At 43.5% G+C, this 144,179-nt stretch overlaps 1 protein-coding gene across 1 annotated transcript; it reads left to right on the plus strand.

The window, feature by feature from the left end:
• Positions 1–9,871: 9,871 nt before the first annotated feature.
• Positions 9,872–109,883, plus strand: LOC126234698 (lysozyme-like). Its single transcript, XM_049943439.1, has 4 exons — positions 9,872–10,019; positions 67,125–67,307; positions 81,390–81,463; positions 109,457–109,883. Exons 1-4 carry the CDS (start codon positions 9,941–9,943, stop codon positions 109,607–109,609), a joined length of 489 nt encoding a protein of 162 aa, XP_049799396.1. The 5' UTR covers positions 9,872–9,940; the 3' UTR covers positions 109,610–109,883.
• Positions 109,884–144,179: the final 34,296 nt, after the last annotated feature.

A 144,179-nucleotide genomic window follows, 5' to 3' on the forward strand; every position in this document is an offset into this window, starting at 1 on the left:
CAGGAAAGAAATGGAACCCAGCGTAGTTGCAATAAGGTATGTAAACGAACAACTGATGTGGATAGATTTGACAGTGTCTAACAAGAAAATTAGGATTGTGTCAGTATATTCGCATTGTGAAGGGACAGATCAAGATAAGATGGATAGTTTTTATGAGGCGCTCAGTGATGTAGTTGTTAGAGTAAAGGACAAGGACAGTGTTCTGCTCATGGGTGATTTTAATGCCAGGATTGGAAATCGAACAGAAGGGTATGAAAAGTGTGGTGTCACCGCCAGACACCACACTTGCTAGGTGGTAGCTTAAATCGGCCGCGGTCCATTAGTACATGTCGGACCCGCGTGTCGCCACTGTCAGGATCGCAGACCGAGCGCCACCACAAGGCAGGTCTCGAGAGACGTACTCGCACTCGCCCCAGTTGTACGGACGACATTGCTAGCGACTACACGTACGTAGCCTTTCTCTCATTTGCCGAGAGACAGTTAGAATAGCCTTCAGCTAAGTCCATGTCTACGACCTAGCAAGGCGCCATTAGCCTTAGATAGCTTGTATCTAAAGAGTCTCACTTGTATCGCCACAATCTCCAGATGTCTCATCAAGAACGATGTATACAAGGATGTATTACAAGTTAAGTATTCAAGGAGCTACGTACCTTTCTTTGTAACATTCATTACGTATCCTGTTTCAGACCTCACTCCATCCTTCGTGAGTTAGCGCGTGCATCTTGGCCGCCTCTTTCAATTAGTGTGCGTAGTGTTGGCAAGTCTGCCGACACTACAAAAAGATTATGGGTAAATTTGGAGAGGATACGGAGGCCAACAGGAACGGGAAACAACACTTGGATTTCTGTGCCAGTATGGGCTTAGTAATCACAAGCTCCTTTTTTAAACATAAGAACATTCACCGGTATACTTGGGAAGGCAGGGGAACCAGATCTGTCATTGACTATATAATAACAGATCAGGAAGGCTGTGAGGGACACACGTGTATTCAGGGGATTCTTTGATGACACTGATCATTATTTAATCTGCAGTGAAATTGGGATTGTGAGGCCGAAAGTGCAGGTGGTCAGGTCCATATGTAGGAGGATAAGAGTGGAGAAACTTCAGGATAAGGAAATCAGGCACAAGTACATAACAATGATCTCAGAAAGGTACCAGTTAGTTGAATGTAGTCAATTAGAGTCATTGGAAAAGGAATGGACAAGGTACAGGGACACAGTACTAGAAGTGGCTAAAGAATGTCTTGGAACAGTAGTGTGTAAAGGTAGGATGAAGCAAACAGCTTGGTGGAATGACACAGTCAGGCAGCCTGTAAAAGGAAAAAGAAGGCGTATCAAAAATGGCTACATACTAGAATTCAGGTAGACAGAGAAAGTTATGTTGAAGAAAGAAACAAAGCCAAACAGATAATTGCAGCATCCAAGAAGAAATCTTGGGAAGACTTTGGAAACAGGTTGGAGACTTTGGGTCAAGCTGCTGAAAAACCATTCTGGAGTGTAATTAGCAGTCTTCGAAAGGGAGGTAAGAAGGAAATGACAAGTATTTTGGACAGGTCAGGAAAACTGCTGGTGAATCCTGTGGATTCCTTGGGCAGATGGAAGGAATATTTTGAAGAGTTGCTCAATGTAGGTGAAAATACGATCAGTAATGTTTCAGATTTCGAAGTACAATGGGATACGAATAATGATGGAAATAGGATCACATTTGAGGAAGTGGAGAAAATGGTCAATAGATTGCAGTACAATAAAGCAGCTGGGGTGGATGAAATGAAGTCGGAACTCATCAAATACAGTGGAATGTCAGGTCTTAAATGGCTACACAGGATAATTGAAATGGCCTGGGAGGCGGGACAGGTTCCATCAGACTGGACGAAAGCAGTAATCACACCAATCTTTAAACATGGAAACAGAAAGGATTGTAACAACTACAAAGGTATCTCTTTAATCAGCGTTGTGGGTAAAATCTTCTCAGGTATTGTTGAAAGGAAAGTGCGAGTATTAGTTGAGGACCAATTGGATGAAAATCAGTGTGGGTTTAGGCCTCTTAGAGGTTGTCAGGACCAGATCTTTAGCTTACGGCAAATAATGAAGTGTTATGAGTGGAATATGGAATTGTATCTATGCTTTATAGATCTAGAAAAGGCATATGACCGGGTTCCTAGGAGGAAGTTATTGTCTGTCCTACGAGATTATGGAATAGGAGGCAAACTTTTGCAAGCAATTAAAGGTCTTTACATGGATAGTCAGGCAGCAGTTAGAGTTGACGGTAAATTGAGTTCATGGTTCAGAGTAGTTTCAGGGGTAAGACAAGGCTGCAACCTGTCTCCACTGTTGTTCATATTATTTATGGATCATATGTTGAAAACAATAGACTGGCTGGGTGAGATTAAGATATGTGAACACAAAATAAGCAGTCTTGCATATGCGGATGACTTAGTTGTGATGGCAGATTCGATTGAAAGTTTGCAAAGTAATATTTCAGAGCTAGATCAGAAATGTAAGGACTATGGTATGAGGATTAGCATCTCCAAAACGAAAGTAATGTCAGTGGGAAAGAAATATAAGCGGATTGAGTGCCAAATAGGACGAACAAAGTTAGAACAGGTGGACGGTTTCAAGTACTTAGGATGCATATTCTCACAGGATGGCAACATAGTGAAAGAACTGGAAGCGAGGTGTAGCAAAGCTAATGCAGTGAGCGCTCAGCTACGATCTACTCTCTTCTGCAAGAAGGAAGTCAGTACCAAGACTAAGTTATCTGTGCACCATTCAATCTTTCGACCAACTTTGTTGTATGGGAGCGAAAGCTGGGTGGATTCAGGTTACCTTATCAATAAGGTTGAGGTTACGGATATGAAAGTAGCTAGGATGATTGCAGGTACTAGTAGATGGGAACAATGGCAGGAGGGTGTCCACAATGAGGAAATCAAAGAAAAACTGGGAATGAACTCTATAGATGTAGCAGTCAGGGCGAACAGGCTTAGATGGTGGGGTCATGTTACACGCATGGGAGAAGCAAGGTTACCCAAAATACTCATGGGTTCAGCAGTAGAGGGTAGGAGGAGTCGGGGCAGACCAAGGAGAAGGTATCTGGATTCGGTTAAGAATGATTTTGAAGTAATAGGCTTAACATCAGAAGAGGCACCAATGTTAGCACTGAATAGGGGATCATGGAGGAATTTTATAAGGGGGACTATGCTCCAGACTGAACGCTGAAAGTCATAATCAGTCTTAAATGATGATGATGATGATGATGATGATGATGATTATCATCCAATCTTTGTTTGTCTATAGAGGTACAAAACATCTACGGATTTCCGTACCTTTCGATTAATTCCATCGTGGTGCGTCGTTCTTTTTCTTTCTGTCTTAGAGTGTACCATGTATATATGACAGTAAAATATCGATGTATACATCACATATGCTTCAATATGTCATGGAAATGCATTCTCCGAGTTGTAGGTATTTTGCACAATAGACCAGAAATTGCTTGAACATGTAAGGTGAAATATTTGGTTCACTTATTCTAGGATTGGACACAACTGTGTGAGCTGTATTGACTTGCTTAATGTCGCAATATTTGCATAGAAATACACTCTTTTACACAGTTTACGATGTGACAATGTTAAAACAGTTGTCAAGATAACGCATCTCGTCAACATCAAAAAGTGAAATAATCCTAAACACAACAACATTGATCATTAAGCCTTAGAAGGTAAATTATCCTAAACACGACAACATTAAAGTTCAACTATAAGTTTCTTCACAATATTCTTATGATTTTGTTTTGATGTTGATCAGTACTACAATAAATCATCCGATTCCGGTTCAAAGTTTGGTACCATTTTTAGGATGACAATCAAGTCTACGGTGGACGGTTAGTTATGTGACAAATTGAGCAAAAGATTACTCTAGGTTGTTCGAGTTTACAGTGGACACAAGCTGGTGAACTAAGAAGTCTACGCCTCTGCACGCGGCATTTACCTTAAGTTGCGATGAGCTGTCGTCTGCTATACCGCTCTCTCCTCTGAAATTCCTATAACATTAATTAAACCCTTTGCTGAATTTTTTTCAGCATAAACTCTCCCTATGTTTCTTGTTATGCGAGAAAACACGTACTCATCCCTATCTTAGAATATGGCTATATACACACGCATGGCTGGAGCTGCGTGCATGTTATAGTGCTGTCCCAGGTCTCACAAGAACAGTTAACTAATTGGCTGGTTCGTTTCTCCACAGTTGGAGCTAAACGATGCTACAGCTAATTTCTAGCCGCTGTGAACAGTGTTCACCCAAATTTCTTCTCTGCGTCGTGCACAGCGTTATGCACTCCATTCTGCACTTGGCGCCAAGAAGAGTCCCCTTCAAGATTTCTGTCTTGTCTTTCTCATAGCTGAACTGTCTCCCCACCTGGGTTCTTTCATTCTTCACATCACGGCTTTTTTCGACCAATAGGAACGTTCCTCTTACTATGTGGAAACACTCTGTACCAATCGCAAGGGCCCTACCACCAAACTGCGTCGAAACTTTGGCTCTGCACTCCTTCCTCGTGCGTTTCCGCCAATCGGACGTTTTGTGCCCGCACCAGACATCAAAATGCGTAGATTGTCTCTCACGTGTATACCACTCGCTGGACATGTGATCGAAAATGTGTCACTGGTCTTGTTAGTATCCATTTGTTATTCTGAAATGCAGATTTTTAAAAGCTTTCTTTCCTGTCCTCCCTCAGATGGCCCGTTAACTCGTTCTCCCCTTCTGAGTTGCCTGGTCGGTCGTTGACCTGGCTTGGGACGCCCCTTTAAGTGATTTCCGTGGCCTTGCCTCTGCTCTCGCCCCTCTGAATTCCAAACTAAAACGCCCCTCGCTGCTTGTTGCACCTTCTGCTCATAAACATGCATTATATAGGAACAATGTGTTAATTACCATTGATTGAGTGTCATCCTTTTTTGCATTACATACTGATAGGCAAATTTGCTCATAACTGTCGAATTAAGTTAGGTGTCATATTCACCTTCCCGTTGCGATGTATAAAGCTCTCACGTAAGGTGCGAATTTGACCTTCATTTATTCTGCCACCTTACAAACGTTATTTCTTTAATGGTTACTAAAGTGCTGTAGGGCTTACACTGTGTGTTACTGTCATTATTATTATCAGTGGAAGTGGTCTGAAACAAAACATTGGTAACCTGCAGTCTTCGAATTTCTGCCAGTTCAGAAATAGATCAGCAATCAAGTGATTTACAAAAAACAGAAGGCCTAAGTATACTCGACACATCTTAACTAGTATGTTTTTAAATGTGTATGAATGGCGTGGGTGATGCAAGTGTCGCTGGGCAGGGGAGTACTGCAGAGGAAGCATGTTTTGTAAGAAATGTCTATCATCAATGTGGATAGTTAACTTTATTTTGTAAATAGGTGGCACTGGCGATGCACTCAGAATTGCTTCATCAGTCTATAAAATAAGTTTGTTAGGAATAACCAGTACCAAACACACTCCTGGAAATGGAAAAAAGAACACATTGACACCGGTGTGTCAGACCCACCATACTTGCTCCGGACACTGCGAGAGGGCTGTACAAGCAATGATCACACGCACGGCACAGCGGACACACCAGGAACCGCGGTGTTGGCCGTCGAATGGCGCTAGCTGCGCAGCATTTGTGCACCGCCGCCGTCAGTGTCAGCCAGTTTGCCGTGGCATACGGAGCTCCATCGCAGTCTTTAACACTGGTAGCATGCCGCGACAGCGTGGACGTGAACCGTATGTGCAATTGACGGACTTTGAGCGAGGGCGTATAGTGGGCATGCGGGAGGCCGGGTGGACGTACCGCCGAATTGCTCAACACGTGGGGCGTGAGGTCTCCACAGTACATCGATGTTGTCGCCAGTGGTCGGCGGAAGGTGCACGTGCCCGTCGACCTGGGACCGGACCGCAGCGACGCACGGATGCACGCCAAGACCGTAGGATCCTACGCAGTGCCGTAGGGGACCGCACCGCCACTTCCCAGCAAATTAGGGACACTGTTGCTCCTGGGGTATCGGCGAGGACCATTCGCAACCGTCTCCATGAAGCTGGGCTACGGTCCCGCACACCGTTAGGCCGTCTTCCGCTCACGCCCCAACATCGTGCAGCCCGCCTCCAGTGGTGTCGCGACAGGCGTGAATGGAGGGACGAATGGAGACGTGTCGTCTTCAGCGATGAGAGTCGCTTCTGCCTTGGTGCCAATGATGGTCGTATGCGTGTTTGGCGCCGTGCAGGTGAGCGCCACAATCAGGACTGCATACGACCGAGGCACACAGGGCCAACACCCGGCATCATGGTGTGGGGAGCGATCTCCTACACTGGCCGTACACCACTGGTGATCGTCGAGGGGACACTGAATAGTGCACGGTACATCCAAACCGTCATCGAACCCATCGTTCTATCATTCCTAGACCGGCAAGGGAACTTGCTGTTCCAACAGGACAATGCACGTCCGCATGTATCCCGTGCCACCCAACGTGCTCTAGAAGGTGTAAGTCAACTACCCTGGCCAGCAAGATCTCCGGATCTGTCCCCCATTGAGCATGTTTGGGACTGGATGAAGCGTCGTCTCACGCGGTCTGCACGTCCGGCACGAACGCTGGTCCAACTGAGGTGCCAGGTGGAAATGGCATGGCAAGCCGTTCCACAGGACTACATCCAGCATCTCTACGATCGTCTCCATGGGAGAATAGCAGCCTGCATTGCTGCGAAAGGTGGATATACACTGCACTAGTGCCGACATTGTGCATGCTCTGTTGCCTGTGTCTATGTGCCTGTGGTTCTGTCAGTGTGATCATGTGATGTATCTGACCCCAGGAATGTGTCAATAAAGTTTCCCCTTCCTGGGACAATGAATTCACGGTGTTCTTATTTCAATTTCCAGGAGTGTATCATTTATTTTTCGTCATTTTAAAAATAAATGTTCAAATTACTTTTTCAGTCTCAAGTTCAGTTAGTGGCTAATGCTAATGATGGTGGGGGGGAGGGTGTACAACTAGCTAATATCTGGTTACACTTAGCAGTAATTGTCAAAAGCGATAAAAGGCTGTCTTGAAGCGTCTTCTGGCCCTGTTTCCAGTCGATGTCTTGAAAGAAATACGAGGAAAAGGTACCAATACAAAAAAAGAAAACACAAAAAACAAAAACATCTGGAGGACTCCTCCCAGATCTTAACGACTTTTTCGCATTCACGTCATTATCTTGCCACCAGAGGAGACTAATGACGGAATTTACAGTCTGCAATTTGTACTTGATACTAGGGTGTGGGCAGCCCCAAATGTAAACTGTGCCAGCTCTTTGAGCATACAGTGAATTACTGCCGCCTCCCACCGCAGTGTGTGAGATGTGCCTGGTACCACAATACTCTCGGGACTGCGCCCTGCTGAGGACGGAGAAGGCGAAATGCCGTAATTGTGAACAGGACCACCCTGCTTCATATAGAGGAACAGCCTACGAAGCTGTACTTCATGCCTACCAACGGCCTGCCGTTGCACGGTCACTGCCTTCTCGGGGCACAACTGTCATCAGGCCATCATCGCAAGACGTCTACCAATTCTCCGATGTCCGCTCACAGTCACTCCATTCAACACAGTAGCCTCCGCAACAACCACAACCTCTTCATCCAAGTAGGAGAGAGCTGCCTGGATAATAAGATAGTTAGGAGGGGTGAGGTGAGGGTGCTGGCTGTAAGATACCACCAGCAGCTCCCACGGGTTACCTCTCAGAATCGACAGCCAGTGCACGCACAAGCAGCGAGTCCTGAACATCATCAACAGCCTCAATCTGCTGACGTTCTTACCTCTTTGATGGGACATACGACACCTGCCCTTGCTGATATTAGAAACCTGTTTTACATGTTCCACCAGAAACTTACTAGTGTGCTGACACTGGCAGGTCTTCTCCACGCGTTTGTTACGCCATAACTGCACTGTTTGGTCAGGGTACCTCTCGCCTTCCTTTTCTTTAATTATGTGTCCCTTGTCGTGCCAGTGTTCTGTTAATTTGCCGGTCGTTGTAGCCGAGCGGTTCTAGGCGCTTCAGTCTGGAACCGCGAGACCACTACGGTCGCAGGTTCGAATCCTGCCTCGGCCATGGATGTGTGTGATGACCTTATGTTAGTTAGGTTTAAGTACACTACCCGCCATTAAATTTTCTACACCACGAAGATGACGTGCTACAGACGCGAAATTTAACCGACAGGAAGAAAATGCTCCGATATTCAAATGATTAGCTTTTCAGAGCATTCACACAAGGTTGGCGCTGGTAGCGACACCTACAACGTGCTGACATGAGGAAAGTTTCCAACCGATTTCTCATACACAAACAGCAGTTGACCAGTATTGCCTGGTGAAATTTGCTGTGATGCCTCGTGTAAGGAGGAGAAATGCGTACCATCACGTTTCCGACTTTGATAAAGGTCGGATTCTAGCCTATCGCTATTGCGGTTCATCGTATCTCGACATTACTGCTCGCGTTGGTCGAGATCCAATGACTGTTAGCAGAATATGGAATCGGTGGGAGTCGGGAGGGCATACGAAACGCCGTGCTGGTTCCCAATGGCCTCGTATTACTAGCAGTCGAGATGACAGGCATCTTATCCGCACGGCTGTAACGGATCGTGCAGCCACGTGTCGATCCCTGAGTCAACAGATGGGGACGTTTGGAAGACAACAACCATCTGCACGAACAGTTCGACGACGTTTGCACCAGCATGGACTATCAGCTCGGAGACCGTGGCTGCGGTTATCCTTGACGCTGCGTCACAGACAGGAGCGCCTGCGATGGTATACTCAACGACGAACCTGGGTGCACGAACGGCAAAACGTCATTTTTTCGGATGAATCCAGGTTCTGTTTACAGCATCATGATTGTCGCATCCGTGTTTGGCGACATCGCGGTGAACGCACATTGGAAGCGTGTATTCGTCGTCATCGCCATACTGGCGTATCACCCGGCGTGATGGTATGGGGTGCCATTGGTTACACGACCGCTGCTCTGGCCAGCACATTCTCCAGATCTCTCACCAACTGAAAACGACTAGTCAATGGTGGCCGAGCAACTGGCTCGTCACAATACGCCAATCACTACTCTTGATGAACTGTGGCATCGCGTTGAAGCTGCATGGGCAGCTGTACCTGTAGACGCGATCCAAGCTCTGTTTGACTCAATGACCAGGCGTATCTAGGCCGTTATTACGGCCAGAGGTGGTTGTTCTGGGTAGTGATTTCTCAGGATCTATGCACCCAAATTGCGTGAAATTGTAATCACATGTTAGTTATAGTATAATATATTTGTCCAATGAATACCCGTTTATCGTCTGCATTTCTTCTTGGTGTAGCAATTTTAATGGCCAGTAGTGTAGTTCTAAGTTCTGGGGGACTGTGACCTCAGATGTTAAGTCCCATAGCGCTCAAAGCCGTTTTAACCGTCTATTAATTTACATTTACGAATCCAGAGGTGGAAAGGACCCATAGACTGCACAGACCCCTCTGAAAGTGCTGTAATAAAGAGAAAATTTCATTTTGCTTTATACCTTATAAGGAGAGACCACACACTCACACACACACACACACACACACACACACAAAGGGTAATTATCTCAGAAAGGTTGGGAGCTACCCTTTGTAGCATGTTACCAAGAATTCCTATGATTCGTATCATTCAGATGTATTCACGTTAGTGGTGCAATTCCCAAGAGCCGTTAGTGGAGTTTCCGGGCGCGCGTCCCTGAAGGTTTCCGCTGGTGACGATATCTGGCAGGTGCATTAGTTAAGGGCCGGCCTACCGCAGGCCATGTGCGATACGCCACGCGGAGCTTCCGGCAGGCTGCAGGCCGGCCGCCAGGTGTCGCTGCATTCGCCGCCGTGGTCCGCCAGAGTTGTCCGCGGGCTCAGACGCCTCAGCTCTCTCAGCCGGGATGGAGCCGTCGCAGTCGCAACCGCTGCCGCTGCTGCTGCTGTACCTCGCCGTGACCTGCGCGTCTGCCGCCGCTGCCGGTGAGTTTCCCGCTGTACGAGCGTACCGCCGTGGCCTTGGAGCTCGCTGCTAGCACTGCGTCACGGGGGAATTACCTCGGCCGCGTGCGGCCCATTACACTGACCCGCTAATGGTCGCCGCTGACTCGGAGCCTGCTTGAGATACGTAAACAGCCGGCGGCGGTGTGTATGGCTTCGTTAGCCATCGGTCTCTGGAGCGCATTTTTCACTTGACAGCTCGTTGTAAGTAATGATAGAACTTTTACAAGGGAACCGCACCTACTCGTCGTCACCGATTTCGTTCAGATTTATGGTGTATGCAGCGCTTGGCCGGAAACGAAAGTGACAGAATTTGGAGCTCCAGATGACCAGCCATTTAGAGAAGCTAGCATTTATGGCCTGAGTCGGCCGTGGCATGAGCCATTTCTTAAGCGTAGTTTCCGGGCAACGGTTGTCCCATAGGAAAGAGTGCAGAATGATAGAGGGCTGTAGCGTCAACCCGCTATTCCGAAACTTTTTTTGTTTTCAAGTTTCACTTTACTGTAAGTAAACCGAAATGTCCAATACATTGTATTTACTAATACTTTCATAAAAGGCTTGAAAAGAACAGGAAAGGAAAATTTGGGGTTGTAAATCAATTCGTAGGAAGCGATTGTAACACACCCAAAAAGTTCGTATGTGCTGGTGAGATTTTCATCGTAATAACAGGGAAGCAGTAATTTTCTCGGCATCTTGCTCGCGTTATGAACGTCGCAGTTTTACTATTACATGGCTGTTGTAACGATTCATGTGAATGTTACTTAGGTTTCTTCTGCCTGGTCCATTGATGAATGAATGCGAAATTTTCATGCTTCACAGAATTTATTCACATTGACATCCGAACTGCACACTCATGTAAACAAAACACGGACAGACTTCACTGATCTCTTCGACTTCCAAAAGTAACTTCAAAACTGACTCGTCGCTGCATAGCATTATATAGAATTTTAACAATAACTTCCAAAATAAAGCATTATTCATTTTGTACAGTTTTGATGTTACCATTAAAATTTAAAAAAACGTAAAGAAACTGATGTTACAGCCGAATAAGGTATGAAATAAAATATTCAATGACAATCTGTTATAGTAATATTTTCAGTGTTCCATCAGAAAATCATTCTGAACTTTAATTACAATAATGTCTCTCGTATTATTTCAGTTACGTAATTAATTACAGTTTGGATTTGGTTACTTTCAGTGGTAGTACAGAACTCCTGCTTTATCCGATTACATACATAAAATGCACAAATAAGGCCTCAAATTCTGGAAACTGGAAAACTGTGAGATATAAACAATTGGAGAGTTAATTAGAAATATAATTACAAACAATATTAATTACAGAGGAAGACATAAAAATAAATAACAAATCAAAATACATCGCTAGGTAATAACTTTTAAGCTGTTTCTCAAGATAGTGAGGTCTTCTGTTTCTGGATTTTTAGATTACAATTTTGTTAATTAGAAGCATTGATTTTTCATGCTAACATCTCTGCCGGCTCTAGTTATTTATTGCTAAGGACGTATTACTTCAATTTCTTGATTAGTTACTTAATTCAATATAAGCGCATAATTTTATCGATGGCAACAATCCACCGATAATTACGACAACGCCTATCCTTCCAGAACATTCCACATGCCTTCGCAATGAATATCAAGATTTTTATCAATTAGGACAGAAAGATACATATAAAGACACACATACAAGGCCTTAGGAAGCACTAAATTGTCCGATAACTATCCGGATGCATATAAAAAGAAAGCGGTATAGGACATTTCATGAGTCCTGGGGGAGGCTGTATCGTTATACTGTTATAAAGTTTCTACAAAAAAAAAAAAAAACTTGATTTACATTAGTAAAAGGTTCTCTCTCATCGTACAATTTGGAAGAAAAGACAAACACAATAACACACCATTTCGCCCCTTATTGGCCAGGAAAGCTGCTGATGTACGATGGAATTTATTTTGAAACAGTCTTCTCGGGATGTGATTTCTTTTTCTCTGCTCTTAAATATTGCCCTTTTTCTTTTATTTCTGTTTAATAATTTATGCACTATTATTAATTTATGAGGAGGAAACAGAATCTGCTTCTTTTATTGTTCATCATACTAAACAGACGTGCAGTATCTATCGTAAAAAAATAAGACAAACATTTTGTTTTACTTCCGTTTTTTAGGTAGTTTACACAATTTCCATTGAAATTACTTTAATGAAACATTTAATTTGTTGTGCGCAATAGTTTTCATCAATATAGATCATTTAATCAATAAACTTACTTACAAGATTGTGAAATTTATTAAATCCACATAGAAAAAAGTGGCAAAACGTCTAACGCTGGTGGTGGTGGTGGTGGTGGTGGTGGTGATGGTTGTGTGGCATGGGGGAGGGATGGCTTCGGCAATTCCGCCAGAAGCACAGGTTCGCAGACAAGCTGTTCGCGAAAATTGTAATGTCGAGCTGCAATTGATTTCAGTATGAACTATCGTCCTAATTAATGCAGATGTATTTGAAATGCAACTTTTCGTTTATCTAATAATTGTCATATTTCACTGCCTGAAGAAATACAATACTACTTCAGCACGTTAAATGTGACAATTTGCAGCACAGTTGCACCTGCTAAAGGTGCTGTTCCACGCGTCGGCTGTCGCGTTTGGATGCAACACTGCAGTTTCTAGCTGCAGAGAGTTATGAACTCTTTCAAACATTTTCAAATCATCTCGTATATCTTATCAAGACTGCACAATTCAGTGCTCCATCTCCTGAAACATATCAATGAGAGTGCCCTATAGTTCACCTTTGTGATCACTCCAGCCATCAAAAATGTTCAAATATGTGTAAAATATTATGGGACTTAACTGCTAGGGTCATCAGTCCCTAAGCTTACACACTACTTAACCTAAATTATCCTAAGGACAAACACACCACGCCGGGACCAGCCGCACAGTCCATGACTGCACCGCCATAGACCGATCGGCTCATCCCGCGCGGCTCCATCCATCAAAATCCAGGGACTAGATGATAGGTGATTTTGGTACAGGACTCTCCACTTTAAACCATATTGACGTGTCATATATTACCTTACATCAGCAGCAGAATACACTTGTGTCCCATTATCCATGTATCAAATTTCTCAAAAGTGGATAATTGGTGTGATTAGAGCCAATTAGAAAGGAACTTAAACGAAAAATTTACATTTCATAACAATATTTCATACTGAAAGCAGCAGCAGCTCGTAACCACACATAGCAATTATCTCGGTAATGACTCGTTTGCAGATCCGAGTTCCCAGGAAGTTTTTGCTTCTGTTATCGTGTACTTCCACTCTCGTCATTTTCGCCATTAACTACAATACACCTTGTACATGGGCATTTACTTATAAGGGGCAGTCAAATTATAACGAGACAGATGGATAAAAATAAGTAAACTTTTAATTATTTCGAAAGTAATTGTCAATACAATACATTTATCCCACTGCGAGACAAGACGATCAGTGCCTTCATGGAAAAATGTTTCCGGTTGCTTGTGGAACCATGATTGTACCCAGGTCTGCACCTCTTCGTCCGAAGCAAATCGACAGCCAAGAATGTCTTTCTTTAGTGCAGAATGTGAGAGGGCATTATCCTAGAACAGAATGATGCTGTCCGTATACATCTCTAGGCTTTGGACTTTGGGCTCTTCAGGTAATTTTGTAAATGCAAGATATGTTAAGATCTGTTAATATGCATCCTACGTACTTTTTTCGAGGTGCTTACGCTGATTTTTTTCAACTGTATCTTCTAATAATCTAGCTAATTCATCACATTATACAGATTTGTACAAGTTTAACTGCTACAGAACTGTCGGTTGCGAATGTGGTTTGCTTATATTTGTTCAGTTTATTGTTTGTCGTGAGCGTGAAAGGTCATATCCATTGTTAATGCGGTACGTTTCATAGTTTCTGTTTCTGGCGTGTGATGAGATGTGTGGAAGAGTTTGGTAATGTAGTGTCTGTCGCGGTGGGTTTCCTGTGTACCCTGAAAGACATCTGCTGGTTGTTTCCCGTTATCTCGATATCAAGAAAAGGAATGGTGTTATCTTTATATTCAAGAGTGAATTGAATATTTTTATGCAGACTGTTGAATTTATTAAATTTGGAGGTGGTCTGTTAAACATAAACTAAATGGAAATGAGACTGGTAGCAGCTTAACTCAATTATTTCACACAGTCGCAGTCTCTACACTTGGCCACAGCCAATCAGTTGTTCCCTATTTCAAGCTGACACATCTGCCCTCTTCTTCGTCCATAAAACATTGTTTTGTCACTAACAAGGGGAGGCCGCCAATTGTGAAATTCAGATTCGATTCATACTGCGCATAATAAAAGCTCATGGCCAGAAGTGTAATGTGGCAAAGCACCAAGATGCACTTCTCAGCCGTTGTCGAGAAAACCGACAGTTAAAAGAAACCGTTGCGGTGAAATACTCTCTACAATTAATAATTTTCTACAGCGTCGTGGCGCAGCGGTAAGCGCTCGGGTTTGTAATCCGAAGGTCGCCGGATAGAATCTCGCGCAACATTCAGTTGCAACAATTATGCATATAATAAGTTGTTGAAAGTCGTTTGTCGTGGAAAAACTGGCGACTTCGAACATCATTATGTTTTCCGCAAATAAAGTTGTATTTCACAAATGTTATTAATTGTCTTCATAATGTTTACCACGTATAGTTAACGGAAGACGTAGAAACGAAATTCCGAAACGAATACGTATAGCGTAAGTAAAACGTTCGAATTAGAATAGAGACCCCACGAACACAAATTTGCTGTGGCAGGTATGAAATATAAACTCCGTTACTCGCTCGTTCCACTTGATGGACAGATGTTGAATGGGCCGAAACGAGCCGCCGCATAACAGCGTAGTTGCCTGCTAACTTCGAAAGAAGGTAGATGCGGTCCCTAGCGCAACTTATAACATCGTCGAAAATCAGTGCGGACGTGAGAGTTATGGTACACCCTGTTAAACAAACGGAAAAATGGAGGCGGTACAATTGGAGAGCGATCCGCCTTCACCAACATGCATAAGCAATTTATTAACAGTTTATATATATATATATATATATATATATATATATATAAATTACAAAAAACAAATAATGAAAAAAAGTTGCATGGCGCGGGATTCGATCCGGCGACCTTCGGATTACGAACACGAGCGCTTATTGCTGCGCCACGACGCTGTAGAAATTTATTAATCGTACAGAGTATTTCACCGCAACGGTTTCTTTTAACTCGATTTTCTCGACAACGGCTGAGAAGTGCATCTTGGTGCTTTGTCACATTACACCTCTGGCCATGAGCTTTTATTATGCGCAGTATGAATCGAATCTGAATTGCACAATTGGCTGCCTCCCCTTGTGAGGGAACGTCTAGTACTGCGGCTTTTACTCGCCTGCTGACGTGTGTCGCAGACCATAGATAGCGTGATTGCGAGCAGGGACTCCAGAGTGACGCCGGTGGCGAGGAATTCCTAGAGATCTGCCAGCGTGCGTCTTTGAAATTGTCCGCACCGTAGCATCCACCAACAACCACAATAGAAGAGTGACAAGAGTACCGGGTCCGGGTACAATGGCCTTTCCACTGCTGACGCTTCCGCAGTTCTCTGAAGAGCCGTCCAGGTAATTCGTTTGCTACGGCACTACAGCTGACGCGGCACTGTTAACAGATAGCGACCCGTTATGACAGCGATGGAACCCCGTACAGTCTGCTTCAGTACAACTCTTCCACTGGTCAGGATATAGTGCTAATGAGGTATGGAACATCATCTCATGCTCGGGATGTGACCAGGAAAGACTCATCACTACTATAGAGGGTATGTCACAATTATTAGTAAAAACTGACTCGATGAATATGTAAGACGTTCCGGCAAATACGGCCCCACAAACTAGCCGTTTCCGATATAATGTAAATGTGTGGTTACGAGCGGACACTGACTTCAGCATGAAATATTGTACTAGTTAGCAAAAATATACATGGTGATTCAAAAAGAATACCACAACTTTAAAAATGTGTATTTAATGAAAGAAACATAATATAACCTTCTGTTATACATCATTACAAAGAGTATTTAAAAAGGTTTTTTTCACTCAAAAACAAGTTCAGAGATGTTCAATATGGCCCCCTCCAGACACTCGAGCAATATCAACTCGATACTCCAACTCGTTCCAGACTCTCTGTAGCATATCAGGCGTAACAGTTTGGATAGCTGCTGTTATTTCTCGTTTCAAATCATCAATGGTGGCTGGGAGAGGTGGCCGAAACACCATATCCTTAACATACCCCCATAAGAAAAAATCGCAGGGGGTAAGATCAGGGCTTCTTGGAGGCCTGTGATGAAGTGCTCTGTCACGGGCTGCCTGGCGGCCGATCCATCGCCTCGGGTAGTTGACGTTCAGGTAGTTACGGACAGATAAGTGCCAATGTGGTGGCGCTCCATCCTGCTGAAATATGAATTGTTGTGCTTCTTGTTCGAGCTGAGGGAACAGCCAATTCTCTAACCAGATACTGTAGTCCAGTTACAGTAGCACCTTCGAAGAAAAAGGGACCAAAAACTTTATTGGCTGAAATGGCACAGAAAACGTTCACATTAGGCGAGTCACGTTCATACTGAGTTGTTTCCCGCGGATTCTCAGTGCCCCATATACAGACATTGTGACGGTTGACTTTCCTGTTAGTGTGGAAAGTTGCTTCATCACTAAACACAATCTTTGAAACGAAAGATTCATCTATTTCCATTTGAGCAAGGATAAAATGACAGAAATCGATTCTTTTAATCTTATCAGCTGCAGACAGTGCTTGAACCAATTGCAGACGATAAGGTTTCATAACTAACCTTTTTCGTAGGACTCTCCATATAGTTGATTGTGGAATTTGCAGCTCGTTGCACAAACACCCATTCTCTGTAAACTTTTTATACCAACGTTTAATACACCACCTATCAGGAGGTTTAACACCATACTTCGTTCGAAATGCACGCTGAACAACTGTCGTCGATACACTTCTGCCATACTCAATAACACAAAAACCTTTCTGTTGAGCGGTCGCCATCTTAGCATCAACTGACACTGACGCCTAGTCAACAGCGCCTCAAGCGAACAAATGTACAACTAAATGAAACTTTATAGCTCCCTTAATTCGCCGACAGATAGTGCTTAGCTCTGCCTTTTGTCGTTGCAGAGTTTTAAATTCCTAAAGTTGTGGTATTCTTTTTGAATCACCCTGTATTTGAAATCTAACTTTTCTATTAACTCCCAAGTTAAGTGGGCTGTAATTCCACCCAAAGCCTATCGTAACAAGAAATACAACGCTACTCCAGATCGCTATGTGATACAATTTATCGTACACTGGTACCTATTAGAGTACGTGTTCCACTTGGCCTCACATTCGGAGAGACCAATGACCAAGCGGTTTGGTCCCTTTCCCATTTTAACCAACCAACCTTACATTCGGGTGCAATACTGCATTCGTCTCTGCAGTGAGCTATGAATTCTTTGAAGCGCCCGTTCCAAAAAATGGTTCAAATGGCTCTAAGCACTATGGCACTTAACATCTGAGGTCATCAGTCCCCTAGACATAGAACTACTCAAACCTAACTAACACAAGGACATCACACACATCCATGCCCGAGGCAGGATTCGAACCTGCGTCCGTAGCAGGAGCGCGGTTCTGGACTGAAGCGCCTAGAACCGCTCGGTCACAAAAGCCGGCGCGTCCGTATCATCTCGCAAATCTTATCAGGACTGAACAGATCCCGCTCCAGATCCTCAGGCGTATCAACGGGGATGCTGTACACTTCACTTTTGAGATGACAGAGAGAAAAATTAAAGATCGTTTGACGTTGAAGGGCAAGGTACAGTGCCTGATCATCCTATCCATATTGAATCATATTTGCGCCTTATGTGTCGTCTTACATAGCTACATCTATACTCCGCAAGACACCTTGCTGTGAGTGGCGGAGTGTGCTTTGTGTACCAGTGTCAATTCTCCCATTCCTGTACCCAGTTGCGAATAGTTCGCGGGATTGCCGGTAAGCCTCCATGTCGGGTCAAACTTCTCTAATTTTATCTTCGTGGTCTTTCCTCAACATATACGTAGGAGGAAGCAAAATATTTGCTGAATCCTATAGGAACGTAAGCTCTCTGAACTTAAAAGTAAGCTAAATCGTGCTACAGAACGTCTTTCCTCCGGTGTCCCAAACTAGGGTTGGTTGATCACCTCTGTGATGCTTTTGTGCTTCCTAAATGTATCTGTAACGAAATGCGCTGCTCTTCTTTAGACCTTCTCTACTTTCTATATCAATTCAGTCTGGAACGGATCCCATACTGATGAGTATTGGTCGAACGATAGTTTTGATAGCTATCTCCTTAGTTGACGAACTAAATTTCCTGAGGATTGTTCCAATGAATCCGTCTGGCATCTGCCTTTCATGTGATTAGTTTTATGAGCTTGTTCCACTTTAAATAGCTCCGTACGTACGGTGGAAGGAGCTGCTTCTAGCCACTGTTCTTTAAATCGTTTAATCGTGCAATAACGCGCCTTTCTCTCTGTGCTTACGCATCACGTTCAGAGTCAAGTCACTTCCTGCACCAAGCGTCGGTCCCGTGTAGGTCTTCCTGTATTTCGCTATAATTTTACGTACTTGGGCTCGCAATAACACTTTTGCTGCTCCCAGCATTCATTACTCATGAACATCTCATCTTGTTGTGATCATCAGCTGTACAAAGCATTTCGGCGAGAAGCGATTGACTTTCGATTAATTAACACACATTCACGAACACATTTTATGTATAGTGAACTAATTTCTTCTCAAATTTAGCAGAGCGCCCAGCATGAGTTGCCGTCCGTATGGAATAACATCTATGTACTAAACGGCTAGTATGGTGCATGGCCTCAGTTGGAGGGTGGCTATTTAGCAGCTTCCGAGGGCAACGAAAATTTAATTCTCAGTATTTGATATAATTATTGATCCAATTTTTTAAAAAAAATTAAATACATTCTGTCCAGACACTAAACAGAAAAAGACGAAGCCTCGTTGTCAGGTGTTAAAATTTACGTGAATCCTACTCTGGTAGCAACGCACCATGTAAAGTATTGCATGTTCAGTTCATTGCTACGTGTAACACAAGTAAAAGATTAATTCTGTCGTAATATCACTCTATCCACGGGGACTTATGACGTATAGTTAGACTGCAGTATCTGCCTATGTCTAACAGCCGATGTCCTCCGATCTGAACACCTAAAATCGAAGAAAAATCATTTTAAGATACGAAGATATCTTTTCTACCACACGGAGGTCATTTACAAGTAACACCGTGCATTTGTGTACACTATATGTTTCAAGATTAACGATTCTGAAGGCTGAAGACTCACAAGTAGCCGAGGAAACATATCATGTAACAGACAGCTGTGATCAGAAGATCCACAACAGTCATAAATGACGTATTACTTGGCCAAAAGCTAAACGTGTGCCGTAAATAACACGCATTGCGTACAGAATCACATTTCCCACGTTGGGGGTTCCTGTGTTATGCATTTTTCCCTTATTCTTCATCGAAGTGCAAATGTAGAATATTAATGAAATAATTAAAACACAACGGATTGGAACAGTACGGTTACTCGGCAACGGCAACATGCGGACATATTACATAAATCGTGTGTTAGCTCCACTACTATACCGATAGTCCAGTAAAAAAAGCTAGAGGAATCAAATTATCCAGATCTTTGCCTCTGACTGAAACATCATGCTGTGTTTCACTCTCTCTCGCTACTGATTTCACATATGTACTTCGATGAGTAATGAAGGAAAGAACGTACGACAACAGTAGAAATTCTGTTTAGGAGAAAAATCTTATTTTTAAGTACTGCATGTGTTACAGGGTGTTAAGGATATAAGTGCAGATATTGTGATCGCTGGTACCTTAATATGTGCCCACTTCAGTGTGTTAGTTGTTTTTTCTCTGTGTCTAATAGTCTTCCCGCAAACATATCACATAATTTATTTTCCTGCACGGTTCTAACAAGGGGACCGTACGGACTTAACCTCACCGATTTGATTCGTATTGACAGAGTATACGGCACGACTTGGACTTCAACATATGGAATAGGAAGATGCAACTCTCAACAGTTTTCGAGAAAATAGAGTATGAAAATTTTAGGCGTGCTTATATATTTTGCACGGTCTCTAATACCCAACATGTCCACAACTGAGTTAGTAAGCACTTAGTTTCATTTGCGCGAGATCTCTGGGTCGAATCTTGGTGCCGGTTCTTTTCTGTGAGTTTTTTGCACCAATATTCGGTACTAAGCTTCGATATGCGTGGTACACCGTGAAACAGTGTGACGACCAAGAACCGCTTATGAATGGAAACAATTTGTTTTGCGATAGACACACTGGAAAAAAAATCGTGAACATAGAAAAATTCGGCGTTCCTTACATCTGCTGTATATCGCGATAATTACTATTTTCCATACTGCCGCGTGGGATTAGCCGAGCGGTCTAGGGCGCTGCAGTCCTGGACTGTGCGGCTGGTCCCGGCGGAGGTTCGAGTCCTCCCTCGGGCATGGGTGTGTGTGTTTGTCCTTAGGATAATTCAGGTTAAGTAGTGTGTAAGCTTAGGGACTGATGACCTTAGCAGTTAAGTCCCATAAGATTCACACACATTTGAACATTTCCCATATTTCTATGATCGGCATCACCCTGATTCGTGCAGTGCTGCGTGGGTTACACATTATTCTTGTCAGAAATATACAGTAATATAAATAAAATGACTATCCTGATTTGATTGAGGCTTTTCGTTTATCTTTTTTTTCATTTCCAATCTCCTTAAGAAAATTTTTTCTTCTTTTTTCAATTTTACGCGTTAGGAAAATAGTAAATAAATGATTGGATATTGATATTTTTCACGGTCACAATAAATCTGTTCTTAAAATTTCGTGAGAATGAAAAATAAACTAGCGGCAACGAGATTTGATCTAGAGACCTGGCGTACATGAAGCTAAGCGCTTACTCTCTGTTGTGGATAGCGTGAACACTAATGCCCCTACAAAGATTACAGCACAAGCACTCCTATAATTTTCAAACTCAATTTTCTCAAACTGTTGAAACTTGGGTTTTCCTGTTTACATATGAAGTGCTTATTTCAACAGTGATAAAAGTCCATTATCTCCACGTTTGCCGGCCGAAGTGGCCGTGCGGTTAAAGGCGCTGCAGTCTCGAACCGCAAGACCGCTACGGTCGCAGGTTCGAATCCTGCCTCGGGTATGGATGTTTGTGATGTCCTTAGGTTAGTTAGGTTTAACTAGTTCTAAGTTCTAGGGGACTAATAACCTCAGCAGTTGAGTCCCATAGTGCTCAGAGCCATTTGAACCATTTTCTCCACGTTTCTGTCTATAACGCTTCTGACATTAATGATCCAAACAAACAGAAAGAAAGGTTCATCTCTAGCAAGAAGTCATATGCTTGGATATGTCTGGTATCTCAACTGCAGATTTTCAGCGCTCATTTAACTATAGGACTCTGTATCTCAATATGAACAAAAATGGACTTGTACCACTATTGAAATAAGCCCTTCATATGTTAGCCTTAGGCGTCTCCTACACAGTCTGTCAATATGAATCAAATAGGCGAGAGGAAGTTCGTATGGTCCCCTTCCAAGTGAACTAGCCTATCAGTATAGACTACCCGTTTTGCGTCCATGCACGAACACTTCAACACCTGACTCGCTGCCCAGGCGAAAATAACTATTAATGGCTTGTACTTGTACTTGGAGGTACTAACCAATGTAAAAACATACTACTCCTAATAACAATAATTATTAGTCTGCCAAAGACTGATGTAATGTTGTAAAGTACATTGTCTTCAGTCACCAGTAAAAATATCTGCATCTATACGCCTGACATTCTGTATATTCTTTCAAACAAATGTTTTCACCGAATAATACCTCATTTATTACTCTGTATGTCCATCTTTTCAGAAATCTTTTATGACTCTTTTGAATCTGCTTGTCGTAATTGTCTGTCATACGGTATACTTCCCTCAGCAACTTCTGCTGCTATTGTTCTCAGATTCGTTAACCTACAAACGTAGTTTGTTTACAAATGCAGAGTTTCACAGGTGGTGGGTGATAGACCAGACATAACTCCGTATTTAAGATCATGTTTATTCGATTTTAGCCTTTCGAGGTGGGGTACCTCCTTTCTAAATAGGTAACTATCAGAATACGCGTCCAAAAGTTAGAGGTTCAATCCTCAATCGTTCCTAGATTTTTCCTCACTTATCGCTTCTTTTGTCTCTTGCAATGATTCGAGTATATGACAAATGCTAAGCTACATCGTGGTTCAAAAGCCAGTGGGTGTATAAAGCCGGGTACACCATCTCGATACTAATGTTGGCTTTAAAATCGACTTTTGGACGAGAGCAGCTCCGGCTGCTGGATTCTCAACGCACTGTCAGCTGGAGCGGCAGTCACTTTCAAAGAACGCTGGTGGTCGGCCAGAGGTATGGGACAACCCAGACGTTGTCGCTGGGCTTTTCCCAAGCTATTTGTCGTGTGGTTCCCCGCACACATCTTGCAACCGATGGTATTTCAGGCCATGTTCATTAACGGGCCTTGCCTACGAATCTGCTGTAGGTGGTAGTCCTGAATTTCTGCCTGTCACGGGGTCAGTCTTGTCCCTCACTTATGAGACGTAAGGCAAGAAGGGCACGCTGGATTTCTACCCAGTTTATCATTCTGCATAAAGTCAATTCGTTTAACTTACCCTGTCCCTATCGCGAAATCTCCATCATACCTAACGCCTATTTCCACGTATTCACTTCGTAGCATACTTGATTCTCGTACAGATTACATTTCACCTTCCGTGTCTTACAAGGCTATTAGTTTGTTGGTTACCTGTGCCTTAGATCATATTGACGTTAACATTAGGATGTGGAATAAACATACAAATATTTGAAAATAATTATTTGTTTGGGCACCTGCTCGCCATTTACATTTTTTACTAAGTATTCAAAAATTCTTCTATGGGTACGAGTAGATCGACTTGCTAAGGAGAAACATCTTTTATCTACATTACAAAACACTTCTTTTGTTTGTGAAACATTTTCTTTCGAGGGGATAGATTGTCAGTTTGATGGGTGCATAATTAACTCCTTTCTGTAGCGATGTTAGACTCATTAAACAATAACGCAGGTCGTCGTTCTTTCTGGTGTTGTACGAGGGGGCTTCGAAGTTACATGTTATTTTGGCAGGTAAAGTAACTTCTATTAAAGCTGTACTACACTTCAATGTGACAGTTGCATGGCACTTTTTTAACATAGTCGTCAGGTCTCTGCAGTCAACGGCCGGAACGTTCTACCAATAGTTCGATCCCTCAGCGATAGAAATCTACTCAGTCGCGGAGTCATTGGAGTGTCGCTGTGTGAACGCCCTTATCGTCGGAAAGCCTGTGACTGTTGTGAAACAGTTCCTCGGCTATCTATACATTGTCGTCTGTGGTCGACGGTCTTCCTTCTCGACCAGCATCTCCAATGTCTGGGCCGCCCACACAGTCCGTAAATAATTTTGTAAGTCGCATATAAATCACGTTTGATCCCACTTCGAGGGTTTCTGTCGAAACATTACCCCCACGTGCTTATCCATTCTTCATGCTGCGAATGACTGGCAGTACGAGCGATAGTGCTAAATTTTTAATTACCACTTTGAAAATAGCAAGTTGCGATAGTGAAACTTGGTGGTGCTCCTACTCCACATATTCACCCTCGAATGGGAGACATTTTTCCCAGTGAGGAGTGACTTGGCAGAGAACTCGGTTGTACAAGTCTGCGTTTTTGGCTATTTAGGAAATGTTGCACATCAAAAACCACCTCGTCGTTCTTCTGGAAAAGCCTGTCACGCAGTGGTTTCGCTGTACGAGGAAAGAGGAGGGACTCATGGGGTGTTGTGTTACGAGAATACGAAGTATGAGGCAAGATTTTATAGCCATCTCACCACTGTGTCCAATGATGATGCCTTGTGGCTATACACTTCCGCCAATTCAGCATAGACTGCTGCAGTGTTGTTCCCCTACAAATGCAGAAATCGAATAAGTGGACGGTTCCCGACTTTACTAAACGACTCCTCTTGCGGCGTGCTACGGTTTTAAGGCGCGCGGATTTCCATGTGTACTAACAAGGGAACCTCCCCATCGCACTCCCCTCAGATTTAGTTATAAGTTGACACAATGGATAGGCCTTGAAAAACTGAACACAGATCAATCAAGAAAACAGGAAGAAGTTGAGTGGAACTGAAGAAAATAATCAAAATATACAAACTGAGTAGTCCACGCGCAAGATAGGCAACATCAAGGACAACATGAGCTCAGGAGCACCGTTGTCCCGTGGTTAGCGTGAGCAGCTACGGAACGAGAGGTCCTTGGTTCAAGTCTTCCCTCGTGTGAAAAGTTTAATATTTTATTTTCAGACAATTATCTGTCCGTCCGATGCGATTTAACTGCGCCGTAGTATGGGACGCTACACCTAAACAAACATCGAAATACACGACGTCCTAGCGGTTCTAGGCGCTCAGTCCGGAACCGCGCGACTGCTACGGTCGCAGGTTCGAATCCTGCCTCGGGCATGGATGTGTGTGATGTCCTTACGTTAGTTAGGTTTAAGTAGTTCTAAGTTCTAGGGGACTGATGACCATAGATCTTAAGTCCCATAGTGCTCAGAGCCATTTTTGAACACGACGTCACTCGACTACAGCGCACGGAGGAGAGTATTCCTGCTAACGAGGCTCCCTGGCTGGCAGTTGACTGTTCGTTACTGTGAACGAGAGTGCATTAAATACGTGAGGTGTATTCCGTGGGCAATATGAATCCAGCAAATATAGCTCGCGACATCAATAATAATAGCACGGTTTTGCGGTGCGTTCGCAAAACACAGACACTAAACTTATTACAGTGAACAGAGACGTCAGTGAACGAACGAACAGATCATAACTTTGTGAAAATAAAGAAAATAAACTTTTCGCTCGAGGGAAGACTTGAACCAAGGCCCTCTCCTCTCGCAGCTGCTCACGCTAACAATGGGACCACGGCGCTCCTGAGCTCCACAATCCTTGATGTTGCCTGTCTTGTGCATGGACTACTCAGTTTGTATATTTTGCTTATTTTTTTCATAGTTCCACACAACTTCTTCCTGTTTTCTCGGGTGATCCGTGTTCAGTTTTTCAAGGCCTATCCACTGTGCCAACTTATAACTAAATCTGAGGGGGGTGCGATGGGGAGGTTCCCTTGTAAGACGGCAGACGTGCACCTATAAATAGAGAAAAAATAATTATTTCTTTCGAGGTGATGATTAAAACTTTGAATTCACCTCGTATTTACACACTGTAAACACGTTCTTTATTTTCATATTCGTCTGAAACAACACAGTCAAAGGGGTCCTGGAACGCTTAAATAGTTTTCTCTGCTGTTAGATATTGTACCTTTTGCCATGGCGACTGATAATTGATGTCTACCCAGCGTACATTTCTGTTGTTATTTTTTTTTGCGGACCCATAATTTAAATTGTTTCTCTTACCAACTGTCAATTGTACCTTTTCATAGCCTTTAGAAGACATTACTGATTTCTCTGTCAGGATATTATATTCCTTTCATCGTTGACTTCAAACTCTTGCCTTTTTCTGTGTAATATTTTCCTGAATCCAGTTTTCTCCATACTTGCCGTTTCTTTTGGTGTTTAAAACACAATCTTTTTTTAGAAAATAACTCTTTGGTATGTTTCTAAGTAACCTTAATTTTCTAAAATTCTAACATAGTCGTTTCACTCCGGCATACCTCTTAATTTTTAGATAAATTCTAAAAATCAAATTTTCCGATCTCCTACGTGACGAGTTCATTACATTCTAGTTTCCTATCCATTGTTGCTCAACTTGTTACTAATCCATTGTCAGTTGAATTCTAAAGTGGTTTGGGGCCTTCACAAACAGTGCAATTTCATTACCTTTCCGCAAAATTAGTGTGTGTGAGACCAGTTTTGGGGTAACATTTTTAAGTCTATTTCAGCACAATCCAATTATACACTCCTGGAAATGGAAAAAAGAACACATTGACACCGGTGTGTCAGACCCACCATACTTGCTCCGGACACTGCGAGAGGGCTGTACAAGCAATGATCACACGCACGGCACAGCGGACACACCAGGAACCGCGGTGTTGGCCGTCGAATGGCGCTAGCTGCGCAGCATTTGTGCACCGCCGCCGTCAGTGTCAGCCAGTTTGCCGTGGCATACGGAGCTCCATCGCAGTCTTTAACACTGGTAGCACGCCGCGACAGCGTGGACGTGAACCGTATGTGCAGTTGACGGACTTTGAGCGAGGGCGTATAGTGGGCATGCGGGAGGCCGGGTGGACGTACCGCCGAATTGCTCAACACGTGGGGCGTGAGGTCTCCACAGTACATCGATGTTGTCGCCAGTGGTCGGTGGAAGGTGCACGTGCCCGTCGACCTGGGACCGGACCGCAGCGACGCACGGATGCACGCCAAGACCGTAGGATCCTACGCAGTGCCGTAGGGGACCGCACCGCCACTTCCCAGCAAATTAGGGACACTGTTGCTCCTGGGGTATCGGCGAGGACCATTCGCAACCGTCTCCATGAAGCTGGGCTACGGTGCCGCACACTGTTAGGCCGTCTTCCGCTCACGCCCCAACATCGTGCAGCCCGCCTCCAGTGGTGTCGCGACAGGCGTGAATGGAGGGACGAATGGAGACGTGTCGTCTTCAGCGATGAGAGTCGCTTCTGCCTTGGTGCCAATGATGGTCGTATGCGTGTTTGGCGCCGTGCAGGTGAGCGCCACAATCAGGACTGCATACGACCGAGGCACACAGGGCCAACACCCGGCATCATGGTGTGGGGAGCGATCTCCTACACTGGCCGTACACCACTGGTGATCGTCGAGGGGACACTGAATAGTGCACGGTACATCCAAACCGTCATCGAACCCATCGTTCTACCATTCCTAGACCGGCAAGGGAACTTGCTGTTCCAACAGGACAATGCACGTCCGCATGTATCCCGTGCCACCCAACGTGCTCTAGAAGGTGTAAGTCAACTACCCTGGCCAGCGAGATCTCCGGATCTGTCCCCCATTGAGCATGTTTGGGACTGGATGAAGCGTCGTCTCACGCGGTCTGCACGTCCGGCACGAACGCTGGTCCAACTGAGGCGCCAGGTGGAAATGGCATGGCAAGCCGTTCCACAGGACTACATCCAGCATCTCTACGATCGTCTCCATGGGAGAATAGTAGCCTGCATTGCTGCGAAAGGTGGATATACACTGTACTTGTGCCGACATTGTGCATGCTCTGTTGCCTGTGTCTATGTGCCTGTGGTTCTGTCAGTGTGATCATGTGATGTATCTGACCCCAGGAATGTGTCAATAAAGTTTCCCCTTCCTGGGACAATGAATTCACGGTGTTCTTATTTCAATTTCCAGGAGTGTATATAGTTAGTTAGTTCCATGTTCCACAGACCATTTGAATGATTCGTTTATCGAAACGCTATGGAGCGAGTCATTGCACAGAATATGTATACATGATTGGTGCTAACATTAATGAAACTGGCCGCGGTGGCCGAGCTGTTCTAGGCGCTTCAGTCCAGACCGCGCGACTGCTACGGTCGCAGGTTCGACTCCAGCCTCGGGCATGGATGTGTCTGATGTCCTTAGGTTAGTTAGGTTTAAGTGGTTCTAAGTCCTAGGGGAGTGATTACCTCCGATGTTAAGTATCTTAGTGCTCAGACATTTGAACCATTTTGAAGCAACATTAATGGAAACACTTTTTAGTCTTACTCATACAACTACACTTACAAAGTTTTTATTTAATTTTTATTTTATTTTTATTTTATTTAATTTTTGCTGGCTACCAGTTTTGAAGAAGAAATTCGTTAATGGAATAGAAGTCGTCCAGGAGAAATGATTCTAAGTTAGATTTAAAACATGCTTTGCTTCCTGTCATATTTTATTACTGGACAAATGCTTAGAAATTTTTGCCGCATATTGAACTTCTTTCTGTGGTATCGGTGTTGTATCGTTGTGTCCCAGTGTGAACCAGTCAAGTCATCTCAACGACGTTGCTACACATTCCACCAGTGCTGGTTGTTTATGCGTTATATCGCGATTCGCGTCGCATATCGTAAGGCCTCAGTGAGAACTACGCCTAATACCTATAATTTTATTTTCACGTTCACTACGCGTTGTTGGTAGCGTAATGGGTGCACTGTTTTCTTCTATTACAGCTTCTTAAAATTTAAGATACTGGGTTTCGCGGGAAGAATGTCGTCTTTTCTCCAAGGGGCCCCATTTAAGTACCACAAAAACACGTGAGTATAACGGAGATGCTTCGGGAACTCACATAAGTATCACTGGAGGGAAGGCACGTTCATTTCCAAGAGCAGTACCTACAAAATGTAGAGAACAGACATTTGAGGCTGATTGCAGAAAGATTCTATTGCCGCCAACGAACATTTCGCCTAAGGACGATGAGAATAAGATTAGAGACGTTAGGGGTCGTACAGAGGCATATAGATAGTCGGTTTTCCCTCGCTCCATTTGCGAGTGGAACGGGAAAGGAAGTAACCAGTACTGGTACAGGGTACCCTCCGCCACTCACCATGCGGTGGCTTGCGGTGTATTGATTTAGGTGTAGATATCTGTATGGGCTGCGTCGTCATGTTACAGTCGTGCCAGTAAGTCTCTGAAATCGTTCTATGTCTGCTGCGATGCCTACATGATAACGACTCCAACTCTAAAATTAGTCGAATCAGCAATTTCCTTCACACATGCACTCCATTTTTCCCGTACCTTTGCAACAAATCCAATGCCTTCCTAATACCGATTTTACGTGATCGGACCATCTCATACCTTTCTTGGTATTACCTATAAATACTTATTTGACGTGCTCAAGACGTTCTCTATCAATCTTGTAATCCGAAAATATCGGATTATTTCTCTTTGTTATAGGAGTTATCTTAAATTTATCCGATTTAAAGAGAGCCGCCGTTCATTACACCAGGCCTAAATTTTGACCACGTCTTTCCGCAGTTCCTAACAACGGTGCTACGAAAATATTTTTCTTCAGATAGCAGCATCATCAGCGTACAATAAATAATATGCTTCTCCTTTATTCTGGTTTCGACGTCAAAGTTACAGTTCATGAAGCGCTGAAACTATCCTATTCACGTTATTTCCCTAATAGGTGCCTCACTATATGCCTTACTCAGCATTTTTTGAGTCTCACAAGGGGAGACCACGACGTTGGGATTACCGATTTACTTCCAACTTTGTACACCGTAAGTCCGCCAGTAAAACAACATAAAGTGCGAGCAGTAAGGTGCACTCTTGTGACAATTCAGAGATAATGGGAAGAGAAGTTTTACGCGTCTATTATGTAACAATATATTGTCCGTAGCCTCTGGCTGCTAGAGCACGGTGGTCACGCTTTCAAGCTTTGTAGCACGAACGTGTCAAAGGTAACGGTTCGACTCAAGCTCAAACTTAATTTTTAATCTATCTTTTTTCATCACTGGTCATATTATCCCCCCATGAACCATGGACCCTGCGCTGGTGGGGAGGCTTGCGTGCCTCAACGATACAGATAGCCGTACCGTAGGTGCAACCGCAACAGAGGGGTATCTGTTGAGAGGCCAGACAAACGTGTGGTTCCTGAAGAGGGGCAGCAGCCTTTTCAGTAGTTGCAGGGGCAACAGTCTGGATGATTGACTGATCTGGCCTTGTAACATTAACCAAAATGGCCTTGCTGTTCTGGTACTGCGAACGGCTGAAAGCAAGGGGAAACTACAGCCGTAATTTTTCCCGAGGGCATGCAGCTTTACTGTATGATTAAATGATGATGGCGTCATCTTGGGTAAAATATTCCGGAGGTAAAATAGTCCCCCATTCGGATCTCCGGGCGGGGACTACTCAAGAGGACGTCATCAGGAGAAAGAAAACTGGCGTTCTACGGATCGGAGCGCGGAATGTCAGATCCCTTAATCGGGCAGGTAGGTTAGAAAATTTAAAAAGGAAAATGGATAGGTTGAAGTTAGATATAGTGGGAATTAGTGAAGTTCGGTGGCAGGAGGAACAAGATTTCTGGTCAGGTGAATACAGGGTTATAAATACAAAATCAAATAGGGGTAATGCAGGTGTAGGTTTAATAATGAATAAAAAAATAGGAGTACGGGTAAGCTACTACAAACAGCATACTGAACGCATTATTGTGGACAAGATAGACACGAAGCCCACACCTACTACAGTAGTACAAGTTTATATACCAACTAGCTCTGCAGATGACGAAGAAATTGATCAAATGTATGATAAGATAAAAGAAATTATTCAGGTAGTGAAGGGAGACGAAAACTCATCAGTAGGAAAAGGGAGAGAAGGAAACATAGTAGGTGAATATGGATTGGGGCTAAGAAATGAAAGAGGAAGCCGCCTGGTAGAATTTTGCGCAGAGCATAACTTAATCATAGCTAAAACTTGGTTTAAGAATCATAAAAGGTTGTATACATGGAAGAACCCTGGAGATACTAAAATGTATCAGATAGATTATATAATGGTAAGACAAAGATTTAGGAACCAGGTTTTAAATTCTAAGACATTTCCAGGGGCAGATGTGGACTCTGACCACAATCTATTGGTTATGACCTGTAGATTAAAACTGAAGAAACTGCAAAAAGGTGGGAATTTAAGGAGATGGGACCTGGATAAACTGAAAGAACCAGAGATTGTACAGAGTTTCAGGGAGAGCATAAGGGAACAAATGACAGGAATGGGGGAAAGAAATACAGTAGAAGAAGAATGGGTAGCTTTGAGGGATGAAATAGTGAAGGCAGCAGAGGATCAAATAGGTAAAAAGATGAGGGCTAGTAGAAACCCTTGGGTAACAGAAGAAATGTTGAATTTAACTGATGAAAGGAGAAAATATAAAAATGCAGTAAATGGAGCAGGCAAAAAGGAATACAAACGTCTCAAAAATGATATCGACAGGAAGTGCAAAATGGCTAAGCAGGGATGGCTAGAGGACAAATGTAAGGATGTAGAGGCATATCTCACTAGGGGTAAGACAGATACTGCCTACAGGAAAATTAAAGAGACCTTTGGAGAAAGGAGAACCACTTGCATGAATATCAAGAGCTTTGATGGAAACCCAGTTCTAAGCAAAGAAGGGAAAGCAGAAAGATGGAAGGAGTATATAGAGGGCCTACACAAGGGCGATGTACTTGTGGACAATATTATGGAGGAGGATGTAGATGAAGATGAAATGGGAGAAATGATATTGCGTGAAGAGTTTGACAGCGCCCTGAAAGATCTAAGTCCAAACAAGGCCCCCGGAGTAGACAGCATTCCATTAGAACTACTGGCGGCCTTGGGAGAGCCAGTCCTGACAAAACTCTACCATCTGGTGAGCAAGATGTATGAGACAGGCGAAATACCCTCAGACTTCAAGAAGAATATAATAATTCCAATCCCAAAGAAAGCAGCTGTTGACAGATGTGAAAATTACCGAACTATCGGTTTAATAAGTCACAGCTGCAAAATACTAACGTGAATTCTTTACAGACGAATGGAAAAACTGATAGAAGCCGACCTCGGGGAAGACCAGTTTGGAATCCGTAGAAATGTTGGAACACGTGAGGCAATACTGACCCTACGACTTACCTTAGAAGAAAGATTAAGGAAAGGCAAACCTACGTTTCTAGCATTTGTAGACTTAGAGAAAGCTTTTGACAATGTTGATTGGAATACTCTCTTTCAAATTCTAAAGGTGGCAGGGGTAAAATACAGAGATCGAAAGGTTATTTACAATTTGTACAGAAAGCAGATGGAAGTTATAAGAGTCGAGGGGTATGAAAAGGAAGCAATGGTTGGGAAGGGAGCGAGACAGGGTTGTAGCCTATCCCCGACATTATTCAATCTGTATATTGAGCAAGCAATAAAGGAAACATAACAAATGTTCGGAGTAGGTATTAAAATCCATGGAGAAGAAATAAAAACTTTGAGGTTCGCCGATGACATTGTAATTCTGTCAGAGACAGCAAAGGACTTGGAAGAGCAGTTGAAAGGAATGGACAGTGTCTTGAAAGGAGGATATAAGATGAACATCAACAAAAGCAAAACAAGGATAATGGAATGTAGTCGAATTAAGTCGGGTGATGCTGAGGGAATTAGATTAGGAAATGAGACACTTAAAGTAGTAAAGGAGTTTTGCTATTTGGGGAGCAAAATAACTGATGATGGTCGAAGTAGAGAGGATATAAAATGTAGACTGGCAATGGCAAGAAAGAGTTTCTTAAGAAGAGAAATTTGTTAACATCGAGTATTGATTAAAGTGTCAGGATGTCGTTTGTCAAAGTATTTGTATGGAGTGTAGGCATGTATGGAAGTGAAACATGGACGATAAATAGCTTAGACAAGAAGAGAACAGAAGCTTTCGAAATGTGGTGCTACAGAAGAATGCTGAAGATTAGATGGGTTGATCACATAACTAATGAGGAGGTATTGAATAGAATTGGGGAGAAGAGGAGCTTGTGGCACAACTTGACTAGAAGAAGGGATCGGTTGGTAGGACATGTTCTGAGACATCGATGGATCACCAATTTAGTATTAGAGGGCAGCGTGGAGGGTAAAAATCGTAGAGGGAGACCAAGAGATGAATACACTAAGCAGATTCAGAAGGATGTAGGTTGCAGTAGGTACTGGAAGATAAAAAAGCTTGCACAGGATAGAGTAGCATGGAGAGCTGCATCAAACCAGTCTCAGGACTGAAGACAACAACAACAACAACGGTCATAGTATTTAATTTGACATTTGAGAGGTAATATATTTTTAAAAAAGTCACGCGTATTTGCATGAAGTTTTAGTGAATTTCATGTTATTTGAATACTTGCTATTTTTAATTCAATTTAATTATTAGAACAAACATATTTATAACTATCGGCAAGCAAATGAAGAAATGCATACAGATTTTCTGAAAATGTGTGCCTGTCGTGATTTGCGAAATCCCTTATACATGCAATCTGGTTAGATACGCGGAACTACTTTGACCTCCACAGTTCAAGCTGCAGACGTGGAGGCAGTCCTCAGTTGGCAGTTAACCTGCGTAGCGGTGAGACGTGCAGCAAGAACGAATAGTGTAGGTGCAATTGTTTTGAATATCACAGAATTTACACTTGGTAACACAAAAATGAAGCTCTGAGCGGGAGTCGAGCCGTCGCTTCACACAGGTGCGTCTTGTGAAAGCTTCAACGCTAACCACTTGACCACAGTGAACTCTGGCATCCGGCCCCTACGCACAGATAAATCAAAATAAAATGTGTGTGAAATCTTATGGGACTTAACTGCTAAGGTCATCAGTCCCTAACCTTACGCACTACTTAACCTGAATTATCCTAAGGACAAACACACACACCGATGCACGAGGGAGGACTCGAACCTCCGCCGGGACTAGCCGCACAGTCCATGACTGCAGCGCCTGGGACCGCTCGGCTAATCCCGCACGGCCTACGCGCGGATACATCAGTTACACAACAGACGCGTAAAACTTCTCGGAACTGCCAGAGTAGTGCACCTTACTACTTGCACAGTATCTTGTTTAAGGGCCTACTAGAGGTGTACAAAGTTTGAAGTAAATCCGTGAGCCCAACGTCGTGGGCTCCCCTTGTCAGTTGTAGATTTTCTAATGTTCAAGCAAAAAATTAACTAGTCGCAAATGACGAGAACTGAGCTCGTCAGTCGACATATTTGGTTATTGGAAATTTGTGGTAAGCCCTTATGTAGTGGACTGTTAAGGCAGCCAGTCCACAGTGAAGTAGCCGAAAGGGCACGCGTCAACTCACGCCGTCTGGCGTTAAGTCTGGAACAGGATTCGTAATGAATGTGATAAAGAAAAGAACGTAGCTACTAGAACACTTAACTTTTATATTGTCCTTTGGTATACAGCATTCTGGATGATACAAGTGAGACTCTATCTTGAGGTACATGCAACGTTACAAATGGTTAATGGCGCCTTGCTAGGTCGTAGCCATGGACTTAGCTGAAGGCTATTCTAACTGTCTCTCGGCAAATAAGAGAAAAGCTTCGTATGTGTAGTCGCTAGCAATGTCGTCCGTACAACTGGGGCGAGTGCTCGTACGTCTCTCTAGACCTGCCATGTGGTGTCGCTCGGTCTGCGATCCTGACAGTGGCGACACGCGGGTCCGACATGTACTAATGGACCGCGGCCGATTTAAGCTACCACCTAGCAAGTGTGGTGTCTGGCGGTGACACCACACCTTATGGGACCCCCCCCCCCCCCACACACACACACGTGCCCCAGGGGGGATTCGAACCTCCTACGGGGGGAGCCTCGCGAACCGTGGCAAGGCGCCTCACACCGCGTGGCTGCCCCGCGCGGCTTGACATGTTTAATCGAGAATTATTTTATGATGCAATCACAAGTCACCTAATGTTTTGATGACGTCATGTATACGGTCGCCTGAGCTAATCAGACGACTGTTATGAATGACCTACCACCTGTACCACCGCTTGCCGCTGCTGCCATCTATTCCAAAACGCTGGAAGCAAAGTTGCAGACCTAATACTTGACCACGAATGGCACCTTTGTAATGTCCTCAATACTTCACGTGTCAGTCGTGGTCAGAACAGTGTTCTTTGTAGATATGAATGCATTATGTCAGAGCTAAGTGAATGGAGCGTGGGCAAATTGTTAGTGCTCGTATAGTGGGTGCTTCCGTAACAGTTTGAGCCGAAGTGTTTTTTTAAATTCTTTATTTCAACAACAATATTATCAATACATCATAAACCCATCACCTAATACGTTAGTGGGTCGTAATATTTAATAGTTGTTAGCAGCGCATTACTCTTAGATTTTATACTTTCTGCAGGAGATGAGCTGCTCTATCGGCAACTACATTTTTACTACTGGTTTGCTATGCTAACTGCCCTACCAATCTACACTGCTGCAGCGTTACAGGTGTGCCACTGGATGTACACTACTGGCCATTAAAATTGCTACACCACGAAGATGACGTGCTACAGACGCGAAATTTAACCGACAGGAAGAAGATGCTGTGATATGCAAATGATTAGCTTTTCAGAGCATTCACACGAGGTTGGCACCGGTGGCGACACCTACAACTTACTGACACGAGGAACGTTTCCAACGATTTCTCATACACAAACAGCAGTTGACAGGCGTTGCCTAGTGAAACGTTGTTGTGATGCCTCGTGTAAGGAGGAGAAATGCGTACCATCACGTTTCCGACTTTGACAAAGGTCGGATTGTAGCCTATCGCGATTGCGGTTTATCGTATCGCGACATTGCTGCTCGCGTTGGTCGAGACCCAATGACTGTTAGCAGAATATGGAATCGGTGGGTTCAGGAGGGTAATACGGAACGCCGTGCTGGATCCCAACGGCCTCGTATCACTAGGAGTCAAGATGACAGGCATCTTATGCGCATGGCTGTAATGGATCGTGCAGCCACGTGTCGATCCCTGAGTCAGCAGATAGGGACGTTTGCAAGACAACAGACATCTGCACGAACTGTTCGACGGCGTTTGCAGCAGCATGGATTATCAGCTCGGAGAGCATGGCCGCGGTTACCCTTGACTCTGCATCACCGACAGGAGCGCCTGCGATGGTGTACTCAACGACGAACCTGGGTGCACGAATGGCAAAACATTTTTTCGGATGAATCCAGGTTCTGTTTAGAGCATCATGATGGTCACATCCGTGTTTGGTGATATCGAGGTGAACGCACAGTGGAAGCGTGTATTCGTCATCGCCATACTGGCGTATCACCCAGCGTGATGGAATGGGGTGCCATTGGTTACACGTCTCGGTCAACTTTTGTTCGCATTGACGGCACTTTGAACAGTGGACGTTACATTTCAGATGTGTTACGACCCGTGACTCTACCCTTCATTCGATCCCTGCAAAACCCTACATTTCAGCAGGATAATGCACTACCCCATGTTGCAGGTCCTGTACAGGCCTTTCGGGATACAGAGAATGCTCAACAGCTGCCCTGCCAGCACATTCTCCAGATCTCTCACCAATTGAAAAAGCCTGGTCAATGGTGGCCAAGCAACTGGCTCGTTCCAATACGCCAGTCACTACTCTTGATGAACTGTGGTATCGTGTTGAAGCTGTATGGGCTGCTGTACCTGTACACGCCATCCAAGCTCTGTTTGACTCAATGCTCAGGCGTATCAAGGCCGTTATTACGGCCAGAGGTGGTTGTTCTGGGTACTGATTTCTCAGGATCTTTGCACCCAAATTGCGTGATAATGTTATCACATGTCAGTTCCAGTATAAAATATTTGTCCAATGAATGCCCGTTTATCGTCTGCATTTCTTCTTGGTGTAGTAATTTTAATGGCCAATAGTGTATAAAAAATGGAAATGAGCGTATGGCGTCGTTGGGCGGGAGGCCCCATCCGGGGGAGTTCGGCCGCCACGTGCTAGTCTTAATTCATTCGATGCCACACTGGGCGACTTGCGCGGCTGTGATGAGGATGAAACGATGACGACAACGCAATACCCCGTCCACGAGCGAGAAAATCTCCAACCCGGCCGGGAATCGAACCCGGGCCAGCTTGCATGGGAGGCAAGTACGTTCCCACCCAGCTAAGCTGGCGGACGGTGGATGTATAAACCTACTTTATCTGTCCATGCCCAACGAGGTAATCCCAGTGGTCGTGCCCCTGGCACGGGGCTCGCCGTTAGCTTGGAATCGCTGCAGGTACTACTAGAGATATTGCAAAAAATCTGCATCCTACTTTAACAGCTAACTGCTACTGGTCATAATTAGTGTGCATAGTCAAGTACGGGCGGGTGTCGCACCTTCCCCCTGTTCCAGGACTCGGCTGTTTCCGACCGTCACAGCGATCGGCCAATCCGCGGCCCACCAGAATGGGATAGGTGCGAGGAATATCATGCTATCTCCTACCAATTACTAGTTCTCCCTTCTGTATTCTCGCAGGACTTTTGATGAGACCTCGCTGGCGAGACTATCGATAATTCTAAAGGTGTTTTGGTCTCTGATCATGGTACGTGTCTTTGTTCAGTAATTGAAAGTGTTTTTCGTTTCAAGAGGCACCATGACGAAGACGTACGTATAATGCGTACAGACAAAGCGGGGAAAGTATCATCCGCTATGTCACGCCGCGGACGAAAGTGAGAGTTGACGGTCATTGTAGAGGATTGTGACAAAAAATGACAGCTGCGGAAGTCACTGCAGAACTGAATATCGCACTCGCGCTTCCTGTCAGCGCTAAAACTACATAAACAGACCTCCATAACCAGGCAACTGCAGGGATAGCTGTAATTGCAAAACCACTTATCTGTGATGTAAATACTGTAATGGGAAAACTTGGTGCCGAAGCAATGAAACCTGCACCGTGGAGAAAAGGAGGAAAGGCATCTGGTCTCATGAGTTTTCTTTCACAATGTTTCCAGTTTCTGGCTGAGTTTGCGTCCCAAGAGTGAAACATGACGGGGATTCGGTGGCTGTTTGGGAAGCCATATCGTGGTATTCCAAGGGCCCCACGGCTACTCTGCAAGGTCGAATTACTGCCAAGGACGATGTGCCGATTTTAGCTGAACCGCTTCATCCCATGGAACAATATTTGTTCCCCAATAGCGATATTATGTTCAAAGATGACAGGGCCTCCTATTCACCAGCTCGCATCGCCCAGGACCGGTTTTGTAAGCACGAGGGATAACTGTCACATCTCCACTGGCATCACGGTTCTCCGTATCATTGAAGCTCAATGCTGTTATGCCTACTTTGGAGAAGAGTGCCCGTGATCGCTATTTCGAATCCCAACGGCTTTCCTATACCGTATTAGGCACTGTAACGTAATGTGTGTTTGGTGTTTCCGTATTTTTGTTCACTCCCTGCAGGTATACCTAAATTCTGAAAAATACGACTTATAGGAAACTGCGAATGAAGACATATATCATATTAAACTGTAAATTGCCCACTCAGAACGCTCCTGAAGCACAGTCTTCATTCTGCTGCATTCTTCATCTTCAAGCTTCCTCTTAGCATCCGTTTTAGAATTTATTTCTTCTTTGGTGATTTCAAGACCTAAGTTTTCAGCTTCCTGCATCCATTGTAGGTAAGCAATTGGTCTTTCGTATCAGAGCCACATCTTATGCTCAGATTTCTCAACACTTCGAATCTAGCTATCACTTCATCATTGAAACACATTACTACATACTTAAGAATATCTGCGCTCACAACTATCTGTAGCACACAGGCAACAAACATTCAGTAAGACACAAAAAACTGTCAGCAAGGAAAAACTGTGGGGAAAACTAAATAGGATCAAAGATAATCGTTTACAGATGTTATAAATCAGCAGTGCTACCAACATATACAATACATTCTAAACAAAAATTTAACCGTTGGTTTACGAAATACTAATGGTTTTCTTAATTGAAATAATGGGAATGTGGGAGCGTGCACTCCGAAATTTAATATATAGCAAAAATGGTTCAAATGGCTCTGAGCACTATGCGACTTAACTTCTGAGGTCATCAGTCGCCTAGAACTTATAACTAATTAAACCTAACTAACCTAAGGACATCACACACATCCATGCCCGAGGCAGGATTCGAACCTGCGACCGTAGCGGTCGCTCGGCTCCAGACTGCAGCGCCTAGAACCGCACGGCCACCACGGCCGGCCTTAATATATAGCAGTCATTTTTTATGCTAATCCCAGTGTGATCAGGAAAGACTACAGAATTTGATAACGTTATAAGAGTTTTTTTTTTCAATCAGACGTTCTGTGTCCTTAAAGAGCCCTAATAGTTTTTCAGTATGCGCTATGTTATAATCGATACCTCTCTTTTGAGAGTTCGTGTGGAGGACAAAATTTGTTTCGGCTGTATCATCAGTGAATACGTTTTTAAATGAGGTGTTTAATATTCCTGGTACTGCTGCCTTCAGCACGCCTACCTAGGTATAGGCTGAATGGTGTGAAACTGCACACGGTACAGTGGGCGCCGGAGAGCGCGTCCATTAACCCTGACTAGCTCATCAGGGAGCAGAAGGGAGTAGTATGAAAGTGCCGCCATAGTGGGATTAGTCGCGTTCCAGGAAATGCCGCTTCTTTTCCGCTCCCCCGTCAGCTACCTCTCGGCTGACGCCAGACAGCTGATCGCGACCGTTATCTTCCAGAATGCTTTTCCTGGTCGGCCTCTCGCCATCAGGCCGTCAACAGGGTCCACCGCCGTCTCTGCGAGTGGGACTAATTGCCTTTCGAAGTTTTACCGCCGGCCGAAGTGGCCGTGCGGTTAAAGGCGCTGCAGTCTGGAACCGCAAGACCGCTACGGTCGCAGGTTCGAATCCTGCCTCTGGCAAGGATGTTTGTGATGTCCTTAGATTAGTTTAGGTTTAACTAGTTCTAAGTTCTAGGGGACTAATGACCTCAGTAGTTGAGTCCCATAGTGCTCAGAGTCATTTGAACCATTTTTGAAGTTTTACTCGCCGTAATTAGATGCGGAAATACCCCTTCGTTGTTTCTTCGTCTTTCTATTTACCTATACCCCGCAAGTCACCTTACGGTGTCTGACGAATGGTATCTCTGGTTCCACACTCATTTTCCGCCTTTTGTCTCATTCACGAATGGTGCTTGACAAAAACGACTGTCTATATACCTTCGTAAGAGCTGTAATTTTCTAATTTTTTCCCCTCGTGGCTACTTAACGAGACATACAGGGGATAGGCAAAATAATATGAACATTAGTAGTAATCGGACGGTTGTGTTCGACGGTCAACAACGCAGGTAAGGATGTGTCGCGCTCGACTGTACGTGTTCAGTACGGACTAGGCATGACTGCAGGTTCTTTACGAGTAGTGCACACTTCGCATTTGCATTCAGAGGCCGAGGTCGACGTGTGATGAAAGATATAACCGAATTACAAAGAGGGCAGATTGTGGGGGCCCGATTAGTTGGGGCATCAGTAACCAAGACAGCCAACTTATTGAATGTTTAAAGAGCAACTGTTTCAACAGCCATGGAAGCCTACACCAAACATGAAAAGACATCATCGTGTAAACCTAGTAGTGGACGCAAGTCAAAACTAAACGACAGAGATCGTCGTACGCTAGCACGATTTGTGTCAAAACAACAAAACTGTGGCGTCTAAAGTGACTACAGGGCTCAATAGTCACGTTAGATACCCCGCATCTATCGACACTGTCAGCCGAGAACTCCATAAAGTGAATATTCATGGACGAGCTGCTATACCGAAACCAGTAGTGACGACAACCAACGCAAAGAACATGTCAGGAGCATAAATCGTGGACGGCTGATCAGTGGAAACACGTCATATGGTCCGACAACTCAATGTTTTCGTTATTTCCATCAACGGGCCGGGTTGAAGCTGGAGAACTCCAAAAGAAGCCTACAATCCTACGGTTAAGCGTGGAGGTGGAAGGGTGACTGTGTGGGCAGCCATATCATGGTAGTCTGCTGGTCCCATCATTACTCTCAAAGGCCGTGTCACAGCCAACGATTACGTGAATATTTTAGATGACGAGGTGCACCGCATATTCAAATGTTGTTCCCCAACAATGATGCCATATTTCAGGACACTACAATCATGGTGTGAGGAGCATGCAACTGAACTGCAGCGTCTTCCCTGGCTAGCGTAGTCCCCGGACTTTAACATTATCGAACCCTTGTGGGCGGTATTGGAACGCAGACTCTGGAGCAGATTTCCGCCTTACTTGGCACTACAGAAGTTAGAAGAGGTTCTGGTCGAAGAGTGACATAACATTTCACTGGAAACTATACAATCGTTATATGCCAGTATTCCAAGAATAATTGCAACTGTATTATGGAAAAATGGGGGTCCAACCCCTTACTAATAAACAATTCCCATTCACATTATTTTGCCTATCCCCTGTGTATGTGAGGAAGCAAAGTGTTGCTCACTTATTCTTCGAACGTACGCGTTTGGAATTTTAGAGGTAACTTTCTCCGTGATGCACAGCGCCTCTCTGATACTAGTTTTTTGAGCATCTCCGTAAAGCCGGGGACACACACGAAGCAAAAGTGTCACCACTGCTAGTGGCATACTGAGTTGTATGTATGAACTTTGTTTTCAGTGGCGCAACTTAAGAGACGCAACTTCTCTCACCCCACACAAAGTTCAGCTTGATTGTAGTTTGTTCCGCCACTTTCCTTCCTGGTGGCTGTACTTTGAAACACGAGTATTCTCCCACAGTTATTAGTTGCTCAAAATGCCTTCCTCAACGAATATAAAATTCTAAAATCTTGGAGGAGTGGAATGTCTGCAGATGATACTTGCAAACCAGATGTTGGTTAGTTTGCCATAGCAGACAGCATTTTCATCTTAGAGTGTTACCGCGAAATCTATTTTCGGATCTAATATTTGGGTTTCTTCTTACTTGTATGTAACTCCTGTCACAGCTCCAATGCCATAACCTGCTCTATAACATTAAAACCTGCCCGTATGATTTCAGTTGATGTCATGTTGAAAGCTGTGCCACTACGTAGTACGTATGCTGTCCTGTGTGAACGGTAACTCACAGTGCAACTACAGAAAACCGCAAGAACGTGCGTCATATCAGTTGTACGTGTAAACCCCGCTTAACTCTCTCGCACTTACTAAACATTTGAGAGATGAAACGTGCCCTTCTTTGCTGTATGTTCCCTTTCTCTTCCGTTAATACTTCTTGGTAAGGATTATTGACTGATTAGCAGTACACAAGAATCGATCGAACAAATATTTTGCAATCTACTTCTCTCATGCATCAATTGCATTTCCTTTAGATTCTTTCATTATATGGCAGCCAAGCATCAGCTTTTCAGACCATTAGTTTTAGGTGATGCTTCCACTTTAGGTCGCAACTGGAGGTTAGTCCTAGGTATTTTACGGCTGTTGCTGTTTCCACTGACTTTTCACCCCAAGTATATCCCAACAGGATCGGAACTCTTGTCTGCAAGTACCACGTTACATTTATTTAGGTTCAGTGTCACCTGCTAGTCCCTGTAACAATCATCGATCTTCCGCGTGTCTTCCTCTATTTTTTACAGTCTTCTGGAGTTGCTACCTGCCTATAAACAAGTTTCGTTTGCAAAAAGCTTCACAGAGCTTGTAACGGTATCCTCTAAACACAAATGGCCCAACAACATTCCCTTGAGGTACTCTAGAAATTTCCCTCCATCTATCGACTTCATTCCTTTACGAATGACGTGTTGAGTTCTGTCTCTCAGAAAATCCTCACTCCAGTCAAAATTCTGGTCCGATATCCGGTAAGCAGGTATTTTGTTCACTAAACTACAGTGGGAAACCGTATCGAATAACTTCCAGGAATCGGGAAGCACCATATCAACCTGAGCGCCTTTTTTCTACAGCACTGTGGATGTCATGGACGAAGTGAGCGTTATGTGTTTCGCAAGATATTTGTTTACGAAATCAGTCTTCGTTTTTATGGTGGAATTTTCCATTCTCCAGAAGCCCACGAGGAACATTGCCGTAACGACAGGAAAGCATCGGCAGTACCACCACTTGGCTGTGAACACTACGTAGAAAAACTAAAAAAGGCAACTGCCACAAGATGCTGGCAGATTACAGTTGTGTACTGGACTTCGTTAAAAAGAAGTAATGATAAACTATTATTATAACTAACATTATACAGTTATATTTACTTTAATTCCTTATTTGCTTTTATTTTGCCACAAAACAGTATAAATAGGTGATAGTAAAGTATAGACACAGTAAAGAGTACAGAACGTAGTCAACTGCAACATGCACAATGGTAGACAAAAATGTTATTTTTTTTTTTCGAACTTAACGGATTTGCACACACACACATTCTGACGACTGGTTAATGTGTTGCGTATGGAGTGTAACCACCTCCGGCACCAATATAGGCCTGAAAACGACGGGACATGCTGTGAATGATGTCATCAGTCTCATGTTAGGCAATAACGTCCGCCCAGTCTTCCTGCAGAGCTGCTCACAAGTCCTGGAGACTGGTTGGTGGATGCCGACGTGATGCAGCCCGTCTCCGTAGCGCCTCCCAGACATTCTCTATGGGATTAAAGTCGGGAGAGCAAAGAGAAGACGCCATGCGTGCAGTATCTTCTGTTTCTAAGAAAACATCAACCACCCATGCTCTATAAGGTCGAGTATTACCGTCCATCAATACGAAGTCTGGGCCCAAAGCACCTCGCAAAAACCGTGCATGAGATCCCAAGATCTCCTCACGGTACCTGACAGCAGTTAAATCTTGCCGATTTACCTGCACAATTTCATGAAGATGTGTTACACTTTGTCAACATAATCTCTGCCAACACCATTAGCGATCCTTCTCGGTATACGTCCTCTTCCACAATGTTTGAGTCCCGAATTCTTGTTTCACGTGCCCTCGAGATGCGAATCCGTCGCGAATCACTCTTCAGACCAAATCGGGACCCATCTGTGAAAAGAACATTGGCTCACAGTTCGACCGTCCAGTTGGCAGGTTGGCAGCTCCACTGTAGACCTTCCCTCCTGCGAAGACACGCCAGAGATAGACAGCAGGTCTCCAACAGTAAAGGCTACTCTGCTGAAGTCTTCTGTATGCCGTTTGTCTCGATAAAACACGGTCAGGCGATGCTGCGAGGCCAGATGCAAGTTCCAGTTCAGTAGTAAGGCGGAATCGTCGTGCCCTTACAGCAAAATAACTGTCCTCTTTCTGATGTCATACGTGGTCGGTCCTGTCCTGGTCTCAGAGATACAGTTTCGGTCTCTCCTGGTCTCAGAGATATAGTTTCGGTCTCTGTAAACTGTCGCCTCATCCGTGAAACGACAGGACGATTCACAGTAAGCCATCGGGCCACACCGGTTTGCGACTCTCCTGCTTCCATTCTTCCTATGGTCCTCACCAGCAGAGAGTCTGTAGGCGTCATCTCTGTGCCGTACTGCACCGTCTGTGACGGCGTACCCAGCAATTGTGGATGTGGGACGACCCCGCAAATACTACCCCGCTTGATAAGCGCCCTGACGTCATTGCTGATGTGGTTGGCCGTTGATCGGAATGCCATCTTCCGTGCAGAACACGATCGTAACATCATATGTTGACAGTTTCTATGATTATATCGTGAATTAGACATACGACTCGGAAATAGCAGTTTGGTGGTTTAATTTTGGACACCTGTGTGAAAGGCGGCGCGTGGGTCTGCTCCTGTGATCTGCAAAATAGGCCGAATGAAGGAAGCGAGTAGGAGCAGGAGAGGTAAAGCACTTCGATACTGCATGTAAAGTAAAAGCACATTTAATAGAGCATATTACTCAAAGACATACACTTGAGCTTGATGAGAATGTAGGTGCGAAGCTGTTCATGTATCAAAGCTAATAGTTACTGGAAGTTGGACAAACTATCATTGAAGTAATAAAGGCAACGTCTGTAATGGGTAGACCCCTACGAAGTAGAAGCTAAGTTACCTGGTCGTCTGCTCTTGATCAACTGGGCAGATAGCAGAGCGCCGTTCGTTGAGCTCCACAGCGTCGGTCAGAGGGTGCTGTGGTCAGCGTAGTTCGTCCGCTCTCGTAGTGACAACCTACGAGCGTCCGCCTACGCTGTGGAATCGGAACTATCGATACCTCACAATGTATTTGATAAAATTATGCAGAATAAAAAAAAATCTAAGTATACTAAACGTCTTTAGATCAGAACTAAGCATTAATATTTAGTAAAAGTCAATACATTTGGGAGAACGTTATAAAAAGGAAGACTGTCTCGCTTTGAAAGGGGGAGGCTGAGTTCTGCAGCTGCTAATGACCTATTTGTGGAAACATGCTAACACATCTACCCTACTTAATATAGTTAGTTGCATCGTCTTATGCTCGTATTACATTTCACAAGAGCATGTGTGTTGCTACAGCAGGGGAAAGCAATACTATAGAATACGAATGGGTAGCATTGAGAGACGAAATAGTGAAGGCGGCAGAGGATCAAATACGTAAAAAGACAAAGCACTTAAATATCACTACAGATATTGAATGTAATTAATAAAAGGAGAAACTGTAAAAATGCAGAAAATGAAGTAAGCGAAAGGGAATAGTATAAAAATGAGACTGAAAGGCAGTGCAAAATGGCTGAGCAGGAATGGCTTGAGGTCAAATGTAAGGTTATAGAGGCAAATATCACTAGGGGAAAGGCAGATGCTAAAGAGAACTTTGGAGGAAAGAGAAGCAGCTGTATGAATATCAAGAGTTCAGATCGAAAACCAGTAAATAGCAAAGAAAGGAAAGCTTGAAGACGGAAGGAATAAATTGGGGTTCTATACAAAAGAAATGAAATTGAAAACAATATTATAAAAGAGAAGCGGACATAGATGAAGATAGGATGGGAAATAAGACACTGCAAGAAGAAATGGACAGAGCACTGGAAGACCTAAGTCGAAACAACGCCATGGAGTAGAACACATTGCCAGAACTACTGATATTTCTGGGAGAGCCAGCATGAGAAAACTATCCCACCTAGTGTGCATGATGGATGAGACAGGCGAAATACCCACAGACTTGAAGAATGTAATAATTCCAATTTCAAAGAAAGCAATTGCTGGCAGGTATAAATATTACCGAACTATCATTTTAATAAGTCATGGTTGCAGAATACTAACAAGAATTCTTTACAGAAGAATGGAACAACTGGTAGAAGCCGACCACGGGGAAGATCCGTTTGGATTCCAGGGAAATGTAGAAGCAAGCGAGGCAACACTGACGCTACGACTTCTCTTAGCAGGTATGTCAAGGAAAGACAAACCTACGTTTGTAGCATTTGTGGACTTAGAGAAAGCTTACTGGAACACACTCCTTAAAATTCTGAAGATAGTAGGGGTAAAATACAGGGAGCTAAAAGCTATTTACAACTCGTATAGAAACCAGCCGAAAGTTATAGGCAGGACTGTAGCCTATCCCGATGTTATCCAGTTTGCACAATGAGTAAGCAATGAAGGAAACCAAAGAAAAGTTTAGAGTAGGAATTAAGTTCAGGGGGAAGAGGTAAAAATTTCGACTTGACCGATCACATTGTAATTCTGTCAGACACAACAAAGGACTTGGAATATCAGTTAAATGGATTGGACAGTGTCTTGAAAGGAGGATATAAGATGAGCATCATCGAAAGCAAAACATGGGTAATAGAATGTAAGCGAATTAAATCAGGTGGTGCTGAGGAATTAGATTAGGTAACGAGATACTACAAATAGCAGTTGGCGGTAAAATAACTGATGTAATTCTTCATGTTGACATCTTGGATATTCGGGAATCTAGCCGGATGTTCGCGTCGTTCTCGCACGGTACTTCAACAGCGTGCCTCGCTGTTTTCTTCAGGTGCTACCTGAGACTGGTCCTTAGGTCGATCGAGTCCTGTATTTATGCCTGGAAGGAGCAGGGCGTTCCCTAATCGGTCCGCGCCGAGTCGAGTGTTCCGTCTGTGGTCCGCGCCCGCCAGACTCGGCTGCAATGGACCCCTCCAGTCGCGGATGTTCAGCCTGCCGTCCGAGCCCGTTTTGGCCGTCCTCAACGGTTGTGATCGTCATCTAAGGTGTGTCAGACACGATCTGAGATGTTGGCTACTCTGTCTCATGACTGTTACTATGATTCCCACTTCTGTTTCGTGCTGAGCGCTCACATACATTCATACGAAGAATCTTACGGAAATGTAACTCATCCACGAAGGAAGTGGCTTATAAGGCTCTTGTTCGACCGATTCTTGAGTATTTTTCATCTATCTGGGATCCCTACCAGATAGTTCTGAGAGGACAGAGAGAGAGAGAGAGAGATCAAACGGCACGTTTAGTCGGCACGAGAGAGTTACGGAGATGCTCAAAAAACTCCACTGGTAGACAAGAGAGCACTTTACGGGAAGAGTCAGACAACAAGTGTAATGACCATGAAGGGAAAATTCGAGAAACTAGAGCCAATACAGAGGCTTACCGACAATCATTCTTCCCACGCGCTATTCGGGAGAGGAATTAGTGGTACGAAATGTACCCTCCCCTGCACCCCATTAGGTGGCATGCGGAGTCTGATGAATATGTAGAAGTGTGGAGATGTAGATCTCATGTCACGGAGAGGGGAATAAAAAGTATGTTTCTCAAAATGACATACTCTTTTAGAATTTGTGTATTTATCTACTTAAATACAAATTTTTCGTACTTCATGCATTAAAATGGTTTTTTTTTTTTTGGTTGGGTTTAAAAGGCTGGTAACCGGTGCTACGATACAAATTATGTTTGAGTAGATGAACAATTACTTTATTTAAATTTATTGAAGGTCTGTTTCTCTCTTTAAGCGATAACATACAAGTTTTTAGTTGTTTGGTGACATCACTTCTTTTTAACCATATAATGTCACTTGTTAGAAGCATTTTTTGCGAGAAATATTGGTCATTATTTGTTAATTGTCCTTGTTTTTTTAACTGATGTAGTTTCCAAGCACGAATTATCCTTGCAAATACTGCATATCACACAGAATTTATAGTTTGGCTCACTTCTTATCCAGTCATACGATTTTTTCCAGTCCCATGCCACTGGGTGTTTTTCCATTCTGATCCCGACAGAAAGTTCACTATTAAGCAAACGCGTATTCATGAACATCGACGACGAACTATAGTAGAAGCTACTTATTGGTACTTAATGAATATTAAATACCGGGCGCCAGTAACAGTGACGGCAGTTCCTAAGAGTGCAGTCAACAATATTGATGTAACAATATCAAGACGATCGAACGTCTCCGCTCAGAACTGAATGCGCTGGACTGTATTGACTGTTTTCCATTCGGTTAGTTCTGCAGACTGGTTTCATTCGAAAGAAATGAATCACTAATAAGCGTGCGGATACGTAAAGCTACAACCGACTGAATCGACTGTTTTCATTGGCTTGCTCCCACAGACTCATTTCACTCCAAAGGATGAACGAATAGTCCAACCGACTGATTCGATTATTTTCATACTGTTTGTCCCCACAGACTGGCTTCACTCAGAAGAATGATTCGATAAATCAACCGATATGTAAAACTACACCCGAATGACTTCATTGTTTTTTGACAACCGACTCAACCGTTCCCTTTCGTTCGGATATACCCATCACTAACCTTTAGATCGGCGCTTAATCTATGGACAGGCAATTGACTCTCAATTTAAGTTGTAATAAATTTCTTTATTCCCGTCTATGATCACAAAATGTCAGCTCCTGAAACTACCTTTATCGGTCGGCAGTAACCATCTTCAGATCTGCAGCAAAACGTGGCAAAAAGCGCAACTAGGTGACTGTCTACAGCTTAAAACAATAAAATAGGCCACAATGAAAAGTGTTACTGACATACAAGAGAAAATTATGCGCTTTAAATATGACGAGACGTAAGTGTTTTAAAAACATGTCCTAATTTAATAGAGAGTTAGTGACATCGTCGAAAGATTAACACAAAATCAGCTCAGCATCCTCACACATACATGAAACATCATATATGTTAGTCATTTTGTTAACAGCGCTACTGTTCACAATAAACTGCCGTACAGTAGGCACAAATTGTCGCAAGCTCACCAATGTCGCTACTGTAGGCGTACACACACTCTTAAATCATATAACTGCGCGATATGGAATTAAAAAGAATAGTAACATCGGTAATGCCTGTTGTAGGTTTACCAGATACTTAAGTCATAACAGTAAGAAAATACAATAAATTAAAACACACAGTAGTTAGACTGTAGACAAGCCACTAGTTGTATTTGTGATTTTTTTCCATGTTTTATTGCAGATCTGATGATTGTAACTGCTGAATGAAACCGCTGGTCTGAGGACCTAAATTTCGTTATCATAGATGAAAAAAAAAATCATTCTACAGTTTTTGGATCACTGTTCGATTCGCAACCATGCTGCAGCTTGTGTAAATGTAAGCTATTGCGGAAAGGCCTTTTGAGTTCGATTTCAAAATTGGTGATAAATGACTGTAAACAAAACCAACCTAAAATATCTAGGAGCAAGGGACCGGAGCGATCTAAGTGGAACGACGAAGTAAAACTATTGTAGGAAGAACACATGGCAAAGTAAGATTCATTGGAGGAACCATAAAGAAATGCAATACATTCACAAAAGATTCGGTTACAAAATCTTCAAACCATTCTTAAAAATAGCACGTCAGGATGGTTACCTTAACACAAAGGATTGATAACAGTAGTATTGATTGCGTGTGGCTCCAGGTCTTCAAACTGGACGCCACTTCGCCGACTTAGGGTGCCGCCCCTAATTTCGCAATTTTTCCAACCAGGTAAAGGAAGTCTATAATTTAACGTGGAATCCGATCGACGTATGTTTCCTGGCGGCTCCTCAAATCTTTCACATGTCAATGTTAAATTAAGAACAGACTCAGTTTCCCTGGACCGCCAGGATTCGATCAGGCGACTTCTCGGTTTGTAGGTATGTGCTTTACCACTGTCTTGCATTTTGTTCATAATTGTTCGTTGTATTTCGTCGTAGTGGACGTCAGATGATATCTGTTGAAGGCCGTTGTTGATCCCTGCACACAGTTTTTTTATTACAGAGGCCAGGACTTGAACCTGCGACGGGTTTACTAGACCACCAGGTCCCACGTGGGTCCGATAGATGAGATAGGAAATATCATAAGAGAAGCGGTGCGTTTCATCTCAGGTTCTGTAAAAGAAGACTGTTATGGAGGCGCTAATTAAAGTTGGGTATTTCAACGAAAAATTAATAAAGTTTGTTCAGGTGACTTAATAGCTGTACTGTTTTTAGTGAGGCTTTTTTGGCAAGAAACTAACACGTTTTAGTGAATAAAAGTGTCGTTACATTTTCAGGATATAGAAAGCTGTGTTGATGCAAAAGACTAAAAAACTTTTCATGAAAACTGTCTGCTGAAAGACAACCTGACAATAACAGGAGACAGACTGGGAAAGAACGTTTACTATGCTATAGATTTGATAAAAAACAAATGACGAAAACGTTATGTTTACTTCGGTTTTTACTACACAGTAACACTTCTCGCATTTTCTCCTGTATTGTGGCCTGCTCGTCATTATTGGGCCAACGTATACTACGGTGTACCGAAAGATCCATTCTACACTAAATTTTGGTGTTCTGACATACGGCACCACAATTAATGCACGAAGGTACGTGTACACACTGCAGAAATTGAAGCGCGCCATCAAATCCAATGAGATTTTAAATTCCTCTGAAAAAATAAATCACAAATGTCAGCTCACTCTGTGCCGCGTGTCCTACTACGTCGAAACATAAAATTAGTGGTAGTAATATGTCTACTAAAAGTGGTTTTTCACCAGTCGATCACTTTTATAAGGCTGCTGGACGTGGGGCAATATTGGTCAAGGAGAAACAAGAACTTTAACACACATGTGCAGACATTCACATACTTAACTGTAGTTCGACGAGACTGTGACCTTATAGCAAGGACAATCTCGATATTTTCCTGAAGTGATTTAGGAAAACCACGGAGAACTTAAATAAGGATGACCGAATGGCAATTAGAGCCTACATCCATCCGAATACAAGATTGTTAAAGAAAACGAAATCTCGTTCGATTCGTCCCTATTTGCAGGACTGTTGTGTTTACGTATTCTTTAAAATAGGCTATTTCATAATGTAAAAGGCTAATGCTACACCGTCCACTCGTTAGTTAGCATCGTTCATTGAATGCACAATACACATCATACGTACCTGTGAACTCACCAGGACCACAGCGACTATGCTTGGTTTCCTTTCCGCGTATCACAAATTACCATCTGCTTGTCTAAAGAACTAAGTTAGTATTCCTCCACACTGAGTGAGTTCTTGAGATTAGAATGATTGTAAGATGTCAGTAATATCCGTTGGAGACGGTTATATTTTTTCATGTGGAAAACATTGTAACAGTACGAAATACTGAGTTGTGAACTGACATAGGTGCTTTATTTACTTTTGTTATGTTTTGTAGCCTTCCTCCTGGTATATTTTTATGATTATTAACCGAGTTTTCTTTACGACAATCAGTCAAGGGGAAGGGTTGTTTGACAGACAGCGCGCTCCGTGCGAAACCTCAGCGAGCTGCCGGAAACGGAAAAGTCTTTTTCTAAACGAATTTTAAAGTTGTTGAATTTTAAGTGAAAAAGATTACTTTGAAGAGGTGAGTTCATAGCATTTACTTCATTTACTGTGTTCGTGAAACATTTCCTAACAATGGCGTTATTCAATCATCCTCATATTAGTCGCCAAATTTAGTTACACTTTCACACTGAAGTTTTCCGTTGCTGTGGTGATTTTTCCAGATTAAACTATCACGCTATAACAGTTCACAGTAGCCTTAATAATTTTTCAAATAATATCACAGCGCACAAAGGGATGCTACTAAAAATCTACGACACTGACATGACAACTTCGTACGTCATTATTCGCTCCCTTCGCGAATAAACTGATTAATAGCTCCCTTTTACCGAGCGAGTTGCCACAGTGTTTAGCACAGTGTACTCGCATTCGGGAGGACGATGGTTCAAACCCGCGTCCGACCGTCCTGGTTGAGGTTTCCTGTGATTTTCCTAAATGGCTTCAGGCAAAATCCGGGATGGTTCCTTTGAAAGGGCATGGCCGACTTTCTTCTCTATCCTTCACTAATCCAATGGGACCGATGACCTCGCTGTTTGGTCACCTCCCCCCGCATAAACCAACCAACCACTCACTGTTGCTTTGCCATTCGATGGAAAACTTACAAATTCATTCCTACATTAGCAACTGCACAGTTCTCTCGTGCGACTAGACTGTATACGACCGATGCAGGCGATTCGTGAACGTCTGTCTTCGCCTCGCATAAAGGGGGGTGGCCAGTAGCGCTCGGGCTTTGATGGACGAATCGGCAAGACAGTGCCTCCTGCCGGAAAAGGGGCGCCCACTCCGAATGTTCCATGAGATGCGTATGGGATATGACTATTTCATGTCGCTATCGATAGTTGTACAATTCATAGTTTTTAGCAAACTCCTCTTCTATACTGAAGAGCCAGAGAAACTGGTACATCTGCCTAATATCGTGTAGGGCCTCCGTGAACACGCAGAAGTGCCGCAACACATCGTGGCATGGACTCGACTAATGCCTGAAGTAGTGCTGGAAGGAATTGACACCATGAATCCTGCAGAGCTGTCCATAAATCCATAAGAGTACGCGGGGTGGAGATCTCTTCAGAGCAGCATGTTACAAGGCATCACAGATATGCTCAATAATGTTAACGCCTGAGGAGTGTTTGGTAGCCAGCGGAACTGTTTAAACTCAGAAGAGTGTTCCTGGAGCCAGACGTGTGGGGTGTCGCATTGTCCTACTGTCCGTCGGATTGCACAATGGACATGAATGATGCTTACGTACGTGTCACCTGTCAGAGTCGTATCTAGACGTATCATGGGTCCCATATCAATCCAGTTGCATGCGCCTCACACAATAACAAAGCCTCCACCAGCTTGAACAGTCCCCTACTGACAGGCAGGGTCGATGGATTCATGAGGTTGTCTCCATACCCGTACACGTCCATCCGCTTGATACAATTTGAAACGAGACTCGTCCGACCAGGAAACATGTTTCCAGTCATCAACAATCCAATGTTGGTGTTGACGTGCCCAGACGAGGCGTAAAGCTTTGGGTCGTGTCGTCATCAAGGGTACACAAGCGGGCCTTCTGCTCCGAAAGCCCATATCGATGATGTTTCGTTGAATGGTTCGCATGCTGACAATAGTTGATGGCCCAGAATTGAAATCTGCAGCAATTACCGTTTTACCCGATTCCTGATATTCAAGGTTCACTCTTGAAATGGTCGTACTGTAAAATGCCTACTTGATCCCTACCTCGGAGATGCTGTGTCCCATCGCTCGTGCACCGACTATAACACCACGTTCAAACGCACTCAGATCTCGATAACCTGCGATTGTGGCAGCAGTAACTGGTGTACCAACTGCTCCAGACACTTGTCTTATATAGGCGTTGCCGACCGCAGCGCCGTATTCTGCCTGTTTTCTCTGTATTTGAATTTCCATGCCTATATCAGTTTCTTTGCCGGCTTCAGTATATATTACCCAAGTAACCATTCCCTGTACATTACATAATACTGAAGAGGTATTTCATAACTGCCTAGACATTTTATCGTCGAATTTACTTTCTTGACCGAAAAGCCTGCTTTGAGTGTTACGTTCAGTCCTTCTTGCCGAATGTTAAATGCTCGTTTTCGCTGCGTCATTGGGAATCACAATAAAACACTTCCCTGCTATGTGAGAAACCTGTTTCGCAAACGCTGACGTAAGCCTTCGAAGGCGAACGTGTTTCATAGACAATGCGGCACCACAAGTGCCGGTTCCATCCGTGTGCCGTTTTGGCGAGCGTCGGTACCTGTGCACTCACTGGCCACGCTGATTCCGTTTTTCGGACGGTTTACCATACTCATCCAAGCAAATGTTGGGCTGGTTCCTCATCTTCGTTTCAGAAATATGAAGTAAAAAAGAAAACTGAAACGCTAAAATATTATGAAAAATTTTTCCTCGGTTCCCACTCAGGTACTGTCCAATCTTTAGTTTCAGTCTTGAGGTTTATGACGATGTGATGATACCTGCATCTACATCTACATCTACATCCATACACCGCAAGCTACCTGACGGTGTGTGGCGGAGGGTACTATGAGTACCTCTATCGGTTCTCCCTTCTATTCCAGACTCGTATTGTTCGTGGAAAGAAGGATTGTCGGTATGCCTCTGTGTGGGCTCTAATCTCTCTGATTTTATGCTCATGGTCTCTTAGAGAGATATACGTCGGAGGAAGCAACATACTGCTTGACTCCTCGGTGAAGGTATGTTCTCGAAACTTCAACAAAAGCCCGTACCGAGCTAGCGAGCATCTCTCCTGCAGAGTCTTACACTGGAGTTTATCTGTCATCTCCGTAACGCTTTCGCGATTACTAAATGATCCTGTAACGAAGCGCGCTGCTCTCCGTTGGATCTGCTCTATCTCTTTTATCAACCCTATCTGGTACGGATCCCACATTGCTGAGCGGTATTCAAGCAGTGGGCGAACAAGTGCACTGTAACCTACTTCCTTTGTTTTCGGATTGCATTTCCTTAGGATTCTTCCAATGAATCTCAGTCTGGCATCTGCTTTACCGACGATCAACTTTGTGATCATTCCATTTTAAAACACTCCCAATGCGTACTCCCAGATAATTTATGGAATTAACTGCTTCCAGTTGCTGACCTGCTATATTGTAGCTAAATGATAAGGGATCTTTCTTTCTATGTATTCGCAGCGCATTACACTTGTCTACATTGAGATTCAATTGCCATTCCCTGCACCATGCGTCAATTCGCTGCAGATCCTCCTGCATTTCAGTACAATTTTCCATTGTTACAACCTCTCGATATACCACAGCATCATCCGCAAAAAGCCTCAGTGAACTTCCGATGTCATCCAACAGGAACCACTGAAGGAAACTTTGTCGTATCCAGTACTGTATATCATAGACTAATAACCAAGAAACGTTCATATAGGATACCTTCGCAGACACGTGACTGATTTGATCAGTTTAATGTTATCCATATTTTGCAGCTTCAAACGTGACTGTACTCAATACACTCGAGGTATGAATTAAAAAACGCCTTCAGTCACAATTTTTCGTGTTTTATTCAGTACACGACGCATTTCGGACCCTGTGGGTCCATCTTCGGGTGTAATTTGTCTTAATACATGATTTATTTGTTCTCTTGAGTGAGATGAAATGCATATTCCTGTCACGAAAAGGTTTGATGTTAGGTTATGAACTTCGTAAGTCAGACAAGGAAAATATGTGTGAAATAGTGGAAAAGATAAATAGTGTAAACTTATCAAATAATCCAAGGAAAGCGTTTTTAGCGTTTTAGTAACAGTATGTTTTTCCTCAGCCGTTTTCAAGCACATCACTTCATTCAAGAGATGTGCTATGAAAAATTCATCTTAGACCACACAATGTACAAAAATATCTGTGAAGTGTTTACAAACATGTGCTTGGGAATGTGCCTCTTGAATGAAGTGATATGCTGGAAAACGATGGAGGAAAATTGAGAAAGGACTGTTTAAATACTTACTTCTAATACATTTAAATAACAATCTGACTTTAATATACAAGTTTATTTTAAGGGGATGTGTAGCTCTTTTAAGTAAATATTTCCATAATACTAGATATTTTAACCTATGTTTTTAATGTTATAAACATTTATTTTAACCATCAGAACTCAATAAAACGTAAGTCATATTATTCTTAATAGCTCCTACTATTAGGGAACCCTCAGAAAGGTACAAAAATAAAATAACAAATTAAACAGATAACAAACTAAAACTACACAAAAATATCACTGTGTATCACTGTTTTGTCCTGTGGTCGATACATTATGAGGGACAATTTCTCTGGTATAGTTTCTAGTTAGTGAAGACCCGTCTCCTTCTTCCTGCCCTGCATGAATGTCTACTTTCTAAATAACGCCTCTTTGCTGGTGACTGTCTGAAAGCATATTCTGTAACCACGGACTACTTTCCTCATCCATGTACTTAACTAAATCCCTGACATTCTTTTCTTTTTCTGGCTTCACTAAATTAAACGTCTCTGTTAATAGCCTGTTTTTCAATACTCCGTTATTATATTTTTGCTTCCAAAATAGGGATGATGTATACGGACATTTTTACGTTAGTGAGCCTAGTACCGATTTATCTGCTTTGTATTTAAGAACAATATAGTTCAGAATTTAACACGGTTCCCTTGGCGGTAGATTTCTTAAAGATATGTTGGTCAAAAACTTCTTATCATAGCTCCATTAAACTTCTGTCCATAAGAACAATAAAGAGCGCTGGATTGCTTCAGCACATCACCATTGCTAATAAACAGGAATCTGCAGTAAGATTGATTTATTTCTTCACTTTTTCTTTAATCAGAGAAGAGTTCCTATCACATTACCCAAAGGGATGTCCTCAAGTAAGGGAAAAGATGAGTAACTTCCACGCGAAACACTCGGCCTATCAATGAAGAAAATGACACTACTTGAGAGTGCGTATTCTAACCACCACAAGCATGGCGCGGCAGATCAATATGCTTGACGTATGGAAAGTCTTTAAATTCGATTTCTAGAACATTGTGTGTGAACAGTAAAACAGTCTTGGGTTTCTTTGTAGCTTTCATTTCCATGAAACAGTACATAAATCAGAAAACATTATGTATATGGACATTGAAAGCATATAACCGTAACGGGCTCCGAAAAATTGACTGGTCACATTCAGTTTATATACAGGTAGGTTTTACGAGAACTCATACTTAATCAAAAGATGTGTTGAGTCACATTAGTGTAAGGTTTGTTTCAGCATTCGTTTTGTGACATAAGAACTCTGCGAAGCAAGGGTCGGTTATTATTGGCTACAAATTTATTTTCAGAAGCAGTGTAAAAGTCAGACATCTCTTCTAGGTTGTTTGAAGCTGTAGTCACAGCTGAACTTGAAATACTTAAAATAGATTACATAACTCTTTTCAAAGTTTTCACCTGTAGTTTAAAGAATCTCTTTGATAAAAGGCCATACAATAATTTAATATTCAGAGTTGGGTTCGTAGTAATGACTTTGTCGAATCGGACTTGTGCACTCTCTTACCGTTTCCCAAACGGAATTTGTGGTTTCGCGAGAGCGATTATCATGTGTGACCCTTCTCTCCTAAAACGAATTGATAACTAGTTTTTTTTCGTTGTAAGATTTGCAGTCTTTTGACAGACACTGGCTTAATATATAAGTACGACATAGTGCTAGAAATACACAGAAAATATTCCCAGGTAGTTTTCTTGAACCGCTATGATTTACCGTAAGCTTCTTGTAAGACGTACCGGTACTATATTTCTTCACTATTCGTTCACTTAAAACAGAATTTCGTAATGCTTTACCCTGATCTCCATAGCAACTGTCAAAGAGCTCTTCTTTCTGATCACCACTTACTTGGCAGTAACTTTTTTTTTTTTTGCAACACGATGACACTGCTGAAAATGTCTTTCGTTTAATGCCAACGCTACTGGCGGAAATGTAGGTGTCACCTCCACGCCCTTTTATTTTCTTATCAGCTTTCTTCGTATTCGAATTGTCATAAGACTGTTGTAGATTCCCACCAGTTACAACTGTTTACTGTTGCAATCGCGAAAGAGATTTTTTCATAATAAAGTAAAACTTGTTCAAAACGGGATTGCATGGGATTACACAAAAATCACTAGGCTGCATAAATTTTGTCAGGTATCGTGCACAAAAGTACTGTTTACATACGTGATTATGTTCGTATTTACGTATCTGCACTCCTGCACAGCACATGTTTATTTACTGAATACTATAAAACAGAACAGTAGACTATTACCCTAATTGATAAATACGAAATTTCTCTATTTTTACTTCAATTTTAAATTCGTTTATCGTTGTATTTACATGTGCATTATTTCCTTATTTATTTGCTCTACATTTCACTTTTTTCGCAACATTCCTGCTCAAAACTGATTTTTAGACAGTAGTAGAATAGTTCCAACAGCGTGGGAGAGTTGCATACTATAGCTTCATCAGGCGTATTAATTTTTCTAGGGACATCCTTTTGTTCCTCTTCTTCCTTTGTTTCTTCATGATCTGCGTTACGGATTTTTATTAAAATTTTTGCTGAAGTAAAACTGGAATGAGTTGACAGAAAGCAATCACTTCGAATATAGCCACCTGCACTACATGAAATGTTCCACATTTTAAATGATTCAGCAATTGCTGCTGCATTTTGTTGAACTTCGTTGGCAAAAGAAGTGTCTTGTTCTTGACCTCCAAACCCCGCTTTGTTGAAGCACTTGGTAACAGTTTTAGGCATTTTTCCCATAGTGCCAAGTTAATATACGTACTTCACTGCATCCATGACGGAAATTGACATGAAAGAGCAAATTTACTTTGTTTCTTCAATACTAAAAATAAGAGACACTGCCAATAATTCCCTGTAATGGGACTTGAATGTGTATATAACCACTAACTGCCTACAATCGGACTTGAATGTATAAGTAACCCCCTGGTCCATGGATTTTGAGAACCTGACGGGAACCAGGGGAATTTCACATTTGATAACTTTACTTCCGGGTGGCAAGTTGCACTGTCTAGGAAATAGAGAACTTGATTTCCGTTTTCCATTTGGGAGTTGAAAGAGCCCAGCCATTCTTCCGTAAGATCACTCACCAGTCACTCCTTTTTATTGCTTTGCCATGTGACCGGAAGCTTACTGACGTACATGAAACTTCCTGGCAGATTAAAACTGTGTGCTGGACCGAGACTCGAACCCGGGACATTTGCCTTTCGCGGGCAAGTGCTCTACCAACAGAGTTATCCAAGCACGACTCAAGACCCGTCCTCACAGCTTTAATCCCGCCAGTTCCTCGTCTCCTACCTTCCAAACTTCACAGAAGTTCTCCTGCAGACCTTGCTGACTAGCACTTCCGGAAGAGAGGATATTGCGGAGAAAAAAGTGGTTCAAATGGCTCTGAGCACTATGGGACTTAACTTCTGTGGTCATCAGTCCTCTAGAACTTAGAACTACTTAAACCTAACTAACCTAAGGACGTCACACACTTCCATGCCCGAGGCAGGATTCGAACCTGCGACCGTAGCGGTCGCGCGGTTCCAGACTGTAGCGCCTAGAACCGCTCGGCCACTTCGGCCGGCTATTGCGGAGACATGGCTTAGCCGCAGCCTGGGGGATGTTTCCAGAATGAAATTTTCACACTGCGGTGGAGTGGGTGCTGATTTGAAACTTCCTGGCAGATTATTGGCGTATTATGTTCGTGAAACAACGCTTTGCAGCCTTAAAAAGTCATTAGTTACCTTCTCCATTTCACCTAACATGTTTCCACACAACAATACAGCGAGTCATTCCGTGGACATTCTTCTGTCGGTGTCGTTTTCACCTCTAATTGCTAGAGATTCTGAAGGCAGAGCGCGATAAAACAGTTCCATTTCAACGGTACTGAACACTTCTTTCTGGTCATAATTCGCAATTACGTTGAGCTGTATTGCCTCCCATTCTGTTGCCACACTTTCGTGCACATTCATAACTTCCTCACACACTTCATTTCATATGATGATGTACCTAGCTTTCAGATTCTTGAACCGTCTCGTGGATGCCTTAAACTCCTTATTTCCAAGCTCTTTAGCGACTTTGAGCCTCACTCTACAACGTGGGTCCAGACAAAGTTATGTTTTTTGCCCGAGAACTCAAAAACCATCCCAACGCTGTCTCGTTAATTTCTTCATTTCCTGTCTACCTCGTTTTTCTTTTCATTTGCCGGTTCCCCGTCATCAATTCGTTCCGTATCATACCCTTGTTTCTGAAGGTATCACAAACTTGTGTTTTACCGCATTTGAAGCGCAACATTATTTCGCGCACAGTGAATTCGTCTTTCTTACTTGCCTCGACTACCTTAATCTTTTAGGCAACTGTTAGCGACACAGTTTCTTTTTTCGACATCATGTCATCACTTAGTGCTACTAGTCAACTGAAACTGGCAGAAAATAATTCAGGTAGAGCATTTCTTTGGAATGCTTGACCTTGATGGGAAAACCATTGTTTAACGGAACAACTCACATCTTTCACTGCGCGGATTGCAGCCGAGTGTTCGTAGGTGCACAACGATGTTCCAGTGTGAGCCCGCGCGCGCCAGTAATAATGGAAAACTAGAAACGTCGACAAACAGAGAACTCAAGAGTGAACTATTTCCCTCTGATGTACCGACACTGCGCGTAGCTTGTTCGTTATTGCAGAGAGCGGAGCGTTTTGATGTCAACACCCGCAGTGGTGTGCTGCATCGAACATCTTTTCTTGGTTTTGTGCAGCTTAACAGCATTGTCAGGGCTTTACAGTCTTTTTGTTAAAAGATCGTCGTCCTGGAGTTGTAAATAACACTGATGTATATTTTAATACGGTAGTATTGTGCAAGCCGCTTTCCGCATTAGACAATGAATTATAAGTATTGATATTCGCGTTCAGTTCTGCGTCAGGCTTTATACAAAAATATTAGCATATGAAAGTGTAGTGAATGCAGCTGGACTGAAATACTTGTACAATTTGAGCGGATGTCGGAATTAACCACGTTTCACTTTGGTCAAGTTCTACTATATGAACTTGAGAGAGGACGAATCACTCTCTCACTATTCTCCACCCAGGTCATAGTGTTAGTGAGACGACAGGAAGGTATCAGCAATAGTAGACATGGATGAAAGCGTGTACATCGTGAATGCAGGCAAGATCTTTATGGTGGGTCTCTGTGGAGTAATATTTTTCTGGAGTTGAGAAAAAGCAGGCTATATGGCCATTTAACAGTAAATCTTGCATTGGATGTTTGGGGGCTTAAAAGCCACGTGCAACTATTAGGAGAAAAAAAATCATCTCTAAGCACTAACTGGCGACATAATGCTGGGCACAAGAATTTCTCCCACCGGTGTGCAGACAACGCATTTGGCTGAAGAGGCGGAAAAAAAACGGCCTGCTAGGTACCTCTTGCTGCAGCAGGTGGCGGGGACGTGAGAGAAATCTAGGTCGCCCAGCCAGTGCATTATGGCTGCCTTTGTGAACAGAGATGGTGGCCATACAATTCGCGAGTTAACATGTTTACTGTGGACCAGTCACTATCGAGCAAGCCGTCAAGTGATCAAGTGATGTCTCTCAGTTGCAGAGGTTTTTTTTTCTTTTTTAAGTCTTTGACCTTCAAAACAATTTTAGAAGGAACGCAACATTTATGGTGGCTCTAAAATGATCCATGTTGGGTCCCAAAACACTTCTTAGTTTATTTGGGGGCCCTGGTCGGACACATGGTAACAGGAAACCCACATAGTGATTTACTTGAAAAATGTGTTGTTCACTTTAGAGCTATACGAAAACTCAAAATAACAAGCTGCCTAAAGCGGCCATTTGAAAAAGAAATCAGGAGCACAATGTCTTCTCCTCTCTGCATGGGAATCTGCAAGTCACTTCTCCTGAAAAGAGAAGAATGTATGTTAACTTTGATGAGGATTGGTCGATGAGGAGAGCAGACGACTTAGAGGGGAGACAAGGAGGTCATGGAGACTTGAGGGCATGAAACCATTGTGAGGGTGGTTGCGGAAGTGGTTTTGTAGAGTTCACAGAGGTCCGGTGGAAACTGACGGGAGGAGAAACCTGGTCTTCCGATTCCGGACTATGGTCTGGAGTGGTTGTTGGTCTTCCGATTCCGGACTCTGGTCTGGAGTGGTTGTGGGTCTTCCGATTCCGGACTCTGGCCTGGAGTGGTTGTGGGTCTTCCGATTCCGGACTCTGGCCTGGAGTGGTTGTGGGTCTTCCGATTCCGGACTCTGGCCTGGAGTGGTTGTGGGTCTTCCGATTCCGGACTCTGGCCTGGAGTGGTTGTGGGTCTTCCGATTCCGGACTCTGGCCTGGAGTGGTTGTGGGTCTTCCGATTCCGGACTCTGGCCTGGAGTGGTTGTGGGTCTTCCGATTCCGGACTCTGGCCTGGAGTGGTTGTGGGTCTTCCGATTCCGGACTCTGGCCTGGAGTGGTTGTGGGTCTTCCGATTCCGGACTCTGGCCTGGAGTGGTTGTGGGTCTTCCGATTCCGGACTCTGGCCTGGAGTGGTTGTGGGTCTTCCGATTCCGGACTCTGGCCTGGAGTGGTTGTGGGTCTTCCGATTCCGGACTCTGGCCTGGAGCGGTTGTGGGTCTTGCGATTCCGGACTCTGGTCTGGAGTGGTTGTGGGTCTTCTGATTCAGATCCCAGTCTGGAGAGGGGCTGGTCTTGACTGTTGTGGGATGTACTTTGGACAGATGTCCTAAGTGTGACTTCACACTAGCACTGGTCTTGACTGTGGTGAGGACTTAGTTGTACTGACAGTTTAGATCTGTCATTTTTGGCAGCTCACTGTGCCGAGGGCAATCTTATTTGTAGCAATCTGCTGCCTTGACATTCAATCCCCTTGTGCGCACTGTCGTATTAATGAATCAAATTGGTCCATGGTATGACTGGCGAACGAGAGTGTCACGCTGGAATCTGCCGAGATTTTAGGGTTCCATTAAAGAGTAATTGCGATCTGTCGAACAGATCGCCAGCCGTGACTTGGCATATTTCGTGCCATTGATAGGGAATTACAGGCGCTGGGCATCGCTGCTCTGCAGACACTTGAACCACAACTGTCATCTGAGAAAGTGGCACACGTCGAGAAAACGAGTGTTGTATTGCTACACTGGCTTCTTAGGGGAAACAGGATCACAATCTCGCCACTTGGTCTCAGCATCAATGTATTACAACTACTGTGCAGAATAAATCCATCAAAGTCTGTTCAACATTAGATAAGTTCCGATTGCGTTATCCATGTTTAAGCCAGAGTAAATAGTTCAATCGGACAAACCTTAGAGTCTGGCAACCAGCCGTCACATAGGGAAGTGTTAACTGTTTGTAGCATATTTGTGCTGCCATCAGATCTTCTCCTATTTTTTCATCATGATTAACATGGATTTTTGTTAAATTTTTGATGAATGAACTTACGTCATAACTTTTATAAAGGTCAATCCTGTGTTGGTATATTAATCAGCCATCAACAGGTGACTAAAGTAACGACAGGGTCACCATTCCATTAATACTATTGAGCATTAAAGTTCATTTAGATTCTGCTAACTATAATTACCTCCAATGCAGGCGATCAATAAAAAAAACACTGTTCAGCGGCAAAAATCAATTCAGCAGATGCATGGGGCAGGGAGTCAAGTGGAAGATTTACTAGTTAAAGTGATTGCTATTGGGGCTGTAACTCATAGTCGCCTGTCGCTCTCCAAAACATACCGCAGGTCCAGCGTAGTCTTGCACCAAGTAAGCTGACTTGCACATAACTATTGGCTACACTGAACTGAATGAGAAGTGCTGCACGCACACGCATTGAGACAATGCTGCCCTGACCTCTGGCATTGAGATAACGAAGCAAAACTGTGGTATAATATTCTACATAAACCGCTGATAAATTTTAAACAGTTTCCCGAGGAAGGGCATGTAGATCTATGAACCTTTCTTTCGGCAACTACATCGGTTGTGAATAAAAAAGTGTGTGTCAAAATAGATAGCATGCCCCAATTTCGTCTGTTCCTTCTTCTTCAATGTTTTCCCTTTCCTCGCCAATTCTGCGGAAAGCCCACTCATTATCTATCCACTTAATGTTCAGCACTGTTCTATAGCGCAGCAGTACCTCTCTCACGCTTCAGTTCTGTTCGTTTCTGATTTTTCTACATTCATGACTAACTTATATAGATTACCTTTATCCAGAAATACCGTATAATGGCGGAAATTTCTTCATTACTAGTAGACTTATTTTGGTGATGAATGCTCTCTTCGCCTGTTGCTGTACTTGAATCATCTGTTATTTTGCTTCTAATGTGGCAGGATTCTACCACTTGGTCCTCCATTTCGACACTAACTTCTTCTGTGTCTAATCTCATAAGTCGCTGTTCCTCCACACTTCGGTGTTTCGTTTGTTTATTCTCCTTGTTGTAACTCGTCTTACTGCATATAACCATGTACTCAGTAATCACAACAACAGTGACATAACTCCAGTCCTAACAAGCATGAGGAAACTTCACTAAGCCTATTATGACTGGTGTACGGTGCACAACTGGCCCCCAAATAGATAAAGAACAAGTAACTCTTCATTAGTAGTAGTACAACATTTTAAATACACAAGATCTGAAGGAAACATAATTAGGTTATTGTCAAATAGCTGGAGAATTGGCACTTCAGTTTGTCGCAGTTGCAGGAAGATACAACACTTGGCAAGTACGAGGGTTGAATGAAAAGTAATGCCTCCGCCTTCGTTAATTCGGTTTTGACTGGAATATTTTAATAAATCAAACGCAGAAATAATCCTTAGAACGTGATCTTTAATTACCAATATTCACTTTTCCACCTAATCACCAGCCAATTGGATACATTTCTGCCAACGATGAACAAGTTTTCTGAAGCCGTCACGGAAGAAGTCGACACTCTGTTTCCGCAACCACAGTCTCACAGGTCTCTCAACGTCTTCATCAGAAGCATAATGTCGTCCCCGCAGATCGTGAAATGCCGATTGTGCTTGCAATATCTCTCTGAGTGATACGACGATCGTCTTGAATCAATCTGTCAACATTTTGCTTGTGAAACTCGATGGTTGCTGTTACAGGACGCCAACTCTTTGTTTGTCCCGCAGGTCAGATGCTCCCGCCTCAACATCTTTAAACTTACTCGGCCAACGACGCACAGTACTAACATCAACACAATAACCATAAACTGCTTTCTTCCTCTGATGAATCTCCTTTGGGGTGACACCTTGTGCTGTCAAGAATTCAATGACTGCACATTGCTTAAATCGTATTGGTCGAACGTCTGCACAGGGTTCCATACTTAACACTGACCAAAACAACCGTTCAATGCTAAGGCTTTCCGCCAACGGGAAATGTAGAGAAGAGGCTACGGAACAAGCCAGTACCTGCCACATACCAATGCTGCCAACTATTGAAGAGTTACGAACGTGGAGGCATTACTTTTCAGTCAACCCTCGTAACTCCACTGAAACCCAGAAGCCTTGACTGGTGACTGGGTCAGCACCGTAAGTGCTATTGGATGGATACTATAGTGAGTGAGTTGTGCTCGTGCTCCAACTGATAAGCCAATGGGTGTATACGGCGTAAGAGCATGGAGTGTGAGCATGGCTGAAAGGGTGAGCTGAGTCACTGTGGGCACAGAGAGCATGCTGAGGGAATGCTTGTGCTATGATGGATGGACTGCTAGCCATGGCCAGCATAAGCCCAGAGCGTTATCAAATGATGCCTTCTAGGGTCGTTGCCAGGCATGCAGGTGGATATTCACATGGAGCATGTGACTTGATTGCAGCGCCACAGTCATTGAGGCTCAGCTGCTATCAGTGAGGCCGGTGTCTATTGTGATGGCTGCAGCAGATACTGTGGATAACAACCCAGCGTATGTTGTTTGTTGTCCAGAAAGTTTGCGTACATACAGTGCATGTGCTGCCGGTTGCTAGACCACTGGCACATGGGACGATTCTGGCTGATGACTGCAGCGCGGCAACCTGCTGGTCGCAAGTGTATGACTGGTAGCAGAATTGGTTGGCGAATGGCCATAGACAAGACATCCCTTCTTCCTTAGGAAAGATAGTGGAACCTTCTTGATAATAGCTGAAATTTCTGTATTCCCTTCCTCCTTAGGGGGAGAGATGGTGGAGCTCTCACGATGTTGGCTGCTTATCCTACACTCATCAGTTCATATTCTGTGATCATTCGAGTTATCATTCCAGTCAACAGTTGCTGTAAGTCACTTTTGCAAACGATATAAACGTCATCGGCAAATCTTCTCACTGATAGTTGTTCACCCTGAAATTTAATGTCACTATCCTCATACGCTTATAGACTTGGAGAGTGTTAGACCATGAAGCAACATTCTTATGTTTATGAATATATGTGGAGATATTCATCACGTAGTATCTATTAAACGATTAATCTTTCATTTTTTTCCATCAACATACGAGCTGTAATTCACAGGAAGACGACTAAACATAGGTATTCGTTGAAGCATGGAAGCAAACAGCTTCCGAATGTCATGATGAGAATTTTTTAGCGATGCCTAAAGCACATGCAGTACTAGTTGATAAAGTCTGCTGAATAACGCTGGTTTGAAAGTACATATCTTCCCATTACATCACAGAGATGATCTACGTGTGACAAACCTATGGGCTGGAAAGGCTAATCGAGGATCTTATATTCGTAATAGTGTTTTTAATCTGAACTACATTGTTGGGTCTTGCATTGTCCCGTTAGAATATGCCATTTTGTACACTGGTCTTATCATTGTTGTCCCCATGTAATAACCAAATCAGTCCTGTAGTATTAAATAGCTTCCCACGCCAGGCTTTTAGGTGTTGTAGAGGTGTGGATATAGAGTATCGCTGCATATTGTGATATTTCGGCAGGTCGGCTATGGATACCTCGGCATCGATGTGACCTCCTAAAATAAGAGATCTATCGCTGAACACCACAGAATACCCCTTAATTTCCAATTTTACTTTGGTTAAAAAGAATGCAAATCCATGTAGTATGTGGTATGGTGTCAGAGGTAAGGAATTCATGGCAACTCTAGATTTCCATCCAGTTTCCAGTAATGTCCTCCCCGACAGTTCGTGGTGCCACTCTGCCTTTCTCAAGTTCGGAATCATTGTGATAAGCTATATAAACACGCCATCTTTCAATAGTAAGTTGCAATCTGCACATGGAAGGTCCCAGTGACGTTAGACACGTCCAATAGCAATAACGTACGTGTACCATTCTTCATCTGAGGGAATGACTTTCTTCTGCACTGTAGCCCGACAGTGGCCATGTTGCTGCTCTTCAACCATTGATTTTTGTAAATTGTGCAGGTTAAAAAACAATAATTAATGAAGTTAAAACGTAGATGATATTGATGATGATGATGATGATGATGATGATGCGGCACCTCACATGGCGAAAGCAGCACATTAACGCTCTAACACGTAGTGCAACTCGTTTTTTCTCTTGCATTGCTTGAACTGAATGAACCACGAAAGGCAAGCAAACAATGCATTGCTACAATAGGGAATGTTCCTGCCTTGATTCGACGACAAATATTGCTCCCTCCTCCCTGCCACGGCCAAGTTCGACACGTAGCAATTGTTAAACTGATGTCGTTATGTGACATGTTCGGAAAAAAAGGGTTCACTGAAAAGACGAAAAAATTGACGGCGGTTTTTTGCAATCATCGAAGGTTGATGTTTTGTCTTTAGTATCGATGTTATGATTTTTAGACACTCGAACGTCGATATTGAAACTTAGATGTTCATATTTCAACGTGAGCATTTTATAAATATCGATGATGACGAAAAACCGTTAGCATAGTGTTGTGTGGTGTTGCCGGCAGAGGGCGCGGAGTCGCGGCTGCAGTACGACTCGTGCTACGGCTGCATCTGCGAGGCGGCGTCGCGGTGCAACCGCTCGCTGGGCTGCGACGACGGCGCCTGCGGCCTGTTCCGCATCACTCGCCACTACTGGCTGGACGCCGGCGCGCCCACGCTGCCGGCCGACGCGCGGCTCCTCAACGATGGTCAGTGCTCTGCTGCTCCTGGCACGGTCGCCATTTCCGGTATTGCTAACTCTTGCTGTGGGACCATCTCTAATGAACTAGATATTGACGGGACATTAGACCCTTACGTTCCTTCCTTCCAACCTTCCTTCTATAGAAAACTAGTCCCTGAAAACGTTGTGAATTGGGCTCATAACATTCTTTCTTTGAAATAGCGAGAGACTAAACTAATCGTAACATTTAAGTGAGAGCTGGGTAATTGTGTAGAGTGAGTAATCATATGCATTGAGTATTCGAAGTTTGCAATAAACACGTCTACTTCGGACTGATACTGCCCTCTTCTGATTCCTGTGATTGACAAACAGTCAAGACACAAAAGTGAATTAATGTGATTAGCTGCCAGTGGACACTGATGGGGCAAGTTGAAAATTTGGGTCGGACCAGGATTCGAAAACAGGCTCCTGCTTACTAAGCAGATATGCTGACTTCTATGCCATCTGGACACAGTGGCTACAGAAGAAAAGTGGTATCCGTTCTTTTCGATCTGTTCAGACACCACATATATAACTAAGACAATGACGGACAGTGATGCCTGCTGATGCACACCAAGATCGAACTACTACGGGAATCGGTGAGATGCCCTGCGTAACGACGCTAAAGAGCAGGGGCATATCAGTACTGTGTGGTATAAGTCGAACATTTGTGTCAGACAGGAGGCACGCCTCGGTAGTCAAAGGTCACCACAACCACACTGTGACCGGATGGCATAATGGTCAGCGCATCTGCCTAGTAAGCATGAGACCCCGGTTTGACTTCTGGTACATCACAAATTTTCGGCTTGCCCCATTGATACAAATCAGTGCACACTGGTAGCCCATGTCTTTAATTCCTTTGTTTCTTGATTCATAGTGGCTGCAAGATCAAAAACGGCGCGTCTGTTCTTTTGGGGACACCTCTGAAAGCGCACGCACGCACATTCATGATATATATACAGGGTGTCTCACCCTACTTTCCCACTTCAAACAGATATTCAAAAACAGTTTTCACCAGCATGAACGTACGGCAGGGGCTTAGAAAACCAAATACTGTGGGACATTTTAAAACGTAAACAAATGCTATTTTCAAGACAAACTTGTTTATTTATAAATGGGAAACCCCCATTATTTCGTATGCAATCAATAGCATGAAAAATCACAAAAATAATAGCGTTAGTTGCATCGCAATACGTCAATAACATCCCGAGAAATTGCGAAGCGAAGTTGACGCTTGAAATTAATAAAGCGCACAGCTAGCACACGTCCTGAGACTCGAGCGTTCACCTCATGCTGCCTGTGTCAGGGCCTCACACAGTGGGAAGATATGCACAATCCACAAAAATAAACAAGTAACACGTCCAACGCAAAGTTACGTTTTTCAGATTGTAAATGTATGTTTATTCTAGCGAAATGACAATTATAGCTACAATTAGAGATAACACACTTGAATTCACTTTGTTAAACACATTTACTAGTGCCCTGCCACCCACAGAAACTGTATTGTTGTGCATTACATCCAGCATAGAAAATACACGGACATCTTGATCAATGAAACTGTCACGTCAACATATATTCGAAGTGCCCTTCGTTTGCATCAGTACACGTTTGCAGACGGGTAACGAGAGAGTGTTGGACGGATTGTAGAGTTTCTACAGATTGTTGCATATCCTCTACTGTCGTTGGGGGTTCTTGATACTCTTGTCTCTCACTGCGCCCCAGTGAAAGAAGTCTAATGGCGCCCAGTCGGGGGACCGTGCTGGCCATCGCACGGTACCTCCTAGCCCCATCCACCTAATGGAAATGTCGCTTCTAGAACGTCTCTGGCAACTTTTGCATTGTGTGCGGTACATCCATCCTGTTGAAACCACATTGATAGACGAGTTTCCGATCCTACATCCTCCATGAGGAGCGCTAGTGTGTGTTGAAGGAATATCGCTGTCCAGTCAATGTTCCACGGTAAAAATGGGGACCTACAATACAGTTAGCAATGATACCGCACCAAACATTGACACTCCACTGTCCTTGATGAGCAACTTGGCGAATCCAGTGGGGATTTTGCACGGACCAGTAGTGCATGTTGCGCAGATTCACATTACCATGATTTGTAAATGAAGCCTCATCCTTAAACAAAGTATTGCTTACAAGGGAACCTCCCCATCGCACCCCCCTCAGATTTAGTTATAAGTTGGCACAATGGATAGGCCTTGAAAAACTGAACACAGATCAATCGAGAAAACAGGAAGAAGTTGTGTGGAACTATGAAAAAAATAAGCAAAATATACAAACTGAGTAGTCCATGCGCAAGATATGCAACATCAAAGAGATTATAAGCTCAGTAGCGCTGTGGTTCCGTGGTTAGCGTGAGCAGCTGCGGAACGAAAGGTCCTTGGTTCAGGTCTTGCCTCGAGTGAAAAGTTTAACTTTTTATTTTGAGACAATTATCAAAGTTCAGGTACTCACACATTATCAACTTCGCTCTCCAAAATTCCAGGACATGTTCAGATTTGCTTGGACATATGCAGGATTTGACAGTCTACACACGGAAAAATTTGAAAACGTTAAAAACATATGTTTTGACAGAGCACAGGGAAAACGGTGCGACTGTGAAACTGTTGCATTTATTTGTTGCAGTTTATGTGACAAACTCTTATGTTTTCATCATTTTTTTTGGGAGTGATTATGACATCCACAAGAAAACCTAAATCGGGCAAGTTAGAAGAATCTTTTCACCCATTCGCCAAGTGTACAAATTAGGTTGGTCTAAAACACATTCCTGTCATGTGACGCACATGCCGTCACCAGTATCGTATAGAATATACCAGAGGTGTTTTCCTGTGGAGGAATCGATTGACCTATGACCTTGCGATCAAATGTTTTCGGTTCCCATTGGAGAGACACGTCCTTTCGTCTACTAATCGCACGGTTTTGCGGTGCGGTCGCAAAACACGGACACTAAACTTATTACAGTGAACAGAGACGTCAATGAACGAACGGACAGATCATAACTTTGCGAAAATAAAGAAAGTAAAAATTTTCGCTCGAGGGAAGACTTGATCCAAGGATCTTTTGTTCCACAGTTGCTCACGCTAACCACGGGACCACGGCGCTAATGTGTCCACAATATCCTTGATGTTGTCTATCTTGTGCATGGACTAATCAGTTTGTATATTTTGCTTATTTTTTTATTTCCACACAACTTCTTCCTGTTTTCTCGATTGATCTGTGTTCAGTTTCTCAAGGCCTATCCACTGTGCCAACTTACAACTAAACCTGAGGGGGGTGCGATGGGGAGGTTCCCTTGTTAGGAATACTGGATTACCTTGCAACTGCTGAAGTGCAAAACGACAGAATGCAATGCGGGATTCAAAGTCATTAACGTATAGTTCTTGGCGCAGTGAGATACGGAACGGATGAAACCGATGCCGATGCAAGATTCTGCACACACAACTGTGGCTTATTCCTACATTTCGTGTAATTTCTCGTACACCCACCTGAGGATTGTGCGCTACAGCAACCAGAACAGCAATTTCGTTTCCACTGCAAGTTGGTGGCGTTGTACGTGGGAGCCCAGATTCCTGTTTCCGTGACTGTCTTGCAGGTGTTGCCAATGGTTCGACGTGACGGACATCGGCGATCTGGACAGCGATCAGCGTACAGTGTCACAGCTGCGGTTGCATTTCTGTGACATTCGCCATAAATTAAAATAATCTCTTCTTCTTCATTACTGAAGCCACAAGAACACAGGTTTTAATGTGCCAACATCTGTGAATTACGTTACAGTATGAGAGCAGTTCAGTAGACCAGATTAGGACACACTTCTACACTGAAGGTAGAGCGTGCCGTGGTGATATTGGTATGTTTACTGAGGGATAGAGGCGCCAGTGCAGGCAACCTTTGCTTTGAGCACAATACTACGTGCGATGCCTAACGTCCGAAACTGTCGCCATTGCTATCCTTTACAAGCCACATATTTCAGAACTTAGGAGGTTTAGAAACGTGAAACCAAGTGTGTTATCATTAATTGTATTTCTAGTTGTCATTTCGCAACAATAAACATTATGCGCAGGACATCCATCATTCTGATACCGCATTATTTGACACATTATAAGAGGTGGACCGGTTCAAGTAAGGCACAGCTCAAGAAGGGGCTAAACTATCCCCTTTAGGAGCGCCATCAATGAAATATGGACCAATGATGTGTTGTCATACAATAATACACCATACATTAACACTCCGCTGACGTAGTACGTCAATCAGATCACGATTACCGGCAGCGTGAGGCGCACGCTTGAGTCTCAGGACGTGCGCTAGCTGTGCGCTTCATTTATTTCAAGCGTCAACTTCGCATCGCAATGTCTTGGGATGTAATTGACGTATTGCGATGCAAACAACGCCGTTATTTTTGTGATTTTTCATGCTATTGAGTGTATACGAAATAATAGAGGGTGTGCATTTAAAAATACATAAGTTTGTGTTGAAAATAGTATTTGTTTACGTTTTAAAATTTCGCTTAATATTTGGTTTCCTAAGCCCCTGCCGTAAGTTCATGCTGGTGAAAACCGATTTTGAATATCTATTGTTGTTCCAGAGATATCTGAGATGGCAGAGTTACGTGAGACACCCTGTATATACAGGGTGTTACAAAAAGGTACGGCCAGACTTTAAGGAAACATTCCTCACACACAAAGAAAGAAAATATGTTATGTGGACATGTGTCCGGAAACGCTTACTTTCCATGTTAGAGCTCATTTTATTACTCCTCTTCAAATCATATTAATCATGGAATGGAAACACACAGCAACAGAACGTACCAGCGTGACTTCAAACACTTTGTTACAGGAAATGTTCAAAATGTCCTCCGTTAGTGAGGATACATGCATCCACCCTCCGTCGCATGGAATCCCTGATGCGCTGATGCAGCCCTGGAGAATGGCGTATTGTATCACAGCCGTCCACAATACGAGCACGAAGAGTCTCTACATTTGGTACCGGGGTTGCGTAGACAAGAGCTTTCAAATGTCCCCATAAAGGAAAGTCAAGAGGGTTGAGGTCAGGAGAGCGTGGAGGCCATGGAATTGGTTCGCCTCTACCAACCCATCGGTCACCGAATCTGTTGTTGAGAAGCGTACGAACACTTCGACTGAAATGTGCAGGAGCTCCATCGTGCATGAACCACATGTTGTGTCGTACTTGTAAAGGCACATGTTCTAGCAGCACAGGTAGAGTATCCCATATGAAATCATGATAACGCGCTCCATTGAGCATAGGTGGAAGGAACTAAAATGAGCTCTAACACGGAAATTAAGCGTTTCCGGACACATGTCCACATAACATATTTTCTTTGTGTGTGAGGAATGTTTCCTGAAAGTTTGGCCGTACCCTGTATAAAGTACTGTTTCACTCTTATATGAACATATTATTAACACCTGTGATTCATTGTATCATTGAATGGATTTGATTTGTAAATATAACAGTTTAATATACAGAATACTATCGCGTTAGTGCGCAGGGGCAGACTTGGGTAATTGCGTGCTGAAGAACAGATGCACACCCCATCCAAAAACAAGGCGAAATGGGGAAAAAAGTAAGGAATGAAAAGAAACAATAGATGTGGTAGAAAAACAAGGAGAAAATTGTACGTGGGTGTTTTCTTGAACAGCCAAAAGAGAAAAAAAGGGTACCAGAAGTAAGGAGGAAACACCAGAGCCATTGGAGGTATCAGATGTCACCAGCATTTAAGATGGTAGTGATATCAATAAGCTATTAATTGGCATCCTGAGATTACGACCTACATGTAGCAAATGACTTCAGGAGTTATGTTGCATCCGTGGAGAAGTAGGTAAAGTAAAAGAACTGTGGTACGGGTGTGTTTGGTATTCTGCTTGGGATCATGCTACATCTACCGTAGAAGACACCTCAAAACACTGTGATAACGAACATTCTAAAATGTATTGAAATGTAAAAGTGAAAGAAAGTACACATCCCAATCTACTGTTCAAATACATTTCATTACTATAACCTTCTAACAGATGTTGGCAGACAATTTGGGGAGTACTTTCACTCGCGTGTGGTTGATATAATGCTCCCTTCTCAAGTGCACAATGCCCCCAAAGACTGAGGATAGTTACCCTAGGTGGTGAGGAATAGTGTGGAATCGCATGTTAGTTTTATTTGAAGTTAAACTTCAGTGTAATTTTTATACATTTAAACTGATTCACTGTAGTAAAAGTAGAGAAACTACATCAATATTACATATTTTTGTTTTTAGATTATTTATTATGAGTCATAACTTTTGCTTATTTCCCAATTCCCTTAAAGAAATGAAACTTATTGAAAATCTATTAATGATGATTATAATTTCTTTAGAAAGCGATAGCATATTAGAATGTTCTTTCTTTGTGCATCAGATTTTTTTCTGGCGTCATTGGAACCAATAAAAAATCGTACACTGTAACACAAATTTCCCGTAGTCGTAAACGTCAAGGGTATCAAACTACAAAACCGTAGCCTTTGGCAATGCTCACCAGAATGTAATCTTTTTATTATCTTTGATCAATGCACACAAAATGGCGACACTCTCGTGCGTAACAAATGTTCGCGTCTTGATATGATACAATGATACTTTTTGTTTTGCTCTATGAGAGCGATGTTAGTGAGCAAAAGAATATTAGATGGCAGATGTTTAAATTGAGCGCGCTGCGGTTTGAAAACGACTGGACAGGCAGGACAAGAAACACGATCATTAACATAGCCTTGAATACTTTTGTTATCTAAGTATATTTGGAAACAAGGTTTCCTATGTGTCTGATGTTAATGATTTACAATGAGTGTTACTAGCCCGCATCTCGTGGTCGTGCGGTAGCGTTCTCGCTTCCCACGCCCGGGTCCCCGGGTTCGATTCCCGGCGGGGTCAGGGATTTTCTCTGCCTCGTGATGGCTGGGTGTTGTGTGCTGTCCTTAAGTTAGTTAGGTTTAAGTAGTTCTAAGTTCTAGGGGACTGATGACCATAGATGTTAAGTCCCATAGTGCTCAGAGCCATTTGAACCATTTTTTTGAGTGTTACTAATTTTGTGAATGAGACATAGTAATTGAGAGACGGCTGATGTGAACTGTCAGGAGAGAGAGAGAGAGAGAAATAAATGAACGCATCATGGAACAATGTGGACCGTATGAAGTAATTATGACTGATAAAAATGAACTGGAAGCAGGCAGGCGATTGGGCCATGAAAGCACTTCGTCGGTTCTAATAAGGGAAACTCCCCATCGCATCACCCTCAGATTTAGTGGTAAGATGACCCAGTGGATAACCCATCAAAAACTGAACACAGATTAAGCATGAAAATACGAAAAAGGTGTACTGAACTGTGAAAAAAAAAGCAAAGTAGAAACAAGGAGTGCAATAAAGGGCAGCACAAAACAGTAACGGCGTCGTGGGTAAGCGGTCCTGGTGATGGAATGCCAAACAGGCGAGCTGTGCTCAAAATTCCCACGAGCCATTCATTATTTTATTTTTATTTTCACAACGTTATGAACTGTCCGTCCGGTAATTGAAATGTTTGCTCGCTTTCTGTAGTCTTGGCAGTTGTCATACTACACATTGGTTATACAATATGAGCCATGTGGTAAGAATACGTTACCGTCGCAAGTAAATGTGATCAATAGTGAGAGCAGGCGAGATACCACACACACGTTTCACAGAAATGAAAACAACAAATAAACGGGTGTGAACTATGTTACAACAAAGGAATTAGAGTCAAGAATTCTAAAACGGAAGGCAACTTCAAAACCATGAAAAACTTGTTTTGACAGAGCACAGAGAAACTGTGTTTGTGAAACTGTTGTGCTCATTTGTTACAGCTTATGTGACAAGCTATCATGTTTTCATCATTTTCTTGGGAACGATCACATTCACATTCATACGAGCACTTAAATCTAGCAAGGAGGACTATCTCACTCACCAATCGTACAAGTTAGGTGGGTCGATAAGGGGTTCGTATCATCTGACAGACGTTCTGTGACTAACGCCTTGTATGACATACCAGACGTGTTTTCCTGTGCAGTTCTCATTCGAAAGCCTCTTCCTTCCGGCTGTTAATAGACTAGTTGTTCAGAATCAACTGTCATTACACCTTACACCTCGTTGTTGCAGACGGACATTACGTCACGACAGACACAAATTTGAATAATAAAAAAAAGTGGTGAGACAAAGGTTTGAATACGACTAGCCCGTTTGGCAGTCCAACACCGTAACCACTTGACAATGACGCAATTTCTCTTTCCGGCTGCTCTATATTGCACTCATCATCATCATCATCATCATCATCATCACCTTCTTCTTCTTCTTCTTGGGCCGTTCAGTTTCTATTTTGCTTTTTTTCCCTTCTTCTTCACAGTCCTGTACACACCTTATTCCTGTTTTCATGCTTGATCTGCGTTCAGTTTCTGACGAGCTGTCCAGTGGGCTCTTACCACTAAATCTGAGAGGGGTGTGACGGTGAGTTTCCCTTCTAAGGCACAGCAACGAGCGAGACAACGGCCTAATAGGAGTTCAGTAGGTGACTTGAGAAACCACGCAGATGCAACACGCATCCGTGTATTTTCTTGCGTATTCGCTTCCAGAGTAACATCTTAAGGGTACATCTGCAGGGAGCCTATATAAATATTTTGTTTTTATTTTATTCCTTATGGTCAGTAATAATTCATTACATTCAATTGTTACTCATACATCTGTTTTTATGTAATCTCTTTTCGCCACCACTTCTTGACACAGAGGTGCAAGAGGTGTTTTACTGTCTCAGTAAATTTTTCTAGATAGCGAGTGGTACGTGTGCCACGTCTGGCAGAAATTGCTTCAGGCATAACAGAAATATTCTGATATGTCTTTACACCCCCCTCACTACTCCCATAGTGGTGAAACGTCATCGGGATTGTCTTCAATCTGCCTAGCCACCTATAAAACAATGTATTCAGTACTAAAAAGAAAGAAAGGAAGGAATATTTAAATTTAGCGTCCCATCGACTTCTTGTTGTTGCTGTGGTCTTCAGTCCAGAGACTGGTTTGATGCAGCTCTCCATGCTACTCTATCCTTTGCAAGCTTCATCTCCCAGTACCTACTGCAACCTGCATCCTTCTGAATATGACTAGTGTATTCATCTCTTGGTCTCTCTCTACGATTTTTACCCTCCGCGCTGCCTTCCAATACTAAATTGGTGATCCCTCGATGCCTCAGAATGTGTCCTACCAACCGATCCCTTCTTCTAGTCAAGTTGTGCCACAAACTCCTCTTCTCACAAATTCAATTCAATACCTCCTCATTAGTTATGTGATCTACCCATCTAATCTTCAGCATTCTTCTGTAGCACCACATTTCGAAAGCTTCTATTCTCTTTTTGTCTAAACTATTTATAGTCCACCTTTCACTTCCATACATGGCTACACTCCATACAAATACTTTCAGAAATGACTTCCTGACACTTAAATCTATACTCGATGTAAACAAATTTCTCTTCTTCAGAAACGCGTTCCTTGCCATTGGCAGTCTACATTTTATATCCTCTCTATTTCGACCATCATCAGTTATTTTGCTCCCCAAATAGAAGAACTCATTTACTACTTAAACGTCTCATTTCCTAATCTAATACCCTCAGCATCACCCAATTTAATTAGACTATATTCCATTATCCTCGTTTTGCTTTTGTTGATGTTCATCTTATATCCTTCTTTCAAGACACTGTCCATTCCGTTTAGCTGCACTTCCAGGTCCTTTGCTGTCTCTGACAGAATTACAATGTCATCAGCGAACCTCAAAGTTTTTATTTCTTCTCCATGGATTTTAATTCCTACTCCGAATTTTTCTTTTGTTTCCTTTACTGCTTGCTCAATATACAGATTGAATGACATCGGGGATAGGCTACAACCCTGTCTCGAATAAGGAAAGAAAAAAAGCACAGGAAACCCATATCTGGATGGCCGGATGCGGATGTGAACCCTCGTCCTCCCGAATACGAGTCCAGTGTGCTGATATCTGTGCCACCTCACGCGGTTTCAGTACTAATACCGGTCGTTATCGAATGTTTTTACATGTCATGATTTACCACCCACACCGAAGGGTGGTAGAAATATTTTCCTGACGGAAATAGTTATACGAAGAACACAAAATATGCAAATAATGAGTCCTGTATATACGAAATTTGGTTGAAATCGCTCTTGACTTATTCCACCCGCACCCCTATGGGAGATACTTGGCACATACTGACTCACCTCCCCCCCCCCTCCCATGTTCTTTTCAGTAATACCCATGTAGCGCTAGCAAATTTCGTTGCCAAAATTGATTTGTCCAATATCTTTGACGTAGTGTAATAGAGAACTTCTGTTAAATGTTGCCTTTTGTCAAATTTCTTTGATCAAAACCAACGCCTCTCCTTAGATCTGATCAAAGAAAACTATAGTCTTCTGTTTACTGCAAGGAGAAACCTGATCTTCTTGGGTAAATCTTCTTATTTATTTGCCCTCCGGCAGCTAACGGCCATTTAGCTAGCTTAACACATCTCCACTACAAACTATAAATTGATGAACGTAAACAAGGACCTTTAGAAGTCTGATGTTGATTGGCATACACGTAAGCTACCGCGTGATTCAAAAAGAAAGAATAGATTTCACTTATTTATTACAAACTATAAAAATAGAAACACATTGCGCATTTCACTGGGTAAGGGAACGTTCAAAGTTTTAACACAGCTGCGCTATTGTGTGTTTGTAGCAACTTTGCGATTACACCGTGTTTTGGAATTTGCACGAAATCAACCAATTGTTAAAGTGTAACGCGCGTACCGCCGTCGATTCAGCGAGAAACCGCCTCTGTATAAGGAGATTTGTGACTGGTAGACAAAATTCTTGGAAGCTCGTTGGATATGCAAAGGGAAAAAGCACTAGTCGGCTACGTACGTCTGATGGAAACGTCGAGCATATCAGAGATGCGTTTACACAGAGCTCCAGGAAGTCCATAAGACTGCCAGGCCAGGAACTTCAACTTCTTCAAATGACGGTGTGTGGTGTTCTAAAACGACGCCTTCTTATGAAGCCTTTCAAGTTGCAGTTACTGCAGCAATTGCGTCCCGGCGAACACAACAGAAGGTACGAAATTTTTCATTTCAGTTCTCCAGGATATGATAGAGGATACGTTTTCCAAACGACTCATCTTTTCAGGCGAATCGATATTTTATCCAACCGGTAAAGTAAACCGCCATAATGTAAGAATTTGATGATCCCAAAGTTCTGACGGCGTCGTCGAACGTGACTCACCGGAACTGAATGTGTTTGGAGCCGTTTCTGTTCAGAGTTTATGAACCTTCCTTTTTTGCGAAGACAACTGTGACAGAAATGTCATACCTGGACATGCTGCAAAACTGGTTGTTTCCTCAACTTCACGAAAATTCCATTGATTTCATTTTTACGACTGACGGCTCACATTGACATTGAGGTGCGGCGTAATCTTAGCAACATCTCACAACTTTGCACTGGAAGAAGTGAACAGCAGGATATTGTTCATTGCTCTTGGCCACCAAGGTCACCAGACCACACAGCTTTTTTTCCTATGGGGTACATAAAAGACAGTCTTTATCCCACGTACGGCAGCTCCTCTTAAAGAGCTGAAAGTCGACTTGTTGAAATTGAGGATTCAGTGAACAAGGACCCGTTGATCCGTCTGTGGAATGAAATGGACTACAGATTCGATGTTCGTCTAGCAACGCATGGTGCTGGTGTTGAGTGAATGGTATAGTGTTTGTGCCAACATAAAACTTTGGGCCTTCTTCTGTCCAGTGACATGCGCAATGTGTTTCTATCTTTCATAGTTTCTCTGTAATAAGCAACTGATATCTGTTCTTTCTTTTTGAGTCACCCCGTATTTTACAAAATGTTTAATGTACTACACTCCTGGAAATGGAAAAAAGAACACATTGACACCGGTGTGTCAGACCCACCATACTTGCTCCGGACACTGCGAGAGGGCTGTACAAGCAATGATCACACGCACGGCACAGCGGACACACCAGGAACCGCGGTGTTGGCCATCGAATGGCGCTAGCTGCGCAGCATTTGTGCACCGCCGCCGTCAGTGTCAGCCAGTTTGCCGTGGCATACGGAGCTCCATCGCAGTCTTTAACACTGGAAGCATGCCGCGACAGCGTGGACGTGAACCGTATGTGCAGTTGACGGACTTTGAGCGAGGGCGTATAGTGGGCATGCGGGAGGCCGGGTGGACGTACCGCCGAATTGCTCAACACGTGGGGCGTGAGGTCTCCACAGTACATCGATGTTGTCGCCAGTGGTCGGCGGAAGGTGCACGTGCCCGTCGACCTGGGACCGGACCGCAGCGACGCACGGATGCACGCCAAGACCGTAGGATCCTACGCAGTGCCGTAGAGGACCGCACCGCCACTTCCCAGCAAATTAGGGACACTGTTGCTCCTGGGGTATCGGCGAGGACCATTCGCAACCGTCTCCATGAAGCTGGGCTACGGTCCCGCACACCGTTAGGCCGTCTTCCGCTCACGCCCCAACATCGTGCAGCCCGCCTCCAGTGGTGTCGCGACAGGCGTGAATGGAGGGACGAATGGAGACGTGTCGTCTTCAGCGATGAGAGTCGCTTCTGCCTTGGTGCCAATGATGGTGGTATGCGTGTTTGGCGCCGTGCAGGTTAGCGCCACAATCAGGACTGCATACGACCGAGGCACACAGGGCCAACACCCGGCATCATGGTGTGGGGAGCGATCTCCTACACTGGCCGTACACCACTGGTGATCGTCGAGGGGACACTGAATAGTGCACGGTACATCCAAACCGTCATCGAACCCATCGTTCTACCATTCCTAGACCGGCAAGGGAACTTGCTGTTCCAACAGGACAATGCACGTCCGCATGTATCCCGTGCCACCCAACGTGCTCTAGAAGGTGTAAGTCAACTACCCTGGCCAGCAAGATCTCCGGATCTGTCCCCCATTGAGCATGTTTGGGACTGGATGAAGCGTCGTCTCACGCGGTCTGCACGTCCAGCACGAACGCTGGTCCAAGTGAGGCGCCAGGTGGAAATGGCATGGCAAGCCGTTCCACAGGACTACATCCAGCATCTCTACGATCGTCTCCATGGGAGAATAGCAGCCTGCATTGCTGCGAAAGGTGGATATACACTGTACTAGTGCCGACATTGTGCATGCTCTGTTGCCTGTGTCTATGTGCCTGTGGTTCTGTCAGTGTGATCATGTGATGTATCTGACCCCAGGAATGTGTCAATAAAGTTTCCCCTTCCTGTGACAATGAATTCACGGTGTTCTTATTTCAATTTCCAGGAGTGTATTTATGAACATCGATATAACATTTCCGAGGTGAGTGTTCTCCAACGTACTATGAGCCACTTTCCTGAGCACTTATTGAAATCAACCCTCGTATATTTGCAAATAATTTTCATACAACTTCATTTTCTCGACTTGCAGCTCCGTTAACAAATTTTGTTGAATGCTTGTATAGGCTTCATCCAAGTACGTATACTTTCCTTTCCGCTACTATTTCTAAGGTAAGCACAATGCAATTGTAGTACACGCAACTGCAGAACATAAAAACAAGTCTTCCTCGGCCATTTTGAAGGAAAGGTGACGAAATGTTTGAAGGCAGTGTAATATCACTTTTTGCTCCACTTCAAAGAAAAGAAATACGATGAGTATTCGATCAGTTTTGTTTGTGAAAGATGTTTGATGTTGTAATACCGGACTAAGTGATGCGTGAAGTAAGTACGGCTGAAATCGATCCGTTAGTCGGAGACGCATAATGTACATATATACAATGTTTTTTGTAAATATGTATTCGTACGCAGTTGAAGTATGGAAGAGTTCTTTATCTAGGAGTTGATGTAAAAGTGCCGCTACACATAATTACGTTCATTTATGATAACTGGTAGGTAGTTTAAACAGCTTTGGGAGATTTTCATAACCTTCTGCTGGATTTGTCTGTTTTCTAGTGTAGGCTGAATGACACGCATAACAAATTGATGGTGGTGTGTTGCTATTGTTTCAGCTTTCGAGCGATGTGCGACGGATCCGTTCTGCGCCTTACGAACGGCGCACCACTACATGGAGCGGTATCGCAAGGTAAGGCTGCAGCAGAATCCGATGCTGCGTTGACTGTCTAGTTTGACCAACATCGGCTGTGCCGCGCCAGGTACCAATTTCGTGCTACATATAAGGCATTCGGCCAGTGTGGTGAAGCCGGCTCCTGACTTCTGAGCAGCAAACCTTTTTTCACAGTTCTTGATAGATATGCTACAGTTTTCGAGTTTCCTGTAAAACAAATTAGAATTGTTCGGCAGAATTTCGCGAAAAAATCATGATCACACTTCTGAATAGCTGCATAGTTGGCGCATGACTTTCGAGAAATATTTACAGAAGGATACACAGATCTAAAGGCACAAAAAGCTAAACCAAACGATAAAGCAGTTTTATAAAACAGCAACAGTTTCTGCTGCGCTATTTGGAATCGAATTAAGGACTACAAAGAAAGGGCAAAAGGACGTTGTTGTTGGGCATGAGACACCTTAGAACAGTAGAAAAATGTATAACAAAATAATATGTCAAGATTGGTTATTATAGGGAAGATCTCAGCATCTATTGCCTAATGAACAAAATCGGAGTACAACAGAAGAAATAAGGATGAACATTGTCAAAAAAAACATTTTGTAATTTGAATTTATATGTCAGTACTGAGGAGAGCGAGAAAGTAATAGTTTGTACTGCATATGTGTGCAATTGGAATTGAAGTATGCTTGAAATTTGTTTCTAAAATAGGTTCTTATTTTGATACAATGGGACATACACGTAGTTTGCTCAACAGATTCACAGCGAGGAAACTCATTGATGTTGAATGTGTCGAAAATAATGTGCCGTGAATAACACAATTTGTAGCACCCAAGTAAGTGCTGCGTCATGAACAGAACACATGCTACATACCTTTCAGCATAAAGCTATGGAAATGCTAGCCATGTAAACTGAGTTCCTAATGATCTGTTTTAGCATCAGCCATAATTTTCTTGGTATCGTGCTTTCAGTTTAAGATATTTTTCTAATTTCACAATATAAATTGTGTTTATTATTATTATTATTATTATTATTATCATCATGTTAAGTCAGCAGTCTTCTGACTGATTGATGCGGACGCCTCGAATTCCTCTCCTGTGCCAATCTTGTCATATCAGAGTAGCACTTGCAACTTAGTCCTCTATTACTTGCTGGATGCATGGCCAGTCTCTGTCTTCCTCTACAGTTTTTACTCCCAACGGCTTCCTCTAGTACAATGAAAGTTATTTCGTGATGTCTTAGCATTTGTCCCGTCTCCCTGTCTTGTCAGTGATTTCCTTATATTTCTTTCCTCGACGATTCTGCGGGGAACCTCTTCATTTCTTACCTTATCAGTTCACGTAATTGACTGTCTCCTGTAGCACCATATCTCAAATGGTTCGATTGTGTTCCTGTTTTCCTACAGCTAGCGTTTCACTATCGTACAATGATTTGTTCTAAAAGTACAAACGTAGTAGACTTCTCTTAGCTAGGAATGTCCTTCTTGCCACTGCTGGTGTGCTTTTTATGTCACGTTATGGGTTATTTTGCTGGGTAAGTAGCAGCATTACTTAACTTAATCTACTTCGTTATCAGAAATTCTGATAAGTTGCTCGGTATGCTCATTTCTGCTACTTTACTTTAATCTTCTTCGATTTACTCTCAATCCACATTGTGTACTGATTACCGTTCATTCCATACAACAAATCCTATAATTCTTTAAACCTTCTTCACTTCCTCTCAGGATAGCAATGTCATCAGCGAATCGTATCATTGATATCCTTTCACCTTGAATTTTAATTCCAGTCCTGAACCTTTCTTTTATTTCCATTATTGGTTCTTCGATGTGCAGATTGAATAGTAGGGGAGAAAGACTACATCTGTCTTACACCCTTCTTAATCTGAGCACTTCGTTCTTGGTCTTCTACTCTTGTTGTTACCTACTGCTTCTAGTACATTTTATGTATTACTCGTCTTTCCCTGAAGCTTACCCCTATACTTCTCAGAACTTCGAACATCTTGCACCATTTTACATTGTCGAACGCTTAATCTAGAACGACAAATCCTATGAACGTGCCTTAATTTTTTTTCCACTTTTGCTGCCATTGTAGACAGCTGCGTCAGGACTGCCTCCCTGATGCTTTTACCCTTCCTAAAGCCAAACTGATCATATGTAATAGATATTCACAAAAAGTACAGGTTAGTAACCTTCGTAATTTGATGCGTACTTTGAGAAAAAGTTTGCCTTATTACTAAGAGTATTCATTAAACGCGATCCTTATACGAGGTGCAGTAATCTGTTATCGAGATTAATGGATTAAAAATAACTTTAACGTTAGCAATTTTGAGGTAATTTTTACTGCAGGAAAGAAAATTAGGACAATCAGAGACAAAACAAAAACTCGGAGTGGGGAAGGAATCCGGCCGTGCACTTTCCAAACGAACCATCCTGGTACTTTCCTTAATCTGTTTAGGGAAACCTCGAGAAACCTAAACCTGGATATCCAGGTCCTCTGGAATGCGAATTCAGTGCCCACTGCACCAACTTCATTGTAACTGCTAATGGCGGCGGTGGCGACGATGACGATGATAATGATGATGATGATTCGTTTGTGGGGCGCTCAACTGCGCGGTCATCAGCGCCCAACTAATGGTGATTGCGTACAGTTAAAAGCGAGGAAGCAAATTATCATCCTGCAGTGGTGCGTGTTAGCGGAGTGACTGTCACCGCTGAACACACGAAGAAAACCGGTAATGAGCAGGTGGCTAGCCAAACTCCACAAGAGATGCGAGGGCTGTTTACAAATTAAACTCTGATTTGGTGAAACTTCCTGGCAGATTAAAACTGTGTGCCGGACCGAGACTCGAACTCGGGACTTTTGCCTTTCGCGGGCAAGTGCTCTACCAACTGAGCTACCCAAGCACGACTCACGCCCGTCCTCACAACTTTACTTCTGCCAGTACCTCGTCTCCTACCTTCCAAACTTTACAGAAGCTCTCCTGCGAACCTGCAGAACTAACACTCCTGAAAGAAAGGATATTGCGGAGACATGGCTTATCCACAGCCTGGGGGATGTTTCCAGAATGAGATTTTCACTCTGCAGCGGAGTGTGCGCTGACATGAAACTTCCTGGCAGATTAAAACAGTTTTACCAAAATGTCTAAGCGACGTTCAAAACATGAAATAGTGAGCTCGGCCTTGGCATTCTTTCAGTCGTACCACGAAGATGGGAGGAATTTCCGAACAGAATTGTGACTGGGGACGAGACGTGTGAACCCTGGAACTGAGGAACAGTCCAAACAGTAAATACACCCTCATTCTTTCAGTAATCCAAGAACGTCAACCATAATTAGTCAAGTCGCAAAAAAAATAGTTATAAATCTTTAGGATCGCAAAAGAATTTTGACATCCCTTTCGATTAGGGTAAGGCATGAGAATACTCTGACATCACAGGTTTAGTGTGAGACTCTTGCGAAACTCGGAAGTCCAAAACTAACTGCGCGGCATGATAACAGAATTAAACATTTTCCTCCACGACAAGGCGCGATCCCATGATGGGAATTGAACGAAGAAAAACTCAGACGTTTTGCCTGGTAGTTTTTTCTACATCCTTCCAACAGTCTGGATTTGGCACTGAGCGGCTTCCGTCTCTTTTCCAAGATAGCCTCGCTGGCTACTCAGAATCTACGACAAACGATGGCCTTTTGGATGCTGTCTGCAACTGACTGAAGCGCCAGGCGGCACCATTCTTTGGCGAATGGATCAAGAGACCTGTGTCACGGTACGACAAATGTTTGAATTTGGGTAGCGACTATGTGGACAAGTAACTGAACATGAAAGCGCAGATTATATATAGAATATTTTACTTATATTATTAGCATTTTAGTTACTAATCGGAGGTTAGCTTATGTAGTCCTTGCATTTCTCACTCATTGTTTGGTGTTTTGTCAAACAGAAAAGAGAATAGTTAGGCGTTAGAGGAGGGAAAGGATCGCTGTATCTAATCAAGCTAATAAAAGTAGACCGCAAGTTGGGAAATGCTGGTCAAGGGCGCTTATTAAACGAGGACATCCGGCCGGATATTGTGGTAACGTTTCAACGGTCACCGCACACATTCTATCTGCCCATGAGCAGATACTGAAAGAAGAATGATGTATCTCGAACATAATTACTTCCTCCAAGCTAACCAGTACCGATCCCGAAAAGATCGATGATGTGAAACCCAACTCGCACTTTTCTCACACGACATCCTGAAAATCAGTATTTATAGCAGTCAGATTGATGCAATGTTCCTCGATTTCCGTAAAGCATTTAATGTAAATTTTTTGTCCATTCTAATTCCCCTTAAGTGAAGACTCAAGGATTTTTTAAAACACCCCTAAGTATCACTCCAGTGGGAATCTCGGGGAGAAGGTTAGACTAATTATAGAGCGCACAGAATCGTTTAAGCAATCATTCTTACCGCGTTCATTACATGAATGGAACGGGAAGATAAGTAACTGGTACAATGAGAAGTAGCCTTTGCTGTGCACTTCAGTGGTTTGCAGATTATCGATGTACAGGTAGAAGTGGATGCTGTTGTGGCGTTTGCCTTCATTCATACTATGAGCAATTTTTCTGGAGACTATGAAACTAAAACGTTAGTTTCTGGTGTGCAACTGATTCACACCTTACGTGGAATGTTGTTGTAGGGTCGTGGAATTTAGTGGCCTTTGCCATGCACTTACGATACCGTATGGATCTAACCTCAAACTGCGTGGTGGAGTCACGTGAGATTATAAATGCATGAACAGCGGGTAGTCAGAGACTACGTGAGGCACATTAGGTGGTGAAACCATATTCCTTCTTTGGGCTGTTAGGTGGTCGAGACACACAGGATAAGAGTAAAACCATGGAAATTTCACGTAGCATAGATTTGCTGTGGAGTGTTACAGTAACAGCACTAGAGACCTTCTTCTTCTTTACCGAGCGAGGTGGCGCACGGGTTAGCACACTGGACTCGCATTCGGGAGGACGACGGTTCAATCCCGCGTCCGGGCATCATGATTTAGGTTTTCCGTGATTTCTCTAAATCGTTCCAGGCAAAAGCCGGGATGGTTCCTTTGAAAGGGCACGGCCGACTTCCTTCCCTAATCAGATGAGATCGATGACATCGCTGTCTGGTCTCTTCACCCAAACAACCCAACCTTCTTTTTGTTCTTCATGGTGTTGTCTTACATCCTGTTCTGTCTTCACGGAAGTCATCTGCTACTCGGCTGTCCTACAGCTCTTTCCTGTAGTTTTCCTAACTGATAACGTGCATAACTAACCTGTCTTCTCCCAGTCTGTTGATGTTTTCAACTTGCCAGTCATAGCCCTATTTTTTCACTACCAAACTATAAAGTAAGATCTTGTTCTTAATGCTGTATTTGTATTTAATCTCTTAGGGTACATCACTTAACTTTCTTAAATTTCATTTCAGCCGACTGTATTCCTCCGTTGCCTTTCTTAGTTAATGTCAAACATTAGCTTCCATGTACAATCAAAGGAAAAACACACACAAACAAAGAAAGGACACACTACGAAGGAATTACCCGAACAGGACGGAAATCGGTAGATGTGATGTACTTATACAGGCAGACGAATGACTAAAATATCGGAAAAATTGAATAGTTTATTGAAGATGAAGAGCTTTACAAATTCAGCAAGTCAATAACTCATTGGTCCACTTCTGGCCCTTTGCAAGCAGTTCTTTCGCTTGGCACTGATGGATAGATGTGTTGGTTGTCCTCCTGAGGCATATCATTCCATATTCTGTCAAGCTGGCGCGTTAGATCGTGAGAATCCCGAACTGGTTGGAGTGCTCTGGCCATAATGCCCTACGTTCCCAGCTGGGGAGAGATACGGCGACTCTGCTGGCCAAGGTAGGGTTTATAGGGTTTGACAAGCAGTAGCAACTCTCACCGTGTGCGGGCGGGTGTTATCTTTCTGATATGTAAGCCCAGGATGGCGTCTCATGAAGGGCAACAAAACTGGCATTAGAATATCATCGACGTACCGCTGAGCTGTGAGGGGTGCTTCGGGTGTTAACCGATGGTATTCTGTTGTAAAAAGGCAATGACACCTCAGACCATCAATCCTAGTTGTCGGGCAGTGTGTCGGGTGATAGGCTGGTATCCCACCACTGTCTGGTGCGTTTCAAGACACGTTTTCGCTCATCAACGGGGCTCAGTTCGAAGCGGGACTCATCACTGAAGACAATTCTTCTACAGTCAATGCGATTCCAGGCTCCAGCAAGATAAACGCCCGCCCGCGCACGGCGAGAGTGCCTGCTGCTTGTTTTCGTGCTTGCCAAACCCTACCTTGGCCAGCACGATCGCTGGATTTCTCTCCAACTGCGAACGTTTGAATTATTGTGGGCATGAACCTCCAACCAGCTCGGGATTTTGATGATCTAACGCGCTTATTAGAGGAATTTTGGCACGATATCCCTCAGGAGGACTTCCAGCAAACCTGGTCTGACGACCAATGCAAAGCCGAATAACTGCTTACATTAGGGCCAGAGGTGGAACAATGCTTTAGTAACTTGCTCTCTTCGTTGAAGCTCTTTCTCTTGAATAAATTGATCAATTTTTTTTTAAATTATCATTTATGTCGCAGTCGCATGTTCAGATTTCCATCCCATTCGAATAATTCCTTCGTGGTGAGTCGTTTCTTTTGTTCTGGGCGTATATATTCTGTAAAGTCACCTACAGTTCACAAGAAAAGCGTTTCAAACCAAGTTTAACAAATTACAATTGCTGTTTTTGTTTATTTTTTGCGAGTATTCGTGGGAATAAGGAAATAAACTGTCACTGCTGCTACAAACAGCACTTCATTTTCCGTAGTCCAACTTCTTTACACATTGAAAGGGCATGGTAATTCGCTCACGTGTGGCAGATCGAGGCGAGCTGCCCACTGCAGCGACATCGCTTGCGATGGATCGTTGCGATCCGTCCCTCGTGTGTGGCGCTGTTAATGGAAAGTGCAGTGCTGATGCACATGTCCTTCAGTGTGTTACCAGAGGATGAACCGTTGCCTTGTTTCTCAAGGCCGTCAGAGCAGATATTTTTGCAATTGGCCCAAAAGCGTTCTAAAAAAAAGCTCTGAATGCCATATAATTTGGTAATTCGTATTCATATGTCCGTTCTTCAATTTCGTTCACGACTCATAACTGCTCTGACTCCTTCGTAGTGAAGCAGTTAGAATTGCAGGAAATGACAGAAAAGTTAATGAAAGTAGAAATTTGATTCAGTAACGCGTCATACAAAGCAGATAATTCCAGCGTACAGATCATGACGACGGTTATAGAAGACAACAACGTATTTAAGTATGGGAAATATCATTTCTTTTACCGTTTTATACTGTCAAAATATCGAAATAATCACCGATATCACGTTTTTAGCTTTAATTTTATTTGCACTTCTGTTGGGTGTTCGGTATTAATATCTCCTATATCCTGTGTGGAAATCACTGATAATCGGTCTTTTTTTTTTAATTTCCTTGCCTCAAATATATTGGGTCCGCCTACGCAGCTTAGTGATTAGCGTGCCTGGTTGCTATGCGGAGGATTCAGTTTCGATTTCCGGTACTACCAGGGATGTTTCCTTTGTGACTGGTGCACTCAGCGTCGTGATGCCAGTCGAGGGACTACCTGTCTGTGTAGTAGCGGCTCCTAGGTGGGAGAAAGCCGACAACGGTCGGAAGAGCGGTGTGCTGACCCTACGCCCCTCCACTCTGCATCCAATGACGCCACTGCCAGATCATGACACGGCGGTAGGTCGGTCGGTCCCGATTGGCCCATCGGGGCCAGGAGACGGAGCTTCTTTTGCAGATAAAATGGAAGTATTCAAATATCACTTGTAAACGCGATGCCCAAAACTGATGCAGTCACCACTTTGTAACAGACCAAACGGCCTTCAGTAGAAACAAAGCGAAAAAGCCATTCTCTGTTTTAATAGCGAGTGTTAGTAGCGGATGTTTATCAAGCGAAGTGGTGCAATGGTTAGAAACCTGCACTTGCATTCGGGAGGACGATGTTTCAAACCCGCGCCCGACCACCCTGATTTAGGTTTTCCGTGATTTCTCTAAATCACTTAAGGCAAATGGCGGGATGGTTCCTTTGAAAGGGCACGGCCGATTTCCATCCCTATTCTTCCCTGATCCGATGAGACCGATGACCTCGCGGTTCGGTTCCCTCCCACAAATCAACCAACGAACCGGATGTATATAATTAAAGTGCAGATACTAACAGAGGTCCAGTGTGGGCTGTAATTATTGTGTGAGAGCAACACATGGTAGATTATCCCATGCGTTAATGCGGAGTCACATTACGTTGGAAAAAAAACACTAGTTCAAGTTCTGGTCACCAGATGCATATCTGGCGTTGTGAATACAAGACAGACGTACAGAAATGTTTCAATATGTAATGAATTAGAAATGGGATGTGGGCAGAAAAGGTAAACAAGCGAGAAAGGAATAACGTTAATTTATTATCAACCGTCGCTTACACAATCTGTTCGGCATGAACATCGCAGACGTTGACGAGATGCTCCATCCGTAAAATGTCGTGCCAAACAATTGCTTGCAGCAGGACCGTGGAAAGTGAGCAACGCGTTCCTATATATATTGGCCTTCAGATCAGGTAGAGATCGAACGTGTCCCTACTCGAAGCATTGTTTCAGCTATCTCGTGTGCCAAAAGTACATGGATTCAGATCAGATTATCTTGCAGGCTATGCATCTTGGAAACCTCTGAAACCAACACGTTGGTGAAAGGTTGCATTAAGCAGATCTTTCACTGGGCGAGCGACACGAAGTGTTGTCCCTTCTTGGATGAAAACAGCGGTTTCCACACAGTTGTGCTCTACCAAAGTAGAAATCGAATGCTGGACATGGACGTCTCGATAACATGCAGAGGTCACGGTTCACCTGAGAGGCCCTATAAGGTGTATAATGGTGCTTGTGAATCCATACCACAGAGTCACACGCGGTGAGTGCAATGGCTCTTCGTGCACAAGACGCTCTTTAACAGTATCCCAAATTCGGAAGCTCTGAGTATTCACTGCACCCTGTAGTCTAAAATGTGCCTCATCACACCATAGAATATTGCGCGGCGACATGATAACTCCGATCCGTGCCAGAAACTGAAGAGCAAATTCAGAACGTTGCTACCAATCTGAGAATTCAGCTGGTACCCCGTCTAGATCTTATAGAGGTAACGGTGTAATGTAGGCCGCACAACTTTCGTTGCTGTTGACCATGGGATGGACACTTCCCGTGACACTTCCCGTGCAATACGAGTGCCCGGGGCATGTGCTGCATGGTCAGTTACAGCAACAGCAACCCCGTCAATAGCGTCCACCGGGATAGGAAACTTCACTCTTCTAGGTGCCACTCAAACGTCACCTGTGCTTTCGATTTCATTGTCGTTTTTAACCATTTAAAGTTCCTCCGAATTTTTAGTCGGCGACACACACTCATTCAAGCGCTGCAATTGCTGCCGTTCACATAAAAAGGCTTCCCTAACAGCGCACGGTCTATCTTCTCGATAGTCATACTGTTCACTCACGTGTGGCTTGTCAAATGGCAGCGTCGATGCCAAACCGTCAAACAACGTACATCGCCAGATTTGCACTTAGTGATCAAACCTGGAACTATTTTTTTTTCTAGTGTAAATCACTTGTGCATTAACACATTAGAATTATTACCAAGTTTCGCTGCCATACTATAGTAATAGCCCACATAAGACTTCCACGAGTAGCAGCGCTTTCAATTAAAAGCAAACGGTAGTTAACGTGATAAGACTTTTGAATAACATTTCTTTGAGTTAACGTTGCACCAAGATACTAAGAAAATTTCGAAATTAATCCACTGGCTGCAAACTCCTTGTTAACAGCTGTATCAGGTATAGATCTACTACTCAATAGTGCTTCTTTTTCTCTTGCTTTTATCCCGTACCTATACGTTATCGGCATGATCATTATCGGATGTTGGATTGCTGATGATAGAGTATGGCCGGATGCCCTTCCTATCGCCAGTCTCCTACCGAAGACTAACATGTGAAAACTTGTGCCGTATTGGGACTTTAATCCCGATTTACCGCTTACCGTGCGCGATTGGCTTAAGCCCTTAAGACTATCCGTGCACGTTCCTCGGACCGAACCAACTTCCATGTCACACTGTCTACATCCTTATATCGTGGTGTACGAAGTCTGGGTGTATACATTGTGATGTATGGAACTTTCGGTTGGTCCGAGGAGCGCGCACGGATAGCCGTTGTGGTTAAGACGACCTCTGGTGATAAATGTGATAACCGAGCTCGAGTACCGGTCCGGTACAAATTGTCAGCTGTTCGTATAGGGTAATATATCTGCACGTAATACGGCTCATGTCATGGAATTCAGTCAGCATATTAATTTGGAGATATTTCGTTAGCAATTTCTCTTGTTTCAGATATGCATGTAAGAAATACCAGCAATAATTTAGGAAAGCTGATGTTACTTATCTCCAAACAGTATTTTTAAACTATTTTATCTCTAATATACGTATTAATATAGGTGTGGTGTAGTTAGTCGGCTCTATAAATTTTCTTCAATTTAAAAACAATAAAAACGTAAAATTGATTTGTAGAAAAATTAAAATAAAATTCTCCGTTATTTCCGTGCCTAAATAAAAAAAGGATATCTCGTAAAACAAATTTAAAGGAAATAGTAGTTTCCTCGTCTAAGCCAGTCAGATGAATTAAAAAACTGTGCTTAGGTCGTGTTCGCACCGTAGATTGTTGGTTAAAACATCAGGATAAAATCATAATAAGCTTCTCTTATTAGTACCTCATTCAATTATCGATATCTTCAATAAAATGGTAGCACAGACCAGTATAATGGTTATACATAAATCACAAGTGTGACGCATGTAGCAGGGCTCTGTGGTAGCTACTGCGACACACTTGCACCTCACACTGCATGGGGATTATGTGTAGTTAAAATCATATCCACTGTTGCTATTGCCGCGTGCTGTAGGGGCGGGAATAGTCGCGGTTATCGTACCGAACTGCCAGAACATCACTGAGCACGGCTTTATCGCTGTCGGCATTAACATTTAAATCTACTGTGACTTCACATCGCATCGGAACAATAAGCAATCGCACACTTTACACGCGATGCCAACACGTTTGCGCTAAAGGCATTTACAAAGTGAGTATGCGCCGCTATCCACCGATTATCCGTCTGTGGATCTCTGGCGGGTTGCCGAATGACGTCAGTCTATCGTCCTCCCCACCCCACCCCCACCCCTCACCCACCGTCGATGCTGGCGCATTGATGCCCAACGTGTCTATGTCGGTCGACAAGACGACTGTATTTGGTCGCAGTACATAATTATCTGGCGCTGTCTATATTATCACTGTTTTCTGCAACGACGCCTGCATGTGATCTGTACACGTTTGGAGTGACGCTGTACGCCCCAAGGGCCAGCTACGCATTCATTTCCGTTTCACCGTGCCGTAGCTCCTGCATTCACTCGTCAGTGGACTTTCCAGGCTTTTTGGTTTCCTTTCGACACTAGCTTCTCTCTAATTTGCGTTTCCTTTTACTCCAAGCATACGAGTCATTTGAGAAGACATCGCTCATTATTTTGTAATATTCAGTTTAATACAGATTTTCACTTACATACTGGTGAATAATTTTATTGTCTAACTTTGTGTCCTATTATTGGACCAGAAGCTCTTCACGATGACACAGAAATCAACGTTTTAGGTAAAGCGTTTCCATTTACACCAGTTAATAGATTTACACTAAGCTAATTCCTAACAATCACGCGCATGCTCTTACACTGGTTACAGGCAAAACAAATTCTGCCTGAGAAACAAGTGCAGAGATCTATTCGTTGTCGGTTCAACCACTTTTACGCATTATCCTCGTAGTAATTGGCGATTCATGTCAGACATTTTTGCCACACACGAAAGTTCTTTCAAATGCATCGCAAATCTGATATACCGAAAATATTGATATTTTGCATCCGCTGTATGACAGTACCGATGTCACTATTGTCAATTTATCAGTAACTCGATTTCCGCCCACGTTACCTGAGTGGTGGAGCCGAGCGACCGCTACGGTCGCAGGTTCGAATCCTGTCTCGGGTATGGATGTGTGTGATGTCCTTAGGTTATTTAGGTTTAATTCATGAGACCCCCCGCGCTACTTTCTACATTGTAACCCACAGTGGAGTCGGCGTATGGACACGCGCCTCCTTTCTTTTATGCACTATACCAGAAAACGCTGGTTTTTCCCTCACTCCACTGTATATTGCTTCACACCTCTTAACTGACATCAGTATTATTATTCTTTTTTTCCTACACCTTGTTCATAAAAAAAAATTGCTCGCCTTGTACGAGTATAATGTCTTGTGTTATTTTCGCCGGAAGGATGGCATTTCTGTTGTATTTAAGTTTGTACCAATAAAGATCTTTTGTTCATTTACCCTGTTCCTGGTTAAAAAAAAAAAGTGGTCAGCGCGACAGAATGTCAATCCTAAGGGCCCGGGTTCGATTCCCGGCTGGGCCGGAGATTTTTCACGCTCAGGGACTGGGTGTTGTGTTGTCCTAATCATCATCGTTTCATCCCCTTCGACGCGCAAGTCGCCGAAGTGGCGTCAAATCGAAAGACTTGCACCAGGCGAGCGGTCTACCCGACGGGAGGCCCTAGTCACACGACATTATTATTTAGTAACTCGATATATCGATACTTTAATTTTCCGGTCTCTGCACGCCGTGATGGTGCGTAATTATGCATCGGTGACGTTAGACAGGAACTGTTTGCAGTGCTCCGGATACACGGTTTCTGTAACCTTTGTTGGTTTTCCTGCTGCAATCGGCCGCAAGTCCCGCGCGGAAACCGCAGCATTGCTCGTTTCCGCAGCTTGTCGAGGAAACCGTATCAATCGAGAGGTAATTACTGTGTCTTGCTAGATTTCTGTGTATTTTTCATGCTAAGACCGTGACGTGATATCGAAGTGCGTCTTAAAAACTTCAATCCAAATGGTGCGTTAGAGCTAGGTAGGTCAGTGGTAAATTACCAGACCTTTAAACCAAAGGTTTCGAATCCGATCTCCGGTCTCTTAGGATTTTTACCTGGCACTTATCACTTCTTTCATCTCTGGTAATGTTTGTTGATACGAAATAAGCCGAATTTCCACCTTAAACGGTAGATCCCCCCACCCCTATAACTGGCTAGGTAAGTCAGTTCAAAGGTTTGAGGGAGGCAAAGGCACACCACCTTAAAGAGGACCATGCCTAGTACAGCAATGTGGTGTCCAAAATTATATTCGGAATGATGACTGCTTTATTAACTCTTTAAATAATGTGCAAATAACGCTGAGAGGTATAAATGGACTACTTAGTTTGCCTTAGTAAACTATATTGTTTAACCCTTATACATTTTGTGTTTTTTAACACTAACAGATATGAAGAAAATAATATAAAGAATTGTTGCACACTTAGGTTCTTGACATACTTCCAAAACAACTCAGTATAATTAAAATTACTATTTCTGCTAAAATACGACCAGAGGTGTGATGCATAAATGTTTACTCTAGTGATTCACGAAGTTATCTTAAAATTTTTTAAAGGAATTAGGTTTACTTTGTTACCAACGTGTCGTTAAGTAAATATTGTCCAGTTCGTTGGCTGTGAAGGTAGAATATAGAAGTTTCCATACGTTTGTCCTTCGTCTACTCCCCCCACCCTCACTTCTTTTAAGTGTGTGGATACTGCTGATCACTCGGGTGTGATGTAGTGGACGATGCCATATGGGACTGCAACTGGATCAGAAGATCGTATTCACTGTTCCTAATGGGGCCAAAATTTAGTGAAGCATTTTCTGAGAAGGAACGCAGAAAGATTAGGGTTTAACATCTAGTCGCCGACGAGCCTGGTGAGGGTGAGTAGTTTGGTTCTGGGATTGGAGATTGTAGGGGGGCATCACAGTGCATTACAGTCTCCCCCCCCCTCCCCCCCTTTCACGGCCGTCTAAAGTTAACTAGCCGTCGTCCTCATATTTACTACGCCACAGATGACTACGATTATAATGTACGGGGGCGACTAACAAGTTTCCGATTGAGAGCGTTGCTGCGGCGAATATGCAATGCAGCGCGCCACCGATGCGGATGTATAAGCACCGACATGTGGACAATGGATTAGTGTGTCATTCGTGCGTGCGGTAAAAGAGGAAGCGTGAACTATGATGTTATTACTAAATGTTTCCGAACAAGCTCAACATGCTGTTATTCTTTCTTTGGTTGCCGAAGGACAAATATCGGCAGACATACATCGGAGACAAGAATTTCTATGAAGCAGCATGTCTATAGAAAACCAACGTTGTGATGTTCCGTGCATAGCCCACGTCCACTACAGCAAGTAGTAACGGAGAAGTTTTGCCTCCCTATCCCCATACGATTAATACGGCTTCGGTCCCTTAAAATAGGCTTTCAATGGTCGACGATTCCTATCGGACAAGTCTTCGCACTAGGCAGTTACGGATTTCTTCACGCATCCGGACACGGTGCTTTACTAAAAATCTGGTGTGTCGATGGTATAATTGCCTCTATGCTCACGACGACTTTGCCTGATACGCATACAGGTTCTAGACTTCACTGCCTTCGAATGAAAACTTTTTATAATAATAAAATATTAAAACGTTTTAATGTAATAATTATTATTTGTTTACACTTCTTGTGAATACATCCTTTCACCAAAAGTTCCAAAAGAGTCGGAAAACACATTACTTCCTCCAACATACCGGGTGATAAAAAAGTCAGTATAAATTTGAAAACTTAATAAACCACGGAATAATGTAGATAGAGAGGTAAAAATTGACACACATGCTTGGAATGACATGGGGTTTTATTAGAACCAGGCGCTCCACCCCATATTGCTAGACGCGTGAAAGACCTCTTGCGCGCGTCGTTTGGTGGTGATCGTGTGCTCACCCGCCACTTCCGTCATGCTTGGCCTCCCAGGTCCCCAGACCTCAGTCCGTGCGATTATTGGCTTTCGGGTTACCTGAAGTCGCAAGTGTATCGTGATCGACCGACATCTCTAGGGATGCTGAAAGACAACATCCGACGCCAGTGCCTCACCACAACACCACATCTCGCGAAATTCCCACGATAAAAAACAGAAATTAGAACTAATATAGAAACTTGGTGCCAATCATTTTCCCATGCGCCATTCGCGAGTGGAACAGGGAAAGAGGGGATAGGTGGGAAGGCGGAATAGTTAATGGTACCGGAAGCACCCACCGCTACACACCGTCAAGTGGCTTGCGGAGTACTGTTGTAGACGTAAAAATTGCAGTTCAGAGAAGTACAGCACACGCAAAGGCATTTTCCCAATAATTTGAGAAGTGTGCGTGTCAAGAAATTTATTTAAGAACTATAATAATAGAAAACTCTTACCACTAAAATTTACGCGGTGTAAATTCGAAGAGTGAATTCACCCTACCAGTATTTCGTTTAGCACAAAGGTTGTGGACACAGGTAGGCAGATTATTGCTATTTGAGAGTGTAAATGAGGAGTGCTGTCCCTTTCGATCGTTTCCGCCTTCTTTCGGGAAGTCAGTCCTTCCGTTCCTTTTTTAAGTTGGGAGGGAGGTGGGTGGGAGGTCTTTCCCTTTCTCCCTTGCTTCGCTCAAATGCAGTGTTTTGCCCGTGACACTCGTGAACTATCAAACCTTGTCGAATTTGTTGTCGGCGGCAGGCATGGGCAACCTAGGAATGAGTGTCTTTTGCTGGCTGGAATGTTTTACTCAAGCTGTCAGGACGGAACCCTATCAAACTGAACTGAAAATTATCCTATGTCAAACATAGCTTGTAACTTTCTTCCGTTCGTTGACATTTTATATACTGAGTTTTCTTGGTACTTTATTCTTCGAAAGTTAGCCGAGAAGATTCGAAAGTGATGTGTGTAAAAACATTCAAGTTTCCACAAATTCTGTTTTTTCCGGGGGGGGGGGGGGTGCAATCATGACACCCATGACACCCCATACCTCCCACCTTGGATCCGCTCCTATGACGAGGTCATAAGAGGCGGAACGCAAGGTCGGACAGGACATGGAAAGGGAGAAATAGGTTGAGTAGTTCTCGAGTGTAACGTCCTGTCATTTACCATAACTGATTGAACAAAAACCCTGAGAATATAAGTAAAGATGGCCATATGGCCAGTGTAAATGGCCAGACAGAGACTGAGTCCCCCCCCCCCCCTCCCTCTCCCTAATGTGATACCAGTGCCGCAAACTGTGAGAAATGTGTGGACGTGACGGGCCTGTGAAAGTGAATGGTGTGGTAGTGGGAGGGGACAGCTACAGGTAGTACAGTCGCTGCTGCTCACAAACGTCGTTACCTGTGACCGTTATGGCAACCCATTCAGAAGGGATCACTGAGAGGTACAGGCCTATGTCCCATTGCGAATATGGATAACCATCAACTATATAATGGAATGACGACAATGAAAATTTGTGCCGGACCGAGACTCGAACCCGGATTTCCCGCTCATAGCGAACAGTCGCCCTACCATTTGGCTACCCAAGTACGATTTAGAGCCAGATCCAAACTTTCATACGTTGTCAACCATGTGTCTACAAGCTGTACTCGTGCATCCATTATGTATATTCCCGTACAGGGGAGACCTTTAACTTGAAAGTCGCCTTCCAGGTGTCGGCGGATAAGTACGATATTGCAGCACCTGTCACGATGCAATGTTCCTTCGGACGTACATGCATGGCACCGCGATATCTTAATTTTACTGTGGTCAGACGTATGCAGCCGGACTTCCACTATCTACCAAAGCGACTGCAAAATAATTATCGACGTAAATAGTTAGTTGTTCAATATATGTGCAACAGAAATCATGAAATGGCTCTTTCTTTAGATATTTAGAAGCCATACGTTTTAATTACACACAAAAATCTCCAAATGGTAGATGTTTTGTAGTAATCAGTATTTATTTGTTGAGTTAGCTGGTGTTCAGATTATAAACGACTACCTTGATCAAACAGGATACGGCATTAGTGTGAAAGAGATTGAGTTCCAGAGTAGACGTCTCTCTCTCTCTCTCTCTCTCTCTCTCTCTCTCTCTCTCTCTGTGTGTGTGTGTGTGTGTGTGTGTGTGTGTGTGTGACGGACAGCATACGCCTGCTACGCAGGCAACCACACTGACTCTGCTGTACCGCGTGCTGCGTCTGTAGCCCGCGGGTACACGACGTTTAGTGACAGTTGAAATTTGTGTCGGATCGGTGCTAAAATAATAGCATTATTCAAGTTTAGAATAATTGGGGTCCTCTGCAGACATTCTCTTTTCCATAAAATTTTAATAATCAGATTACTACCTTTCTTTCAACATTTACTCTCAACTTATTTTTTATTCTCTAAGGAATTTTATGAACAAATTGAAAGGGTTGCCATGAGAAGTCACTTGTCCGTCTTCGTGGCCAAATTCTTTATGGAGGATATTCGGGAGAAAGCGGTGGCGTCTGTAAGTTTTAAATCAGTCGTCTTTTGGAGATTTGTGGATCACACTTTTAAAGTGTGACCTCATGACTAGAAGAAATGTCTTCAGTTCTTGGACCATTTAAATTCCATTCATGAGAACATCCATTTTACCATGAATCTGGAAAAGGACAGACGCCACTCTTTCTTGGATGTCTTGGTTCACCTCAAAGCTGACGGCACCATCGGACACTGTCTTTACCAAACGTACACATACGGACGGCTGTTACCATCCTGTGGAGACCAACACCAGCGGTATCTTGCTTCAAATGGCTCTGAGCACTATGGGACTTAACTGCTGTGGTCATCAGTCCCCTACAACTTAGAACTACTTAAACCAAACTAACCTAAGGACATCACACACATCCATGCCCGAGGCAGGATTCGAACCTGCGACCGGAGCGGTCGCTCGGTTCCAGACTGCAGCGCCTAGAACCGCAAGGCCACTCCGGCCGGCCAGCGGTATCTTGAATACACTTGTGTCCAAAGCACATATGTGTTCTGATAAGAACCATCTTCAGTAAGAACTGAAACTGTAACAGCTGAAAAATATTTTATGGAAAATATAAAGGCTATCCACTATAGAAGTTTAAAGTAGTTCAGACCGAAGACGTGTCTCCTACCTCAAGAAGCTGAACAGAAAGTGTTGAAGTCCCTGGCACTATACTTCGTAGGGAATCTATTCTTTAAAAAATTGGTTGTAACCTTTCCAAACACTAAGACACGGTTACTGTTCTGTCAGCACCACAGGCAAGCTCGTTGACTCTGTGAAGGAAGATACGATTCTAGGGAAGACAGATCTGCATAAGATTCCCTATCAATATGGACTTTCATACACTGAAGCGCCAAAGAAACTGATGCAGGCATCTGTATTCAAATACAGAGATATGTAAACAGGCAGACTACGGCGCTGCGGTCGGCAGCGACTATATAACACAACAAGTGTCTGGCGTAGCTGTTAGATCTGTTACTGCTGCAACAATGGCAGGTTATCAATATTTAAGTGAGTTTGAACGTGGTGTTACAGTCGGCGCACGAGCGATGGGACACAGTATCTCCAAGATAGCGAAGAAGTGGGGATTTTCCCGTACGACCATTTCAGGAGTATACCGTTAATATCAGTAATCCGGTAAAACATCAAATCTCGAACATCACTGCGGCCGAAAAAATATCCTGAAAGAACGGGACCAACGACGACTGAAGAGAATTGTTCAACGTGACAGACGTGCAACCCGTCCGCAAATTGCTGCAGATTTCAGTGGTGGGCCATCAACAAGTGTCAGCGTGCGAACAACTCAAAGAAACATCGATACGAGCTTTCAGAGCCGAAGGCCCACTCGTGTACCATTGATGACTGCACGACACTAAGTTTTACGCCTCTTCTGAGCCCGTCAACACCGACATTGGACTGTTGATGACTAGAAACGTGTTGTCTGGTCGGGCGAGTCTCGTTTCAAATTGTATCGAGGGGATGGACGTGTAAGAGTATGGAGACAACCTTATGATTTCACAGACCCTGCATGTCAGTATGGAGACAACCTCATGAGTTCACAGACCCTGCATGTCAGCAGCGGACTGTTGAAGCTGATGAAGGCTCTGTAATGGTGTGAGACGTGTGCAGTTGGAGTGATATGGGACCCCTGATATGTCTAGATACGACTCTGACAGGTGACACGTACGTAAGCATCCTGACTGATCTGCTGTATCCTTTCATGTCCATTGTGCATTTCGACGGACTTAGTAATTCCAGCAGGAAAATGCGACAGCCTACACGTCCATAATTGCTACACACTGGCTCCAGGAATACTCTTCTGAGTATAAACACTTCCGCTGGCCATCAAAATCGCCAGACATGAACATTATTGAGCATTCCTGGGATGCCTTACAAGGTGCTGTTCAGAAGAGATCGCCACCCCGTCGTACTCTTATGGATTTATGGACAGCCCTGCAGGATTCATTGTTTAGTCCCCTCCAGCACTGCTTCAGACATTAGTAGAGTCCATGCCACGTCGTGTTGCGGCACTTCTGCGTGCTGGCGGGGGCACTACACGCTGTTAGGCAGATGTACCAGTTTATTTGGCTCTTCAGTGTATTTCGGACGTACTATGGGAACAGGTCGAAAACGTTACGCACAACGCTGGCGCTGTAGACCCCTGCCTCAGCCTGATTTATCTGGAGTTGTCCTGCACCATATATGAACAAGCCGCAGTATATAAGAAAGCCTAGATTTGTTTCATTGTTCTCGGATTCGGATTTTATGGTAGTCATCGAAATACTTTTGACGAGTGATTTTATTAACTGTGATGATGGTTTTACTTTGATTGGATATAGAACCCGGCACTGACAATTGTTAGTTAAGTCTCTTAGGCAAGACCAGAGTTTGTGATACATCGTCATTGAGAAGAGGCATCGCTGTAGCGTATCTCTCTTCTGCCCGTGTGTTATTTCTTCCATCAGGATTATCCGTGTTCAGATGCGCTATTAGCTGACTGCCAGTCCATTAGGCGAACGGGAGTTCTTTATCGTGTCTTGAGGGATGGCTCCAAAGATGGCTGAACGTTTGACAGTCGAAATATTGGCAGATAACAGAATTGCATTAAGGCTAAATTCTCACAATTTTATATATTAAGTGATACCCTGTGAAAACATGAAGATTCACATTCTGTAAATAATTTTTCATTTGTATTAATTTTCCTCCACCTTTAGCCATTTCTCCCTATATATAATCTTCAGGAATCTTTGTGTCTTCAAACCTCGAAAGATTTCACACATCTGGCAGTTTTATGACTGTTATTAATTTCGTTTTTAAATATCGTTATTTCTAATTATTCACTTAAACTATAAAAACATTTAAAAGACACGGCCACGTGAAAAATGTGAATGCTCCGTTTCTAGCCACAGAGTTCTCAAAATATTTTACTCTGGCATAATGTCATTGTAAGGTATCAACACATTCTATGTCATCTACGTCTACAAATATATCCATTGTCCGCAAGCCACGTTACGGTGTGTGGCGGAGAATACTTAGTGTGCCACTGTTACTTCCCCCTTTACATGTTAACAGTCGAGAATGATGTGGTGGGAGGGGAGGGGGAGGGACAATCGTTTAAGTCTCTGCGTGAGCCCCAAGCTCCCTAATTTTAATTTCTTCGTCTTTCCACGAGGTATGCGTAAGAGGAAGCAACACGACGTTGGTTGACTCTTCGAGGGATGTACGCTCTCGGAATTTTAATAGTAAACTACATCTTTATCCACAATGTCTCTCCTGTAACGTCTGCCACACGAGTTGGAGATAATCTCAGTGACACTTTAATACTTATCTGTGACGAAACGCGCTGCTCTTCTTTGGTTGTTATCTATTTTTATACCAACCGTATTGCGTATGGGTCCGGAGTTGACGAGCACTATTGAGCTATTGGTCGAATGAGGGTTCCGTAAGCTACCTTCTTCGTGGGTAGACTTCACTTAAAGAAGATTCCAGTGTATTTCCTACGAATAGTTGTATGTGGTTGCTCCACTTCGTTCCATAGGCATACTTGATGTTTAATGTATGTGGCTGCTTCCAGCGATTGTTCCACAATAGTGTAATTTTACGGTAACGGGTCTTCCCAGCTATTTGTGCGGAATGCTTTACATCTGTTTATTGAGGTTCAGTTGCCACTCCCTCAAGCAGACATCGATTCTCCTGGTCTTTCTACAATTCGCTACAATTCTGTAGCGTTAAAACTTCTATGTGTACAACAGCGCCATCCACGAAGACCAGCATGGAGCTTCCCACGCTATCCACTATGTCATTTATATTTACTGTGAACAATAAGGGCCCTATTATAATCCTTTGGAGTACGCCCGAAGCAACTTTTACGTCTGAAGATTTCTCTCCGTTAAGAATGTGTTGTTCTGTTTGCTACAAACTCTTCAGTTCAGTCACAAAGCTGGTGTGATATTGCGTACTTTCGTATTTTGTTCATTAGACGACAGTGCGGAACTAAATCGAAAGCCTTCCGGAACTAATGGAACACAACAGTCTGCGTCTCGTGAACAGACAGAGTGAGCTAGGGTTCATGTTATTGTTGTTTGCACAATCCATGACGATTCCTACAGTGGAGATTTTCGGGCCTCCAGAAAGGTCTACGCTAGCATCAAACGTGTTCCGAACTTCAACATATTGACATCAGCAATATAGGCCTAAAGTTTTGTGGTTCTATTCAGTGACGCCTCTAGTAACGAGGATGAAGTGTGAATTTTTCCAGTCACTGGAAAGACGGGTAACATACAATATGAACGACAAGGAAGAGGCAACAATAAGACTCGAGACCAAGAGCGAAGTACTCTTATTGAAAAGGTTATAAGACAGGGATGTAATCTTTCACCTCAACTGTTCAATCTGTACATCGAAGAAGCAGTGACGGAAATAAAAGAAAGGTTCAAGAGTGGAATTAAAATTAAAGGTGAAAGGTTATTAACGATAAGATTCGCTGATGACATTGCTATCCTCAGTGAAAGCGAAGATTTATTACTGGATGCGGTTAATGAAATGAACAGTCTAATGAGTGCAGAATATGGTTTGAGAGTAAATCAAAGAAAGACGAAAGTAATGAGAAGGAGCAGAAATGAGAACAGCGAGAAATTTAATATAAATAACCAGCGACGGACGGAGCAAGGAGGACATCAAAAGCTGGCTAACACTGGCAAAAAGAGCACTCCTGACCAAGGGAAGTCTACTGCTGTCAAAACGTAGACCTTAATTTGTGGAAAAAATTCCTGAGAATTTAATTTGGAGCACAACATTGTATGGTAGTGAAATGTGGACTGTTGGAACTGAAACAGAAGAGAGAAGAAGCTTTTGAGATGTGGTGCTACAAACGAATGTTCAAAATTGGGTGGACTGATGAGGTAAGGAATGTCCTTTTCCGCAGAATCGGTGAGGAAAAAATGTATAGAAAACAATGACAGGAAGAAGATATAGGATGATAGAACATCTGTCAAGACATCATGGTACTAGAGGGAGCTGCAGAGGGTAAAAACTGTAGAGGAAGACAGAGATTGGTATACGTCCAGCAAGTAACCGAGGGCATAGGTCGCAAATGCTACTCTGAGACGAAGAGGTTCGCACAGGAGAGGAATTGGTGATGAGCCGCATCAAACCAGTCAGAATATTGATGATTCAAATGATCGTTTCGCTACTTATGTTTGTCTATATTGTCCATGGAAAATGAAACAAACACAAAAAATACATTGAAATAATATTAAGAGATTCTCACATTCAGACTAATGGTTTTTTAAATTTAATTTTTATTCTAGATGACAATAGGCGTGAGTTTAACTTATCGCAAGTGGCTACATGACACACACACACACACACACACACACACACACACACACACACACACACACACAACAACAAAATAAAGGCCTTACGTCTCAAAATCTGTCACCTTCGGCTCACAAACGACTTGTATGAGCAGCTCTTGACAAATCAAAGAAACGCAAGGACATGTACCGCCATGAGAGCTGGTTTTCTGAAGAGCGGCAAGTTCCAAACGGAACTTGGAATGCACGACTGCTCTACATAACGATTACTGTCACTATGTTCAGTCCTCGAAATGTCAGCGCCTCATTTTCTGCCTAAATCCAAAACACCTGCTCAACATGCATGAGTTCAGGGTCTCTCTCCAATAGTATTAGTAAACATCTGCTGACGGACAGGATGTGATTTCCATTATCTGAAAAATTCCAGTGGGATGGAAACAGGTTCACAATAAACGATACTTCCTGTTTTCAGTAGGATGAACTCCGCATTCTGTATTGACCTTACAGCTGAGTGTTTACATTTATCTGTTTGTGGTTTTGTTGTCCATGTTTGTTACTAACTTTTCTTGGGATGCATTGTTTTTGGATTTTTGTACTCTGGTATTCACTTGATTTTGCTAGTTGTCTATGATTAGTGGCACTGTGTGCAATATCTGGAGCGTGTATCTAACTGCTACTTGTTTGTGTGTGTTTGGGTGATTTGATGTCTGGTGTATTACTGTATTCATTGTTCCGAATTTTCAGTATGCTTCAAATAAGTGCCGGTGCTTCTCAATTTAACTATTTTTGATCTTTTTCTATTATTAAATTTATTTTGGCTGTTTGTCCATCGCTGTGTTCATTGGTGCTGTAGTGTCCTGTGGTCGGCAGGAAAGAACTAACAGTCAGTTTGAACACACTTTATTACAATTAATGAGAAAACGCCTTCTTGGCATGGACGAAGTTTCAAACGCAAACCAAACAAAAAAAACCTCAACTCCGTGGCAGCAAAACAGATAAGGGAACAAGACAATGGAAGAAAATACTGAACAAAAATACTCTACAAAATTCAGCGTGCTACTACAAGGCTATCGCGAGTGAATACGAGGCTAGGGCCGGCGTAAGTACTGGACAGAGCTGTTCCTAGTGGTTGGGAGAACGCTGCCGGTCTGATGGTCTAGGCGTGCTTCTAAAGCCAGGTCGGCGGAGTGCTACAGCAGTCATAGATGTTCCTATTGGTGGAACACTCTTACATGTTGGCTGGCGAAGTAGTTCCGTGTTTATTTGGAAAGTCTGTTATGTTCCTGTCCGCTGGCGATGTTTCTCTCCGCGCTGCTGAAAGGAGGTTAGCAACCCATCTTGCGTGTCGCTTCTGTGGGCTCTCTAACAATAAGGGGCCGCTACGGAAGATGCCCGGCTGTCTCCCAGTGGGCCCTCCACCTGAAACAGCCTGCCGTCGGTTTTACAGCTGGAAACGACCCCTGAAGATCGCTTTACACCCGCGAAGCACTCTTACACCAAAGGCATTAATGTGCCAGTACGCCAACAACATATCTGTCAAAAACTTAAAGGCGTAGAAAGTAACAGAGCTTCAGTTCCTGCTTGACAGGAGGTGAGCGATGTCATCGAAAGTATATACCAGACATATTTCGTAAGAGGCACCAGGCGAATTTTCTCATATTTTACGTTACATGTTTACTATTTAGTTTTGTATTGTTTAGAGGAAGTCAACCCAAATAAACACGATTCATCACATCTTTCCTGCGAAGCCCAGTATGAACTGAAAACGTCAATTTGCCTCCTACCAGAAAATAAATATTTTTTAAAGTGTAATTTTATAGTCTCGTTCAGTAGAATGGTCCCAAATTAGTCTGCTGCCATATTCACTGTGGTACATTAGACTCCATCACAACAGCCGGTATTCAGAATCTAAAGATGACTGAGAAAAGTGATTATGTATCACCAGTATTATTCCCAGCAGTCATAGTAGCAGTTCTGAGTACTCTAAACTAGGAAGGGCGAGAAGGAATACACATTAATGTTAGTTATCTGAAATGCCTTCGTATCGCTGGTGACACTGTAGTGATTGCGTCAAGTGCAAATAGATTGCAGCTACTTCTGGAGTAACTGAAAAGAGTAGATTTGAATATAGACCACTAAAATCAGTTTTGTCACGACTAAAATACACTGAAAAGAGTGTGGCCTACAGTGAACTGATAGAACCACTGGGTGTACTGTGTAAAGGATGGATGGACGGTAAGTAAATAATTACAGACATGAAAGTGTCCTGGAATGCATTTGGTAAAATAAATAGTTTTTCAGACTCTATCTTTCCTGTATCCATGAAACAGGAAAGTTTATAATCAGATTGTACTATCAGTTTTGTCTTACGGCAGTGATAAAAGCCATTCTCACTGTAATGAAAATGAAATTGAGGTAGGCAGGACGCATAACTGAATGAAACGAATGTTGAAGTCTTCTGAATGGGGACTCAGCAGTTGCGTACACCATGACCACCACTCCAGTGTTAGTAACAAAAGGAGGGCCACCGTTGGTAGTCGAAATAGGGAACTGTATTTCTGTTGCAAATCGATTTCGTTTTCGATGATGATGATTATGATTATGATTATGATTATGATTATGATTATGATTATTATGATGATTATTATTATGATGATGATTATGATGATGATGATGATGATTATGATGATGATGATGATGATGACAGTAGTGAGTTTGCAGATAACGGTACTGATGATAATGAATATGACAATGATGCTGATCACAATGTTGACTATTATGATGATGATATTGACAGTTATAATGATGATAATCATAATGCTGTTACTGTTGATGACAATGCAACTGCTGGCGGTGGCGTTGATAGTGCTTATATTGACTATCATAATTATAAAAGTGATACTGCTAGTTGTGCTGATGATCACAAATGATGCCAGTACTATGAGTACAGTGATACTGGTGATGAAGACTATGACAATCATAATGATGATATCCTCAAGGACAATAATGTTGATGGTGATAGAAATATCAGCAGTGACAGTAATGACTATATTGACTGATACTGTGACTGTGAAGTTGATGTGAACTGGTAACTTTGACAAATGGTGACAACCATGATAATGATCGTAATGTTGGTGGTGATGACTACATCAATGATAATGATATCAGCAAGGACGATAATGATGATTATGATGACAATAATAGTATCGACAAGGACTGAATGATTATGACGATGAGAATGGTGATGAGTTTAACATCAGTGACGACGATGACAATGACGATTGATATGGTAATCTTAATGGTGCTAACGACAATGTTGACTGACGATGGTGGAGATATGACAAAGTTACTCATTATTTTTGTTAATCAATGTGTGAGATGTTAAACAGTCTGTTTATAACACATTGACGGGAAAAGAATTGCAACACCAAGGAGGAACTGTGCGACAAAAACAAAAGTTGGTAGACTTGTTTCTACAACTGCAAGATGGTCTCTCTTCGAATTTTACGCCAGTCGCACTGGAGTGGGGTATTAGCGCCACTACGAGGACGCAGATCAGGTTTGCTTTAAATACACGCTGTAATGATCGTGAGGTTTATTTACCTTTCAAATTGGACGTGGTGAGTTGACATCAGTCGAGAATGCCTTTAACGTGACAAAGGCACCGTTATCAGCACCTCACTGAGTTTGAACGAGGTCATGTAATAGGGATACGAGGAGCTTAATGTTCCTTCTGCGATACTGCAGAAAAACTTGGTAGCCCCTGTAGATGATTGCTGGGAGCAATGCATGTTTGCATGAGAATGCATGTTAGCAAGAAATCTGGGAACCGGGTGGGCACGTGGCATTACAGAGATGGAAGACCATCGTGTTCGGTTTATTGCTCTGGCGCGTTGTACTGCATCGGAGCAGCAATTTGAGTTTGTTGGTACCACAATGTAACAAAGAACTGTTACAAATTGGTTACTTAGAGGACAGCTTAGAGACAGACGCGTATAGCGTGCATTCCACTGACCCCAAACCACCACCATTTGCAAGTTTAGTGGTATCAAGCGAGAGCTCTGTTGTTTCCAGTAAAAGCCGTGTTTTGCTTAGGAGTTATGGTCTGCGGTGCGATTTCGTATGACAGCAGGAGCACTCTTGCAGTTACCCCACGTACCCTGCCTGCAAATTTGTACGTCAGTCTGGTGATACGACCTGTTGTGCTGCCGTTCATGAACAACATTCCAGAGGGGTTTCAAACAGGATAACGCTCGCCCACATACCGTTGCTGTAACGCAAATTGCTCTACAGGATGTCGATATGTTTCCTCGGCCTGCTCAATGACCAGATCTGTCACCAATCGAGCACATACGGCACATCATTGGGAGACATCTCTAGCGTCATCCACAACTAGCACTAATCGTCCCTGCATTGACCGACCAACTGAAACAGTCATGGAACTCCATCCCACAGACTGGCATCTAGCAGCTGCACAACGCATTGTACGCACGTTTGCATGCTTGCATTTAACAGTCTGGTGGTTACACAGGCTATTAATGTAACAGCATTTCACATTTGCGTGGCTTGTCTCGCGCTTAAAATAGCCTGTGGCCTTATTATGTTAAGTACCAGTAGATGTCACCTAGACAAATGTATTTATTTCATTCATTCTTTCTTTTCTTTCTTTTGCTTGTGCCATTTTCCCGCAATGACGCAGGATCGGCATGGTTAATCGTATTTGGCTAGGTTAATTTAAGGGGTGGCCCTTCATGCCACCACCCCGTACCCCCCAGGACGGAATTAGTGTACCCCAACTGTCTGAGTCTAGTGTAATCCATGGAATTGTGCGAATGTGTTCAGATGTCTGCGAGCCGTGTAACTGAGGCGGGACGTGGGGACCAACCTGGTATTCACCTAGTGGGATGTGGAAAACCGCCTAAAAACCACATCCAGGCTGGCCGGCACACTGGCCTCCGTCGTTAAGCCGCCGGGCGGATTCGACCCGGGGCCGGCGCGCCTACCCGAGTCCAGGAAGCAGCGCATTAGTGCTCTCGGCTAACCTGGCGGGTCATTCACGATATTTCATTACTGTGCGTTAATTATTTTTTGTTGTTGCAATTTTTTCCATCAGTGTATGTTCAATTCTGTTGGCTTTTGTGACACTGTATGTCCGTGTTGCAGGACTGCAACGGCAACCAGCAAGTGGACTGCCACGACCTGGCGCTGCTGCACTTCCTGGGCCCCAGCTGCGAGGGGACGATGCCCTCCGCCTACACGGACGAGTTCGACAACTGCCGCTTCAACGCGCTGCTGCTGGGCGCCGGCGACATCTGACCGCCGCAACCACCCTCACCCCTACTCCCTGTAACATAGTATTGTATTTATGGAGACACAGCTCATTAAACTATTCTGTGCACTATCTCCTGTATCCGCTGTTTGTTATGTAGACCCGTAGCGAATAGATCCTCGAATGTGTGGGACACGGCAGGAAAGCAAAAGTATGTAAGACATATTTACAAAATAGCTAATATGCTTATGTTCTTTCCACACATCCTTAAGTGAGACGTTCGTCAAGGGTGAAGGTGAAATAAAACAAAAGGTCATCATTTTCAAAAAGTTATCATTTTCACATGAATTATAAAGGTATTGACGAACTTTCAAACATCTGCACAGCTACGTGCCTAAGATTATTCTTAGGATATTTTAGCCAAGCATCAACTAGACGATAACTCTTCTCAGAGTTTACTTACACATGTCGCATGAATGCACTGAAGGTATATTGCTGCCATGTATCAAAAAGTATTCATTTTATGTTGATATGTGGTTCAGTTAGAGAGATGTAAACCATTTGACTGTGCTAAGCAAAATCATTATTGAACTAGAGCGACTTGGCCACCAATTAATGCTTTAGGCTGCTCTTCAGGTACATTAGTGGCCAAGTCTATTTAGTCTGAAATATTTTCTGTGGGAAGGGTGGAACATCTTTCACGGATGTTAAGTACTGTTATGCAGTACACAGTGCTTCTAGTTGCTGTACCTATGCCTATCAATATTTGTGGATACATTATACATGTATTACACACAGTATCACAAAATTATATGAAGAATATAGTTGCAAAACCTATCCAGCTGCTTATATCAAGATTTCAGTACCTACTCACTCTGAAATGTTCTGTTGTAATATGTGTTCTAACCAACATGTCGTATGATAGGAGGAGGATTAGAGTTCAATGTAGTGTGAACAGTGAGGTCATTATAGACAAAGCACAAGCTAGAATTATGGTAGAAAGGAGAAGGAAAAGAGGGTGTGGAGGGTGTGGAGGGCGTGGCACTTCCACACTTTAAAAGAAACAGATGTGGATAAAATATGGAAATGTTAGCATACGCTCTGAGACAATGAAGAAATACTAAAATCTGTTGTACAGGGGATTAAAACAAGAAAAACGACAGGGAGTGAAAGGAAAGGCACAGGAAAATGTTACTGGCTGCCTACTTACAAAAATACATTGGTGAGGCAATAACCCTATGAACACATTAATACAATTCCCCTAAAATCTCGAGCAGAATACTAGACAATTCACAAAACTTTAAAATTCGAACACATTCGTTCGAATGTCACTTAAAATTGAGGACAGATTGGTCGGCAAATCCATCGTGGCGCGCTGTCTGAAAATAAAACACACTCCAATAAAATGAGGCGCACGATTATCTGTATGCCACGAGCACCACGCATTAGAGGGTTCTCTCACTGGAATAAGAAGCCATGCATCATAAGGGTGTGACCTATGTGAAGACGAATAAGAAGGATTTCGTCCCGTCGACTTGGCTGGAAGGAGGTACCCCAGGTCCGAGTTGTGGGCTTCAGTATATGGAACTTACTGTCAGTCATTTCCAGCCACTTGTCTTCCCATCGAGACCTAACTCTGTACATCAACAGCGAGGTGATAGCATGCAGGGGGATGGCACAGAGAAATAACTGAGGATGACGACACTCCCTTTCGTTCACCCGCAACACCAATGTGCCATGGTACCCAGCAGAAAGACACCTCCTTTCCCAGTCGTCGTAGTTGGTCACCCTGAATAGTCTGGATTACTTTATCCGCTGGGAATAAATGTTGGAGAGAGTGGAGGGCACTCAGAGAATCGGAACAGAAAAGAAATTTAGCACTGGGAGAACGTCTCATCTGCTCCAAAGCCTGTAAGATCGCATGTAATTTTGCGTCGAAGACAGGACCTTGGGGACACAATTCGGTAAAACGACAGAGCAACCAATTGAGTCACCCCCCCCCCCCCCCCCCCCCTGCTTCAACCCTTCCGTAAAGACAGCAACAAAGTTGTAGTGATCACATAAAATGTTAGAAAATATCACTCAAAAAAGAAGCAGGAGTGCAGTCTGTCTCGTACTGCACTAAATTTAAAATTACGCTGGTCCTGTGCAGTAACCAGGGCGGCAGACGGTTTAAAGCATAGATTTGAAGTTGTACTTGCTGCACACCGAGTGACTAGCACACGATGCACGCGGATCCCGAACGGCTTTGTGGCTCGTGGACGATTGGAGGAAAGGCGTTCCAAAGGTAGACGAGCAACAGTACGGTATGCAGTTGAAGCCGGAACTGCGAGGAACTTACCTACCTGTACACCAAGGGGAGCTGCCGCCGGATGATGAGGGGCAGTTTCCTGGCCATAGCACAGAGACAGAGCTTGGGACTGGCTCTGTAAGCACCAATGGCTAGCCTATCACCTCATGGTGGACAGTGTCAATGTTCTTCAAATAAGAAGGCCTCGCCAATCAATATACCACGCACACATTGTCCAGCCGCGAACACACGAAAGGCCTGTATAACTGGAGCAGATATGCCCTGTCTGCTCGACAAGAAGTGTGGCTAAGGCACTTTAAGATATTCAGTGCCTTTAGGGATCTCGCTTTCAGGTGTCTAAGGTTGGGCAATCATGATAATTTTCAGTCAAAAATGAGCCCCAAAAACCTCACTGAGTCTCTAAAATGTAGGATGGTGTCTCTCATATGCAAGACAGGTAAATTAAATATACGTCGAGAACGATTAAGATGAGCGCACACAACTATCTGCAAAAAACTGAAAACCAGCCTTGCTGCAACACTGGAGGAGAACAGAAAACAGTAAAATCGTCTACGTATAAGGAGCACTGTGCAGGACTGTGCACCGTAGACGTGATAGTGTTTATGGCCATGGCAGAGAGGGTAACACTTAAAACACTGCCCTGTAGGACACCATTCTCCTGCTCAAAACGATCTGACAGCGAATCACTAACTTGGGTCCTAAAAAACCCGCTGAGACAGATGAAGATGGGGAAGCGGCCACGAAAGCACCATTGATGCAGTTGTGCGAGAATAGTGTCTCAAAGTAGTATCGTGTGCCTTACTAATATACCTAGACACTGATGGTTATGTAGGGAAGCCTACCGATTAGCCCCTCTAGTAGGGTCAGGTTGTCGACAGTGGACCGAAATCTCCGGAATCAACACTGAGAGTGGCTAAGGAGTTGCCTGGTCCCTAACACCCAGATGAGACGACGGTTAACCATTCGCTCCAGGGTCTTTCCAACACAGTTCGTTAAAGCAATACTACGATAACAACAGGGACACGTGCAGTCCTTTCCTGGTTTGATTAGACGTATCAGAAATGCCTCTCTCTTCTCTAGTTGGGAAGTTACCTTTCTGCTATACCAGATTAAAACATTACAGGAGGATTTTCTTTGACGCTGCTGGCAAATGTCAAAGCATGCAGTACTGGATATGGTCATGACTGAATGTAATATCACGAGTCTCATACAGGACCGATTCCAGCTCCCACATGGAGGAAGGGTAGTTGTAAGTCTCAGAATTGTTGGACTTGAAATCCAATTTTCGCTTCTCTACGACGAAACGCCGGATCCTGGCTCGCATTGGCAGCAGTCCATGCAAAATCCTCTGCCAGCATCTGAGCAATGTCTCCGGGTGCTTTTTTGATACACCCCTGTTTCAACACTACTGCTACTGCTAAACGCCTGTTGAACAGTTTCATAGAACAAGTGGCATGATTGGTAGAGTCCATGACCATTTGCCATGGCCTTTACTTGCTCTCCTTAATTACGCGTCGAGCCTTGGCTCTCACGACTTGAAAGACTATGAGGTTGTCTGCTATAGGGCGGCATTTAAATCGGCGAAGAGCTGCCTGTCCCGGATGGCTGAATGTACTCATCTGTCCACCAAGCTTCAGGTCACCACCTAAGATGACGTGAGGACTTTAGGATGAATACGTCAGCGGCATGATGCATCACTTGTGTGGTCCACCCATTCCGGGACGCTGTTGTAATATTCAGCTGGCTCAACAGCGTCCATTTAGCCCAGCTAGGTGAATGTGAAGCGGACAGTGGTCACTGGAATGAAGGTCATCAATGGCCGCCATTTGCACAGAGAATGTGAGGGCTGGAGAGCAGAAAAAGAGGTCTATGGCAGAAAATGACCCAGTAGCAGTGCAGAAGTGAGTGTGAGTACCTGTGTTGAGGATGCACAGCTAGTGAGAGCTCATGAGGCTCTCAAAAGCTCGACCCCAAGGGCAAGTAGGGGTCAAGCCTCACAAGACATGATGGGGATTGAAGTCTACCTGTAGGAAAAATGGTCACGGGAGTTTTTCCATGAGATCTATGAGACCCTAAGAATCTGTAGCATCTGGCGATGGTAGATACAGCGAGTAAACGGTGATCTGACACTTACGAATTTCGACAGCAACTGCTTGCAGATCAGTAGCTACGGGAAGAGCAGAGAAGTGATGCGCATTATTGACAAACACAGCAACACCTCCCTTGGCGCCGGCCAGAGTGGCCGAGCGGTTCGAGGCGAAGCCTGCCTCGGGCATGGATGTGTGTGATGTCCTTAGGTTAGTTAGGTTTAAGTAGTTCTAAGTTCTAGGGGACTGATGATGTCAGAAGTCCCATAGTGCTCAGAGCCATTTGAACAATTTTTGAACCTCCCTTGGCTCTGTCCCCAGTCAGATCATCCTTTCCGTGAAGGGTGTAGTGCCGTAGCACAGGGGTGTCAGTGACTTTAAAACGTGTGTCTTGTAAACACAGGCACAGGGGGGCGTACTTGCACTTGCACTTGCAGTTTCAATTCCACCACATATCCTGAACCCATTAATGTTCCACTCTAGTATAGGAGCCATCTACCACAGGTCCTTTCACTCTCCACCAGGCAGGGGTGCCCGTAATGTGTGGGGACTCAGTGTTGGCGAGACGATTGCCTCAGTCCAACACCAAGCTCCATTTACTCTACCGAAGAGTCAAGAGAGATGTCTGATACTCGTACTAGGACACAGACGTCATCAGACTGTTTACTTCCCGAACTCTTGGCCTTTGATTTTTTGTGCTGGGTAAGCTTCGAGGTACAACTGTGGTAGTGTAGTGGCAGCGCTGGATGGTGAACCAGACTGAACCTTATAGGGAGCAAGAAGCTCCGCAACGTTAGCGACCACAGACTTTTCCTGTGTTTTGGGAGGAAGTGCAGGCTGCGAAGGAAGTGCAGCAGCAAAAATACATTGAGAAAAGCAGCTACTAGTGCTAACAAGAGCTACCTCCATTTGTGTAGCAGCATCGCTTTTCTGTACTGTCTAACAAGGAGGCAGAGAACGTCGTGGGATGCAGGGCCTTATAAATCTTCTTGGCCTCACTATAGGGGTCCGTGGTGTGGTTTTAATCTACTGCAACTTCCGTTCTTCAAGGAAGACACAGCGGTCCCTTCTCCACACAGCGTGAGCCGCAGGACAATTTCCACACTTCGGAGGAGATAAACATCCGATTCCTTCGTGGGTAGCCTTACCACATTTGCCACAAGTGGCTTCTCCCTTACATAAAAATAACTGGCACTTAAAGCAGCACGTTGGGTTGGGGACATAGGGCCATACAGTTAAGCAAAGAAAACCCGCCTTAACGTGTTACAGGAGTTTTGTGCTATTAATAGTGAGAAGGAACGAGTCGTATTTAATCAGATAGCCTTACACCCTTTTCATAATATTCAGCACATCTAAAATGCCTTCTTGAACCCATTAAACTTCTTCTGGGATGTCCACCAGGTCTCTGTATGTTACAATATCGTCACTGTAGTCTAATATAGCGTGAAGCTTAGTCTCAATGGCATATTTCCCAAGTGTTTTGGCCTTCTGCAGGTTTGTTACTTGTTGGGAACTTAATGTTTCCACGAAAAGCGTCCCATTTCATAACTCCTTAACTGATTTTCAATTACCTGCCATCCCCTCTAAATACTTTCGTATGTAAAAGGTGACAATTTTTTTCTAAAGTCCCCTCTTTCCGTTTAACCAATAAAAACACACTGTGGCCAGCAGCGTGCGTGCTGTAATTAAGCCCACTTGAATTCTTTAGTATCCCTGAGTACGGAGGACCAACTACAAGAGCCCTCTTATTTGACTGGGTGTTAGTACCTACCAGTGGCCCATAAGTTCCGCTGGGAAGTGGAAGACTTCGAAGGATCCATCTCGGCCCCATGAGCAGCTAGGGAAATAAAAGTCCACCTAGGCAGAGCCCCGCGTACCTGGGTAAGCCCTATATAACTGAGGTCCGGCAGGTTTCCCAGAGGTTGCCCGCTAACGACTGTTCCATCTCTACAACCATACATCTCATCAGAGAACAACACACATTGAGACTAATACGTTTTTATAGAGGTTTTTACCACCATGGCGATCTGGATGGTCAAGCAAAGATCCCCGATCCCTATGGCACGCAACGTTCCACTGCCGCGTCATACTGTGGTCGCTGAAGCATTCCCAGATCTTACGATAACAGGGGACTGGGGCGCTTATCATCCGCAGCTCAAGAACCCCGGCATCGTCAAACCTGTATCCAGCAAACGAATGCTGAGCCCTCGAGGCGGGAAGGAAATAGGCAGTGTCCTTTTCAAAGGAACCATCCCGGTATTTTCCTTCAGCGATTTAGGGAAATCACAGGAAATCTTATTCTGAATGATTGGACTGGCATTAACCGCCGTACTTCCGAACGCAAGTCCAGTACGCTAACCAAAAAATGGTTCAAATGGCTCTGAGCACTATGCGACTTAACTTCGGAGGTTATCAGCCGCCTAGAACTTAGAACTAATTAAACCTAGCTAACCTAAGGACATCACACACATCCATGCCCGAGGCAGGATTCGAACCTGCGACCGTAGCGGTCGCTCGGCTCCAGACTGTAGCGCCTAGAACCGCACGGCCACTCCGGCCGGCGTACGCTAACCGCTGCGCCATCTCGCTCAACATGGCCTCTGTCTTGTAACATAAACATTATAGTGGCTGGAAGAACTCTTAGTACTTCGTCTATTGCTGTTATTGCCAAAGATCTTAAGTTGCAGGCTCAAGATATTGCAAATAGTAAAACTTCAAAATTCACTGTCTAATTACAACCTGGGTCTCTATAGAATTACAAGCATTCCTCTGTAAACTGATAGTACCTCATTGTTTAATTTTTTGTAACTGTAGTTAGACCTTATGTGAATTTTAAAGGATGTTTGAGCCTGCACATTAAATTCTTTGAACAGTAGCAGCAGTAACCTAGGTATGCTTGCATTGCAAGATGCAGAACATGTTGTTATAACATAGGTTATACTGCAACAGAACATTCTAGGCCGAGTAGGAATTGCAGTTGTGGAACACACAGACTAAGAAGTGTAGTAAGTATATTCCTTATACAATTTTGTGACACTCTGTGTATAATACATGTACACTGAGATGACAGGCGATAGCGATATGCACACACACAGTGGCATTGCGTACACAGAGCATAAAAGGGCAGTCCATTGGAAGAGCTGTCAGTTGTACTCAATGCGTGAAATAACCGCAGAAATCAATGTGGGCGTACGACGACGTATCCGTTAGGACAGTGCGGCGAAATCTAGCGTTAAAGGGCTACTAGAGCAGGCTACCGACCCGTGTGTCATGACTAAAAGCACGAGACAGCCTGCAGCGCCTCTCCTGGGCTCTTGACCATATCTATTGGATCCTAGATGACTGAAAAACAGTGGAGTAGTCAGATGAATCCCGACTTCAGTTGTAAGAGCTGATGGTAGGATTCGAGTATAGTGGAGACCTCACGAAGCCATGGTTAACGATGCACTAGCAAGTTGGTGGTGGCTTCTTAATGTTGTGGGCGGTATTTACATGGAATGCACTGCGTCCTCTGATCCAACTGAACAGATAACTGACTGGAAAAGGTCATGTTCGGCTTCATGTTCCAAAACAACGGCGGAATTTTTATGGATGACAATGCGCCATGTCACCGAGTCACTGCTGTTCTCCACTGTTTGAATAAGATTCTGGACAATTCGATCGAATGGTTTGGCCACCCAGATCGTCTGGAATGGAATACATTCGAGAGGTCCGTTCATGCACAGAATACTGCACTGACAACACTTTGGTAATTATGGACGGCTATAGAGGCGGTATGGCTCAGTTTTTCTGCAGGGACTTCCAACGACTTTTTGAGTCCATGCCACGTCGAGTTTCTGCACTACACCGGGCAAAAGGACGTCCGACACGATATGAGTAGTTATCCCATGACTTTTATCACCTCAGTGTGTCAGTGAACTATCAGTTTAATAAATCATGCTTACAAAATACTGGCACGAATTTTTTATAGAAAAGTGGAAGAACTGCAAAGGCCGACCACTGGGATGATTATTTTGGGTTCCAGAGAAATGTACGAATGCGCATGCTAATACTGACGCCACGAGTTATTTTACAGGAAACTTTAAAGAAAAGTAAGCCTACAATCATAGCATTAGTAGATATAGCGAAAGCTTTCCACAACATAGGCTCGACTGCACTCTACTTCTGAAGGTAACAAGATAAAATACAGGAAGAGAGACGTTATTTACAACGTATTCTGAAGTAAGATTGCAGCTTATAACAAAGAAGTTTTTGGTCGGTGTAATTGTGGAAATACATTAAGTAAAGACAGTGTGCTATTCTTAATTATGGAGTTACACAAATCTTAGGTACAGAAAATTATTACTTTATATTTAAAATAATGCTCCTGACTTACAGAATCATTAACGGTATCCATTACCTAAAAGCAGTAGACCTAGTTTTGGCCACATAAACTGTTTTAAGTTTTTCCATTCGTCCATTTCGGAAAAAAGTTAAAACAGGACTTCGCCTATCTTGGGATGGAGCTCTACCGACTGAGCTACCCGAGCACGACTCACGTACCGTCCCCACACCTTTACTTCCGCCAGTACCTTGTTCCCTTCTTTCCAAACATTACAGAAGATCTCCTACATACAGGGTGACAATGATTGAATTATATGAAAAACACCTAAATTAGTTACAAACTGCGGCGTAGTAAACGTCACGACAAATATTCGGATTTAGGTTATTACATGTTCGATATGCCTGCCGTCATTGGCCATTATGTGGCGCAGACGAATAGCGAAATTCTGTATGACCCGCTGAAATGTCAGGACATCGATTCTGTCGTTTACTTCCTGAATGGTTTTGGGGCTATTGTTGTACACCGTGTCTTTAATATAGCCCCACAAAAAGGAGTCTCATGCGTGCAGATACGGATGATATGGCGGCCAATCGAGGCTCATGGCAGTGGCCCCTGGGTACTCCAGAGCCGGAATGCGGTCCCCAAAGCGTTCCTGCAGGACATCATACACTCTCTTGCTTCGATGGGATCGAGCTCCGTCTTGCATGAACCACATCTTGTCCAAGTCAGGGTCACTGTGGATTACGGGGATGAAATCATCTTTCAAAACCTTCAAGTACCGTTCGGTAGTCACCGTGCCATCAGGGAGTATCGCACCGATTGTTTCGTGAGTGCACATTGCGCACCGCACAGTCACTCACTGAGGGTGAACGACTTCTCGATCGCGAAATGCGGATTTTCAGTTCCCCAAATGCGCCAGTTTTGCTAACTGATGAGCCCATCCAAATGAAGTGGCCTTCGTCGCTAAACCAAACCATAATGCGCATACTAACTCCCAGCATGCCCCGCGCAACTAGCACTCCTGGAACAAAGGATGCCGCGGAGAAATGGCTTAACCACACGCTGGGGGATTGTTTCCAGTATGAAAGTTTCATTCTGCAACACTGTGTGTGTGTGTGTGTGTGTGTGTGTGTGTGTGTGTGTGTGGGTGGGTGGGTGGGTGCGCTGATATGAAACTTCCTGGCAGATTAAAACTGTGTGGGGACAAAGACTCGGTCCAAGGATGTTTGGGAGGCAGGCGATGAGGTACTGGAGGAAGTAAAACTATGAGGGCGGATCGGGAGTCGTTCGTGGATAGCTCAGACGGTTGAGCACTTGCCCGGAATGGGTAAATGTCTTGGATTCGAGTCCAGGTCCGGCACACAGTTTTAATCTGGCAGGAAGTTACATATCAGCACTCAGTCTTCTAATGAGTGAAAATTTCATTCTGAAGATAACATTCAAATTCCAGTCTTAATAGCATACTAATTGTTACACATGGTGAACGAAAGTTAGAGCACTCTGATGCCATAGTGCGATTTCTTGCAAAATTGTAGTTAAAAAGAATCTGCAACAAAATTTTGCCCCGTGTATATTTTCGGCAGAAAATGGAAGTCAAAGAAATGCAGTTTGGTAACACGGTGATCACAAACATGACATGTTGGTTCATTCTATATTGCGAAGTTAGAACAGTGTGTAGAGACCCGTGTTAGCAAAGTCGAGTTCCAAAGTACGCACTAGAAGTGTCTTTTGTTATTTTACAATTTTAATCTACCCAATAATGCAGCAATATGTACTGTTTCTTAAACGATTCTTGCCCTGTAACTAAACGTAAAGATTAGTGGTCAGAGGTATCCGAAACATCTGAAGAGTAATAATCAGTTAACAATTAATTATCTGCTTTAGGACAGAAATAACTACAGAAATCAACAATGTGAGGATGTTATACTAGATTCAGTAAGATCCGCCAATTGTAATTATTAGTGACACTGTCTTTCACAAAGTGTCTTCAGAGCACCAGATCTCGCGTCTTCAAAAATTTACAGAGTTGCTGGATCATGTTTCTCTGGATTCCTCGCACCATAACAGCCACCACAGTTGCAAAAACGTAGAAGTTACAAGAGCATCAAAGCGCGTTGCCATTTCCCTCTACATTTATTGGCGGAGTGCGACAAACAGTCTCCTTAAAGTGTCCCAACAGGAAGAAATCTAAGGGATTCATGTCAGGCGAACGCAGAGGCCATAAAATACGAACTCTACAACCAAACAGTTTCCCGAGAAGTGAAATACTATGGTAAGTGTGCACGTTCACAATCATATCGGAACCACAATCTCTGCCGAACATGATGTGAAATATCTTCTACTGCTTTAGCCAAATTCTTTGTGTGAGATGTATGAGACCGTTACTCGGTCAACCTGTCAAGCAGTTAAAACCAAACGTAAAAGAAAATACTTCTCGAACAAGTAAAATTTATCAGCGTGCACAGTGTATCACAGAAATTAAATTCACACACCATCTGATTGTAGTAATACCTCACAGGTAAGCATTAAAAGCCAGTCATGAGCGGTTTGGCTGCATGACTCATTGGACAAACAGGCAGAAGTTTTGAAATTAAATACAAAGAACACATTGATGCTTTAAGGTTAGAAACTTGAACAAATCTGCATTTGCAGCTAATATTGATGAGGAAACCATTCAGTCAGAAACATTGAGAACAACTTAAAAAGTTTACATCTAGCAGAAAAGGGATCCACTACGAATATATTGGAAGAAATAGAAATACACATACACAAGAACAACACCCCAGACTATGTCCTTAATGAACAAACTGAGTTGACTAACACCCCTTTCCTGAAAAATTTCCAAAAATTGTTTTCCACCCTCCAAAGCAAATAGTATTTCTACTCCTATCTGCAGATCAAGTAGCAAATTTATATGTTACTACAATTCGCATGATGCTAGATATAAATCAATAATGTACTGTCTTGCCCATATATATATATATATATATATATATATATATATATATATATATATATATATATATAATAAAAAACTTTGACATGGAACATCTTTATAATTAGTGTAACAATACTTGCTGATATTCACAAAATCAATGTCTCTCTGTACTGGTGTAAAAGGCGTTTCAGTTACATAAGAGAATATATGATCTTTTTCCAAACATAGAGCATCTTTATAACGTTACGATATATCATTGCATCTTTGACACTCATATGTTTGTAAGCGCTTTGTATCTATCAAAACATGCGTTGCGTGTTAGAAGTCTGTTCTGTGACTAATATGAAGTGCTCAGTGATACAAATTTACGTGTGCAACGGTAGGAATGTGGTGGAGATGTATTCAATGACAAAGTTTATGTGTGCAATGATGGGAATGTGGCGAAAACTACGAACGCCGTCTGCTGGATAAAAAGTATGAAAACAAGTACTCCAAACCGGCATTTCACGTGAGTCACAACCCTGTAACACAGTCATCTGTGTGACGTGCTTATAATTATGTATTAGTCGGCCGAGCGGTTCTAGGCGCTACAGTCTGGAGCCGAGCGACCGCTACGGTCGCAGGTTCGAATCCTGCCTCGGGCATGGATGTGTGTGATGTCCTTAGGTTAGTTAGGTTTAATTAGTTCTAAGTTCTAGGCGACTGGTGACCTCAGAAGTTAAGTCGCATAGTGCTCAGAGCCATTTGAGCCAATTATGTATTATTTATATTTCAGGACAACTAATCAGTAAAAAATGCACACATGCTCTAATGAAAGCATGAAAGCCGTCTGACGATGAATTGTAATGCTTCGAAACCGGTACGGTACCTTTTGAATAAATGAACTTCAAATAAATTTATGGCTGGTTGCTGTCTCAACACCATGAACATTATTGTAAGTCTGTCATCAGCCACGTATGGTTATTCAGTTTGCGCCTTGACTACACGTGATGAGGCGTTAATCATCGAATTCCTTATACCAGTGTCCTAGGTGTCGAAACTGTCACCTACTGTTATTGTTGACGATGGACGAATAGAAGTCAAAAATCAAAATTATTTTCCACTTCCAGTTACTTATGCACATGCTAGAACTTGAAAAGGCATGATGAAAATTTCTGAGTTGATGATGCCTTTCTTGGAAAGTTTGGAATCTTGGGCAAACAAGCAATTATTGAATTATATCATTCTGAAGAGATCAGATCTCGCAATAGGGAAGATCCGAATTCGAATCTCAATCCAGTACCAGTATTTTCAATATAAAAGACGGAATAAGTGCCCCATAACCCTATATGGCGTTTGGGCCCTTAACTAAAGTTAAATTATTAACGTAATAAGCCTTGTGACTCTTCAAGCTTTCCCGGCGGATATGCTGTAAACAGTCTTCACAGGTCTTACTTAGCCTTATTTGTGACTTCCATCTGTGTCATGGTCCAACCTGTCTTCTAGTCGGTAACAAAGGGTCATCTTGTTGAATGTGAATTTGGAACGATAGTGCAATTAAGAACAAGGGTTGTAGCATTAAGAGTGCAAGGGGAATTCCAGTGTTGAATGCAGAGGAGATAGCGGATAGGTGGAAAGAGTACACTTTATGAGGAGGAAGACTTGTATGATATGACAGAAGAGAAAATGACTATTCACATTGGTGTGTAGAATGTATGAGTGTGGCGATATCTCACCTGATTTTCGGAAAAAAAGCATCCACATAATTCCGAAGACTGCAAGAGCTGTCAACTGCGAGAATTATCACGCGAGTAGCTTAACACCTGATTCATCCACATTTCTGACAAGAATAATGTAGAGAAGAAGACGATCAGTTTGGCTTTAAGAAAGGTAAAGGCACAAGAGACGCAGTTCTGACATTGCTGTGCACAACTGTTCCTTAACTTTGCTAATCAAATCTCAGCCTCTTACTGTACGTTATCATTCTTGGTACAGAGGTGTCATTTCTTAAAACCGGTCCAACTTTATCTATGTGTTCGATGGTTCTACACTGACCATGAAACTTCAATTAATTGAGTATGCAACAGATAATGCTTACTTTACTTCGAACCAACACATTCATTAGAGAGGGGATAACTTCTTGCATAGTCTTGGACGTAGTTAAACTTTTATTGAGTTTGTTCCATTAATGCTTTAACTACTCCTTTAACAGTGTCTGAGTTTATCTTTCAGACTATTCTTTACAGTGGAGTAGAAAAAGCAGTCTGCACTGAATGAGGAAAGGGAATGGTAATTTTGTTACACTGATAGCAAATCGTGATTCTTTACAAATGTCTTCTTTTATTATTCTCGAAACAATTTTCAAAATTGTCAGAGCATGTGCTTCTATAAGTGCCGATGTGATACGGAATACCACTCAATCCATGATAAGAATATTGCAGCACTATACTGATACCAGTGGTCATTACTTCGAACACCTCCTGTAAATGGACGTTCATGCCACCTTTTTGACCTTCGTTGACCTTCAAAGACCTTCTGTTATACATCATTGCATTCGTCTCTATAGCCGCTATCAGAAAATAAGTACCAAACTATAGCATCCCACTTAAAAAAACGAAGTTGACCTATCAACCAATCATTGAATATAGGCCTACCTGCTCACAAGTTCCTGGAAATCTTTGTTGGCACCCTATCAAAATTATAATGTGAGGTTTGGCAGTGGATCATACGAGTGCACTGCTATTGCTAGTACTACTTTATTACATTGCTGCCGCGGTGAAACAAGTTTCATTCGGGAAACTTCACGTGCAAGTGAATTAATGCTGATTGAAAACTAGTTCTCTACACAAACAAACATTTCTTCTCCGAAGATGGTGGTGTGTATAGTTCATTCTCAATCATTTTACTGTGTTATGTTTTGCCCTCTGCCCCTTGTCTGTTGGAACAGCCTTGGAAACATAGCGTGCCTCACATGACTCCCATGTCCATGCTGATACAACCTATTATCCTAGCTACACTTCCTATATGCTTGTTTGTGGATGAAAGTCATGTGTGCTAATTCCGTAACTGACTACAACTACATATCACTAGTGCTGAGCGACTATGACTCCATCTTGTGAACACAGACTGCACTCTTACAGACCTTAACATCCTGATTGATCCTGTCAGTGTGCACATCATAGCATCGAAAGCGCATTAGTGGAGTATCGGGTATCCACTCCGGCCCCACCCTTCATGAACATTACGGGTTTTGCCTTCCTCTCAGTCGGTTTACTGCATCGTACGAGAAGCTATTGGCTCTGAGCACTATGGGACTTAACATCTATGGTCATCAGTCCCCTAGAACTTACAACTACTTAAACCTAACTAACCTAAGGACATCACTAGTGCCGTTCCATCACGAGGCAGAGCGAAAAGCTATTGATAGGGTCTGGTTTTCCACAGGGAGAATTTCCCTCACGATTTGTTTCACTTAGTAACTATCGACTTAGTCGTTTGTGGACAATGATCCCTAGTCTCATGCTGAACAACTGGCCTTTCACAGCATTCCTGAAAGTGTGCACCTTTACCGGAGGAACATACTGTATGCGAGCGCTAGTAGCAGCGCATGACTCAGATATCTTTGGAAGAAGAAGAAGAAGAAGAAGAAGATAACTACTATGCTAAAACACTGTTGTAATGTCTGTACCACGTTTCCGTTTATAGTCAAGTGATGATGGACGCTCGGGGTAACATTATTTCTCATAGTCTTCTTCATTATTTTATAAAGGGAATTTCTAACTGGAATAAACGGTTGCACAACTACATTTTTTATTTATTTTCTCGCTTCTTTGTTCGTTACTGGCTTGGAGTCACAGCCTCATTTTAAGTTATTTGTGTGTAAATAGTACACAAAAAGTTCATCTCCGTATTATGACACAAATTTTGGCGAATCACTTTAAAACAGCGTTATTTTGTAATTAATTCATGTAATACATAACAAAATACTTATTAAGACCTGCTCTCCCCCCCCCCCCCCTCCAAGTATAAACGTGTCTACTGCTGGTACCTACCTAATGTGATTAGCAAATATCTAACTTACTCATAGGAATAAAATAGGTATCATCCATCCGAAGTGCCTTCAGGTACATCATACCTGTTTTATTCCCATGACAAATTATAGTTGTCTGCTTAGGACGCTCGAACCTAAAATACATTTTACGGTTCGTGAAGATTAATTTCCTATTTTGTGGAATAAAAATTTTTAATGCCTGTACCGCATATATTTTTTGAAGCAATTAAAGCACGATAGCTAATTTCGGTTGCTTTCTGCAACAATCTGCGGATCGTCCAAACCGTAAAAGAAAGCGGAGCGGTCAATATGAAGTGAAAACCACCATCATTAGCTGTAAAAGAGCAATTACATGCATTCTTATCGTGGGCTAAGAAGATTATGACATTAGCTAGTTACAAACTTCATCGTGAGCGAGCCAGTTTGTTAACCAAAACGTCGTTAGAAACGGTAATAAAGAAGGCGAATAGCGAAAAAGAGAGATATCGCATTCCATTCCATTTCACGTAAGCCGCTTTTAATTGTCTGCTACACATCACTCATTCCTCATTTGTAGTTTTTGGGTTTCGACTCTAAGATTGTAACCGTTCTTCCGCTACTCTGCGAGGGACAACGTACGAGGCTGACCCTATGTTTAGAGAGTACGCTGTAGTCGGAAATAGTCGACTCTCGCTCTCGACTATCCCAGCCACTGCAGCTCCCCATCGCGCTGAGTGATTTGTGAGGAACATTGCGATAAGCCGGTGCTAGGAGCGCTGCCTCGTAAATAGGGTGGTATCTGATAGCCACCAGCAGTCGCAGGCGTAGTGCTTACAAGCCGGCTACGTAGGACCTGCACTCAGACGGGGCTCAAGTTGCTGAAGCGAGGATCTCTTACGATATGTCATCTTCTTTGCGCAGACTCTATGTCGACGAACATGACATACTGCGAGCGGCGTTCAATACGTAATATAACACATTATTTTCTGAAAGCAGGTTGATTTCATTCAGGATTGCAGTACACCGTATTATTCCCTGCTGTTTAGGCTACTAAGCCCTATTTTTCAACATAATGTTCGTTCAGTACTACAGTCTTACGCCACCATACTGGGAAGGCCTGTACGCCCACATGGTACCACTCTACTGGTCGACGTCTGGGTCAACGTCTCGCTGCGTCAATAACCTCCCAACCATCCACGTACTGCTTCCCGCCGAGTGCCTCCTTCATTGGGCCAAATGAACGGAAGTCGTAAGGTGCGAGATTTTGGCTCTTGGGTGCATGAGGAAGAACAGTCCAATGAAGTCTTGTGATCTCCTCTCGGGTGCACAGACTTGTGTGGGCCTGGAAGTTCCATGGAGAAAGGGAAGGTCATTTCAATTTTTGTGGCGATGAACACGCTGAAGTCGTTTCTCCAGCTTTCTGGGGGTAGCACAGTACACTTGAGAGTTGACCGTTGCATCATGAGGGAGGACATCAAACAGAATAGCGCCTTCAGAGTCCTAGAACACCATCGCCATGACTTTGCCGGCTTTGAACTTTTTCTTCGAACGAGATGTGATGTGGTGCCACTCGATGAGTTCCCGTTTTGTTTGCGGATCGAAATGATGAATCCATGTTTCATCGCCTGTGACGATGCTCGACACAAAATAATCACAATCATCCTCGTAACGCGCAAGCAACTCCGCACACATGAACCTGAGTTGTTCTTTTCGGTCTTCTCGTAGCCGGCGAGTAAACCAGCGAGCACACGCGTTTGAGTGCCCCAACTGGGGGACGAGTGTGCCAGCACTACCGACAGAGACGTCCACTCGAGCAGCGAAGGTCTGATTGTAATCCATTGATCACCTCGAATGAGAGTGTGCGCACGTTCCAACATTGCAGGAGTTACAACTGCGGCCGGCCGGCACGTGGGAGATCTGGAGATTGGGCGATGTTTTTTTGATGATGGCGGACGTCTCACCCAACGACACGTGGTCCTTTTGTTCCCTGCCAGGTCTCTGTTAGACATTGTGAAAGCATTTATGAATATCTGCGATGCTCTGGTTTTCCGCCAAAAGAAACGCAATGTCATCTCTCTGCTTGAAACGCACCATCGTCACAGATGCCATTTTGAAGGCTACGTGTGGCACCGGCCACCTATCGGACCTTCATGAAACTATAGGGACTGAAGCGTGAATGACTCACAATGTCCCACAAGAAATTTCTCTGCTTTTCAACCGAAATTAACTGAGAAAAAAAAGTGTTACATTACATATTGAATGCCCCTCGTATTTCTGCAGAGACTTGTGCCTGTCAACGTATTGCTCTATGGGTTCAGCAGGACGAGGAGCACTCTCAATGCCTTAATTACCACCTCAAAAAAATTAAGTTTTCTAATTAATTTTTTGTTCGTTTGCACGTACATGACTGCTGTCCTCATACAGATGAAAATACCCTCGCCTCAGTATCGTAGCACGTCCCTAGAGAAGTCAGGACAGAATGTTTCTCTTTTTAAAATATAGTTTATTGGACTTTGGCATAAACCATTTAGCCATACAAGTGAGTAACTACTAATTTGGCTTACAATATCACATATACACCACAGACAACAGAAATTACATGAATTTCAGGTGTCCGTCATGAGCATTCACACACTCAACACAATCCATATATCGCAACTGCTTACGATGGAATCTATGTGGCTGCCTTATAACTGGGTATCCCCTTCGTGCACAAACTGGGCAACGCTCACATATTCCGCTGTGGTCAACTGTCGAAACAAGTCCGCCACAGATGTAGGTTGGGTAATTCCTGCTCTGGTCAAGACCTTAAGAAACTTGCGGAGTTGTCTGTCATAGCGTGAACGCCCTAGTATCACATGGTTGACGTCTGCAGTCTCAGTTGGGTGGACTTCGCAGTATGGAGATGGCTGAAGTTTCCTCCTAAAAATATGTGAAGAGTAACAACCCATGACCCATTCGGATCCACGCAACAGTGGTAGTATGGCGTCTAGATAGTTTGCTTTCAGAGAACCAGGGTGTCCGCGGAATATTCGGCTGTATTGCGGCATAATGTCTTTCTTTGCACTGTTGTGAGATCTCCATTGTCTTTGACCATTTTTGACCAGGCAACATGTTTCCAGTCATCTACAGTTCAATGTCGGTGCTGACGGGCCCAGGCGAGGCGTAAATTTTGCTGTCGTGCAGTCATCATGAATACACGAGTGGGCCTTCGGCTCCGACAGCCCATATCGATGATGTTTCGTTGAATGATTCGCACGCTGATACTTGTTGATGGCCCAGCATTTAAGTCTGCAGAAATTTGCGGAAGGGTTGCACTTCTGTCACGTTGAACGATTCTCTTCAGTCGTCGTTGGTCCCGTACTTACGGGATCTTTTTTCGGCCTCAGCAATGTCGGAGATTTGATGTTTTACCAGAATCCTTATATTAACGGTACATTCATAAAATGGTCGTATGGGAAAATCTCCACTTTATAGCTCCTTCGGAGATGCTGTGTCCCATCGCTCGTGCGCCGTCTATTCACTTAAATATTGATAATCAGCCATTGTAGCAGCAGTAACCGATCTAACAACTGCGCCAGACTCCTGTTGTCTTATATAGGCGTGTTATGCCTGCTTACGTATCTCTGTATTTGAATACCCATGCCGATACCAGTTTCTTTGGTGCTGCAGTGTATTTCCGCTGCTCTACTAAAGATAGTCCTCCGGAGTTGAAGAGGCATCTCCCTTGCTTTCACCAAAAGCGCATTCACAGGTGTACATTTCATTGCCCAATGCCTAATGGCACGGTGCTACAGAGTATCGATCTTGTTTAGTAGAGATATGGAGGCATTGCCACATAATGTACTCTCATAATCCAGTATAGACCGAGTCATGCCACGGTAAAGAGTGAGCAGGACTATATCATCAGCTTCCCACCACAAGCGAGATATCGTTCGTAAGATACTGATTGATTGACGGAACATCAAATATTCCACACAACTTCCCCAAGTCAGTTTGATGTCGACAAAGAGTCCAATCCAGTTGATTGAGCTTCTAACTCGAATAGTAAAAGGCCATAATCGTATATCGGGCGTTGTTATCGCCCGTCTCTGCCGCGTAAAGACAACCGCTGAAGATTTGGTATCTTCCAGATTCAGTCCAGTTCCGCACTAGCCCCAACACAGCACGTACTTCGCTTGATCCAACCACCTTAGCCGAGAGAAAACGTGAACAAGCAGATGTCATTGATGTACATTAGGATTTTTACTGAAAGAACAAAAATTGCGCTAACGTCTGACGAGCACACTGCATAAAGAATAGGACTTAAGATGGAGCCTTGCGACAGTTCTCTGTAGCCCAGACGCAGTCCACGCAAGGCGTTGTTCTGTTGTCTGACACATAGGACACGTTGCCCGGAGAGAGTAAAGGTTGCGGGCGACGAGGTCTGGTTCACTCATTGACTGGAGCTTTCGTATCAGGTGTTCACGCACCGGAAACATCAAAAAACAGTGCCGTCAGGTAACAATTAGAAACGTAAATACTTTGTATGTCGGTAGTTAAGAGACTTAGGCTGTCTGTGGTGCGTCTTCCTTTTTGAAACTCGTATTGAGAGCGTGACGGAAGGGAGCTCCTCTCAGATCACCATTCCAAACGGCGCTCTATGAACCTTTCTACTGTTTTAACGACGCAAGAAGAAAGAGCGATAGGTGTTATGAACTGCCCAGGTCGGGGTCTTTGCCGGGCTTGAGCATGGGCGTAATAAGTGCGCCAATCATTCTGGAAGTTGCCTAGCTCCCATAGATGATTGTAAATGTCGAGCAATATGTCTCAGGCCTCGTCCGGCAAATTGGCCAGCGTTTCGTAGTGGATGTCGTGTAAGTAGGCTGTTTAGGTTTTGATGTTGGTAACGCCACGTAACGCTCTGTGTGAAAATCACTGACTGTGCTGTGTGTATGCGGCTGGATGGTATTGTTGGAATATTCGCTATTGTAGTGTTGGGCAGTTGGATGTGAACCGCGCGTAGCGTTGGGCAGTTGGAGGTGAGCCGCCAGCAGTGGTAGATGTGGAGAGAGAGATGCCACAGCTTTGAGAGTTTGCTATAAGCGGACGATCTGGACGTGTGTCCGCCAGAAAAAGGAAATTTGTAAAGATGGAGATCATGAATTGATATATATATATACTCCTGGAAATGGAAAAAAGAACACATTGACACCGGTGTGTCAGACCCACCATACTTGCTCCGGACACTGCGAGAGGGCTGTACAAGCAATGATCACACGCACGGCACAGCGGACACACCAGGAACCGCGGTGTTGGCCGTCGAATGGCGCTAGCTGCGCAGCATTTGTGCACCGTTGCCGTCAGTGTCAGCCAGTTTGCCGTGGCATACGGAGCTTCATCGCAGTCTTTAACACTGGTAGCATGCCGCGACAGCGTGGACGTGAACCGTATGTGCAGTTGACGGACTTTGAGCGAGGGCGTATAGTGGGCATGCGGGAGGCCGGGTGGACGTACCGCCGAATTGCTCAACACGTGGGGCGTGAGGTCTCCACAGTACATCGATGTTGTCGCCAGTGGTCGGCGGAAGGTGCACGTGCCCGTCGACCTGGGACCGGACCGCAGCGACGCACGGATGCACGCCAAGACCGTAGGATCCTACGCAGTGCCGTAGGGGACCGCACCGCCACTTCCCAGCAAATTAGGGACTCTGTTGCTCCTGGGGTATCGGCGAGGACCATTCGCAACCGTCTCCATGAAGCTGGGCTACGGTCCCGCACACCGTTAGGCCGTCTTCCGCTCACGCCCCAACATCGTGCAGCCCGCCTCCAGTGGTGTCGCGACAGGCGTGAATGGAGGGACGAATGGAGACGTGTCGTCTTCAGCGATGAGAGTCGCTTCTGCCTTGGTGCCAATGATGGTCGTATGCGTGTTTGGCGCCGTGCAGGTGAGCGCCACAATCAGGACTGCATACGACCGAGGCACACAGGGCCAACACCCGGCATCATGGTGTGGGGAGCGATCTCCTACATTGGCCGTACACCACTGGTGATCGTCGAGGGGACACTGAATAGTGCACGGTACATCCAAACCGTCATCGAACCCATCGTTCTACCATTCCTAGACCGGCAAGGGAACTTGCTGTTCCAACAGGACAATGCACGTCCGCATGTATCCCGTGCCACCCAACGTGCTCTAGAAGGTGTAAGTCAACTACCCTGGCCAGCAAGATCTCCGGATCTGTCCCCCATTGAGCATGTTTGGGACTGGATGAAGCGTCGTCTCACGCGGTCTGCACGTCCAGCACGAACGCTGGTCCAAATGAGGCGCCAGGTGGAAATGGCATGGCAAGCCGTTCCACAGGACTACATCCAGCATCTCTACGATCGTCTCCATGGGAGAATAGCAGCCTGCATTGCTACGAAAGGTGGATATACACTGTACTAGTGCCGACATTGTGCATGCTCTGTTGCCTGTGTCTATGTGCCTGTGGTTCTGTCAGTGTGATCATGTGATGTATCTGACCCCAGGAATGTGTCAATAAAGTTTCCCCTTCCTGGGACAATGAATTCACGGTGTTCTTATTTCAATTTCCAGGAATATATATATATATATATATATATATATATATATATATATATATATATATATATAGACTTTTGAACATTATTAAGGTAAATACATTGTACTCTTTCAAAATCTTTCATTTGCTAACTAAGCCTATCAGTAGTTAGTGCCTTCAGTAGATACAATATTTTATTTAGCTGGCAGTATTGCAGTAGTTCGAGTAACGAAGATTTTTGTGAGGTAAGTGATTGATGAAAGGTATATGTTATTGTTAGTCAGGGCCATTCTTCTGTGGGGATTATTGAAAGTCAGACTGCGTGTGCTAAAAATATTGTGTGAGTTTAGTGATGATCAGAATAAGTAAAGAGAGAAATGTCTGAGTACCTTCAGTTTTGCTCAGCTGTTTGAAAATCAAATAACGTAGAAGTTTACCAGCAGAGTCATTTACAATTTTTCAAAGGGGATCTTTCAGTCGTCATACCTTGGAGCAGACGTCCCGCAGTTCTGAGAATTGAAATGGAGACAATAAGGATTGCGTCGATCCCAGGAACAAAGGAGCAGCAGTATCTGAGGTTGGCAGTGATTCAGGAATGACCGATGGGGCGCGACGATTTGTGTGAAGTCATCCAGCCAGCCATGCAAACCTTTACAACGGGAACTTGTTGCGGAATTTACGTATTGTGGACCAAACCGATGACAACGGAGTTTCTCTGGTGAGCGTATCACAAAACTAATTCCAAGACTGTTGTTTTCGCTGCTTCAAAAACATTTTGGAAATTGCGGCCACCTCTCTGTATTTGAGAAATTTCACCCATGTGCGTTCTCTTTTTAGATTCTGTAAGTTAGCTTTAGTTAAGCAACTTGTCTTGTGCAGTCCTGATTCCACCATGGAGCTGAAAAACCTTTCGGTTTCTGGATTGCTTTGAGTTGGCATTTGGAAAATACGGCCGCCTCATTTATTAGGGAAATGAACAGATTGTAATGTTCGTCTGCGGGCTCTTGCGGTAAACCTGCGTGAAGGTGGTCCTTAATAAATGTCTTATACGCCTCCCATTCTGCTTTGGGAATGTTCCATTTTGATGACGGCATGTATGGACCTGGATCACTCTCATTTATCGTAGTTACTCGAATAGAAAACTGATCACACCCCAACGGGTAGTGGCAGACTTCCACTTGAATGCTTGGGAGATATAAGAAGAACACTCTGTTGCAGACGAGCGTCTTCCAGGCCAGGATGAGAGTTGGGCAACCATTGTTGTGAATAAATAAACTGAATTCATCTATGATGTCCGAAACAGCTGCACCGTGTCTGTAGTTCATCTTGCATCCCTAGATCGCATGGTGCGCATTGAAGTCTGCACAAGTGCTGATTAACCATCGTATGCCACTCACCAATTTCGATTTTGGTTCTCGGAGGGCAGTATAGTGCCACTATCGAGAGGTCTAAAGTCTAGAAACGAGTGCGCACCGTTGCAGCCTGAAAACCTATTATATGTGTGTTGTCGACGTAACTATCAGAAGCAGAAACCGAGGATCTAACGGTCAGAGCCGGTAGTTTTAAAGCGCCGCTTCCCGGACGTGAAAGTGCGACGGCCCTGGATCAAATCTGCCCGACGGATTAACGACGAAGGTCGATATGGCGGCACGCCTTGATGTGGTTCAATAGGTGGTCTCCCACATTTGAGTAGGTGAATACCGGATGGTATCCACGTCCCGACTCGGTTACACGATTCGCAAACATTTAGAAAACTATCGCTCACTTTCATATAAATCGACAAGCATGTGTCAGCATCCATACCTAGTATGTTCCTAAACACCACGCATAAAAACGGAATTTTCCGGTACTCATACGTCAGGTTTTATTGGTGATAAAAATGTAGTTTCAAGTGTTTTGAATAGCCCTTGTACTAGGGAACATTTGTATACCCAACAGAAGGATCGTCTTAATGTCGCTATCCTACAGTACCGGGTAAAAATATGAATATTACACACTTCCGCCTGCTTAGACAAATGAAGCAAATCGGTTGGTTCTTTTCGCATTTGATGTGGTCTCCGGAGGGCTTCATAGGGCTTATGGAGGCACCATTAGTTCATGGGCGGTTCCTCGGAAAAGCCCACAAAAAGGATTTTTTACTATATTTTCGCTATCACCAGTGGACCAAAACTCAGCCGAGGATTCCAAGACGGCAATGCACAGCAAATGGCTGAAATTATTACGGTATATTCCTAAGATCCCGATCTCGAACAACGTTCAGAATATTCTTGATGCAGAGGTTCAAAGTTACCCTACTTCTGCACGTAAAATCCGGTATGAGGCGAAATCAAAATTGTAAATAGTCGCAGCAGATTGTTCAAACTTCAACAGCATATCCTCTAGGCATTTATCTAGAAGAGCCAACTCCCCATTTTCAAAAATCTTTGAACGCTATCAAGAAACACCCTGAAAACTTGTTTTTTTTGCGGATCAAAATGCAGTCGCGGATTCCGAGACGCCTATGCTCAGCAAATTCCTCTAATTTTTACGATGTATTTCTGAGATCCCGATCTGGAACAGCCTTGAATTTTTTTTTCATATCTTGATCCTTTTCCGAGATACAGAAGCTAAAATTTACCTTGCTTGTATACGTAAAATACGCACGTAAAAACCGGTGCAAGACGAGAACGTAGTTTAAAAAGTGACTTAGCATGGAGAAATACGCTGTAAAGCGATTCCGTTGTAATCTGAGAGTACCATGCTGTAGTACTGAAGCATATACAAACCTTTTCGCACTCAAAATCCGGTCTGAGGTATAAAATTAGTTTTGCATTATTTCAGTTTCACATAAATCAACTATCTAAATTTCACTGGCCAATATATTTTTGTCAAATGGGTACATACCCTGCTGCAGCATGGGAAAGAAGGGAACCAGCGGAAAAATGCTCCTATCGGAGCACAAAAAATGCAAATTTGTTCCTGTTTATTTAAAAGACTGACTGAGAAGTGGGGTATCAGCTGCCTCATTCTACCTTCCTCACCATCTTTACAAATTTTCCCAAAAATTTTGGCATGCGAGCATATTTGTGCTGTTTTATGCCGAGAGAGAAGACTGTGGCAGTAGCAAAGAGACGGAAAAGTGATAAACACAGTGGTTGTGTTACAGAAAGAGCGAAGGAGACAACGGCATTGTGAGAGAAAGAGAGGGACACTGTGGCAGTTGAACATAGTTGACAATGAGATAACAGTACTAGGAAAAGAGTGACGAAGAGAGTGCCAGGGGGGGGGGGGTTGGAGGAGAATAAAGAGAAAAAGGAAGTCAGAAAGTGGTAATGGAAGACAGAATATATAATAACAAAGGGGAAGAGAGAGATAGTGCCAATGAGAAGAGACAGCAGCAGTAGAAATGAAGGAGTGAGATATTAGCGGTAAGAGACAGTGAGAGGGACGTAGTGAAAATGAAAGGAGAAAGTGGCTGTGACACAGGAGACAGTGACAGAGACACAAAGAGATATTGACAATCACTTGGACTGAATGAGTGAGTGAGAAATGGCAACTGGGGGGGGGGGGGGGGTGGATATGAGCGAAGTGATGTACTAGTAGGTTACAGTTAGGGGAGCTTGGGGGAGTTTGAGGTGAGCCGCGCATTAAAGAAAGCGCGAATATGTTCGCATACCAAAATTTTTGAGAAAATTTTTAAACGTACTGAGGAAGGTAGAATGAGGCAAGTGACACCCCACTTTTCAGTCGGTCTTTTAAATAAACAGGAACATCCAGAATGAGATTTTCACTCTGCAGCGGAGTATGCGCTGAAATGAAACTTCCTGGCAGTTAAAACTGTGTGCCGGACCGAGACTCGAAATCGGGACCTTTGCCTTTCGCGGGCAAGTGCTCGAGTCTCGGTCCAGCACACAGTTTTAATCTTCCAGGAAGTTTCATATCAGCGCACACTCCGCTGCAGAGTGAAAATCTCATTCTGGAAACATCCCCCAGGCTGTGGCTAAGCCATGTCTCCGCAATATCCTTTCTTTCAGGAGTGCTATTTCTGAAGGGTTCGCAGAAGAGCTTCTGTAAAGTTTGGAAGGTAGGAGGCGAGATACTGGCAGAAGTAGAGCTGTGAGGACGGGGCGTGAGTCGTGCTTGGGTAGCTCCGTTGGAAAAGCACTTGCCCGCGAAAGGCAAAGGTCCCGAGTTCGAGTCTCGGTCCGGCACACAGTTTTAATCTGCCAGGAAGTTTCAAACAGGTGATGGGAAGGGCATCCAGTCACCCCTTAAATTGACCATGCCAAATCTGTTCATGGCTGTGCCGACCCAGCTCCCATACGGGAGAAAGGCCAAGAAAAAAAAAAGCTCATTGGACAAAATGGTTACCATCCCCTTACTAAAGCACGCTGGTCCCTTTGAAACGTTGAAGATGGTGCAGAACTGGCGCTGGGCGCATAACTGACCCTACACCGCTGACGTAAGTAACGGTAACGAGGTTTTAAGTATGTAGCAGATGGTCTGCATGCAATTAGCGCAGTAGGACGAGTGGAGGATGTGAGGTATTCACGAAAAAATTACACCAACTGCCACGCCGAGACTGAATGGCGCCTGGTGGTGTTGCGGTCGTGCCCTTTTCTAAGGAAACATCCTGGAATTTGCCTTAAGCGCTATAAGGAAATCACGGAAAGCCTAAATCAGGATGGCAGGTCACGGGTTTGAATCGTCGTCCCCCCGACTGCGAGGCCAGTGTGTTAACAACTGTGCTACCTTGGTCGGTAGAACCTCACCCGTTGTGAATAGTGAAGAAAATAGCAGGCAGTCTCAGCCTGCCTCCTCCCCCCCCCCCCCCTCTCTCCTCTTCCTTCCCCAATCGTTTCTCAACAATCACTCGGGAAATCATTGTGGTGCTTCTCACTCGTTCGTGTTTCTCATGTGTACGGTGAAAATGGCTGAAACTGCGTCGCGTTCTTTTGTGAAACGAAGAAGAGGAACACTGGACTTAAAAAAGCGGTGACAAACCGCTAGTTGTCAACGTTTTCAGAAGTTTTCTTCGCTGAGTAGTGCGGGTGCGCTGCACTGCCGCATAAAACGTAAGGTTATTTTCGTACCTAACTATACACACCTGAAGCTCCTTGAGAAATTAAATCCATTGAGGTAATAGCAAAAATGGAAGAATACGCCGTGTAATGTTTACATTACGATTTTCTTACGATGAACAGATTATAACAGCAGACTAGTGACTTTTCTCTTGAGTAACCCCGCAACATGTTTGAAAGCTATATTGTAAGTTGTACCACTGTTAAACTTAAGACTACTATTATATTCTTATTACAAAATTCACAAAAAAGATAAATTATTATCTTGAAAACCTTAACTGGCAAGGACAGCGAGAAAGTGGTTACATCAAAGAAAGCATATAAGAACGAGCTTCAATTGCAAATAGTTTTAGTCACAAAATGTGTTTCAATTAACGATAACATTTAAGCATGACACGGAACACGCTTCAACATTTACAGTCAATTTCATTGTTTTGCACTGAACTAATTCCTTCTGGATTAATATCAGTATTTATCTAGTTTTCTTGTCAGAGCCAACACTATGACTGTTTTTACGTTTATCACGTCATAAAAGTAGGGTGAGCTGTTGCAGAGGCTTAAACCGAGAATGAAAACTCTCGCAAGCATTTGTCGGTTACAAAGGCAAAGATAAAACTCCACCAGAAATATACATGGTGAACATTAATAGAACAGACGAACTGCAGAGACGGATTCCTGATTGGAAATGTAGGAAAAAGAATCCTATGAACAGGTTTCCGGAAATGCATCTTTGCCATGGTAGATGGGGCTGACGAATGAAAGTTCCTCTTACCACATGCAGTGTGTTCCTTATGTCGTCACGCAGCCTGTAGCACACAAGGGAAATATGGCACGTGGTCACAGGAGATTTCATTCGTCAGCCCCATCTACCATGGCAAAGATGCATTTCCGGTCACGTGTTCATAGGACCCTTTTTCCTCCATTTCCAGTCAGGCATCCGTCCCTGCAATTTGTCGGTTTTATTATTGTTCACCCTGTATGCACACTCGTATACCTGAGGGAAAAGTCCCCACATGGATCCTCTACTATCCCATAAAATTCCCACCCCTCCTCACGCACACTGAGCACCTCCACACATCCTTCACTGTTTGGACTCTAGATTCCAATAACCCCATTATTTCACGTTTGGTCATCAATCCTAGAATGCTGTCGTGCCTACCGTCTCTAGACCTGCACACACTACACATCGAAATCAACACAACTCCAACCATGTCCTTATCCCGGGCAATGCTATCTACCTCGATATAAGTCTTTGCCACGCATCCCATTCCACATCAGGACTCTTTCTCCCTCTCTACCTTTCCGCATCCTTCCTCCTCTTCATATTACGACCCCGCCCCACACCACACATAACACTTTCTGTCTTTCTCCGATGCACCCAACACCTACCTTCACCTCACAGATACTGTCCAACGGACCAATATTTATTCCGACATCCTTTGATCTTGCAGAACATATTTTACCTTCCCAAATACTTTTTTCTTCCACTGCAGGTCATTTAGCTTTCAAGTGAAACTGCAGTGATCCTTTCTTAAAATGGTATCACCGCTTCTCTAGTGTGTCATATATTTTTATTCTTATCTGTATCTTTTAGCCCTTCCATTTCCACTCAAGCAACAAAGAAAAAGAACAGTTTAACGTTATGTAAGCACCTACAATATTAATCTTTTTCTAAATTTTGAAATCATCTGTAAAATTTTCGACCTATTGAACTTTTGTTTCCTCTTTAATTTTATTGTTAAAGTTTTTGGCTGAAGAGCGGAATGTTGTGCTGCTGGCGGCCCAGACACCCTTTGCGGGAGAGAGGACTGAAATAACAATAAAGAAAAAAATGAAGGCCAATTTTGCTGAACTGGGACAGTGTTATTTGTGGATCCTTATTTGGCGTTTTCTGATGAAGGGAGAGGGGAGGGGGTCTGACACGTGAGTCACCGATCTTGATCAAGACTTGCAACGACGATCTACACTGAAAATAAAGTGACACGTGTGTGGGATTTTTGCTAGACACTCACTAGTTTCTGAAAAAAAAAATCGAGGTCAAAGTTGATGACTGAAAATCGTATTTTCAATGCTGTGCATCGAAAGATCGTCTAAGAACAAACATTTTTAATAAAATCTTCTCGGTTTACAAGCCATATCATTTCGAATAAAACACTCAGCTTTTGACTACTGTCTCCACCGTCGTGATCTGGAGTTGAAATCACTGATGCAGCCCTTCATCTATCACTATGAAAATAGCTTCCTATGTTCAAATGTGTGTGAATTCCTAATGGAGCAAACTGTGGAGGTCATCGGTCCCTAAAGTTACACACTACTTAAACTACCTTAAACTAATTTATGCTAAGAACAACACACACACCCATGCCCGAGGGAGGACTCGAACCTCCGGCGGGAGGGGCCGCGCAATTCGTGAAATGGCGCCTCTAACCACGCGGCGAAAATAGCTTCGGTACATTATTTACACTTATTTGATTATTATGACACCTCCAGATGTTTTACATAAAAAAGAAATACTCCCATCATCAGGATGTTGTTTGATAAGCTGAAAAAAATATCAAAAATGGTTCAAATACCTCTGAGCACTATGGGACTTGACATCTTAGGTCATCAGTCCCCTAGAAGTTAGAACTACTTAAACCTAACTAACCTAACGACATCACACACATCCATGCCCGAGGCAGGATTCGAACCTGCGACCGTAGCAGAAAAAAATATCGAATGAAAAGAAAGCCACAACCAAGAATCAACCAAGGACCACCAATTTGGTAGTCTAAGGCCTTTACTGCGTTCTCCCACACCCCTCTCCCCTCGGTGGACGCCACATGACATCCCTTCAAGTTCAGAATTGAATACTTCATCTTATTAAAAAAAAAAAAAAGAAAAAAAACATGCTGAGCTACCTTGCCGGCAAGTGAATCACCGAAACAAGTGTCTTCTTATTTTCAATACAGAATTTCCTCGCAAAACTTGATCAAAATCTGTGACCCATGTGTGAGACCATCGCTTGTGAATTGCGGAGGTAGTGTTTGCCTGTGGCGTCACGTGGTATGCCATTAGCAAAGAAGACTCCAGTGACTTCTAGCGACCTCTTGCGTTGACCCAGGGCTGTTAATGTTGTGCTGCAGTGCTGTATTAGCGTTCGGCTGATACATCGCATTGTGCGCTGCCAGGCTGTTGCAACAGGAAACTGGTGCAGTGTGTGCAGAGGTCAGGAACTGACGACCCAGCTGACATAACAGTAACGTGTAGGTTCATTGTTACGTTGGTTTTCTACAGCTCTCCGACTATGTATGGTAAGTAGAGACTGGATTATATGCCTTTGCATGTAGCATATGCATTTGGATATTTGACTCCTTTTCACCGGTTATTGCATATTTGAACTACAAACTAGTGACATGCATATTTTCACTCTGTGTTTACAATATTTTAAAAATTTTGACGGCCGGTCTCCAGCTCGATCCAGTTTCGATGTCTCACAGTTTGACCGCGACATAGAACTGCGTGCAATCGCTAACCGAGAGGCCACTGCCTAGCGAAATCATTACAGAAGAGAAACAGGAACAGGCAGACAGAGTCAATGCTCCTGCCCCCGCATCCCTGGTTAATCCCCTCCGCTGCCATACCGTACGCGTCGGCAACAAGTTAAACTACGCAAACTTTTAGTCGCTTGTCCATTGTTTCAGTTAAGCTTTCTATTTACCTGTACACAGTTGAATGTGTTTACGACGTGTAGTGTGTAACATGTTGTGCGCCATGCTGCCCGAAAAAAGAAACGTCGTTTCGTGGATTGCTGACCATCCTGGAACACTTAAATGTGACTGAGTTGTTTTATATTGTCGAGTTTGTGAGAAAAAGTTTCGTGCAAAAAAACAGTTTCAGATAGACCAGAATGTCAAGGCAAGTCTTCCTATTGCAGGAATGTAGAAGAAAGGTCCACGATAACAGCTTCTGACAACAGCAAGTTGCAGTAGCAGGAATTTGTCCAAAGGTAACCAAAAAAAGTCTGTTTAATATGGATCTGTGTGAAGCATTCATTGCTAGCAATATTCCTCTTCACAAACTTACAAACCCTGTCCTCAAAGGCTTCCTGTGCAAATATTGCTTAAATCAAAATATACCAGACGAATCGGTGGCCGAGCGGTTCTAGGCGCTTCAGTTCGGAACCGCGCGACTGCTACGGTCACAGGTTCGAATCCTGTCTCGGGCATTGATATGTGTGATGTCCTTAGGTTTGTTAGGTTTAAGTAGTTCTCAGTTCTAGGGGACTGATGACCACAGATGTTAAGTCCCATAGTGCTCAGAGCCATTTGAACCAGATGAATCAATATTGCGTAAAAATTACATACCGGTTCACAGTTTCGACTTTGAGATATAATGCAAGCGGTAACTATGTTTTTTATTATTTGATCTTGCATATTTCGACACTTTTTATGAATTTTAAGCACTTTTCATGCATATTTTAAGGTTTTCATGATGCATAAAATCCGCTCTCTAATGATAAGATTTTATAATGCCTACGTCGCATTGCGGCTCGTCTCTTTTGCTGGTTACACGTATTACCTGCACGCGTCAACTTTCTACATTGCCGTCTAATCTTCCCCTCCCTCACGTTTCTCACGAACACTTACTGAGAATGTTAACCTGTTCACAATTCCACCGATCTGCAGACTGCCTGCTACTGAAACTAGAAAAGATTACATTCTTTGAAATCATATTATGAATTGTACATAATCTATATCATTTATTAGGAACACACGAAAATTTGTGCCGGGCTGGGACTCGAACTCGGATCTCCCGCTTTACGCAAGCGGTCGCCTTAACCGCTTTGGCTGCCCATGTACAACTCACGGCAAAACCAAAACTTCCATAAGTCCTAGTGTCCACGTTCCATAGTGGTAACATACAAATCGTACGATTCCCGCACAGGGAGAGACGTCGTTTTTGCTCGTCATATTGCCTTGCTTTGGCATGAAATACAGTAGGGCAGGGTCTGTATAGCTCGATGTAGTTTTCCTTCGGACATGATTGCAACTTTGCATCGAATTATGCAGAAACTGTAAAATGGACATTGTCATACTGAAATATTATTTACAGTACCATACTGTACCGTAAAAATGACTTTAAGTAAAACGTTCAAACTATGAAATACAAACAGACAACGGGTTAAACTTTGTATACATTTATTTATTTTTCTATTCGTCCGAGGATAATCTCAATAATAGTGGTTTAGTCATCATAATACAATGAAAATAAATATACTAATATTTTCTGCGTGTATGTATATTAGAGCTATTTAATACACATATACGCAGAAAATATTACAGATATTTAATATAAATACACAAAGAAAATATTAGTGCGTTTACAAGGTTAGGACAGGTGATCGTCCATGGCCTCGCTGAAGGAACCATCCCATCATTAGCTTCAAATAATCTAAGAAAACCGAAAGCAGAGTGGACAGCAAAAACTCCATCCTCTTCGATATGAAGTTAGTGTCTTAACTGCGCTGCCTCCTTCGTCCGGTCCGTCTTGTAAATACACTTCTGCTCATACGAAATTTGCCTGACGCGACGTAACTTGTAACACACACATCGAAAAAAGTTTTGCATCACCTCTGTTCCGAGAGTTCCAGAACCTGTACAGAAAATTGGAATAGAGATCAACAGAAACATCATCTCCGCCCTTTTTATTGCTCATGAAAACCACACCTTGCATGTTATCACCATACAGCAAGTCCTTCAGAGGTGGTGGTCCAGATTGATGTACAAACCGGTAACTCTAATACCCAGTAGCACGTCCTCTTGCACTGATACATGCCCGTATTCGTAGTGGCATACTATCCAAAAGTTCATCAAGGCATTGTTGGTCCAGATTGTCCCACTACTCAACGGTGATTTGACGTAGATCCCCCAGAGTGGTTGGTGGGTCACGTCTTCCATAAACAACTCTTTCAATCTCTTCCAGGCATGTACGATAGGATTCATGTGTGGAGAACATGCTGGCCACTCTAGTCGAGCGATGTCGTTATCCTGAAGGAAGTCATTCACAAGATGTGCACGATGGAGACGCGAATTGTCGTCCATGAAGACAAATGCCTCGCGAACGTGCTGCCTATATGGTTGCACTGTCGGTCGGAGGATGGCGTTCACGTATCTCACAGCTGTTACGGCGCCTTCCATGACCACCAGTGGCGTAGTCGGCCCCACATAATGCCACCCCAAAACAGCAGGGAACCTCCACCTTGCTGCACTCGCTGGACAGTGTGTCAAGGCGTTCAACCTGATCGCGTTGCCTCCAAACACGTCTCGGATGATTGTCTGGTTGAAGGCGTATGCGACACTCATCGGTGAAGAGTACGTGATGCCAATCCTGAGCGATCCATTCGGCATGTTGTTGAGCCCATCTGTATTGCGCTGCGTGGTGTCGTTGTTGTAAAGATGGACCTCGCCTTGGACGTCGGGAGTGAAGTTGCGCATCATGCAGCCTGTTGCGCACAGTTTGAGTCGTAACACAACGTCCTATGGTTGCACGAAAAGCATTATTCAACATGGTGGCGTTGCTGTCAGGGTTCCTCCGAGCCATAATCCGTAGGTAGCGTTCATCCACTGCAGTAGTAGCCCTTGGGCGGCCTGAGCGAGACATGTCATCGACAGTTCCTGCCTCTCTGTATCTCCTTGATGTCCGAACAACATAGCTTTGGTTCACTCCGAGACGCTTGGACACTTTCCTTGTCGAGAGCCCTTCCTGGCACGTAGTAACAATACGGACGCGATCGAACCGCGGTATTGACCATTTAGGCATGGTTGAGCTACGACAAAGCTAGCCGTGTACCTCCTTCCTGGTGGAATGACTAGAACTAATCGGCTGTCGAGCCCCCTCCGTCTAATAGGCGCTGCTCATGCATGGTTGTTTACACCTCTGGGCAGGTTGAGTGACATCTCTGAACAGTCAAAGGGACTGTGTCTGTGATACAACATCCACAGTCAACGTCTATCTTCCAGAGTTCTAGCAACCGGGGAGATGCAAAACTTTTTTTGATGTGTGTATAAATCGTATTTCTGCACTGCAGACACTCTGGACCGCAGGGTCATTAATATGAGCATGCACGTCTAATTCCTTTGTAAAACAAAGTCAGAGTCCCCTCTGACGTGTGAGATGTTAAGCTCAAGAGTATGACACCATAGATCTTGGCACATTTGCTTCTAAAAACATTATATTGCGATCATGTGACAGGGTGTTGCAGTTGTCCTGCGATCCATTAGGTAATCTTTGTGTGGTATGCGTTACTTAGAAAGTATGCTTTTGCTGCCACTTTTTAATAGACGTGTCTCAGCAATCTTTTCCATC

Source organism: Schistocerca nitens, chromosome 2 (genome assembly GCF_023898315.1).
Source record: "Schistocerca nitens isolate TAMUIC-IGC-003100 chromosome 2, iqSchNite1.1, whole genome shotgun sequence".
In the NCBI taxonomy this organism is placed as follows: domain Eukaryota; kingdom Metazoa; phylum Arthropoda; class Insecta; order Orthoptera; family Acrididae; genus Schistocerca; species Schistocerca nitens.

Coding starts and splice junctions, on each gene's coding strand:
- LOC126234698 (XM_049943439.1), top strand. CDS start 9,941: ATGGAGCCGTCGCAGTCGCAACCGCTGCCGCTGCTGCTGCTGTACCTC. Junction 67,308..81,389: donor CGCGCGGCTCCTCAACGATG/GTCAGTGCTCTG, acceptor CTATTGTTTCAG/CTTTCGAGCGATGTGCGACG. Junction 81,464..109,456: donor ACATGGAGCGGTATCGCAAG/GTAAGGCTGCAG, acceptor TCCGTGTTGCAG/GACTGCAACGGCAACCAGCA.